Source organism: Triturus cristatus, chromosome 3_2 (genome assembly GCF_964204655.1).
Source record: "Triturus cristatus chromosome 3_2, aTriCri1.1, whole genome shotgun sequence".
Lineage (NCBI taxonomy): Eukaryota > Metazoa > Chordata > Amphibia > Caudata > Salamandridae > Triturus > Triturus cristatus.
This window is the reverse complement of record NC_140584.1, coordinates 57,245,321-57,389,499: the sequence shown is the minus strand read 5'-3', so window position 1 is coordinate 57,389,499 and position 144,179 is coordinate 57,245,321.

Genomic DNA, 144,179 nt, shown 5'->3' with positions numbered 1-144,179 from the left:
AAGAGAGGTGGGCTGGTCAATAGTCAATACAGCCGGGCTTTGCATTTTTGAAGCACGAGGGTCAGGGCAGCTTAAGCCAGCGACGCTAAGAACATAGGACGGTAGTGGTCGTTACTGCACATATTGGAATTTTCAGCACCACTTTAATTACTGCTCGCCATGCAATTTTTCCCCGGTAAATGTTGTCATGGTCAAACCTGCCATAATTTGCTTTGTGAAAATGTGCAATAAACGCATGCTCGTGAAGCTCGGTGTTGTGAGCATCAAGTTCTACATGTCATGCCCCATTTTCCAATTAAAAGCTGCTAACAGGATGTATTTACAATAACTGGTAAAAAATACATCACTCCCATCCGATTCATTTGTAATCAAGGGATAAGTAAGTCTTTCTATGCTTGGGGCTCCGATAAAATTGCAATCCTACTTCTATGTTCATACTTTGTCTCATTTTTAGGTCTCGGCTAGGCAGCGCATGCGCTGTCTAGTTGAGAGATGCTGTATACAGTATTGTGGGGGAAGCTCCACCCACTTTCTGCCCATGCTTTAGATTGGCTCAAATCTGAAATGCTGCATTCTCATTGGTTGCCAGGGTATTAGTCCCACCTCCTTACTGCCATGATGTCATTTTTCTCCTTCCATAGCTATTGGCCCCTTTACTTTTAAAACTGTTTTGTTCCCCTGCCACCCCCCCTTCCCTCCCGCAGACCGTCACTTCTGTGCCCACCACAACCCCCCACCCACTCCTGTTCCTGCCTTCTTGGACGACCGCAGTTTTATTTACAATGCAATAGCACTCGCGTAAATACGAGTCCTATTGCATTTGTAAATGCTTTTTTCCCCTCTGATTGGCTGGCTTTCATTCGGACTCTATTTTGCCTGATGTGTCCCTCTCGCATGCGTGCGATGCTATACATCGTACGCATGCGCGCAAAAAGTCTGCCTCTTGTTAGGACTTCCAGTGCCAGTGTACTCCTCGTCGGCCCTCAAACTTCCGTGATGCATTGTATGAGCAGAAGGAAAGATAGCTCAAAGGGTTAATATGCCCATTGCAATTTGTGTGATTTGAAAGTACCATGCCCCAGTGTTTGTTTAGGGTATTAATACGCTTTCTGTGGAGCCGTTGCCCAGCGCAGCTGCCAGGGTGTAGTGTCGCTGACGGGACCAGGATCGGTGCCTCCCGTGACTGTAATGTTTACTGCTAGGAGCTACATTTTCTGGTTGGTGCATGTTTGGTTATGGTGTCTTTGCTACCTTCTTTGCTGCATTGCAAGGGCAAGTAAAAAAAAAAATAGCTCAGAGGGTTAACGTGCCTACCACAGTCTATGTGGTCTAAAAGTACGATGCTCCAGTGTTCCGTGAGCTAAAGGAGGGGCAGAACTGCGGAGTACATCACATAGCCCCCCTTAAGCACACCCCCCCCATACACACACACAGGCACGGTCACTAAAGGGACGAGCTGCTATCCCTTCCTTTCACTTTAATGCCTATAACAGTACTATTAGTCACTGGCCTCGCGGCACTATCTACACAGTCTCGCAGGTCCGCGTCGATCGTGTCTGCCTTTCATCCTTCAATAGTTCAGTCGTCTGATGCAAACTTTACCACTGAGATAAACTCCGTTTATTTAACTTAATAGGGTCATGTATCAGCTGCACACCTGGGTGTAATTTAAGGGTTGGAGGAGCAGCTCCTCTTTTCAGCTTTCCAAACGGTGTTAGCATAGGTAGCGTTGATTCGGTTAACAGCAATGCATATTTATAAGTACAGAGTCAATTTTGTTCATAATTTTGAGCGCGGCTGTTAGGATGTAGGGTCGCTAATGGGACGAGGATCGGCTAAAAGTTGGGGCGTCTCCACGGTAATGTTTACTGCTAGGTGTAGTCTGAGGGTCGTAGGGCAGCTCCTTCTCTCACCTTTTTGAAGGGCGCTAGTATGGGTAGCATTGATTTGGGAACAGCAACACATGTTTCCGAGCATAGAGATAATTTGTAATATTTACTCCTATGAGCCATACTTTTTAGTTCCGGTGGGTTTTGTAGTGGGTCTTTGCTACCTTATGTGATGCATTGCAAGCAAAGAAGGAAAGATAGCTGAAAGTGTTAACGTGCCCACTGCAAAATATGTGACTTAAAGAACTATGCCCCAGTGTATTCTGAGGAAGAATAAAAAGGGGTCACTCCTGCAGAGTACATCACAGAGCTCCCCCTATACACCCCCCTTTCCATACATACACACTGTCCCCACGAGTTGGATGAATATGAAGATCGCCAAATAGAGGTACGAGCTGATACCTGTTGTTTTCCCTTTAATCTCCATGGCAGTGCTGACAGTCACTGGCATCGCAACACTATCTACAGACTTATAACAAGAGTTTCGATAGCCTTTAGTAGTTCAGTCCTGTGATGCAAACCTCACCAGTGAGATGAACTCTGTAAAATGACTTAGTAGGGTCAGGTATCAGCTGCAGACCTAGATGTAGTGCGAGGGTTGTAGGGCCAGTTCTGGGAGGAGTAGCTCCTTATTTCATCTTTCCAAAGGGCGCTAGCATGGGTAGCATTAATTTGGTTAACAGCAACACATGCTTTCGAGCACAGAGACAATTTTGTTTGTAATCTGTTTTGTAAAATTCAGTTGTATAACAGTAAACAGCTGTTCTATGCCAATAGTATTTGAGACACATCAGTTGGTGCACTCAGCAGAGAGGTAAAGAAGTTAGTGAGCATCTGCCAAGGTTTCAGATTGCTATGTGTGGCATTTTCATAATTTCAGTGTAATTATAAACTTTTTTAAGTTGTGTTTTTGGGTATTTAATGTACCTTGCTCTGTTTTAGATGTGTTTGGGATATAAATGCATTTTTTATGGAGCTGGAGCCCAGCACCTCTGCCAGGGTGTAGGATCAGGATGGGCTGCAAGTTGGGGCCTACCGCGACTGTAATGTTTACTGCTGGGAGCTACAGTTTCTGGTTCTGGCAGGTTTGCTTGTCGCTCTTCGCTACCTTCCGTGATGCATTGCAAGCACAGGTGAAAAGATAGCTCAAAGGGTTAACAAGCCCACCACAGTTTATGTAATCTAAAAGTCCCATGCCCCAGTGTACTCTGAGCAAAAACAAGGTCACACCTGCGGAGTACATCACATAGCCCCCCTCCTACACCCCCTCCCCACACAAACACGCACTGTCCTCAGAATTTGCCTAAATGTAAAGTATCGCTAAAAAAAAGTACGAGCTGGTACCCCTTGCTTTCCCTTTAACGCCCATGGCAATAACGCCGGTCACTCGCCTCATGGCACTATCTACACACTTATAGCAAGAGTCTCGGGAAGGTCAGTGTCGGCGTTTTATTTTTGTGGTTGAGTCCTGTATATTACAAATTACAGCCATTTGAGCAACTTGAAATTCTACGATTTTTCTGTAGGTTCACTAAATGTTTGTGCTATTTCACTAAGGCTGACATCCTTTCGTTTCCTGTAAGATGTGTACATATATTAAAGCAGACACACACAAATCCCCTAAGCTGCAGTACTTGTAACTATAATTTGCAGCGTCCGTTTGGGTGGAGCTGCCGCCAAACAGTTCACAGCTCTCCTTTTGATTATATGAGCAAATGTTTGCTGTGATAATAAAACAATTATTAAACAAAGTAAGTCATCAAATTAATTCTATTACACACTACTTTTACATGTCACAAAAAATACATTAATTATTTATAATATAAAATAAACAACTAAGCTAATCAATATGGCGAGCACAAGTTGTATCTCTGTGTTTCAGGGAGATTAGGTAATGCACTGTCAATGAACGGGCGAGGAATGAGAGTACATCATAGGTAAATGCATATAAGGTCCCAAAGGCGAGATCGATTGCATTGCAAATGCTTGTTTGCTTTACTCCAGACTTCAGAGGAATTTAATTTATGGTAGCTAGTTTGGGATTATTACTATTTCTGGTGTAGTTGAATAGACTTCTGAGACCAGATACTCCTGAGCAATGTGAAGAAGGTACACTGTTATTGTTATCATTTCTTGCATCACATAATCACAAAGTCTCTAGAAAGAAATTGCAATTTTGTAGACAGCAGGTCACCTAATTAGGTCACCTCCTGTCTAAGGAGGGACGTGCACTCACATCAGATCACATTCAGACTATTTTAGATACTCCTGTGCTCCGTACTAAGAAGGATATCCATGCACTGATTGGCCTTACTTCTTTTTGTAGGCCGTGGATCCCCAGTTTTTCGCACATTATTAAACCTTTGTTGGCCCTTTTGACTAAAGACACTCCGTTGCCTTTCCCATGGACTACTGAATGTCAGAATGCCTTCCAACAGTCACGCCAAGCTCTTTGTTCTGCACCAGTTTGGGAACTCCAGACTACATTCACTAACAAGAGCATGTGAGCTTAGTACAGACTTACTTCTCAATATTTTTACCGACAGCCAGTACGCATTCGGGGTGGCACACAATTTTGGTCGCTTGTGGAAAGAAAGGGGCTTTGTCACCTCACATGGGACACAGATGGTGTATGGAGAATTAGTGAATAATCTTCTTTCTGCCCTGTAGGAGAGTGGCATCGACTGCATAGTTGCCCCCAACTTTTTGCTGATGTTTTGACTGTTTTCTGACTCTAGCCAGGCTGTGGCCCTGCTATCCAGGACCCCAGCCTGTCTGCTTCCTCTCTAAACTAATGTGAGTACCCTAGGTACATACCAATTGGATACTGAGGACACCCTATCAGCCCCTTGTAGATGGTACCCTAGGTACCCAGGGCATGGGTCCCTCAGAGGCCTACCAGGGGCTGCAGCACTTATTGTGCCACCCCTGGGACAGCCATACAAACTGACACCACCAGACCACTACTGTAGTCTGGGTAAGGTGGTGCTTGCACCCCTTACAGGGATATAGGTATCCTGTATCCCACTTAATACAACACATATATCCTCATAGGTCACCCCTAAGGCAGGCCTTGCTAATCCTACAAGGCAGGGTGCTGAGATATGTGTGAGGGGGAACCCCTACCTGAGTAGGGCCCCTCTGCAACCTTCGTAAAACTATTGCTGGGTTGTTTGTAGTGCAGCCATATCATATACTCTTAACCGCATTATAAGTAATCGCGATAGCGTGATAACTTGAGAGTGGCTGCACAGAACCATGTCATGTTTGGTGTCAAACATCGTGGAATCATACCCCCAATCCAGCCATGGGAGTGAGGGCATGATTCCCCCCTGCTAGAGGGGTGATATGATAAAAGCGGCAGATTTTAGACACCAATTCAAAAGTGCGCACGTAGTACAAAATGGATGCTACCCGCCACCCACACGACTCAGGCTGCCTGTTGCTGGTCAGAACTCCAGCCACGGCAGCTGGACAATAGGCATCTTGTTGCAGGGAGGTGTTCCCACCTCCCCAGACAGACTATGTGGATTGGAACTGGGTGGGTGCACCATAGGATGTCTTTCAAACTTGCACGTAGGCTTCACCAGTGCCTACTTCTGCATACACCGCCTCAAAACAGTTCAGGGGCAGCCTGTCCCCTGCCCAGGTGGGAAAACACACAAAGGGGAGAGGGTGTAGCCACCCTTTCCCGCCTGTACTCTCATTGGTGGGCTCTGATTCAGACACTCCCCTAATCTCTGGATAAAGGTGGGTGCAGGGTCCCCAGAGCCTCAGATTAATCTTGGACTTCAAAGACTTGAACCTTTGACTTGCTGCCGCACAGCTGAATGAAGAAATCTCCCTTGGGGTAAAGGAGTTACCCCCCTGCTTGGCAGGCACCTGAAACACTGCAAGTGACCCGGTTGGAACTCCGCTGCTCCTACGGACATCGAAGACTTCTGCCTACCCTGAGGTGGGTTTCCAAGCATCCCAGAGGCCAGTGAGTGTGCACAGCAAAGCTTAGCACCGTGGACCCCGTGGGTGCCGAGATCCCATATACCCCAGGACACCAGCCACCTCTTGCACAGCACACGACCCCGACCAGTGGGGAAGTTGTGCTTTGACCCATTATTGAGCCAAGCTCTCAGCATTACTTGTGCCAAAGGACAACACTCCAGCCCGCTCCGGCGACCCATGCGCTCATCTTTACGCACTCCAAATTGTTGCCTCCCGCGGTCTCTTGTTCCTCGACTGGTGGGCCCTAGCGGATGTCAATCTTTACTTTAAAGGGCTCCCCTGGTTGCTCCAGGCCTGCTCTACAGTCTCCTTGCTGGAGACCTTTTCAGACTTCGTGGGTCTGCACCGTAGCTGTTTTATGATCATTGCGAGGGTTGCGGTTGCCAAGGCTTAGTGGATCCAATCCGGACACTAAAACCGCAGCGGCCTTCATCCTTAGTGTGACAGTCGCCCTCCAGAAGTTGGCCTTCCTTGAAGCCTCCTGGATCCCGTGGCTGCTGATCCAAGCTACCCGTCTTCAACCGGAAAACACCCGACATTGAAGGGCTCCTTCTCCTGAGCTCCCTGGTCACTGGCTAGTGACCCAGACTCTGTCCCCTCTGCTTTCAGGTCCTTACCTTCAAGATCTACATCTTTAATCTGCACGACATCGACGATGCTTCACGCCTGCAGCAGTTCTTCATCTTTTTCCATTGAAAACGAGATTGAGACCCGACATCAAAAACGACCTATGCACCCGGCTTCCCTGGGGCAGGTAACAGTGGTACCTCGGTACTGTCGTGGGTGTGGGCCCTCCAAAAGCTTAACTCTAAGCTGCTGAACTTGAACTCCTGCTAGAAGTGTCCAGATTCTTGTAATTTCCAACCGCGCCATTTCCCATAGGGTTTAATAGGGATCCCGACTGTAGTTTAACACTTAACCCGTCTCCCGTGGGTCCCCTTCCTCACTACCTTGGGTGGTTTCGTAAGGGGCCAGCGACCCTAAGTGCCCTAGGCACTGTCTGCAGAACTGTTGTGGTTCTTATACCACTTTTTTAATATATGGTTTGGTCCCCCCCTGGGGCCCTGTGATTCCAGTGCTATTTATTGTTGTTTAAATGCTTTATTGAATTGTATCTTTACCTCCAGCCTCACAAGAGACTAGTGGGATTTGTTCTTAGAATAAATACATATATTTTGAATATATACCTGTGTGGACTACTCTTTCATTTGGTCATTCAAGAGGTTATCCATGGTAAAACAATAAGCTTAACACTCCTTCAAGACTTAGCCTGAAGGCTGCTCTCCACAGCTACCACTAGGATAGCTTTCTTTAAAGGTTGTCTTTTAACCTATCACCATAAGAGTCGAATTGGACTGGTGCAAGGTGTCCCCTATAACTAGTGGACAGCATATTTCAGGCCAACTTCTCACATTGGTGTGCAGCGGTTGGATTCAAGCTTGCCATTGTTTTACCAGATAACAAATTGAATTTCTAAAGTGAAAGCCACTTTGGTACTAAAGGTACATATAAATTCAGCTTCGAATACAATAAGTTCTACTGAACTTAGGAGTTGTGTGTAGAGGGCTTAGCACACCTTGACTACAACTCAAGAAAGGGTTCAGCAGGCCACACCTAGTGTAGGTAAATGCAACAATCCACTACACTAGAAATGTCTTCAGGATCAGGAGCCCATAAGGCCCTGGAAGGACCTTCAAAGGTCCCAGTCGACAGATATGACAATCTCACTTTTGCTGAGCTTAGGGAGATGTGCACTGCTAGACATTTGAAGACAACCAAAGGTGCCAACACACAACGTCTCAGAGAAATTCTGCTCATTGCAGACTTAAAGCAGACTTTAGTGTCTGATGGGGTAGACAGGTTGGGTGGGCATCCCACAGAAGAAGACACCCAGGTGGTGGACTCTGATGAGGACCAGGAAGAGGTAATGAACTTGACCTGGAAGAACCAGACCACTCTATACAAGGAGGAGGCCGCCCAAGGGGTACCCCCTCCATCCCTAATGGGAGAGTGGTGGATCCAAACAGAAGGAACAGATCCTCCTCAGAGGAGTCTGCCCATTCTGGGAGATGCAAAAGGACCTCTGCCTCTTCTCAGAGAAGAGACTCCTCCCAAGAGAGGAAATGCAGACTGATCCAGTTTGAGCAAGCTAAGCTTCAGTTCAGGAGAGAACAGCTAGCATTAGACAGGGAGTCCCTGGAGCTTCAGAAAGCTTCAAGAAAGTGGGGTCTAGAGACCCCTGGTGGCAGTAATAATACCCCTAGAGTTAGAGAGAAAGATCCTGACCATAGGAACCTGCATAAGATTGTGCCCCCCTATCAGACAGGGGATGATATCCATAAATGGATCACTGCACTTGAAAGGGCCTGTAAAGTTCAAAGGGTCCCAGTAGATCAGTGGGCAGCAATCCTATGGCTCTCCTTTGCTGACAAAGGAAGAGACAAGCTCCTCTCTGTTAGGGAAGAGGATGCAGATGATTATTATATCTTGAAAAATGCTTTGATAGATGGGTTTGGTCTAACCACTGATCAATACAGGTTAAAGTTCAGAGATACCCAGAAAGCACAAAATCAAGATTGGGTAGACTTTGTAGACTGTGCTACCAAGGCTCTGAAGGTTGGTTAAATGGCAGTAAATTAAATGATTATCAAGGATTGTACAATCTCATCATGAGGGAGCAGATTCTTAATAACTGTCAGAATCAACTATTGCATCAGCACCTGGTGGACTCAGATCTGACCTCTCCCCAAGAATTGGGAAAGAAGGCAGACAAATGGATTAGAACCAGGATCAAGCAAAAGGTCCAGCCCTTGGGGGGTGCAACTAAAAAGGAAGATGCCCAAAACTCTGAGAAGGGTGGGGAAAAGGGAAAAGGCCAGCAGTCTTCAACAGGCGCCCAAAAAGCAGCATCTGAAAATTCCCAATCTAACAAAGCTAAACAGCCAAGGAATCCATGGTGTAAAAACTGTAAGCAGAAAACCCATTGGACTTCAGACTGTAACAAGGCCAAAGAATCCACCAGTACCACTACACCTGCCCGTAAGGCACCTGTTCCCCCTAGTCCAGCTATAGGTGGTGGTACACAGAACAAGGGTATAGTAAGGTTGACCCTGGGATCTGGAGAGGACTCTGGCCTAGTCAGAACACCTACTCAGTCTGTGCTGGTTTGTGATGGGGACCTGTCCCTATTTGTGAGTCCCAGTGGTCTGGGCAAATACAAACAACAGCCTAGGATAAATGGAAGGGAGTCTCTAGCATACAGGGACACAGGGGCTAGTGTCACCATGGTGACTAAGGACCTTGTGGATCCTAGCCAAATCATACTTGGAGAAACTTACCAAGTGGCCAATGCGAGCAATGTCAGTACTAACCATGCTCTGGCAGTTGTTAACTTCTTTTGGGGAGGGGTAACTGGCCTAAAGAAGGTTGTGGTGAGTGCAGACCTACCAGTAGAATGTTTGCTAGGCAATGATTTGGAGACCTCAGCATGGGCTGAGGTGGAGCTGACTACCCATGCAGCAATGCTGGGTATCCCTGCAGAAGTGTTTGCCCTGACAAGGTCAAAAGCTAAGCTGACAGAAACTGAACAGGCCTTGGATCCTGGAAAATGGACCAAGGACCTTCCAAGAGGAGGAGTAGCAGGGGTAAGGCAGTGCCTTCCCCCCAGGGTCAGTCTGAAGAGACTCTTGTAGCAGAAGAGGATCTGACACCTGAAGAAGTAAATGTCTCAGATGAACTTGAACCTGATCAGGTTGAATTATTGGTACAGGGGGACCTTCTAGGGCAGACTTGAGCCTGGAGCAGCAGAGCTGACCCACTCTTGAACCCCTCAGACAGCAGGCTGCTGCTGAGGCTGCTGGGAATGCTGGTGGAACCCATAAGATATATTGGGATGATGGACTCCTTTACTCTGAGGGTCGAGACCCCAAGCCTGGTGCAGCCAGGAGGTTGGTCATACCTCAGAAGTTTAGGGGCTTCCTACTCACACTAGCCCATGATATTCCCTTAGCAGGACACCTATGCCAAAATAAGACTTGGATCAAGAAAGAAGAACCCACTGTCTACATTCAACTGATTTCACTATGCCCAATCATGGGTCAGATTTATAGGAAAGAGCCAGGGGCCAAGACAGACTCAAGAAGATAAGGAAGACAAAAGGGATATACCAAAACACAGTTTATTTCAACGACAGTAATAAAGATGATATTCTTTGCACAGCTCTTGCTTTCTCGTGCCCATCAGAAGACTCCATCTGCCCCTATGAACTAGGAGTGCACGAGCCTGTTTGAATTGTTATCTTGTTAAATTCATAGAGTGCTGATGTTACTTTTAAACTTTATTGAAAATTAACGTGTATAATTTCTGTACTTTTGCCTGTCTTGTCCTATGCATGAGTATGATGTCTGAATGAGTGTGTGTATATTTGTTCTATGTGTGGGACTCCTGTTTTTGTATAAAATTGATTATATGTTATATTATTTATTTTGTGTGCAAAGAATATCATCTTTATTACTGTCGTTGAAATAAACTGTGTTTTGGTATATCCCTTTTGTCTTCCTTATCTTCTTGAGTCTGTCTTGGCCCCTGGCTCTTTCCTATAAATCTGACCCATGATTGGGCATAGTGAAATCAGTTGAATGTAGACAGTGGGTTTTTCTTTCTTGATTCTTGTTGTTCCCTAATTCCCCTGTCTACCCATCCTGCCTTTAGGGACCCCCTTCTATTGGACAAAATAAGACTTGGGACAGAATTGTCCCTCACTTTCATTGGCCTAAAATGAGTGAGGACTGTAAGAGGTTTTGTAGCTCTTGCATTACCTGCCAGGCCAGTGGCAAGGCAGGTAAGTCCACAAAGGCCCCCCTGATACCACTACCTGTGGTGGGGGTTCCCTTTGAAAGGGTAGGGATTGACATTGTTGGTCCCCTTGACCCACCAACAGCCTCTGGGCACAGGTTCATACTGGTGGTAGTGGATCATGCCACCAGGTACCCAGAAGCTATTCCCCTTAGAACCATCACAGCACCTGTGGTGGCAAGAGCCCTCCTGGGAATCTTTTCCAGGGTAGGGTTCCCTAAGGAGGTATTGTCTGACAGAGGTACCAACTTTATGAGTAGTTACCTCAATGCAATGTGGAAGGAGTGTGGTGTTAACTACAGGTTCACCACCCCTTATCATCCTCAATGCAATGGGCTTGTTGAAAGATTTAACAAGACCCTAAAGGGTATGATCAAAGGACTCCCAGAAAAGCTCAGGCGAAAATGGGATGTTCTTCTGCCCTGCCTTCTCTTTGCATACAGGGAGGTGCCACAGAAGGGGGTTGGTTACAGCCCTTTTGAACTTTTGTTTGGCCACCCTGTCAGAGGGCCACTCTGTCTAGTGAAGGAGGGATGGGAGTTACCTCTCAAACCCCCTAAACAGGATATTGTGGAATATGTACTTGGTCTCCGCTCCCGAATGGCTGAGTACATGAAGAAGGCAACAAAAAACCTTGAGGCAAGTCAGGAATTGCAAAAAGCCTGGCATGACCAAAAGCCTGTACTGGTGGTGTACCAGCCAGGACAGAAGGTATGGGTGTTGGAGACAGTGGCCCCAGCAGCCCTCCAAGACAAATGGAGTGGACCCCATACCATATTGGAACAGAAGGGAGAGGTCACCTACTTGGTGGACCTTGGCACTCCCAGAAGTCCCCACAGGGTACTTCATGTAAACAGACTGAAACCATATGTGGACAGGGCTGACATGGGCTTGCTCATGGCAACTGATGAGGGACAGGAGGAGGAGAGTGACCCTCTCCCAGACCTGCTCTCTCACAACCCGGATGATGGGTCAGTAGATGGCGTAGCCTTGGCAGGCAGCCTCACTGCCCAGCAACAGTCTGACTGCAGACAAGTTCTCCAGTCATTCAGACAAATGTTTTCACTGACTCCAAGTCAGACCACCTGTTGCACTCATGAAGTGGACACATGGGACAGTCTGACTGTGAAGAATAAGATCTACAGGTAACCTGACCATGTCAGGGACTGCATAAGGACAGAAGTCCAGAAGATGTTGGAATTGGGAGTTATTGAGCCCTCAGATAGCCCTTGGGCTAGCCCAGTAGTCCTGGTACCCAAACCTCACACTCAGGGTGGCAAGAAAGAGATGAGGTTCTGTGTAGACTACAGGGGACACAATGCAGTCACTAGGACTGATGCCCACCCCGGTCCCAGAGCAGATGAGCTCATAGATAAATTGGCCTCAGCCAAATATCTGAGCACATTTGATCTGACAGCTGGCTACTGGCAGATAAGGTTAGCTGAATCTGCAAAAGCCAAAACAGCATTTTCAACCCCTGGTGGGCACTATCAATTAATTGTAATGCCCTTTGGTTTGAAAAATGCACCTGCCACTTTTCAAAGGTTGGTGAACCAAGTCCTCACAGGCCTGGATGACTTTAGTGCAGCATATCTAGATGATATTGCTGTCTTCAGCTCCACCTGGGAGGATCACCTGATCCACCTAAGGAAAGTTTTGGAAGCCCTGCGAAAAGCAGGACTCACTATCAAGGCTTTCCAAATGCCAGATAGGGCAGAGTCAGGTTGTGCACCTGGGCCACCTTGTGGGTGGAGGCCAGGTTCAACCACTACAGAGCAATATCCAGACCATCATGGACTGGGTTGCTCCAACCACCCAGACTCAGGTCCGAGCTTTCTTAGGCCTGACTGGTTACTGCAGAAGATTTGTAAAGGGATATGGATCCATTGTGACCCCCTTAAATGACTTAACCTCTAAGAGGATGCCCAAAAAGGTTCAGTGGACTGTCAGCTGTCAGAAAGCTTTTGATGACCTAAAACAGGCCATGTGCTCTGCTCCAGTGCTCCAAAGCCCCAACTACTCCAAAGAATCATAGTTCAAACTGATGCATCTGAGGTGGGGGTAGGTGCTGTATTATCACAACTGAATGAAGAGGGCCAGGATTAACCAGTAGCTTTTATTGGCAGAAAGTTGACCCCCAGAGAGAAACGTTGGTCAGCCATAGAGAGGGAGGCCTTTGCTGTGGTCTGGGCCTTGAAGAAGCTGCGGCCATACTTGTTTGGCACTCACTTCATTGTTCAAACCGACCACAAGCCCCTCCTATGGCTAAAACAGATGAAGGGTGAAAACCCCAAACTACTCAGGTGGTCCATTTCCCAACAGGGGATGGACTATACAGTGGAACATAGACCTGGGAGCAACCATGCCAGTGCAGATGGCCTCTCCAGATATTTCCACTTAGAACATGAAGACTCAACTGGTCAAGGTTAGTTTAATGTCCCTGCGTTTGGGGGGGGGGCTATGTAGGAGAGTGGCATCGACTGCATAGTTGCCCCCAACTTTTTGCTGATGTTTTGACTGTTTTCTGACTCTAGCCAGGCTGTGGCCCTGCTATCCAGGACCCCAGCCTATCTGCTTCCTCTCTAAACTAATGTGAGTACCCTAGGTACATACCAATTGGATACTGAGGACACCCTATCAGCCCCTTGTAGATGGTACCCCTAGGTACCCAGGGCATGGGTCCCTCAGAGGCCTACCAGGGGCTGCAGCACTTATTGTGCCACCCCTGGGACAGCCATACAAACTGACACCACCAGACCACTACTGTGGTCTGGGTAAGGTGGTGCTAGCACCCCTTACAGGGATATAGGTATCCTGTATCTCACTTAATACAACACATATATCCTCATAGGTCACCCCTAAGGCAGGCCTTGCTAATCCTACAAGGCAGGGTGCTGAGATATGTGTGAGGGGGAACCCCTACCTGAGTAGGGCCCCTCTGCAACCTTCGTAAAACTATTGCTGGGTTTTTTGTAGTGCAGCCATACCATATACTCTTAACCGCATTATAAGTAATCGCGATAGCGTGATAACTTGAGAGTGGCTGCACAGAACCATGTCATGTTTGGTGTCAAACATCGTGGAATCATACCCCCAATCCAGCCATGGGAGGGAGGGCATGATTCCCCCCTGCTAGAGGGGTGATATGGTAAAAGCGGCAGATTTTAGACACCAATTCAAAAGTGCACACGTAGTACAAAATGGATGCTACCCGCCACCCACGCGACTCTGGCTGCCTGTTGCTGGGCAGAACTCCAGCCACGGCAGCTGGATAATAGGGATCTTGTTGCAGGGAGGTGTTCCAACCTCCCCAGACAGACTATGTGAATTGGAACTGGGTGGGTGCACCATAGGACGTCTTTCAAACTTGCACGTAGGCTTCTCCAGTGCCTACTTCTGCATACACCACCTCAAACCGGTTCAGGGGCATCCTGTCCCCTGCCCAGGCGGGAAAACACACAAAGGGGAGAGGGTGTAGCCACCCATTCCTGCCTGAACTCTCATTGGTGGGCTCTGATTCAGACACTCCCCTAATCTCTGGATAAAGGTGGGTGCAGGGTCCCCAGAGCCTCAGATTAATCTTGGACTTCAAAGACTTGAACCTTCGACTTGCTGCCGCACAGCTGAATGAATAAATCTCCCTTGGGGTAAAGGAGTTACCCCCCTGCTTAGCAGACACCTGAAACACTGCAAGTGACCCGGTTGGAACTCCACTGCTCTAACGGACATCAAAGACTTCTGCCTACCCTGAGGTGGGTTTCCAAGCATCCCAGAGGCCAGTGAGTGCGCACAGCAAAACTTAGCACCGTGGACCCTGTGGGTGCCGAGATCCCCAATACCCCAGGACACCGGCCACCTCTTGCACAGCACACGACCCCGACCAGTGGAGAAGTTGTGCTTTGGCCCATTATTGAGCCAACCTCTCAGCATTACTTGTGCCAAAGGACAACACTCCAGCCCGCTCCGGCGACCCGTGGGCTCATCTTTACGCACTCCAAATTGCTGCCTCCCGCGGTCTCTTGTCTCTCGACTGGTGGACCCTAGCAGAGGTCAATCTTTACTTTAAAGGGCTCCCCTGGTTGCTCCAGGCCTGCTCTACAGTCTCCTTGCTGGAGACCTTTTCAGACTTCGTGGGTCTGCACCGTAGCTGTTTTATGATCCTTGCGAGGGTTGCGGTTGCCAAGGCTTAGTGGATCCAATCCGGACACTAAAACCGCAGCGGCCTTCATCCTTAGTGTGACCGTCGCCCTCCAGAAGTTGGCCTTCCTTGAAGCCTCCTGGATCCCGTGGCTGCTGATCCAAGCTACCCGTCTTCAACCGGAAAACACCCGACATTGAAGGGCTCCTTCTCCTGAGCTCCCTGGTCACTGGCTAGTGACCCAGACTCTGTCCCCTCTGCTTTCAGGTCCTTACCTTCAAGATCTACATCTTTAATCTGCACGACATCGACGATGCTTCACGCCTGCAGCAGTTCTTCATCTTTTTCCATTGAAAACGAGATTGAGACCCGACATCAAAAACGACCTATGCACCCGGCTTCCCTGGGGCAGGTAACAGTGGTACCTCGGTACTGTCGTGGGTGTGGGCCCTCTAAAAGCTTAACTCTAAGCTGCTGAACTTGAACTCCTGCTAGAAGTGTCCAGATTCTTGTAATTTCCAACCGCGCCATTTCCCATAGGGTTTAATAGGGATCCCGACTGTAGTTTAACACTTAACCCGTCTCCCGTGGGTCCCCTTCCTCACTACCTTGGGTGGTTTCGTAAGGGGCCAGCGACCCTAAGTGCCCTAGGCACTGTCTGCAGAACTGTTGTGGTTCTTATACCACTTTTTTAATATATGGTTTGGTCCCCCCCTGGGGCCCTGTGATTCCAGTGCTATTTATTGTTGTTTAAATGCTTTATTGAATTGTATCTTTACCTCCAGCCTCACAAGAGACTGGTGGGATTTGTTCTTAGAATAAATACATATATTTTGAATATATACCTGTGTGGACTACTCTTTCATTTGGTCATTCAAGAGGTTATCCATGGTAAAACAATAAGCTTAACACTCCTTCAAGACTTAGCCTGAAGGCTGCTCTCCACAGCTACCACTAGGATAGCTTTCTTTAAAGGTTGTCTTTTAACCTATCACCATAAGAGTCGAATTGGACTGGTGCAAGGTGTCCCCTATAACTAGTGGACAGCATATTTCAGGCCAACTTCTCACATTGGTGTGCAGCGGTTGGATTCAAGCTTGCCATTGTTTTACCAGATAACAAATTGAATTTCTAAAGTGAAAGCCACTTTGGTACTAAAGGTACATATAAATTCAGCTTCGAATACAATAAGTTCTACTGAACTTAGGAGTTGTGTGTAGAGGGCTTAGCACACCTTGACTACAACTCAAGAAAGGGTTCAGCAGGCCACACCTAGTGTAGGTAAATGCAACAATCCACTACACTAGAAATATCTTCAGGATCAGGAGCCCATAAGGCCCTGGAAGGACCTTCAAAGGTCCCAGTCGACAGATATGACAATCTCACTTTTGCTGAGCTTAGGGAGATGTGCACTGCTAGACATTTGAAGACAACCAAAGGTGCCAACACACAACGTCTCAGAGAAATTCTGCTCATTGCAGACTTAAAGCAGACTTTAGTGTCTGATGGGGTAGACAGGTTGGGTGGGCATCCCACAGAAGAAGACACCCAGGTGGTGGACTCTGATGAGGACCAGGAAGAGGTAATGAATTTGACCTGGAAGAACCAGACCACTCTATACAAGGAGGAGGCCGCCCAAGGGGTACCCCCTCCATCCCTAATGGGAGAGTGGTGGATCCAAACAGAAGGAACAGATCCTCCTCAGAGGAGTCTGCCCATTCTGGGAGATGCAAAAGGACCTCTGCCTCTTCTCAGAGAAGAGACTCCTCCCAAGAGAGGAAATGCAGACTGATCCAGTTTGAGCAAGCTAAGCTTCAGTTCAGGAGAGAACAGCTAGCATTAGACAGGGAGTCCCTGGAGCTTCAGAAAGCTTCAAGAAAGTGGGGTCTAGAGACCCCTGGTGGCAGTAATAATACCCCTAGAGTTAGAGAGAAAGATCCTGACCATAGGAACCTGCATAAGATTGTGCCCCCCTATCAGACAGGGGATGATATCCATAAATGGATCACTGCACTTGAAAGGGCCTGTAAAGTTCAAAGGGTCCCAGTAGATCAGTGGGCAGCAATCCTATGGCTCTCCTTTGCTGACAAAGGAAGAGACAAGCTCCTCTCTGTTAGGGAAGAGGATGCAGATGATTATTATATCTTGAAAAATGCTTTGATAGATGGGTTTGGTCTAACCACTGATCAATACAGGTTAAAGTTCAGAGATACCCAGAAAGCACAAAATCAAGATTGGGTAGACTTTGTAGATTGTGCTACCAAGGCTCTGGAAGGTTGGTTAAATGGCAGTAAAGTAAATGATTATCAAGGATTGTACAATCTCATCATGAGGGAGCAGATTCTTAATAACTGTCAGAATCAACTATTGCATCAGCACCTGGTGGACTCAGATCTGACCTCTCCCCAAGAATTGGGAAAGAAGGCAGACAAATGGATTAGAACCAGGATCAAGCAAAAGGTCCAGCCCTTGGGGGGTGCAACTAAAAAGGAAGATGCCCAAAACTCTGAGAAGGGTGGGGAAAAGGGAAAAGGCCAGCAGTCTTCAACAGGCGCCCAAAAAGCAGCATCTGAAAATTCCCAATCTAACAAAGCTAAACAGCCAAGGAAGCCATGGTGTAAAAACTGTAAGCAGAAAACCCATTGGACTTCAGACTGTAACAAGGCCAAAGAATCCACCAGTACCACTACACCTGCCCGTAAGGCACCTGTTCCCCCTAGTCCAGCTATAGGTGGTGGTACACAGAACAAGGGTATAGTAGGGTTGACCCTGGGATCTGGAGAGGACTCTGGCCTAGTCAGAACACCTACTCAGTCTGTGCTGGTTTGTGATGGGGAACTGTCCCTATTTGTGAGTCCCAGTGGTCTGGGCAAATACAAACAACAGCCTAGGATAAATGGAAGGGAGTCTCTAGCATACAGGGACACAGGGGCTAGTGTCACCATGGTGACTAAGGACCTTGTGGATCCTAGCCAAATCATACTTGGAGAAACTTACCAAGTGGCCAATGCGAGCAATGTCAGTACTAACCATGCTCTGGCAGTTGTTAACTTCTTTTGGGGAGGGGTAACTGGCCTAAAGAAGGTTGTGGTGAGTGCAGACCTACCAGTAGAATGTTTGCTAGGCAATGATTTGGAGACCTCAGCATGGGCTGAGGTGGAGCTGACTACCCATGCAGCAATGCTGGGTATCCCTGCAGAAGTGTTTGCCCTGACAAGGTCAAAAGCTAAGCTGACAGAAACTGAACAGGCCTTGGATCCTGGAAAATGGACCAAGGACCTTCCAAGAGGAGGAGTAGCAGGGGTAAGGCAGTGCCTTCCCCCCCAGGGTCAGTCTGAAGAGACTCTTGTAGCAGAAGAGGATCTGACACCTGAAGAAGGAAATGTCTCAGATGAACTTGAACCTGATCAGGTTGAATTCTTGGTACAGGGGGACCTTCTAGGGCAGACTTGAGCCTGGAGCAGCAGAGCTGCCCCACTCTTGAACCCCTCAGACAGCAGGCTGCTGCTGAGGCTGCTGGGAATGCTGGTGGAACCCATAAGATATATTGGGATGATGGACTCCTTTACTCTGAGGGTCGAGACCCCAAGCCTGGTGCAGCCAGGAGGTTGGTCATACCTCAGAAGTTTAGGGGCTTCCTACTCACACTAGCCCATGATATTCCCTTAGCAGGACACCTAGGCCAAAATAAGACTTGGATCAAGAAAGAAGAACCCGCTGTCTACATTCAACTGATTTCACTATGCCCAATCATGGGTCAGATTTATAGGAAAGAGCCAGGGGCCAAGACAGACTCAAGAAGATAAGGAAGACAAAAGGGATATACCAAAACACAGTTTATTTCAACGACAGTAATAAAGATGATATTCTTTGCACAGCTCTTGCTTTCTCGTGCCCATCAGAAGACTCCATCTGCCCCTATGAACTAGGAGTGCACAAGCCTGTTTGAATTGTTATCTTGTTAAATTCATAGAGTGCTGATGTTACTTTTAAACTTTATTGAAAATTAACGTGTATAATTTCTGTACTTTTGCCTGTCTTGTCCTATACATGAGTATGATGTCTGAATGAGTGTGTGTATATTTGTTCTATGTGTGGGACTCCTGTTTTTGTATAAAATTGATTATATGTTATATTATTTATTTTGTGTGCAAAGAATATCATCTTTATTACTGTCGTTGAAATAAACTGTGTTTTGGTATATCCCTTTTGTCTTCCTTATCTTCTTGAGTCTGTCTTGGCCCCTGGCTCTTTCCTATAAATCTGACCCATGATTGGGCATAGTGAAATCAGTTGAATGTAGACAGTGGGTTTTTCTTTCTTGATTCTTGTTGTTCCCTAATTCCCCTGTCTACCCATCCTGCCTTTAGGGACCCCCTTCTATTGGACAAAATAAGACTTGGGACAGAATTGTCCCTCACTTTCATTGGCCTCAAATGAGTGAGGACTGTAAGAGGTTTTGTAGCTCTTGCATTACCTGTCAGGCCAGTGGCAAGGCAGGTAAGTCCACAAAGGCCCCCCTGATACCACTACCTGTGGTGGGGGTTCCCTTTGAAAGGGTAGGGATTGACATTGTTGGTCCCCTTGACCCACCAACAGCCTCTGGGCACAGGTTCATATTGGTGGTAGTGGATCATGCCACCAGGTACCCAGAAGCTATTCCCCTTAGAACCATCACAGCACCTGTGGTGGCAAGAGCCCTCCTGGGAATCTTTTCCAGGGTAGGGTTCCCTAAGGAGGTATTGTCTGATAGAGGTACCAACTTTATGAGTAGTTACCTCAATGCAATGTGGAAGGAGTGTGGTGTTAACTACAGGTTCACCACCCCTTATCATCCTCAATGCAATGGGCTTGTTGAAAGATTTAACAAGACCCTAAAGGGTATGATCAAAGGACTCCCAGAAAAGCTCAGGCGAAAATGGGATGTTCTTCTGCCCTGCCTTCTCTTTGCATACAGGGAGGTGCCACAGAAGGGGGTTGGTTACAGCCCTTTTGAACTTTTGTTTGGCCACCCTGTCAGAGGGCCACTCTGTCTAGTGAAGGAGGGATGGGAGTTACCTCTCAAACCCCCTAAACAGGATATTGTGGAATATGTACTTGGTCTCCGCTCCCGAATGGCTGAGTACATGAAGAAGGCAACAAAAAACCTTGAGGCAAGTCAGGAATTGCAAAAAGCCTGGCATGACCAAAAGCCTGTACTGGTGGTGTACCAGCCAGGACAGAAGGTATGGGTGTTGGAGACAGTGGCCCCAGCAGCCCTCCAAGACAAATGGAGTGGACCCCATACCATATTGGAACAGAAGGGAGAGGTCACCTACTTGGTGGACCTTGGCACTCCCAGAAGTCCCCACAGGGTACTTCATGTAAACAGACTGAAACCATATGTGGACAGGGCTGACATGGGCTTGCTCATGGCAACTGATGAGGGACAGGAGGAGGAGAGTGACCCTCTCCCAGACCTGCTCTCTCACAACCCGGATGATGGGTCAGTAGATGGCGTAGCCTTGGCAGGCAGCCTCACTGCCCAGCAACAGTCTGACTGCAGACAAGTTCTCCAGTCATTCAGACAAATGTTTTCACTGACTCCAAGTCAGACCACCTGTTGCACTCATGAAGTGGACACATGGGACAGTCTGACTGTGAAGAATAAGATCTACAGGTAACCTGACCATGTCAGGGACTGCATAAGGACAGAAGTCCAGAAGATGTTGGAATTGGGAGTTATTGAGCCCTCAGATAGCCCTTGGGCTAGCCCAGTAGTCCTGGTACCCAAACCTCACACTCAGGGTGGCAAGAAAGAGATGAGGTTCTGTGTAGACTACAGGGGACACAATGCAGTCACTAGGACTGATGCCCACCCCGGTCCCAGAGCAGATGAGCTCATAGATAAATTGGCCTCAGCCAAATATCTGAGCACATTTGATCTGACAGCTGGCTACTGGCAGATAAGGTTAGCTGAATCTGCAAAAGCCAAAACAGCATTTTCAACCCCTGGTGGGCACTATCAATTAATTGTAATGCCCTTTGGTTTGAAAAATGCACCTGCCACTTTTCAAAGGTTGGTGAACCAAGTCCTCACAGGCCAGGATGACTTTAGTACAGCATATCTAGATGATATTGCTGTCTTCAGCTCCACCTGGGAGGATCACCTGATCCACCTAAGGAAAGTTTTGGAAGCCCTGCGAAAAGCAGGACTCACTATCAAGGCTTTCCAAATGCCAGATAGGGCAGAGTCAGGTTGTGCACCTGGGCCACCTTGTGGGTGGAGGCCAGGTTCAACCACTACAGAGCAATATCCAGACCATCATGGACTGGGTTGCTCCAACCACCCAGACTCAGGTCCGAGCTTTCTTAGGCCTGACTGGTTACTACAGAAGATTTGTAAAGGGATATGGATCCATTGTGACCCCCTTAAATGACTTAACCTCTAAGAGGATGCCCAAAAAGGTTCAGTGGACTGTCAGCTGTCAGAAAGCTTTTGATGACCTAAAACAGGCCATGTGCTCTGCTCCAGTGCTCCAAAGCCCCAACTACTCCAAAGAATTCATAGTTCAAACTGATGCATCTGAGGTGGGGGTAGGTGCTGTATTATCACAACTGAATGAAGAGGGCCAGGATTAACCAGTAGCTTTCATTAGCAGAAAGTTGACCCCCAGAGAGAAACGTTGGTCAGCCATAGAGAGGGAGGCCTTTGCTGTGGTCTGGGCCTTGAAGAAGCTGCGGCCATACTTGTTTGGCACTCACTTCATTGTTCAAACCGACCACAAGCCCCTCCTATGGCTAAAACAGATGAAGGGTGAAAACCCCAAACTACTCAGGTGGTCCATTTCCCAACAGGGGATGGACTATACAGTGGAACATAGACCTGGGAGCAACCATGCCAGTGCAGATGGCCTCTCCAGCTATTTCCACTTAGAACATGAACACTCAACTGGTCAAGGTTAGTTTAATGTCCCTGCGTTTGGGGGGGGGGGGGGCTATGTAGGAGAGTGGCATCGACTGCATAGTTGCCCCCAACTTTTTGCTGATGTTTTGACTGTTTTCTGACTCTAGCCAGGCTGTGGCCCTGCTATCCAGGACCCCAGCCTATCTGCTTCCTCTCTAAACTAATGTGAGTACCCTAGGTACATACCAATTGGATACTGAGGACACCCTATCAGCCCCTTGTAGATGGTACCCCTAGGTACCCAGGGCATGGGTCCCTCAGAGGCCTACCAGGGGCTGCAGCACTTATTGTGCCACCCCTGGGACAGCCATACAAACTGACACCACCAGACCACTACTGTAGTCTGGTTAAGGTGGTGCTAGCACCCTTTACAGGGATATAGGTATCCTGTATCTCACTTAATACAACACATATATCCTCATAGGTCACCCCTAAGGCAGGCCTTGCTAATCCTACAAGGCAGGGTGCTGAGATATGTGTGAGGGGGAACCCCTACCTGAGTAGGGCCCCTCTGCAACCTTCGTAAAACTATTGCTGGGTTTTTTGTAGTGCAGCCATACCATATACTCTTAACCGCATTATAAGTAATCGCGATAGCGTGATAACTTGAGAGTGGCTGCACAGAACCATGTCATGTTTGGTGTCAAACATCGTGGAATCATACCCCCAATCCAGCCATGGGAGGGAGGGCTTGATTCCCCCCTGCTAGAGGGGTGATATGGTAAAAGCGGCAGATTTTAGACACCAATTTAAAAGTGCACACGTAGTACAAAATGGATGCTACCCGCCACCCACACGACTCAGGCTGCCTGTTGCTGGGCAGAACTCCAGCCACGGCAGCTGGATAATAGGGATCTTGTTGCAGGGAGGTGTTCCAACCTCCCCAGACAGACTATGTGGATTGGAACTGGGTGGGTGCACCATAGGATGTCTTTCAAACTTGCACGTAGGCTTCTCCAGTGCCTACTTCTGCATACACCACCTCAAACCGGTCCAGGGGCATCCTGTCCCCTGCCCAGGCGGGAAAACACACAAAGGGGAGAGGGTGTAGCCACCCATTCCTGCCTGAACTCTCATTGGTGGGCTCTGATTCAGACACTCCCCTAATCTCTGGATAAAGGTGGGTGCAGGGTCCCCAGAGCCTCAGATTAATCTTGGACTTCAAAGACTTGAACCTTCGACTTGCTGCCGCACAGCTGAATGAATAAATCTCCCTTGGGGTAAAGGAGTTACCCCCCTGCTTAGCAGGCACCTGAAACACTGCAAGTGACCCGGTTGGAACTCCACTGCTCTAACGGACATCAAAGACTTCTGCCTACCCTGAGGTGGGTTTCCAAGCATCCCAGAGGCCAGTGAGTGCGCACAGCAAAACTTAGCACCGTGGACCCCGTGGGTGCCGAGATCCCCAATACCCCAGGACACCGGCCACCTCTTGCACAGCACACGACCCCGACCAGTGGAGAAGTTGTGCTTTGGCCCATTATTGAGCCAACCTCTCAGCATTACTTGTGCCAAAGGACAACACTCCAGCCCGCTCCGGCGACCCGTGGGCTCATCTTTACGCACTCCAAATTGCTGCCTCCCGCGGTCTCTTGTCTCTCGACTGGTGGACCCTAGCAGAGGTCAATCTTTACTTTAAAGGGCTCCCCTGGTTGCTCCAGGCCTGCTCTACAGTCTCCTTGGTGGAGACCTCGCTCAGACCTCGTGGGTCTGCACCGTAGCGGTTTTATGATCCTTGCGTGGGTTGCGGTTGCCAAGGCTTAGTGGATCCAATCCGGACACTAAAACCGCAGCGGTCTTCATCCTTCGTGGGATAGTCGTCCTCCAGAAGCTGGCCTTCCTTGAAGCCTCCTGGACCCCGTGGCTGCTGATCCAAGCTACCCGTCTTCAACCTGAAAACACCCGACATTGAAGGGCTCCTTCTCCTGAGCTCCCTGGTCACTGGCTAGTGACCCAGACTCTGTCCCCTCTGCTTTCAGGTCCTAACCTTCAAGATCTACATCTTCAATCTGCACGACAACGCTTCACGCCAGCAGCAGTTCTTCACCTTTTTCCATTGAAAACGAGATCGCGACCCGACATAGAAAACGACCTATGCAGCCGGCTTCCCTGGGGCAGGTAACAGTGGTATCTCGGTACTGTCGTGGGTGTGGGCCCTCCAAAAGCTTAACTCTAAGCTGCTGAACTTGAACTCCTGCTAGAAGTGTCCAGATTCTTGTCATTTCCAACCGCGACATTTCCCATAGGGTTTAATAGGGATCCCGACTGTAGTTTAAACACTGCACCCGTCTCCCGTGGGTCCCCCTCCTCACTACCTTGGGTGGTTTCGTAAGGGGCCAGCGACCCTAAGTGCCCTAGGCACTGTCTGCAGAACTGTTGTGGTTCTTATACCACTTTCTTAATATATTGTTTGGTCCCCCCCTGGGGCCCTGTGATTCCAGTGCTATTTATTGTTGTTTAAATGCTTTTTTGAATTTTATCTTTACCTCCAGCCTCACAAGAGACTAGTGGGATTTGTTCTTAGAATAAATACATATATTTTGAATATATACCTTGGTGGACTACTCTTTAATTTGGTCATTCAAGAGGTTATCCATGGTAAAACAATAAGCTTAACACTCCTTTAAGACTTAGCCTGAAGGCTGCTCTCCACAGCTACCACTATGATAGCTTTCTTTAAAGGTTGTCTTTTAACCTATCACCATAAGAGTCGAATTGGACTGGTGCAAGGTGTCCCCTATAACTAGTGGACAGGATATGCCAGGCCAACTTCTCACATGCCCTAACCTATCCTAAGAAAGTGGCAATTGTTAAATGTAGTGCACACAAGAAAGTGACTGATAAAATAAGAGCAGGTAGTGCATTTGCGGATCACACAGCCCGTGAGACTGCAATGCATCGAAGTATCACATCCATGTATGTGGTGAAGTCACAAGCTGAATGTTGGCATGATGCCAGGCAGGAAGTGCTGAACATGCAACAATCTGCCTCTGCTGATGAACTAGATCAATGGTCTAAGGAGGGAACACTGGATAATGAGGGCTGTTGGAGGAAGAAAGATATGACCAAATGGAAGTTACCCACAGACTACTTATATCCCTTGATTCACATGACACATGGGTCGGTACATGTTGGTGCATCCTCAATAGCAAAACAACTCATGCAAGTTTGGGATCATCCTGATATTGCCGGCACTGCTCAATACCACATACATGACCTGGCCTTAAGCCGCATGAAATAGTTTTTGGCAGGCCCATGAATATTTGGGGGTTCCCTAAGCCTCGCCCTATACATGATGTATCCCATGTGTTAATGAGTGACTATTTGTCTCAGTTAACTGACAGCTTGTCTTCTATTTATCAGCAGGTTTGGGAAACCCTTGCAGACAGGTCGCAGGGTAAGGGCCACGATCTGCGGCCTGGTGACTTTGTCTTGACAAAGTCATTTCAACGGGCCAGTTCCTTGGCACCTCGTTGGCGTGGACTGGAACAAGTCCTCCTAGCTACCAGAACTGCAGTGCGAGTGACCAACCGGAATAATTGGGTGCATGCCACCCATTGTCGAAAGGTTCTGCATGCCCTCGTGAGCCCAGTTGCATTGACAGATCACCGCGACATCCAGGTTACTGAGAAAGGACAAGCTGCGTCACCTGAAAGACCTGAGGAAGTCTTCCCGAACCACACGACCCCTGGTACATCTAGATATCTGCTTCGATCCAGGAAGAAGGACATTTAATCACAGAAAGAGACTGTTTGAGCCACTTTCCTGGGCGGTTAAAGACTGACTACAAAGGGGGGTAGCCTTTTGGTGACTACTCGTCTCAACGTTAGTGAAGAAACCACCGCCTGCCCAGGACCTTAGGGCACCATCTGTTTTTTTGCTTGCAGACAAGATGAACATCTGAAGAGAAATCGAATGCTGAAAAAATATGTAGCAAATACACAATGTTTGTTACTGGACTAACTTTGACTGCTGTTATCATTATTGTGATAATGTGGGTTGTGGAGGAAGTAGCTCCGGCTCGAAAACCTACTGACTGCTACTACTCCTGTCCCCACCGAACATTATTATTTCACTCTTCCTTATCATGAAACGAAGCACCGAATGTCATATCTCAATAACACTTTCATACAAATGTTGCATCATACTCATAATGCTACAAACACTACCAACTGCTGGGTATGTGGAATGATGACAGCACCTCAGAAGAAGGGAGGAACGCCTTTCATTCCCTTGCCATTCTCGCATAATGGCTCCTGTAGAGCCTGGTTCGCACTGTTGTGGGCCTCTGAAATTGCTAATATTACTCTAGCTGATCGTGGTGGAGCATGTCACATTATCAGTAGTAGCTGCTACGTGTTCATACCTGAGAACGCCCCTTTTGTTTATGATGCTATTTCCAAAATGCATAAAATAGCTAATGAGATACATCAAGACTCAGGAACATGGACTTGGGCTGAATGGTTCTGGAACATATTTTCTGTATAGGCTCTGAAAATATTGTCGGCATTATTTATAATTATTGCAATTCTCTTCTCTTGTTGTTTAGATGTTAACTGTCGACCATTTACTGCTGCCATAAGCATTCCTGATCCCCCTCCCACTTTGCTGACCAAGTGGTTATTCATCTGCCCTTGTTTGCTGATAGCTATTTATAAAATTGTTCTTTCCATTTCTGTTCACATGCTTACACTGCAACAAAATGGTATAAAAGGGACGATGGTTTGTGAATTCAGTGTACTACCTCCTGCAGCACTTGAGAGTTTTGTGTGGACGTGGTCCCACTCATGAGTGATTAATAAGCTTGTTATTTATTCCAACTCCAGTGCCGATCTCTATTTTGTTGGTCTTTGGACCCGTGGACAAGAGGGTGACCCTGCACCAGTGGGCCCACTTTTAGGCACATTTCCACAGGCCATTGTTGACTGGTTAAACATGGTCATGGGGTGTAACATCCCCAAGGATACCAAAGATTGCATGCTGGGGCTGTTACCAAACTGTAAAAAGAAAGGCAATAGTAGGTAGTTTGTGGTGCTGGAGTTGGTCCTCGCGAAGCACACAGTATATATAAGCTGAATGTCTAATACTCCTCTGGAAATAACCGAGTGGATGAAGGATATGACTGAATGGGCGGTGGCTGAAGAATATCGAATGCGGAAGTGCCAGAGAGACAATAGGCTAGCAGACGATTTGCAGGCCTGGGCGGCGATGCTTGCTAACCTCCTAGAACATGCAGCTGCTAGGCCCCCATGAGAGGATATTGAGGTAGTGTTGGATGATGGGAATGTGAGGGCGAAGGGAGGTTATGGTTTCTCGGGGAGGGGGCAACGGTGGGTGACCAGATGGACACGTTGGGTGAATGGTCAAGGGTGGGTGCCTGAATTTGGTGCTGGGACTGGCAGCTCCATATCCTGGACCCCACAATCCCTCCTTGTTGACCCCCAAATGAAACGTCCTCTGATTACCCTTTTGCAGCAGTTGCAGGAGAGCCAGGGGGAGGGGGGCTGTTTTTGTGCCATAATATGGAAAGTATCTTATTATCTTAAAATGCGAAGACTCTCTAAGTGAAATCATGACAAGTGCACAGCCTGTGGTGAATAAGCAAAGAGTAACCACATTGAACCAAGTAGCTGAAAATAAGTGTGTCTCATCAACTGGAGGAAAGTGCAAGCATTCTGGCTGGCAGGGCATAGGGGAGAGAGAAGTGGCTAAAAATGGCAACAGACTAAGAGCGGTTGAGTGAAAGAAACTGTGACAAAAGCAGCTAGAAGTCAAAAGATCAAAGACAGAAAGGGTGCCCAATTGCAGGTACTCAGCTCCTGAGTGGACCTACTTTGCGGAGCATGAGCCTAACCTGACCGCTCATGAAACCAAGAATCATGAATAGTACTACCACAATGAAAGACTGATTGATATTGTTTAATTGCTAAATTTACGTGGTATGTTCAGACGTTGAAATTCAGGTTTTTATTCCTTGGGCATCCAGTGAAGATATTAGGTCCACAGGTTCCAGTAGAAAAATTGGAGTTTTGTTCCTTTAGTATTTCCAGCTGTACATTGTAGGTTTCTAATCTTGAATTCAAGTGACTTAACAACCTTACACTGAAAATTAAGTGCAAGTTTTGTTGATTTGCACATTATAGATGACATGTAGATTTGTGACTTTTCCTTTTTCTTTTCGATCTGATTTGAGAGAGACCACTGTGTCAAGAGCAACCAGAAGGTTGTAGAGTTTTAATAACAGCAGTGGAATTTGCCATAGTCATACTAATGATTGGTTTACTAGTGAGTCTTAGCCCTTCTGTCGAGCATGATTCAACGAAAACTAACCCTGACCTGGCTTATGTAGATAAGCAACATAGATTTAACACAAATATATTACATAAAGATGGTTCAGAGGGACACTTTTGGATAACATATTTTTTAGACTATTGCCTGGGTATCCCAAGATTATGAACATGTGATTGTTATGTGTGCACATATTTATCCACTTCAACCCCAGCTAAAATGACATATCATCACTTACCATTAAATTATGCATTGTCCTGTAGTATATCCATGAATCTTTTCTAATAAATCTATTCTATCTTCAAGTACACTTGCAGTATTATTTCCCAAACTATGATCTGCCTATAGATGATCCATCTCTGATTAAGCTTTTAAATCAACGAGCAGGAGCAAGGGATTTGGATCGCATGCTTTATTATAACCTATAACACAAACTAAGTCTACTAACTCAACTAACTTTAAAGCTTCATGTAAATTGAGCAGAGCGGGAAAGGATTTTCTAGAAAAATTGAAAGAGAGGATATTGAAGGTTAGTAAGGGAGTAAAGAAAGGAGAAAGGAGTGGATGGGAGGAAGAAGATGCAGCAAGAGAAATAGGAGTATATCCAAAACTCTGTTTAGATTTGAAATGTAAAAAACGTTTTGTATTGTAAGAGAGAAACCCTGAGTTGGTGGGATGGAGTAATTGTGAACGGGCATGCAAGCATTTGGGAGATGTCTATTTATCAGGAGAGGAACAAATTATTAGAGGAGTTTATTATGTGTGTGGAAAAATGCCTATTTTCAAACTCCGCTGAATCAGACTGGCAGCTTTTACTTTGCTTTAGTGTTTCCTAAAGTGTACTATTTAGATGTCACAATGCTGAATTTGAGCCGATGGATTCTGGTGCTCAGCACCAGCACTTAATCATCAACACCAGAACTTTTAACGAGCACCAGTTAAGGCCAAATTCACAGGGAGATCAAGTGATTTGCCCAGAATCACAGGATGTTGAGCCGATGCTAAGACTTGAACCTGATTTCCCCAAACTCCCAAGTTGACAGCTCTGGCCATGACACCACATCCTCTCCCCATTTTCACGGTTAGTAGTTTGTTCTGTTTTAGGCGGCGCTAACAGGAGAAATGAAGAAGAAGAAGAAGAAATTCTTTATTGTATAGTTAATTAAAACCTTTACAATATACCAAGACATAAAAATATGTTTCCTTCACATGCCATAATAGAATTAATATACACGATAAACAATAAATAAAAAATAAAAAATGTAAAAACTAGAGGAATTGTTAAATTATGGATGTGGCATATATTATTCTTTTGTTAAATTCCCGAAATAGGATACAAATGTAATTAGTTGACAAATTAATTGTGGGTCCTTTGAGTCCAGACTTTTTAGTATTGCTGATCTGTAGGTGCGGATACCACTTTCATTGAACTTCCTCTTGAGCAAATCCCGGCGGTGGCATTCTAACGCCGGGCAAATGCATATTATATGTATAAAATCCTGTGCTAACGCTCCACATAGGTTACAGTCTTTTGGGCCGGGGGTCTTCCAAATAGGTTGATCAGCATTGGATGGCAGTTTCCCCATGCGCAGCTCCAGGTACTTGGTTTTTAAATGGGGGGGGAAAGCAAGGCCCAGGTACGCCGCTGGCTCCGACCTCATGTAGGATTGTAAAACCATCCATGCGTGCGTGCGCCGACTTAGGGTTGCTTTGTCATCAATCAATGAATGCGATTTTGCTGCATTTTTCATAATCATCTGGAATGATTTCAGGGGTAGTTTGCGTTGCCAGAGATCAGCCATCTTGGAGAAATGGGCTGGTGCAAGCTGCCTCCTGGCGAGAGCCCCAGTATCTATTTTTTTTTTTTACAAATTAACCACTGAGATGGAATGGATGATAAGGGGCTAGTGGCTCATTAAAGAGCTAAAGAAAGAGCTTTGCAATTGGTAGGTGATATATTTGGCACTATGATTCCTTCTGTGTGTATAGTTTTTAATGATCTGAAGATTAGAATGCTGTCTACCCTGTTAGAATGGTGCTGTAACCGCAATTAAATGCCAAACTTACAGCTATAGGAGCAATGGTTTTAGGAACAGGCTTCTTTAGGTACTTTACTCGTGAGAGACGGTGGGATATGCCACACATTACATGTTCAGCAGTGCTGTATTTTTATTTCTGACCCAAGCAATAAAATTGACATGTTTGTAGCTGACATGAATGATAGATCTCTTAAACTGAAGGATGCCTGGGAAGCAATTAGAAAAGGAATTTCCAAGATTGGTGAGTGGTTTAATTATATTTGGTAAGAGAATTCTTGAGAAAATACTAACACGGATACTAATAACTAATACGGTCTTGGGGAGCTCGCCCTCGCTGCCTTAATCCTTGTGCTTATTCCCCCAGTTTGCCCTCTTTGGTGCACATGCATCAACATTCCGAAAAGCGATTCCTTATTAGCGATAAATAAGGAATCGCTAATAAGGAATCGCATTCCGGGATGCATGTACAGATTCGGTATAATTTAGCGTTTCCTTAAAAATTGCTAAAAATTACCGAAAACTCAATAGAGATTCCTTAAAATAAAGATTAGCAATTTCCGAAATCGGTATTACCGAATTCGGTATTAGCGAGTTCGGAAATAGCGATTTCGCAAAAAACGGGTCGCACAAGAAGCGGGCTGATGACATCACAACCAGGAAGTCATCCAGCCCATCCCTCATTCACTGCCCTGAGGAGCTCACAGGAGGAGGCAGAGCATACCAGCTGAGCCAAGAGACTTCACCTTCTGAACCCATCCACTCTACCCTCATCCAGGATGGACAAGAATGCACCTGCCACATCAGACACGCCCAGGAAGAGGAAGAGAAAGTTCTCTGACAGGGAACTTGAGCATCTGATCGAGGGGGTGAGCAGCAAGCATGATAAGCTGTTTGGCAAGCTGTCACTCAAGGTGCCCGAAGCAGAAGATTTGGCTTCGCATCAGGGAGAGGGTGAATGCTGTCGGAGTGACGCACCGCAGCATCGACGACCTTAAGAAGAGGTGGTATGACCTCAGGAAGAGGGCAAAGGAGCGCATTGCCGAAAGGGTCAAGGAGGCAGCTCGCACAGGAGGGGGGCCATCCAGAGTACCTGCCAACACTGCCCTGGAGGAGCTCGTTGAGGGGACCATTGAGCCAGAGGCAGTCGTCGGAGTAACCCAGATGGACACCTCCGGCGCAGCAACCACCGAACAAGGTAAGATGCATGCCTGCGCCTATACGCTGCGTATTGTATACCCATGCCCATCCCCCCAGGTCAATCACAGTGTGCAGGGAGAAGTGCATAACACATATGCCCTCACATTAGTATTGCATCATGGGAGTCGTAGTCATGTTAGCCAATTGTGCATGTATGATCACCAATGCACAATAAATGAGAGCAGCAGTACAGGCCCAACAGAGTGTCAAAAAATGTAATTTAGTGTAGGAAATAAATGCGGAATGACAAACAGATGTAGTCACAAAATAAACTAACAATGCACTGTTTCACACACAGATGCATCACCTGGGGAATCTGATGACAGTGACCGCCTCATCATCTCTGAGACACCGGCAGATACCGATGGCGAGACACCGCAGGAAAGTCAATCCACACCACCACCAGCGACAATACCACCACCACCACCACCGACAACACCACCAAGACGCAGGGCACATGTCCCCTCCCTGCAGGTGATGGATACAGACCCGAGTCCAGCACCCACAAGTGCCCACAGTCAGCCACGTGTCACACCGCCAGCCCCACCACCTGCACGTGGCCGAGTCACACAGCGGTGCAGGTCCATGCGCAGTACTGCCGAACGAGCCGAACAGCCAAGGAACATCTATGGTGGTGTAGAGGCCCAGATGCTGCATGTTCAGCGCCTGCAGGGGAGACACATGGGGACAATGAACCTCAACATCTCCAAACTGGCAAAACACATGTGCACTCTGACAGACGCTGTGCGGCACATGACCACAGTTGTGGCTGAGGGCAATCGGGACATCGGTCAAAACATACAGGAGCTCACCCGTGCCATCCGAGCAGGACAACACAGCGAGCGCAGGAGGCATAGGCAGAATTTGCTCCATACCACTGCATCGACCAGGGCCATCACAAAGCTCTGCAATAGCACAGCAGTTTTGTCCCGCCGCTCCGTGTCACTGCAGGTGGACCTCGCCCATTACTGTGGGGATGTGGCGAAGGCCTTAGGCCAGGTGACCACTGCAGTGGAACACTTGCAGTCAGGGACATTCAGTGGCAGCAACTTGGGAGGGGAGGAGGGCAGTGAGGCCGCATCCAGTGTGAGCAGCGTGTCGGTGCCAGAGACCTGCAACAGGAGGCGCAGTTCGCGCTGCTCCACAGCCACAGAGACACAGCATGGTGAGGTAGAGGAGACACGCGACAGGAGGCTGGGGGTACGTGGGAAGCGGCACTAGACATTCAGTCCTGCATCTCTGTCCATGGTGGTGTAACCATGGGCCACTTGAATTTTGCGTTAGCACTCCCGTGATGCCAACGGTTATGTTTTTTTGCCACAATGTGTGGAAGCCCTGTAATTTTGTCTAGTCATGTTACATCACTTTCACAAGTGCTCATGTGAAGTAAACAACAATGGTCCCGGACCTTAATTACCAGAAGGGGCTATAGGTCCTTACTCAGTGATATCATTCACTTAATTATCAGCTGAAGAGAATACATTTGATAGCTCTTGGTATTAAATACATTATTCAACGTAAACCAAAAAATGCAACAAAACAAAAATCAAAATCACCATACATTTATTTTCTTATGGTCTTTACTTTGACACTTGTTGTCGTCAAGGTTGCTCCAGAGGGAACGTGCATATAGCAAAGGTGCTTAAGGGTGAATGAGTGAAGAAAGAGAGAATTCAGAGCGTAGTGACATAAGGAAATTAGGCAAAATTCAATACTGGACTGGTTAACAATCACCGTCCTATAGAGCCTGGTCACGTTTCAGAGTATGCAAACTGAATTATACATTTACAAATCAAACTAGAAGGCAATTCTAGTATAGCACGTGAGGGAGTGGCGTGTCCCAGGCTAGAGAAATGGGGGCGTCGACGTTTCGACCCGTCTATATGGCCTTAAGGGGGGTTTGAACCTTGGCCGTGCGGATCTTCATCAGGACAGAAGGGGCAACCTGGATAGGTGCTGGACCTGTTCGTGTGCCCGCTGCCGTTCGTTGGGCGGGATTCCTTTACTGAGGGACATGAAGGTTCAAGGTTCCTATGCACAAGTGCGATAATCCGCTTAAGAATACATATTTATTCAGTGGCTTCAGTTTAGAAGACGGTGTCCACTTAAGGACGTGTGCGTGTCTCTAGGAGCTGGAAGTCAAGCCACGCTGGGACCGCTCTTATTCCGGCATCCGTGTGGTGTCTCTGTTCGCTAGTAAAGGAATCCCGCCCAACTAACGGACGATTTTAGCGATTCGGTATTTTTGCGAGGAGATTTTTGCTTGATGCATTTGCCAGTTAGTTCTTTGTCAGTTCTGTTGTTTCTTTGCATTGTTGCCTCCTAGTACTATTTGTGCCTGTAATTTTGTGCCTGTTACTGTTGTATTTTGTCTCTTGCCTTGTGAAGTACTGGGAATTTTAAGCCCAGCGGTGCAGGGGAACACACCCTATGACTTCGGGTTCTTCCTGTTTCAGACCTACAGAAACACAGAGTCTTCTGGGTGAAGTCAAAGATCAGTTTATTGGCTGCAGACCAATTACAGGCATCCTAGAAGTACAACAGCATGTATGTTCTCAGGAGACTGCTTAAAGTTACAGAAACGGGCTTCTCCTTAAATACAAAATAACCTGCTTCAGGCACACATTCCTTGGTTTACGATATGGCCATATACATGTATACATTACAAACGAAAAGGCAGAGTCATGATGACCATCCCACATTCCAGTTAAGCCAGCCCACAATTATTTACCCAGCAAGGCTCAGATCCCACATCAGATATCAACAGGCCCCAATAAACATGAGCATCTCCTGTTTGGAAAACAAGCCATAAAGCAGGAACAGTCAGGTGTGAAAGAGATTAGCTGGAGGCTCGTGTGGGATGAAAAGGCTTTATGGTGTGTCAAGCCCTGATGCTAATCACAGGTGGCCGTAGGACGGAGAGCTCGTGGGACCGGACTGACCTGGGGCAGCGGAGCCAAGCTGCCCAGGTCACAGAGAAGTCAAAGGAAGGCACATGTGCTCTAAAGGCCCGTATTTGCTCGTAATATGTAGCCTATGTGAGGGCAACCATAAGATGGCCACCGCTCTAAGATGGAACCCACGGAGTCAATGTATAATAACGTATACATAGTGCATTTATCAATGAAACGTTATATAAAGCACTTGTACATACCGCATTGACCATTCGCGGTTCGCTAATACCGGGATAGACAGGGGTAGGGCCCTGCCTCCTACACGGTCCCAAATTTCAAAGTACCACAGACCCTCCTTTTGCCCTTACATAGGCAATAACTATACTCATTTCAATCCGAGTCTAGGTCAATATTCACGAAGTCATGGAGATGTTGCTGTAGCATCATCCTATTACTTAGCTCGTCCCTCGATACAGGTTTCCTTACACATAATGTAGCACAGAGGCCACATATCGCAGGAGCACACTGTATGCACAGACAGAACAGGAAAAGGATGGCTAAGATCATTCCAATGACCATCAGAATTTTCCAACCCCAGGCAGATATCAGTTCCCAGAACCACCCCACCAGTGACCAATCTCCTTTATCCACGTGTATGGATTCAGATATTTTATGCAGTTTGGAGATGGCTTGATAAACTGTTGGAGTGTTATCTGGTATGAAAATGCAACAACTAGATTGGATAACCTTACATACCCCACCGCGGTCTGCAAGTATAACGTCTAGAACCATGCGGTTCTGCAAAGTCATGAGGCGATCCGCTTGGAGCTCAGCTGTCAAATTACCAAGGGCACCAGCCGTAACATTAACAGTGGATTCAACCACACGAGTCAGTTGTCTCAGGTTCCTACTATTGACCATAGGTCCCCAAAACGGCAGGAAACCCAAAAAGAAGTCTCCTGCTTCCTGACCGGCAGTATCCTCCTTACTAATCACGCCTCTCACAACTCTGATCTTGTGATAGTCAGAGGCAGCAGTAAATGTCGGCGGTAGCAGATTTGCGATATAACATGTGCCCGAGAAGTCAGGGGGCAACCATGTATATGCTCGGTCATTGCAGACAAAGCATGTACCCTTGGCAGCCAGAAACGCAGGGGAAAACTGTGACGGAAAGGTGTACGTTTCAGTACAGTCACTTCTACCCAGTTGAGCTCTTGGATTCTGACCATTACCTTGTAAACAGAACCGACCTATGTGGGGTACGACCCAAATTGGGGATGAGATTTTTTGCTGTCTTTCACTCAGACTAATACTATACCCCGTCGCGTTCCACCCTACATAAGCTCTCAATTCATCCTTGGGAATAGATGAGTATGCATCGATATCTCTGCTCATATCGGCAACTCCTTTCATTAAAGCTTTATTATTTGTGCTAGGTCTGATGGAACGCGGTTGTCGCGGGGAGTAGGCGTCTAATGCAAAGAGAAACATGGTCTGGAATGCCCATGACGATCCATTGTAACTAAACGGCAGCACTAGATAAGGAATACCCTTATTAATGGTATGTGGCATTAAACCACACACCCAGCAATTGGTTGTATTCATGACTAGTTGGTGCTGGTGCAGGAGCTGAATAAACGAGTTTGTTTACAAACTCTGATCGTCTAGCTTGTTCATGTTCAGGCAGAGGGTGAAAGGAGTGCAAGGAGGCAGTAGGAGGAGGTATAGGCTGTACAGTGGGTGCAATGGGCTCTTGAGAGGAGAAGAATACAAATCCTACAGGAAACACAATCATACTACATAATATAAACAAACATAAAAATACAAAACGTTTTTTTGCTTTAAAGTTCATTTCCTCAGCGGGTCTCTCCATCTTGAAAAACTCCATCCTCTAATCGTGCCGCTCGCGGCGGGTGAGTATCTTCTGCTAAGGAGTACGCCTGTCAGTCCAGGGAATGCCCTAGACCAACCAGAACCGTTGACCTAACGTCTTCGGCCTGTACCCCAAAGTCTTGGCACCGCGACCCTGCGGCTGAACCCAGATGGTGGTTTGAAAAACAAAAATCAAGAAAGTCCTTCAGATGGTAGAGCTATGGTTATCAAAAACAAAAAGGTAAGGAAATCTTTATTTGTCCATAGGCCTTGGTCTCAGATTGTAGTGGAAACGGCCAGGTACTGTCTGATCTTGAAACAAGAGTTCAGGCTCTGTGGTGTCCAATCGAATTGACGGTGGCACAGCTTCTTGCAAAATATCGTCACTTTCTTGTGCTGAAGCTGTGCCTCTTACGCGTGCATCACTGAACGGCACAAAAAGAGGTACAGTGTCTGTTTCAGAATCGGTGATACCCTCCTGGACCCACTGGTCATACGGTAGAGGCAAAGGTATCCTCTTGATGTGGGCGCCGTGGATCCAATTCTTTTTCCCCTTTACTGGAACAGCTGATCTTGTAGACAGAAGTACGAGGTGAGGGCCAATCCAACGGGGCTCATCGTTGCTCTTCCGCTGGAAATTCTTGATGAGCACCCATGTGCCAGGGTCGATAGGGTGTCCTGGAGCCTCAGAGGCCTGGGGGAGAGTATCATGCACCTGTTGGTGTAAAACACGCAATTTAGCCGTCAATTCATACAAGTAATCAAGCAGTACTGGATGTTCGATTTCACTGAATTTCGTCGGTCTTGGCACACCCCATACATTGGCCGGGCGGCCAAAAACCACCTCGTATGGACTGAGTCCCACTCGTGAATGCACAGTGATTCTGGTGGATAGGAGTGCTAGAGGCAGAGCGTCAGGCCATTTAAGACCGGAGCTCGCCTGGATTTTGGCCAGCTTGAGTTTTAGAGCGCCATTGTAGCGCTCTACTAATCCAGCTGATTGGGGGTGATTTGCAGCATGGAACTTTTGCTTAATCCCTAACTCCTCACACACATTCTTCATCACTCGTCCCACAAACTCACTCCCATTATCACTCCACACCATTCTTGGCATTCCAAACCTAGGGAAAAATTCCTTCACAAGGGCTTTGGCTGTGGATAGAGCAGTGTTGTCTTTTAGGGGATATGCTTCTATCCATTTTGAAAAAGCGCAAACAACCACCAATACATATTTCAGTTTGTTGCACCTTTCCATGTGGATAAAATCTAGCTGCAAAACTTCAAATGGATATGATGGAGGCGCAAAATGACCAGCTGGAGTTGGGGTTCCCCTACCAGGGTTGTACTTCAAACATACCATACAATTCTTGACCACATTCTCTGCACACTGCACAGAAACTGGTCCTAGGATGCTTGATTCCGGTCCAGGGAAGACATGGCTTGGCAGTTCGGGCTGGACTGTTCCCATGAGGCACAGGGTCAAGACTGATTTGCATATGGCCATGTCTAAACTGGGGTGACGTAGTGGGCAAAAGAACGATGGATTTAACCCAGATCTCTTGACTGGGGGAGAATGTCTGCATTGTCAGCATTCCGTCCATCATTTGTTTGTTGTAACGCTTTTCGCCCTAAGTGGGATGGGTATTCCCAGACGTGGGACCCGTGCTCACTACGCCACTGGAGTTAAGCTATCCTGGCTGATGACGGCTGATAGCCAGAAACTGGTCCTAGGATGCTTGATTCCGGTCCAGGGAAGACATGGCTTGGCAGTTCGGGCTGGACTGTTCCCATGAGGCACAGGGTCAAGACTGATTTGCATATGGCCATGTCTAAACTGGGGTGACGTAGTGGGCAAAAGAACGATGGATTTAACCCAGATCTCTTGACTGGGGGAGAATGTCTGCATTGTCAGCATTCCGTCCATCATTTGTTTGTTGTAACGCTTTTCGCCCTATTCCCAGACGTGGGACCCGTGCTCACTACGCCACTGGAGTTAAGCTATCCTGGCTGATGACGGCTGATAGCCAGAAACTGGTCCTAGGATGCTTGATTCCGGTCCAGGGAAGACATGGCTTGGCAGTTCGGGCTGGACTGTTCCCATGAGGCACAGGGTCAAGACTGATTTGCATATGGCCATGTCTAAACTGGGGTGACGTAGTGGGCAAAAGAACGATGGATTTAACCCAGATCTCTTGACTGGGGGAGAATGTCTGCATTGTCAGCATTCCGTCCATCATTTGTTTGTTGTAACGCTTTTCGCCCTAAGTGGGATGGGTATTCCCAGACGTGGGACCCGTGCTCACTACGCCACTGGAGTTAAGCTATCCTGGCTGATGACGGCTGATAGCCAGAAACTGGTCCTAGGATGCTTGATTCCGGTCCAGGGAAGACATGGCTTGGCAGTTCGGGCTGGACTGTTCCCATGAGGCACAGGGTCAAGACTGATTTGCATATGGCCATGTCTAAACTGGGGTGACGTAGTGGGCAAAAGAACGATGGATTTAACCCAGATCTCTTGACTGGGGGAGAATGTCTGCATTGTCAGCATTCCGTCCATCATTTGTTTGTTGTAACGCTTTTCGCCCTAAGTGGGATGGGTATTCCCAGACGTGGGACCCGTGCTCACTACGCCACTGGAGTTAAGCTATCCTGGCTGATGACGGCTGATAGCCAGAAACTGGTCCTAGGATGCTTGATTCCGGTCCAGGGAAGACATGGCTTGGCAGTTCGGGCTGGACTGTTCCCATGAGGCACAGGGTCAAGACTGATTTGCATATGGCCATGTCTAAACTGGGGTGACGTAGTGGGCAAAAGAACGATGGATTTAACCCAGATCTCTTGACTGGGGGAGAATGTCTGCATTGTCAGCATTCCGTCCATCATTTGTTTGTTGTAACGCTTTTCGCCCTAAGTGGGATGGGTATTCCCAGACGTGGGACCCGTGCTCACTACGCCACTGGAGTTAAGCTATCCTGGCTGATGACGGCTGATAGCCAGAAACTGGTCCTAGGATGCTTGATTCCGGTCCAGGGAAGACATGGCTTGGCAGTTCGGGCTGGACTGTTCCCATGAGGCACAGGGTCAAGACTGATTTGCATATGGCCATGTCTAAACTGGGGTGACGTAGTGGGCAAAAGAACGATGGATTTAACCCAGATCTCTTGACTGGGGGAGAATGTCTGCATTGTCAGCATTCCGTCCATCATTTGTTTGTTGTAACGCTTTTCGCCCTAAGTGGGATGGGTATTCCCAGACGTGGGACCCGTGCTCACTACGCCACTGGAGTTAAGCTATCCTGGCTGATGACGGCTGATAGCCAGAAACTGGTCCTAGGATGCTTGATTCCGGTCCAGGGAAGACATGGCTTGGCAGTTCGGGCTGGACTGTTCCCATGAGGCACAGGGTCAAGACTGATTTGCATATGGCCATGTCTAAACTGGGGTGACGTAGTGGGCAAAAGAACGATGGATTTAACCCAGATCTCTTGACTGGGGGAGAATGTCTGCATTGTCAGCATTCCGTCCATCATTTGTTTGTTGTAACGCTTTTCGCCCTAAGTGGGATGGGTATTCCCAGACGTGGGACCCGTGCTCACTACGCCACTGGAGTTAAGCTATCCTGGCTGATGACGGCTGATAGCCAGAAACTGGTCCTAGGATGCTTGATTCCGGTCCAGGGAAGACATGGCTTGGCAGTTCGGGCTGGACTGTTCCCATGAGGCACAGGGTCAAGACTGATTTGCATATGGCCATGTCTAAACTGGGGTGACGTAGTGGGCAAAAGAACGATGGATTTAACCCAGATCTCTTGACTGGGGGAGAATGTCTGCATTGTCAGCATTCCGTCCATCATTTGTTTGTTGTTACGCTTTTCGCCCTAAGTGGGATGGGTATTCCCAGACGTGGGACCCGTGCTCACTACGCCACTGGAGTTAAGCTATCCTGGCTGATGACGGCTGATAGCCAGAAACTGGTCCTAAGATGCTTGATTCCGGTCCAGGGAAGACATGGCTTGGCAGTTCGGGCTGGACTGTTCCCATGAGGCACAGGGTCAAGACTGATTTGCATATGGCCATGTCTAAACTGGGGTGACGTAGTGGGCAAAAGAACGATGGATTTAACCCAGATCTCTTGACTGGGGGAGAATGTCTGCATTGTCAGCATTCCGTCCATCATTTGTTTGTTGTAACGCTTTTCGCCCTAAGTGGGATGGGTATTCCCAGACGTGGGACCCGTGCTCACTACGCCACTGGAGTTAAGCTATCCTGGCTGATGACGGCTGATAGCCAGAAACTGGTCCTAGGATGCTTGATTCCGGTCCAGGGAAGACATGGCTTGGCAGTTCGGGCTGGACTGTTCCCATGAGGCACAGGGTCAAGACTGATTTGCATATGGCCATGTCTAAACTGGGGTGACGTAGTGGGCAAAAGAACGATGGATTTAACCCAGATCTCTTGACTGGGGGAGAATGTCTGCATTGTCAGCATTCCGTCCATCATTTGTTTGTTGTAACGCTTTTCGCCCTAAGTGGGATGGGTATTCCCAGACGTGGGACCCGTGCTCACTACGCCACTGGAGTTAAGCTATCCTGGCTGATGACGGCTGATAGCCAGAAACTGGTCCTAGGATGCTTGATTCCGGTCCAGGGAAGACATGGCTTGGCAGTTCGGGCTGGACTGTTCCCATGAGGCACAGGGTCAAGACTGATTTGCATATGGCCATGTCTAAACTGGGGTGACGTAGTGGGCAAATGAACGATGGATTTAACCCAGATCTCTTGACTGGGGGAGAATGTCTGCATTGTCAGCATTCCGTCCATCATTTGTTTGTTGTAACGCTTTTCGCCCTAAGTGGGATGGGTATTCCCAGACGTGGGACCCGTGCTCACTACGCCACTGGAGTTAAGCTATCCTGGCTGATGACGGCTGATAGCCAGAAACTGGTCCTAGGATGCTTGATTCCGGTCCAGGGAAGACATGGCTTGGCAGTTCGGGCTGGACTGTTCCCATGAGGCACAGGGTCAAGACTGATTTGCATATGGCCATGTCTAAACTGGGGTGACGTAGTGGGCAAAAGAACGATGGATTTAACCCAGATCTCTTGACTGGGGGAGAATGTCTGCATTGTCAGCATTCCGTCCATCATTTGTTTGTTGTAACGCTTTTCGCCCTAAGTGGGATGGGTATTCCCAGACGTGGGACCCGTGCTCACTACGCCACTGGAGTTAAGCTATCCTGGCTGATGACGGCTGATAGCCAGAAACTGGTCCTAGGATGCTTGATACCGGTCCAGGGAAGACATGGCTTGGCAGTTCGGGCTGGACTGTTCCCATGAGGCACAGGGTCAAGACTGATTTGCATATGGCCATGTCTAAACTGGGGTGACGTAGTGGGCAAAAGAACGATGGATTTAACCCAGATCTCTTGACTGGGGGAGAATGTCTGCATTGTCAGCATTCTGTCCATCATTTGTTTGTTGTAACACTTGGAAATTCCAGCATTCTGCCATACTGGAGCCAACAACTTACAGATTCCTTTCATACTGATATGTGCCATTCCATGTGCCATAGTAACCACTGGAAGCACATATGCATCAGGTAACAACCATCGCCTATGTTCTGACAGATCAATCCAACAACCATTCTCATCCAACTTACCCGTACTTTCTCTCCACTTGCTCAACTCTTTCTCTGTGGCTTCAGCTTGAAGGGACTTCACACTCTCTATTGTGTTTTCACACATTCCAACATCACCAACCCATCTTGCAGGGCCTGCAACATACATTCGAGTCTTCACATCTTTTGCTGTTTCTTTCGCGACTTCATCAGCAAATGCATTACCACGACCAACATCATCAGTGATTTTCTTGTGCGCACTGCATTTCATAATCGCAACTTGTAACGGTAGGGTCAGTGACTCAAGGAGATCATTCACCAACTTGCCATTCTGAATCTTAGCTCCATGCGAATACAGGAACCCATGTTCTTTCCACAATCGCCCAAAACTGTGCGCCACGCCAAAGGCGTACTGGCTATCCGTATATATGTTCACTTACATTCCTTCAGACAACACGCATGCTCTTGTAAGGGCAATCAGTTCTGCTGCTTGAGCCGAATTTTGTGGCACACGTGCAGTTTCAACAATCGTGTGCAAAGTCGTGATAGCATATGCAGCAGTCGTATCACCATTTGGAAGCTTGAAACACAAACCATCCACCCATAAAGTACCATCACACTCAGTCAGGGGAGTATCTTTAAGATCTACTCTCCCTTTCGTCTCTTCTTCTGTTCTGAACAAACAATCATGTTGCTCAATCTCATCTAGGTCTGCTGGAATCGGCAATAATGTAGCTGGATTCAACGTGTTGCATCTCTTTATGTGTATATGATTTGCTAACAGTGTCAACTCATATCCGGATAATCGCGCACTAGTTAAGTGTTGTGTCTTGGTCCTGTTTAACAATGTGTCCACAGCATGTGGAACCATAACAATCAATGTATTGTCCATTACTAGTCCAGCAGACTGCCGAATAGACATAGCTGCGGCGGCTGTGGCTCTCAGACAACTTGGCAATGCCCTCGCTACCGGGTCCAAGGTTGACGAAAAATATGCGCATGGACGCGGTCCATCGCCAAAAGGCTGTGTCAACACTGATGATGCGCAACCATCTTTTCATGAACATACAATGTAAAAGGCTTGCTGTAGTCAGGGGTACCCAACACAGGAGCTGAACATAATGCATCACGTAATTCCCAAAAACTTTTCTGACACTCTTCAGACCATGGGATAGGATTCGGTGTGTCTTTGCATGTTAATGCTAACAAAGGTTTTGCCAGCAAAGAAAAATTTGGTATCCAATGCCTACAGTATGAAGTAATGCCCAAGAAAGCACGCACTTCTCTCTGTGTTCTTGGCACACTCAACTGTGCAATGGCTTGAATTCTTTCTGGGGTCAGTTTCCTTCCCTCCTTCGATAAGAGATGACCTAAGTAGGTCACTTCTTGTCGACAATATTGCAGCTTTGAGAGAGACACTTTGTGATGGAAGGCAGACAAATGACGCAACAATGACAATGTAGCTTCTTTGCAAATCTTTTCAGTATCCGCGGCGATTAGTAAATCGTCAACGTACTGAATAAGGATAGCGCCACTAGGTAAAACCAGTGCATCAAGCTGCGCTTTTAAAGCTTGACTGTATATTGATAGACTTTCACAGTAGCCCTGTGGAGTGCGTTTAAAGCGGAAGCTGCGACCTCCTAAACTGAAGCCAAAAATGTCTCTGCTCTCCTCTGCAATTGGGATGCTAAAGAAAGCATTCTTTAAATCGATCACTGAGAACCATGCAGCGGAGGCTGGAATCATGGTTAACAAGGCAGTTATATCAGGGACAACTGGAAACTGTGGCACAACAATCTTATTAACCTCTCTAAGATCAATCACAAATCTGTAAACAGGTGGCTGTGAAGGGTCCGTTCGTTTTAGGACAGGTAAAACAGGACTATTGCAAACGTTGCCTCTTGTCTCTTCAATTACATTCTTTTTAATTAAATCGCTGACAATTGCTAACAACGCTTTCTGACCTTCATTGGAGATCTTATACTGGGGAATACGTGGCAATCTGACATTGGCTTTTAAAGTGACCACGTATGGCGGTATTTCCAAAAGACCCACATCATTGGGACCAGTAGCCCAAAGGACATCCGGGAGGGATGACAATTCAGGTGGCATTGCATTCTTAGACAAATACATTGGGGAAATCACTTTCTTACCTAATGTAAGTTGTACTCCTGAGGGAGAACAATATAGCGTTGCATGCAATCTTTTTAGCAAATCTAATCCTAGCAAATTTTCACCACAACCTGTCGTTAGGATGAGGGGTGCTTTTAACTCGCAAGGTCCAACAGAAAGTGACATAGGACTAGAAATCGGGTTCCTAACTGGGGCGCCAGAAAAACCTACTGAAACATTCATTTCGCCAGACAAAGGCGCGCCAGGGAGTTTTGAATGCATGATTGAACTCTTTGCAGCACCAGTATCCAGCAGAAAGGGCTCCGTTACATTTGCTGTAGTTACTTTAACATAAGGTCCGCTCTGATCCACTGGCACTGAAACAACTCCCTCTCTCTGTCTACGGCTGTCCTAGTAATCATTATCTTCTACATTGTCGTCTTCTGCATAATAATCACTATTGTAGTACTGAGCTGTATTACCAGTCGCGTTGGCTTGCTGATCAAAGCTATTTATGGTATTTTGAGGCGGAAGAGGACGCGCGTTCTGGGGAACATTTCCACGCCCTCTGCCTCTAGGAGCTTGCTGACCACCTCTACCTCTTGCGCCATACGCATTACTGTTACGCTGCATTAATTTAGAGCAACTATATTTAAAATGACCTTCCTCTTTGCAATATGAACATTGGTTGGGACCTACAGGGACTCGTGGTTGATAATACCCATTCATTTGCTGATTATTCTGAAATTGTTGGGGTTGCTGATAGATACCTTGTGTTTGCCTATAATTATTCTGTCCTCCACGTGGTGGATAAGCCTGCTGCAAGAGGACCTTTGTTTTCAGTTCTTTCGTTTTCTTATCTGTTCTATCCTTCTCATCTTTATCTCTATTCTCATAATACTGTGCAGTAGCCTGTATTTGCGCTGAAGAGGAAACAGCCCAGGAACTTTCGGAGTCTTTTAATTTTTTTACACAACTCGGGAAGTAGATTCTGCACAAATGTATCAACAAATAACCGTTGGCCACCTTCAGTGCTCATGTCTTGACCACTGTGGTCGATAAACGTTTCTTCGAACCTGGTAAAGAAATCGGACACTGTCTCATCTTTCTTCTGCTTGCATGCGGATAGTTTATCCCAATTTACGCGCATCGCGGGCATTATAGTCTTCATGTATGTAATAATTCTACCAGGGAGTTCTGCTACTAAAGGGTCAGGTTTCGCACCACCAACTTGGCCAGCATCTGCAGCAATGATATTAGCCCATGTGTTACCCAATTCTGCAGCATGATCTACATTACGAATGGATCCCCATAAAGGCTGTGGAACCACATTCCCAAACAGCATATCTATGTCAGCCAGATTCATTACACATGATTCTGCAGTTTGTGATAACTCCTTATAATATCCTGTAGGGTTTTTACGGGGGTCAGGCAATGTCTGCATGAGCGCTATTACTTCAGATCGTTTCCAAGGGACATGCACCCAAACACGCTGAAAATGAGCTGGCATAGCAGCAATACCATTAGCGGCATCAGCCGCAACAGCTTCCTTCCATACCGGGGGGACTTCTCTCATAGGGTATTGTCGCGCTTTTCCCTTTTTCCCCACAGGGAAATCCTGCTCAAACAACGATTGCTGGCAATCATCATTTCTGAAGGACAGTAAAATCGCAACTGCTTTATCTACATTGGGACCCACAATTATACATGTTTCAAAATCAAATCGCACTCGACACAATTCCTGTGGGTTTGGGTTTGCACCATTATCCTCCAATTCCTCACAGAGGAATTCACACATTTTATCAAAGACATACCTCTGTTTTGGGGCATCCCATTGGTGAAAAACGTTAACAACTGATTCCACATCATAGAGTGAAGGGAAACCAATCCACCTACGTGCCAGATGATCTAACACCTCTTTCTCGTCGGGACCAGGCAGCTGACTACGCAATTGCTTACGTTGTAAACCAGGAGTCGCACTAGATGACCCAAAGAGAGGCGACATTAAAATAGTAACTACATTAGCTAGTCGTTGTCGTGCTGAAGGAGAAGTTGAGGCGAGAACGGGGGGATAGACAGAGGGAAGAAAAGCGGAGTCAGATACAAGTACCTGGGTAGTGTAAGAAGGAGCGCCAGGGGAGGCAGCTGATGTGCCAGGCAAAGTCGCAGGAAGCGCGGGGGTAACAGGTAACAAAACTGGCGGCCCTTGAGAGGGCTGCACTGCAGGGATAGGAGCCAGCTGAAGAGGAGCTGGCGGCTGCGGGAAGGCTTGCGGCATATTTACTGGAGGCTGCGGATTTACAAGCTGTGGAGGTGCTGTGGCATTTTGCGCATACGGGGGTGGCGAACTTAGCAAATGGGACATTAGGGAATCTTTCTCTTTCTCATCTGTCTCATCTTGCACAAGGGGTGACAAAACAGGGTAACATTTATCAATCCCTAGTTTGCGCTGTCTGTGCAATTGCTCATTCATTTGTTCCTCCTCATTATCTTTAAATTGCACAGCTGCTTGCATCACTGACATACCTCTTTCTCTCTTATTCCTTTTCGCTAGCTTAATTTCCTTCTGTTTGGCTTCCTTTCGCCATAGGCGGAAAGAATCAAACATCGCCGGCCGGGCTTTCTTTTTAAACAATTTAACTTCCAAATTATCTAAAATATCGGTATCGAAACTACCATTTTGGGGCCATTTTAAAACACCGTCCTTTCTGGTGTATCGGATCCATACTTCATTATATGCAATGGGGCCCACGCCATGTTTTACATAAAGCTCATAGGTTGGAGTTCCAATTAGAGGAACCGGACATGAATCCTCTAACTGGAAATCCCTTCCACAACCCAAACAAAACAATCTTCCAAATACACTAGCACCAGGCATCTTCGCTCACTAGTCTAGTTCCAAACTTCAAAGGATTATCGATTACGATAGTCTCGTGAATACACGAGTCCTCTGGCTTTGGCGTTTGCAAACTCCAAATCAAAATGATCCCGAAGGACACCAAAAATCCCAAAGGATACCAAACAAACTGGGAGACGCTCCACTTATACTTAACTGAATATCGATGATCAATGGCGTCACCAGAAGACTCTCTCGATTGTTTCGCTCTACCAAAATCGTCAAGGGTCCAAAACAGGGCGATTAATCAGGGCAGCAGTCCTTCGTAGCCGTCGGGACGCGGAGAACCTCGCAGAAAAGACTTTCGGACCACGTCGACATGCAGGGGTCGATGAAGTGGCGGCCTTCCTCCAGAATTTCCACACGAAGCTCCTCATGAACCTCTGGCTTGGACTGGTACCGCTGAAATCGTCCCGAGTTGGGCGCCAACTGAAGTACTGGGGATTTTAAGCCCAGCGGTGCAGGGGAACACACCCTATGACTTCGGGTTCTTCCTGTTTCAGACCTACAGAAACACAGAGTCTTCTGGGTGAAGTCAAAGATCAGTTTATTGGCTGCAGACCAATTACAGGCATCCTAGAAGTACAACAGCGTGTATTTTCTCAGGAGACTGCTTAAAGTTACAGAAACGGGCTTCTCCTTAAATACAAAATATCCTGCTTCAGGCACACATTCCTTGGTTTACGATATGGCCATATAAATGTATAAATTACAAACGAAAAGGCAGAGTCATGATGACCATCCCACATTCCAGTTAAGCCAGCCCACAATTATTTACCCAGCAAGGCTCAGATCCCACATCAGATATCAACAGGCCCCAATAAACATGAGCATCTCCTGTTTGGAAAACAAGCCATAAAGCAGGAACAGTCAGGTGTGAAAGAGATTAGCTGGAGGCTTGTGTGGGATGAAAAGGCTTTATGGTGTGTCAAGCCCTGATGCTAATCACAGGTGGCCGTAGGACGGGGAGCTCGTGGGACCGGACTGACCTGGGGCAGCGGAGCCAAGCTTCCCAGGTCACAGAGAAGTCAAAGGAAGGCACATGTGCTCTAAAGGCCCGTATTTGCTCGTAATATGTAGCCTATGTGAGGGCAACCATAAGATGGCCACCGCTCTAAGATGGAACCCACGGAGTCAATGTATAATAACGTATACATAGTGCATTTATCAATGAAACGTTATATAAAGCACTTGTACATACCGCATTGACCATTCGCGGTTCGCTAATACCGGGATAGACAGGGGTAGGGCCCTGCCTCCTACGCGGTCCCAAATATTTCAAAGTACCACACTTGGTGCAGGGCCCGATCCACCAATTGCTTTTCCCCCTTCGCTGCTTCCCGCCTCCCAGCGCCCCTCCCAGTACCTACTTAATGGAAGCCGTAGTGCGGCCGAGCCGCCAGTGCACCAAAGGCATGCCAAAAGGAAGCCCATCCGCAGCCGTCCACGTCAAGAGCGTGCGCAGCGCCAGGAGCCCTGGATCTCCCGTCATTCGCAGCTACATAGTCACAGAACTCACTGTCTTGATTGTCACCACTGTCTCTGCTCCTGCAGCACTGGCAGTGGTGGCTTGTGACCTTTTAAAGTGGTGAGCCCAAGACTGAATCATGAATTTGCAGGTGTAAGTGTAGACAGCAAGCACAACTGTCCCAAGGGGGCACAGAGGGTTCTGCTACAGGGAATTTCGTTTAAGAAATGCCCAAAAGATGCATCTATATTGTGGTAAATAAAATTCCTTTACCTGGACTTAATTTGATACAGAATCATAATAAAATAGCTCGGAAAAATGAGAGGCAGAATCCGTGATATTAGAGGTTCGGAATGGGCTTTATTCCAATGATCGATTATAATCGGATGCTCCAAGTTCCATCACCACGGGGGTTCAGGAAGTGAAGTACATACTTTATTGACAAGAAGTAACTTTTATAGTACATACATTACAATGAAGCGAATGCAGTAGGCGTAACAATTGATAAGGAAATTGACGTTTTACCTGCGTAACCGAAAATGGGTGTAATAAGGAGTAAAAAGGAACATAATTGGTTATGATGTCACACATAGGTGGATCTATAAGATAATACTTGGCATAGATGCGCGCGCAGCAGCATGACGTGTAATTGACGTGTAACTAGGGGGTGAAGGGGACTTGACATTAGCTCTACATGTGGAGACGAAAAGTCTGGGGGGTCAAGTCAACCTAATCCCAAATCATATCTAACATCCTATGTTTAAAGAACTATGTTATCCACAAAAGAAGAACTCTCGGACAGAATCTATTCTATACTGACTGTGCGTGCGTGTACAAGCGTCTAAGTGTCTACACTGAATGCGAGGGGGTAGGAATTATTCCCTGGTAACAGGGCTATGAATTACTTGCATGAGGACAGAGAGGCCGAGCCTTTGCTCAGTAGCTGGAAGAATGTTTACTTAAGCTGCTAGACAGGAATGCATCGGCTAAGGAGTGAAGCAGATAATTCGAAGGTGAAATACAGTTCTTGGCAGAGAATAGGCTGATGTCAGACTTTGTGAGCCGCGCAGAGAATGAGACAAAGTTCATGGTCACAGATGCAGGCTCAGACTGGAGCTTTCAGAGGCAGAAGGCAAGAGGAGTTTGATGACAGAATCAGGGCCTACTTGCCTGGACTGTAAAATGGCATAAGTGAACCATATAAAGCCGGTGGCCTTTCATATTTAGGAATGGAATATCCGGCCTATTCATGGCGGATCTGACAGAGGACATGTTGACGATGGACGCACATGTGTTTGCGTCTTCATAACTGGAACTGGAGGGAACATACATGTACTTGTGACATGCACATAGAACCGTTGGGGTCCAAGATAGGGGACATAACTGACCAGGAAAATCCACATTTCCACATTCCCTCCTTGTCCCCTACTTGCCCGTTAAGAGATATCAATCTTCATCAATCCATTGATCTGTTCAGATAGCATCATTTGTTCTTCTTTCTTCTTCCGTGACGAATGAAATCTTGATGGTGGAATACACGATGTGGTACACAGACCACAAATCGCTGGTCCACATTGTAGACATAGACAGCAACTGAATAGTATGAGAAGGCCAATACCTAGGAAGGATAAAACTCTCCATCCCCAGGCTGATATCACATTCCAAAACCAACCGGACCAAGTCCAAGTGCCTGGGTTCTGGTGTATCTGGTTTACAATCTTATGAAGGCGAGTGATGGCTTTATATACAGATGGCGAGTTTTCTGGTATGAATACGCAGCAGCTTGATCCGATGACCCTACAAGCTCCGCCCCTATCAGCCAGGATGACGTCAAGGACAAGACGATTTTGAAGCACAACAATCCGCATAGCAGACTGCTCTTCCGTTAAATTGCCTAAGGCGGAAATAGTCTCATTCACTACTGCTTCAAGGGTTCTAGTTAATCTACGTATCAGCTTACTATTAGTAACAGTACCTATATAGGGAAAGATACCTTTATTAAAATCTACATACTTGTCCCATGCCGTCTCAGTGTAATCGACAATGGGGAGATCTCTCCGCTCTCTGTTGTGTACTAAATGAATATTTCTGTAATAATCAGGAGGAGCTAGGAAAACAGGTGGCAAAAGGAATGCAATGTAGCAGGTACCATCCCAATCTAGAGGTAGACGCATATATGCAGTCTGACCACATATAAAGTAGGAGTGGCGAGAAGCTCTAAATGAAGATTTGCCTTGATCACTGAATTCTACTATAGTAGTGCATTTACTATGGCCCATATGTATGGAACCAACCTTTCTTACACACAATTCACCCTTCGCTGGGAATACTGACATGGTGGGTAAGACTAGTTCAACTTCGGATACGACTTTTAGAATCATGAGATTAGGTGTAAAATTACCTAATCCATATACTTCATTTTCTAGATCAGTTCCTGTTCTTTTGGGGCGACCCTCCTTGTCAGGGTAGCAGACCTTGAGTAAAACTAGGTTCAGGTTTCCCCATACCCAATGATCTTGGTAAACTGCTGTGTCTGAGTCTATGGAATTGATTAAACTAAACCATGCTCCACAGGAGCCATTATGTGTAAATGGATGTGGAAAGAAGGGCAGGACTCCTTCATAATTCTGATAGGGAGGGAGCCGGCCACACACCCAACAATTGGTGGCATTACTAGTCTGATGGGAATGATGTAACATACTAATGAAAGTGTTATTGCGCAGCGCAAGTCTATAAGACAATTCATGCGGAGGTAAGTCACTAAAAGAATGTTCAGCAGTAACATTATAAACGTGTCTAGAAATAGGGTAATATATGTGCAACAATATACTTGCAGTAATTATTAAAAGACTCAAGAAAAACAAAATTAATAATGTCACTATACAGTGGCTACGCAGTGATTTACAATACGCCTGTCGTTTCAACATTTTCCGGGTATTTTCTCTACTCAGGTCCAAGGGATACATGTCAGAGACAATTCAACCGCTTCACCTTGGAGAGGACTTAAACAATCAAATTGCTCGACTTGTTGGGCCTAAGCTTTAGTTTGTAGTTTTCAGCGTTATTCTGTTCAACAAAAGGAAGTTTTGAATCAGTCTGTGAGGGAGTGCAGGGCACAATGTCTATATCCGAGGATAGTCCATGAAATTTCTTGATATGACTTGAATGAATCCAGCCCTTGCGGCCCTCGATCTTCACGGCTGTCCTTGTGGTGAGCAGAACCAACTTGGGTGTCTTCCACCTGGGCTCCAGCTGAGTCTTCCGGTCGAAATTTCTCACAAATACAAAATCACCCGGAACAACGTCATGGGGTTTCACCTCAGTGTTGTCGGGAAAGGCTGCAGCTACCTGTGAACGACAAGATTGTAGTGCAGACATCAAGGAAGCCAAGTAATCTGTCAGCATATTACAGTCAATATCAGTTATTTTGCGTGGTATGGGCGTCCCCCACATATTTGGTGGTCTGCCGAAGATCACCTCATACGGGGATAGCCCTGTTCGAGAATGTGCTACCATTCTCATGTAAAAGAGTGCAACGGGTAACGCTACTACCCAGTCGACACCTTTCTCTCTGCATATTTTGGACATTCTGATTTTCAGTATCTGGTTATGTCTTTCTACGAGACCTGCTGCCTCGGGGTGTCGGACACAGTGGAATTTCCACTGATAACCTAACAAAAGTGAAACGTGTTTCATTAATTCGGATGAGAACGGCTGGCCGTTATCTGAGTGAACAACACGTGGTAAACCGTATCGTGGGAAGAATTCTCGAACCAACTGTTTGGCAGTAGTCGGGGCAGTGTAATCTGAAACCGGGTATGCCTCTGTCCAACGGGACAGAGCGCAGACAACTACAAGAACATATTTGAATCCTCGACATCGTTCCATCTGGATATAGTCCATCTGGAGTACTTCAAAAGGGTGATTAGGAGGATGAAATCCACCCTGTTCTACGGGAACGCTTTTTCCTGGGTTAAACTGACAACAGATCATACAGGTACGGACCTTTTGTTTGGCTGCTGTTCGTAAATGTTTATTGAACCAAATGTGTTGAATGCTGTCTAGCATAGCTTTTTCTCCTAGATGTGCTGGACTATGTATAGTGTTAATTATAACTTGGACCATTGAATCAGGAAGGAACCATACAGACTTTTCCTTCATCATCCATCCTTGGTCCGTTTGGATCCCTCCTAATTCAGTCCATTTCTTTATTTCGTCTGGTGTAGCATGTGACTGTATGTCAATTACGTCAAGAGTAGGATCTTTAACCGTCATACAATGTGTCGGGACTATTGTCTTTGTCATGTCGGGGGTTTGAGTTTGAGCAGTCTGTTTAGCTGTTCTGTCGGCTAGATCATTGCCTTGGGAAATGATATCAGTAACCTTCGTATGAGCCTTACATTTCATAATTGATATTGCAGTGGGTAGATGTATTACATCTAATAAGGCATGAATGAGGGGTCCGTGCTGAATGTGGGCACCGTGGGAAGTTAAATAACCTCTCTCTCGCCACAGCACGCCGAAGTCATGTACAACTCCGAATGCATAACGTGAGTCAGTGTATATGTTGACTTTTTTATTCGTGGCTTGAATACAGGCTTGTGTCAGAGCGATGAGTTCTGCGGCTTGAGCTGACAAAGTATTTATACGATTAGTTTCAATGACTTCAGTATCTGTTGTGACTGCGTAAGCGGCCACTAACTCTCCTGTACTTGTTCTCATACATGAACCATCTACATACAAGGTCAGGTCTGGATCTGACAATGGGACATCGGTTAAGTCTTGTCTGGGTTTTGTCGTTATTGTAATAACTTCAATACAGTCATGAGCTAGTGGGTCTGTTCCGGTTACTGGCAGAAGTGTGGCAGGATTCAATGTGTTACAGCGTCTGATTTCTATATGTGGCTGAAACAATGTAAGTTCGTACCCTGTAAGTCGCGCTATAGTCAAGTGTTGTGTTTGCGTTCTATTCACAAGAACCTCTACTGCGTGTGGTACTTGAACTGTCAATGGATGTCCTAACACTATGGCATCGCTTTGTCTGATTGCTAAAGCTGTCGCTGCTACTGATTTCAGGCATGCAGGCAAAGCCTGAGCTACGGGATCTAATGTACTAGAAAAATAAGCACATGGTTTGTGTGCTCCTGCTTGTTCCTGTGTGAGTACTGACAAGGCAGTACCTTTGCGTTCTGTAACAAAGAGTGTAAACTGTTTTCTGTAACATGGCGTTGCTAAAACAGGTGCTTGACATAAAACTTTCTTTAGGCTTTCAAAAGCTTGTGTATGTTCCTGAGTCCAAGGGAGAACAGTCGATGTGGCTGCCTCCTGTGTTGTTAACTGAATGAGTGGTTTTGCTAGAAATGCATACTGAGGGATCCACTGCCTGCAATATGACGTGAGGCCTATGAAAGCTCGTACTTCCTTTTGTGTCTTGGGTATTGGCATGTTAGCTATTAACTGAATGCGGTCAGGTGTAAGCTGCCTTCCCTCCTTGGACAGCGAGTGTCCAAGGTAAATAACTCGCTGGACACAGAATTGTAGCTTAGAAGGGGACACCTTGTGCCCCTTTTCGGCTAGAAATTGTAAAACTGTCAGTGATGCTTTTTCACATTCCGGTTCGCTTCTCGCGGTGATCAGCAGATCATCGACATATTGAAGCAAGGCAGTGTTAACTGGCATGTGGATACTGTCAAGTTCTCGTTTCAGTGCTTGGCTATAGATGCTGGGGCTTTCTGTAAATCCTTGAGGTGCGCGTGAGAATTTAAAGCTACGCCCATTTAAACTAAATCCGAACAAATATTGGCTTTCCGGATCTATTGGGACGCTGAAAAAGGCATTCTTGAGATCAATTACAGTAAAGAATGTTGCTTCGGAATCAATAGCTGTCAGTAATGATGAGATATCTGGGACCACAGGAAATTGTGGCACAATGCATTTGTTTAACTCGCGCAGATCAATAACCAATCGATATACTGGCGGGGCCGTAGGATCTGTTCGTTTAAGAATCGGAATTATCGGTGAATTACATACATTGGAGTCTGTTTCTACAACTACTCCTTGGGCAATAAGCTCGTCAATGATTTGTAGTAAAGCCACTACAGCATCTGGTGGTAATTTGTATTGTCGCATTCGTGGTAGCACCACTCCTGCCTTTAATGTGACTCGATATGGTGTAATATTCATGCAACCAACATCAGTAGGGCCTTGTGCCCATAGATGTGTAGGTAAAGTTTGCAGTCGGGGATCCATGTCTCTAGACACATAGTGACCTTTAAAATCACGTAAAAACAACCTTACTCCTTCCGGAGAACAACATATTATGGCTCCTAGGGCTTTCAGAGTTTTTATTCCTAACAAGTTTTCTGGACATGATTTAGTAAGCAATAAATCTGTAGTTCGGGTCAGAGGTCCTATCGTAAGTGGAAGAGGCTGTGATACTTCATTAACAATAGGTTTTCCTGAAAAACCAAGGGAAATATTCTGAGAGCCTGAGAGGGGTGCCCCTGGAACTTCACTACGTTTTATAGTTGTTCGACTTGCCCCTGTATCGAGTAAAAATTTTCTATCTTGACCTAATAATTCACTATGTACATAAGGTCCTTCTTGATCTACAGGAATCTCGATAAGGGGTAAGTCAACTTCCCTCTCTAGGCTAGTTCATGCGTAACGCTGATACTCAGGATATTCATACTGTGCAGTCTGGTACATTTGTCGTGTTGTTGTCTGTGCGGCAGCAACAGGCAACGGTGGTGCAGCTGGCACAAACTGTATTGGCTGTTGTGCGGCTGGCATGGCCTGGGCATGCTGCATAGCTCCTTGTTCATTCTGATCTTGTCTTAGTGGCCGTGATCTTTCTTGTGTTTTACCTATGGCGATATTATGTTTTAAAACTGGACAATCGTGTACGTAATGACCTGGCTTTTTACAATAATTGCATGTCCCTTTTACAGGTCCTGCTGAATCGGAATGTGTCATACCCTTTTTATGTCCTTCAGCTGGAACTGTCTGGGAAACTAGCATTTTCAATTTTGTGTCTTTCATGCGTCTGTGTTCATGTTCTTGTTCCTCTCTAATTCTATTGTGATGGTACTGTAACATTTGTAACATTTGTGATGGAGTGTTACCTTGCCAGGTACTCTCGAATTTTAATACTCTATTCTTTACTGGGGGCAGGGCATTTTCTACTAATTTTGTTACAAACAGATGCGGGTATGATTCGCTACTTGCTTTTATGCCACTATTTATACCAAAACATTTCTCGAATCGGGCATAGTAATCACTAGTGTCTTCATCTTGCTTCTGTTTACAGGCTGAAATTGTACCCCAATCTTCCTTTTTCGTAGTTAATAAACGTGGCAGTACCTGTACTAATAAACCTGGTAATGCTTTAGTTTTATCCCCAAGTCCTGCTCCTGCAGTTCGGGCCTTTTCTTCCGCTTCTAACACTGACCATTCTATCTTTTGGTCTCCTACCTCCCACTCTTTTTCCTTGAGTTTCTCATAAATGCCAGCAGGCATCAATACCTTTAATATTGTCATAATGTCGGGATAGGTATACTCTCCCATGAGTAACATGTCTTTAATTTCTCGGTGAAAACCCGCTGGATCTTTGTCATGACTGGGTACCACTTTCTTCATTTGTAACAATTCTATTTTTGATATGGGCGTATATACAAATACGCGCCTAAACTCGTTGTCCTCGCCTTTTATTGGGTGCACTTCTCGTAAGGGATTCTGTCTATCCATGTGATACGTGGTTCTTTCCTTGCCGGGCAATGAGACATGCTCGGAGCATACAAAAAGAATATACTGCTTTCTTGATTCTAGAATTTCTTTAATTAATTTAGTACCTGGACCTCTCCATTTATTCATAAGCAATTCAGTCAATATGTCAGGTAAGGGACCAGGGTCCGAATGCTGACTCCGATATAGTATAATGAGTTGTTGAATCATATAAATCCCAGCTAACCTCTGTTCATCTGGGGTGAGATTCAAAAATGTGCGTACTACTGTATCATCACTATATTTTCCGGGACTGTCCACCCAATGGACAGCTGCCCTGGCTAAATCTTGTTCATCCATAGAATCGAGAAAATGATAACCCCTTCGTTCTCGGAGTAGTTTGTCGGCGGTTTGGAACGAATGCTCGTTAGACCTTATATTAATTATAGGTATTTGGAAATTCTTATTATTATCTGGACATATCGGACGTATTGAGTCAGTATGACATCTAGTCTGATTTCTATTACAAGATCTTCCTCTACCTACATAGGCTATGGTGTCTGACTGTCCCGCGGGCAGTCCTGACCCTTCTTCCTCGCTTTGTTCGAACTCGTCTGCCTCTAATCTTTCTTCGTGTAGGCGTTCTATTTCTTTACGGATCTTTCGGCACATGGCTATTATACAATTTTGCTTATCATGTCTCCCTTCTGATATATTCTGGCTCCATCTTGTAAGAATTTGCATTGCATCCGGGTCTACCCCCGGTCGGTCTTGATTTCTGATCACACAGTTTATGAGGAAACGTAACAGTTCCCCCTGTATCTCTACTTTCTGGTATTCCATAGCTCTGTTAATACATTCTGGATCTCGCCCTGTTTGGACAAAATGATATATTTTATCTAGATGCGCAGTCATTCCTGGTAACTTCCCTAAATACACTGCGGCTCGTCTGATACGCAATGATGCCAGGGTCATTTCGTCCTCTTTACCGGGCACCGGGTCATATCTACAATCTATAAGAAGTTCCTTAAGCGCACGGGCACTTACGAGTTTGGGTGTACGTGAATGCGCTGACTCTTGAAAAGTAAGTTTATTTATTCTAGGTGGCGTAGAAAAAATATTGGTAGCACCTCCCGTGGCCTCATCTGGGGCGTCGGGTGTGAAAGGATTCGTCGAACGTGACACAGCAACTATAGGTGTGGACACAGCTATAGAAGTAGCTGTAGGAACAGATGCAGAAACAGATGTGCTTGCCGGAACTTGTGACTCGATTTGTTGCTGTAGGGATATGGGTGCTGGATCTTGGCGTGGGACCTCCCTGGTATGTGGTCTATGTGGGGCGGAATTAGCATACTCGGGAGCTACGTCATCTAAATATGAGGAAAGAAAAACATCTTCTGCGGTTCTAGGATGCCCCTTAGGATGTACCTTAATTGGGAATAATGGGGGTGGCAAGTCTTTCGGTATCTCTGGAGTAGCCTTAGGTAATCCTTCGGCTAGAAGGGGATACATACCATTCATGAGGGCATTTCTTTGTCTATCTACTTGTTCTGATTTCACTCGGATACCTTCCTCAATTAATAGATTTTCTCGAACTTTATTTGAACTTTCTTTACTCTTCTCTTCCTGTCTACGTGCTTTTTCTGTACGTCTATGAGATTCTTTACGCCATAACTCAACGGCGTCTTTCTGTGACTGTCTGACTTTCCTTTTCCATAACTCTTCCTCGACTTTCATGATGCATTCTGCATCCCAGGTCCCCGCTGCGGGCCACCTCTGACTTTCTGGCAATCCCTTGGTGTAGTCTACCCATAAATCAAGAAATAATATAGCGTCTAAGCCATGTTTGTGATACATGAAGTGCCCTGGAGTATCCCTAGGAGGAATAGGGACGGCTTCTTCGAGTACCCCTTTTCTAGTAGTGATCTGTCTTAATTTCGAAAAGAGCGGCATATTGACAACTGATCCGATACTTAATCTTGAACACACTTAATACAAAAGCACACTAATGAACAACCATTCATACCACAATATGCAGGACGTTTAACACATTAAACATTAAACATTTTTAACCTTTAAAATAAACAACAATGATGATCGTCTGCATAACTGATCACCAAGCATAATTCTTGACAATAACTAGATACTTCGGAATACTTGATATACTGCTAAACAGTACAGATACACTGCTAAAACAGTGCAGACCGGATTTGTGTACCCAAACCCGTCTTGACCGGCACAACCTATGTGCACGTCAGAAATGCCTCCCCAGTAATGGTACTCACCGGGTAGCTTCGGAAACGGAAGGCCTCGGTAACTTGAACTTGAACCGGACTGGACTCGACTCGACTCGTCGGAAAACTGGGCTTGACTTCGAACTGGTGGGTCTCTGTATACCTCGGATCTTGCTCTCTCAGCTAGGCTCTGGTCGGGATACTTCTCACTTCTCACCGCCTCGTCTGGGTGTTGATCGCAGTCTCAGTCGCCCCCGCTTGACCGGAGGGAGATACAGGAAATCCTGCTGGTACGCATAATTGTCCGTCCAGCTGTGGCAGGAGACCGGGCCTGCAACTCACCGCCGGCGCGTGAGATGAGAAAGTGTCCCTGTTCGGGCGCCATCATGTGGTAAATAAAATTCCTTTACCTGGACTTAATTTGATACAGAATCATAATAAAATAGCTCGGAAAAATGAGAGGCAGAATCCGTGATATTAGAGGTTCGGAATGGGCTTTATTCCAATGATCGATTATAATCGGATGCTCCAAGTTCCATCACCACGGGGGTTCAGGAAGTGAAGTACATACTTTATTGACAAGAAGTAACTTTTATAGTACATACATTACAATGAAGCGAATGCAGTAGGCGTAACAATTGATAAGGAAATTGACGTTTTACCTGCGTAACCGAAAATGGGTGTAATAAGGAGTAAAAAGGAACATAATTGGTTATGATGTCACACATAGGTGGATCTATAAGATAATACTTGGCATAGATGCGCGCGCAGCAGCATGACGTGTAATTGACGTGTAACTAGGGGGTGAAGGGGACTTGACATTAGCTCTACATGTGGAGACGAAAAGTCTGGGGGGTCAAGTCAACCTAATCCCAAATCATATCTAACATCCTATGTTTAAAGAACTATGTTATCCACAAAAGAAGGACTCTCGGACAGAATCTATTCTATACTGACTGTGCGTGCGTGTACAAGCGTCTAAGTGTCTACACTGAATGCGAGGGGGTAGGAATTATTCCCTGGTAACAGGGCTATGAATTACTTGCATGAGGACAGAGAGGCCGAGCCTTTGCTCAGTAGCTGGAAGAATGTTTACTTAAGCTGCTAGACAGGAATGCATCGGCTAAGGAGTGAAGCAGATAATTCGAAGGTGAAATACAGTTCTTGGCAGAGAATAGGCTGATGTCAGACTTCGTGAGCCGCGCAGAGAATGAGACAAAGTTCATGGTCACAGATGCAGGCTCAGACTGGAGCTTTCAGAGGCAGAAGGCAAGAGGAGTTTGATGACAGAATCAGGGCCTACTTGCCTGGACTGTAAAATGGCATAAGTGAACCATATAAAGCCGGTGGCCTTTCATATTTAGGAATGGAATATCCGGCCTATTCATGGCGGATCTGACAGAGGACATGTTGACGATGGACGCACATGTGTTTGCGTCTTCATAACTGGAACTGGAGGGAACATACATGTACTTGTGACATGCACATAGAACCGTTGGGGTCCAAGATAGGGGACATAACTGACCAGGAAAATCCACATTTCCACAATATCACCACATATCTCAGGTGTTATTTTAAAGTACTGCAGCAGATCTCTCTAGTCTTGCTAAAATACATTTTGCTGACTTCCCTGGAGCCTGCCTCATGCCGTATCTGCCCTATTGACACCCAGCAGTAAATTTAAAATGGAACAATTAAGCACAAAGCATCACGTTTCTGCTGTCAGATGGGATTTTCCAGGATTTAGGAACAACATTTTATAAGGGATCGCATTTGCAGCCAAGCAATTGCAGTATTCTGTCACCATATGAAGCCACAGCTGTACATGAGTCCTTCTTTGTGTAAAAATAAAGAGTGCTGAAAAGCAAATCGAGGTGCATCTGCTGTGACTCATTGTTTTTTGCATATTTACCAGTGTTTAAGTAGCGCTTGCTCGTATCCTAATTGTGCTTATGGTAGTGTAGAGAAATCTTTCTATAATTATGACATTCAGGTTATTGGGCTCAGTTAGGTGGAAGGCTAAGGCCTTTATAGATTGATTTCATGCTTTCCACCTGTAACTCGCACAATGTGCTCTGGAGCAGTTTCTTTAAAACGTTGGCCTCTGATGATATATTAATTACTAAGAACATGCACTTCTCAATAAAGGATTTCACACAAGCTGTCAATTTGGCAACTAAATGCTACAGTTCATGGCTCCTTAAGGTCGAACTGAGATATCATGCAATTAAGGATTCCAGCCACAAACTAAAAACGAATAGGAGGACACGTTCACAGAAAACACTGCTAATCGCTTTTATGGCTGGCTGAAAGATGAAACCGGCATATGCATTTTGAACACTTTATTCTGTAATTATGTAAGTTTTAATTTTCCTTACCGGAGGTGCGAGGTATCATGACGTAGCTTCTTTCTTTTAACTTTAACCTACCCTTGTTCGATTGGTCACAGGGCAGGGTAGGGTGGGGTTACAGTGAGGCTTGCTGAACTGTGATTGATGTGTAGCCCTGGCCTCTGTAGAACTGAAGCCGACAGCGCCCAGGGCTAACTTTATTGGCAGGACAGGTCCTTCAGCAAGGAATACAATGGCTTTGCAGAGCTGGTGATGTCACGAGCCTAAGGGCTGTGAGCTCGTCAGCCAGGCACATCTAGGATTGCTGGCACATGCTCAGAGTGCATGATTTGTGCCTGCCATAAACCTGACTTGTCAACGCTGCCTGACGTCACCAGACAGCCTGAGGCAGTTTTCTGGCACAAATAATTTTTGACTCCCAATTGTACAATGAAAAGCACAACTAAGGGGCAAAAAAGGAGGAGGGCGTGGCCCCTCTGCCCATATAAAAGAACCACCACTGACTGGAGCACATGCACATACAGCTGCCACCACCTCGCCCACCACTACCGCACTTGGACAACCCCACTGCCTCTTGCTCAGTGTCCGATCGCTCTGCAAACACGCCACGAGATCTGGGACACCATCAACTTCCTCTCCCCCGACGTCATCTTCCTCACCGAGACCTGGCTCAACCCTGCATCCGCACCTGACATCGCCTTGTCCATGCCCAAAGGCTGCAAGATTGCTCATCGTGACGGCATCAACACAGAGGTGGGATTGCCATTATTCACAAAGTTTCCATCCACTGCACCACTGCCACGGGCGACACCACCCTGATCATAGAAGACTTCAACTTCCAACTCAGAACAGATTGCAAAACCCTTGCCTACAGACGTCCCGGACTACACCCTGGTTTCTGCAAAGCCATCCTCGAATTCATTGATTCCCAAGCCATCGACATCGAACATTACATCTTCCTCAGAGACCTCAACTTTTACTTGACGACCCCAATGATGCCAACACAGCCAACCTCCTCGAAAGCATGAACAACATCGGCCTCATTCAGCTAGTTAAAGACCCCACACACATCGCAGGGCACACGCTGGGCCCTATCATCACAGCCAGCAACAGAGCCAAGTACAGCCATGTCACCAAGCTTACCTGGACAGACCACTTGTCCCTTCACCTTCACAGCAGCCTTCAGCGCCACCACCAGACCGCCCAGCACCTCACACTGCAGCTGAAACAAAGTATCCATAGTTCAATAGACCAACACCCTCACAACCTCCCACCCTGACAACACTACCAACCTTGAACAGGCTGTAAAGAACTTCACCACCTAGATCTACGACTGCGCCAACAGAGTCGCCCCATCAAACCCATCAAACTCAAGAGATCCCCCAAACACGCCAGCTTGTATACCTCGGAACCGAGAACCACGAAACGCAACTGCAAGCGATTGAAAAGGAAATCACACATCAGCAGAGCCCACCGACCGGACCACCCTCAAGACATCGCTCAACTACTGTCATCGGCTCCTGAAAGAGACGAGAAGTAACGCCATAGCTGGCCGCATTGAAGACATCATCAACTTCTCCCAAGAACTCTGCGACACACTGGCGGACTTCTTCCATGGCAAGATATCCACCATCTACAAACACTTTGAATCCGAATCCACCGCTGCCGACATCATCAGCCTCCTTGCTCCCACAGTCGCAATCTTCGACCACCAGATCACCACCTGCGACCAGCTCACCATGCAGAGCACCACAGATATCATGCACACCATCCACTCTGGAGCACCCAGGGACCCCTGTCCATACCACATGTTCAACCTGGCAACAGGACCATCAGCAACAAGCTCATAGCCGTCTTCAACACATCCATCACCTTGGCCACCTTCCCAGATCAGTGGAAACATACTGAACTCAAACCCCTCCTCAAGACACCGTCCGCTGACCCCAACGAACTCAAGAACTACGACCCATCTCCTTGCTCCCCTTTCCCGCCAAAGTCCTCGAAAAGGCCATCAACCACCAACTCATGGAATACCTTGAGAACAATTATCTTCTAGGCGCATACCAATCCAGATTCCACATGAACCACAGTACCAAAACTGCCCTGATCGCAGCCACTGATGTCTTCAGAACCCTCCTAGACTGAGGAGAAGCTGCTGCCCTGATCCTCCTCGACCTCACAACGGCCTTCGACACTGGGTCCCACGACACCCTGATCAAGAGGCTTCATCAGATCGTGATCCAGAAGGACACCCTCAAATGAATTGCACCCTTCCTTACTGGAAGAACACAGGGAATCCACCTTCCACCATTCACCTCGGAGCCCAAGAACATTATCTGCGGTATCTCTCAAGGTTCACCCATCAGCCCAACTCTGTTCAATGCCTATATGAACCCCCTGGCCCGCTTCGTCAGAAACCATGGACTGAACATCATCTCCTATGCAGAGGACACTGCAGAGGACACCTAGCTCATCCTCTCTCTTTGCGAAGACCCATCCACAACGAGGACCAACTTCCACTGGTGCATGACCAGCGTTGCCGACTACATGCAAAACAACTGCCTCAAGCACAACACAGACAAGATAGAAGTCCTGATCTTCAGGAACAACACTTCCCTGTGGAACAACTCCTGGTGGTCTGCTGAACTAGGACCCTCCCCCACCCCCACGGACCTGGGGATCACCTCGGACAGCAAACTCACCATGAAGAACCAGGCCAACGCAGTCTCCACCGCCTGCTTCCTCACTCTGCACATGGGCCACATGATCTTCAAGTGGCTCCCAATCTCCACCAGAATCACCATCACTCAAACCCTTGTCACCAGCCACTTGGACTACGGCAACACACTCAACACAGGAATTACAGCACAGCTCCAGAAGAGACTGCAGACCATTCAGAACTCAGCTGCCAGACTCATTCTCGATCTCCCCAGATGGACCCACATCAACCCTCACCTAAAGAAACTCCACTAGCACCCAGTGCACAAGAGATGCCAATGCAAGATTCTGACCCACGCCTCCAAAGCCCTGCACAACCAAGGACCAGCATACATCAACCACTACCTGAGCTTCCACCAACCATCCAGACTTCGGCGCCTCACCGCGAAGTCCTGGAACAGCCTCCCCCTCCATCTCCAGACCTCACCATCCCTTCAGCAATTAGAAGGGGACTCAACACCTAGCTATTCAACTGATGCCACCTAAACAGCTTGGCTCTCAACGCCTAGATACCTTTGCGGTTGATTAGTTGCGCTTCACGTATCGTGATTGAATGATTATTATAAATTGTGTGATATGTCTATTTCTTTTTATAAGAGGGATAAAAGTGATTACTGCAAAGGAAAGATGAAACTGAGAAAAGCAATTACCTGAATCGAGAGGGAGAAAAAAGACACATACAGATGTGGAGCTTGAAGACATCCTAAGCAAAATTTGCAGTGGGCTAAAAGAACTAGAGCAATCTAGACACAAGTTGCCAGAGTCACCTATTGGAAAGGTTGATTGGGCTTTTCTCTCAAATTAAATGTTTTGCATTTTATCAACCTTAACATGTAAACACACAAATGTATTATTTGATTATTATAAAGGTTTAGATTAACCAGTGGCGAAACACAAAATGATGTAGCCCCCACACAAAATTCGAAGCGGGTCACTGAGTCTCTCATATCCCAAAAATATTCATTGGCCTTGATTCGAATGAGAGCCCCTGGAAGGAATGGGGAGCCCTGAAGAGTTCTGATGTTGGTTACTCCCGTGAGATTCACCATAGTTAATGTATTGCATAATGTCTTGTGTTTTAAAATAGCTAATGTCTGGTTCCATCTTGCTTCACTAACATTTGTATTTTATTTTCCAGCAGAAGCTGAAGTACAAATAACATTTAAGATGTGTATTTGCTTTCTTTCTCATGGGAAATGTTTTTTTGACGTGATAACTGTAGAATGCTCTAAATAGTTGCAACACTACAGCTGCAAGGCACAAACTGTTTCAATGCATTTCGTTTTGTTGCAGCTAAGTGTAAGTTTGAAGGACAAAATTAAATGCTGTTTTGTGAGGAATCCTAAGAAACTAATGAGCTTAAGAAGGCATCATTATGTTTTAACAAGATTGGAGAGTTTTATGGGAGCCATGTGTAGACTTAGGAAATGTTCGAATTGTGTGATTTTAGCTAGTGCAGAGTAGTTTATGGTTCAGAACACTTTAAGTAACTTTTCCTAACAGCTTAAAGCAGTGAAGGGTACTCTCTTTATGTAGAACCAATTTTACTTAACTGCTCATTTGGGGTGGCTCTATGATAGTTCTCTTCCTTAAATGACATTGATTGCTTTGAACTTTATATTAACAAATGCATTCATGGATTGATTATTGATTTGACACTAAATTGAGGATTTTGCAGCTGTAAATTTTGTACTTTTTGATAAACCTGCATTGTTTGAAAACGTAACCACTCTCTGTCTTCTTGTGAAGCCTAATGCGTATAGCATGATTTAAAGGTACTGATTTGACGGCTAGCCTCTGTTGTGAATTTCAATTAATCAGGCTTCGCTTTATGGGCCCCAAATTTACACGAAGAAAAGTGCTAACAGCATCCTGTAAGGGAAGAACCACTCCTCCTGCTTCTGGTCAGCATTTTCCAGGACACCATGCTCGACGCACAACTGAGGGGCAGATTTACAAGCCCCTTGTGACACTTTTGCGCTGCTGTTGCATCACTTTTGTGATGCAACTGCGGTGTAAAAAATGTGGCAAATTCACATCGTGATGCATCTAGGGAGATGCGTCACGTTGTAAAGCCCTGCATGACAATATACTTGCGTCAGGTATAATGGATGCAGGGTAGGCATTCCTATGCAGGAAAGCCTCGTAAAAGTGTCGCAGTGAAATCTATAAGATTTCACTGCGTGACTTTTAGGACGCCACTGCGTCAAAACCTTAGGCCTGATTGAAGCAGGCGTATGGAGTGAAGCACTCTATTGGGAATAGGCCGCAACATGCATTGCTGGAGTTGCATCGTGCTCTTGACACGACTCCAGCAATGTATGACTTTTCCGCCAACAGATGCGTCCGAATTTCAGACGCATCTGTCAATCCTTGCACCATAGTGTGCCGTATTGTAAATACGGCGCATCTATGGTGGCACAAGGGATTTTAACGCAGGCGCAGGGAAACTGACGCATCTATACAGATGTTTCAGTTTCTTTTAAATCTGTCCCTGCGTGTTTATGCTACCTGGACCACTCTGGAATCTCTGTGCTTGCAGTCACCTGGAGAGATGGGTCGCAAGCTGTCTAGAGTGCAAAGGATGAAGGATGGTAGCGTGACTCCTGAATCAAGCATGAAGGACAGTAGTGTGATTCTTGAAATCAGCCTGGAACGGAGGAGGTCAAACTTGGGCTTCTTCAATTACCAGACGAAGGTCATTACTTTCTTTAAAAAGGAATGGACAAGCCTTGAAACCAGCTATTTCCAAGATGGTAGGTTTTGTAGCGTCTTCCCCAGCCCTGGAGCATGCAGATGAAAATACGCCACACGGGAGCTGCAGTCAAATACTTCTTTATTCCTCAGTATACAGTCACACGCTGGCATTATCTCATACTCAACATTACCCACAACCTAACACCTCCTTACATTTCTCGTGTTTCATCTATAAAGTCCGCCCAGACCCACTAGGGTCCTACAGCGCAGAACATCAATAAGCTACCTCTCCCCCTTGTTAAATAAAAGATAGCAGACATCACTAAAAGTCATTTCCCCAATTAGTTTACGAGGCCCTCGCACTTGTCTGCCAGCTCAGGTGATCCAAGATGATCAAGGTCCACCCTGATCGGGCAAAGCAACATAGGCTCAGGCGCTTGTGCCAGACCTGCTGGCAGGGTCACCTCATGCATGGTTTCAGGAATCAACAGGTGTTACAGTAGGTGTTTAAAGTATGATGTGTCTTGAGTGATAGATTGTACAGGTCAATGTGCAGTCACCATATGTCCCTTGCACGCTACAACTTGTAAAGGATCAATGGCTAAAGGAGTGTCTTTTTAGTCTCTGCTTAACCAGTACCCAGTGTCCTTTGTCAAAGGCTATCTCTCAGACGTGGCGACGAAGTTCTGCATACATCTTCATGACTCTCTTGAGGGTGCTCATGAATAGTTTAAGAACAGCATGGCCTAGGGCCAGAGGGGTGTACTCTTTTGGTGTTTGACGTTGAGTCAGACAAGAAATTCTTTGAACTGTTTGCTGTTAAAGAGCAGGCCTGTCATCAGATTTGAAGGTTTTGGGATGCCACTCTTTGTAAAGATGTCATCAAGCCATTCTATGACTTTATAGGTTGTCGAGGATAGGTCTTCCATCAAAGGAAAACATGAATACTCATCTATGACTACCATAAGATTATGTCCATTTCCTAAAGGCCCAAAAAAGTTAACTGCAACCCTCTCCCAAGCAAGGGCAGGAAGGTCAGATATTGTCACTGAGTTCTGCATCACCTTGGGAGACAAACAATTGCAAATGTGGCACACCTTCAGTTCCTTCTCAACCCACTCATCGAGTCAAGGGAATCAAACTCGATCTCTTAAAGCTCTTTTGGTGGCTACAATACCATTGTGTCCTTCATGGGCCAGATCGATAATTCGCTGTTTTAAGCTTCCAGGTCTGACGATTCTTGAGCCTTGCAGTATTACACCTCCTTGGGTGATTGCTAACTCATCCTGTACATTTCTGAACTTTTGGAATTCAACCTCATTGGCAAGGGGTCAATATTTATCCTCCATGATTGCGTGGTATTACGTTTTTTGATGATGGCATGTCTTTATCTGCACTGGTGGCAGCAATTATCTGATCCAAAGAAAGACTCGCTGGTGTGCACGATCTCACAATAAAGTTGAGATAGGCTTTACCTGTTTTGGATGTCGAACTGTGACTATGCAGTGGCGCTCGTGAAAGGTAATCTGCTGGATTTGTATCCTTCATTAGTTTATGCAGGATATCTATCTTGCAGTCTCAACCCCCACCTCTCAATGCAAGGGGGCATTTTAGCTTTCGTGTTGCTAAACAATTTAAGCAATCCCTGATGATCTGTGATGACAGTGAATAGTATTCTGTAGAGGAATACACGAAAATGTTCTCAGGCCCACACCACAGTCAGACTCTCCTTCTCAGGCTGAAAGTAGGCACCTTCTGTTTCAGACATCCTTTGGCTGGCATAGGCCACAATGTGTCTCTGAGCATTTGGATGACCATTGTGTTGACCAAGGATCGCTCCTAGCCCTACTGTGCTCACATCGACTGTTATTTCGGTGTGTAACTTGGGCTCAGAGTAGGCAATTTTAGCTGCATTCTCAATTGCATGTTTGATGTCTATGAAACTCTGGTCACATTCCAGAGACCACTGAAATGGTACATTTTGCGTTGTCAAGGCTCGCAATGGGGCACTCACTCTAGAAAAGTTGCAAATGTATCTTGAGCAATAACTGGCCATGCAGACAAAGGATCACACATGTAACATCTTGGGGTGGCAAGTAGATGACAGTGCTTGCACCTTGTCTCGGTCTGAAGTCATTCCACTATCAGAGAATATATGCTCAAAAAACTTGAGTTTGGTTTCGTGAAACTCGCAGCGTTCAGAGTGAGACCTTCATAGCAAGCAACTGACACACTTGTTTTAGGGATTTGTCGTGTTCTTCTTGTGTTCTCCCAAAAACCAGCAAGTCATCACTGTAATTGAAAACATGAGTAATAGGAAGGATCACTGGGCAAGTAGCATCCTAAAATTTACATTGATAGGGATGAATTGTTTGATGAAGGTTTAGATGTTGATCGACTTCAGTTGGTGCGATTTGCCTTACCTGATGTGGTAGCTTGGCCTTATGGGAGTGTGTCAAACATTGCTTTCGGAACGTTCGGGCAGCCATTTTGTCTTTGCACTGTGACACACTCACTTTCTCCTTCACCTTGCAAACCATTGCAAAATGGTTATCCAGTCCACAACCTTTTCAGAATTGCCCAATGGCGGGACATTTACCTTTGTGTGGAAATGAAAATCTACACCTGAAAAACAACTTCATTTTCTGTGGAGAGTTCCCTCTGCGTCCCTCGGCCTTTAGCTTACTTTTCACATTCATGAATGACTCACTCTGTGCACCACCTGCCTCAATGTCAGCAACTTGTCAGTTAGCACGCTCTTCAGATCTGGCAGCCATGAGAACTTGCCTCAGACTAAGAGTTTCTCTCAGCATTCATCGTCTGAACGCATCTGACAAGCATCCATCCATCACTATTTGATGAGCGCATTCAGAATCTTAAAACATTTGTCGATGGTCATACCAGTTTTCTGTCATTCTTGGATAAAGATGTACCTTTCTTAACCAACATTTGGCATTGGATTGAGTTTGAGATTTGAGGCTGCTTTGAATTGACTGTATGTAGTTTTGTCAGCTCACTGTATTTTCTTTATGACTTCTTTTACCCCGTCACAAGCAAGATTCTTAAGGTACTTGATGATCCTCTTGCTGTCTACTTTTTCAATTGCATCAATTCAATCATAAAATATCTCTATCCAGGCCATCCATCTGTCACCAATTTTTTGCTTTTTGGTGATATTGAATGTCAGTGGTGGTTTCAAGAAGGTGGCGGCATTGTAACCATAGGTGGAACTTACTGATGTGGAGAGTAAAGTTTTTTCCGATTTTGCTTGGTGATCTTGTTTATCAAACCATCTCTGAGGACATAGGATGTGCTGGCCTCTGGATCATCTTTAATAATGATAGGAAACAGGACCCCTTTCTTGGCCTCCATTGGAAAAAAAACTTTCACAATTCCAATCACCACACTCGGCTTTCTGAACTTTGGAGGCCTTTGGAGTTGTTCCCAGCCCCACACAGCAGCTCTGGTGGAGTGCCGCTTCAGGTACAGACAGCTCTGCAAGCACAACCCCGGGTGCTTCCTCTGGGGTCACTACCTCCAGCGTGTGGCATGATGACTGTCCTAATCCATGATGGTAAGCAGATGACCGCTTCTTGTATCACTGCATTTAAGTGTCTTCTTGTGCTGTCTGACACCTGGTTGATCTCTGCCTTGCAGCGCTTCTGTTTGCAGTGTTATCTTGCAATTTGCTGCTCATTCAAAACCTGGCTACATCCTCCTATTGCATTATGACTCCGTATGATATACAGCTTTGAGTTGCGTAGTAGCACAGTACCTCTCTTTGTGGCCTTCCCTGCAGGTTCTCAGCCAATGATGTGTAGACTTCTCAGTGAAGCTTTTATTAACTTCAAATGCTGTATACGGAACCGGGGCTGTGCTTTAATACTACATACGGCAAATGTCGATTCCGCACTTCGACACGTGGCACTCACGAGTAGTTTGCTGAACCATGGCAAACTCTCTGGGAGAAAACTGTCGAACTTCGGGTTACTTATCCCCTATCTCGTTGCCACTTATAGCATCCTCCCTAGCCTGGGTACTCAGCAATGACCGTGCCACACAAGGAGCTTAGTATAACACATCTTTATTCTACTATGTGTAACTGCAAACTCAACATTCTATTCCTCCATTCACTTCACTACACTTTAATGCTTACGCCACAGTTCTACTGAGTCCATCAGGAGCCACATGGGTTAAGTCAATGCAAACTCTCACAACACTACACCTGGGAACCACAAACCTCAGGAGTAGTCTCCCCTAAACCTTTGAGGAAATTAGAGGGATTGGCAGGGTTTTAAGTTGAATAAAAAAACTAGGGGGTCTCTCAAAGGGGAGTGGCCGATGTAAATAAGGGTGTGGCTTAAAAAAACATATGGTAAAAATCTGGGCTTAGCATAGTGTGCGGCCCGACTGGTATTTTGCTGCTTCTGTCATTGCTTACAGAGATATAATACAACGAGTGATATTACATCTACAATAAGTCAGGGCTATTGTCTTTGGCAATGGTTGTTAGTTGCGTAAGATGAATATGCAACAACTATGGCTTCGTTGTATAGAATATTGAAAATGTTTCAGTTCTGAAATGATGAGACTGTGAAAGAATTATAACAAGTCTCTTTGAAGTTACCTCAAAGGTGGTGAATAGTGATACTGCTGCAGAGATAAGAGCCCGATAGAGAACTGTCTCAGCAATTGCTTTTTAGAACTGCTGGTGCTAAGCACCGGCAGGAGCCGGCCCACTTAAAGCCCTGGGCATTGGGATTGATGCTGAAGGAGGTCTATAGGAAAGTAATGCTACATCTACAGCCTTCATCCCATCCACTTACCACATTGTAATTCTATAAAATGTCTTCCCACATCTTCATTTCCTCAAATCTTCTTTTGATATTTAACGAAGCATGTCTTAAGGCCTCAGGTGCCTGTAGCAGAAGTGTAGCCATAGCAGTAACTCTCTGCTGACCTACTACAAATGAGGCCCTGTTTCCACCCCCATACTATGAGAGGATAGAGGGGTTTGTTACAATATCCGAGTCTGATGCAGTACTTTAGCAGTGATAAGGCCACTGTCCTAGACCCCTTTTGAGCTTCACTAGATTTCTCAACATATTCATGTAAGACTATGAAGGGCTGACGTGTTCCTCCAAGTTAATAATTTTCCCTCACACCCCAATAGTATGGGAATCTGCAAAGATCTTCATGAGAGATTGGACTCCAAGCAGTCCCCCCTAAATGGTTAGATTGTTAGCGATGGTAACAAGAGAGTCTACTTCTAATCATGGGCTCCCACGTTGCCCAGATTGTATGGTCCTGGGTTTATCACTTTATCACAGCAAGTCCCTGTTCCTTCATCTCTCCAGATTGGGAGCTTTTAGAAACTAACTAAGCGTGCAGTACAAATATTGGACACTTATCACAATTCGTCAGCCCTATGATATTCTCTTACAAACCTCTGTAGTCTGATATATTATTCTAGTTGATTTTTTTGGGTGAAAATTGATTTATAATTTATGGAATGCATTACGAGCTAAGTAAAAAAAAGCAGGAATTAATCAATAAGGGCCTCATTTATGAGGTTTTTCCCTGGGGCAGCGCCGCAGGCCTTACTGCTGCGCTGCCCTATGGCAAAAGAAAAGGGAGGCAAATCATTCCTCTCCTTTCCCCTGCACCGGTGTGCAATGGGCTGCAGTGCGCCAATGCAGGCACCTTTGCACCATGGTGTACGGGCGCCTGCATTGCGGGGATGATTATTTTTGTGCAGGGAGGGAAACCTTCCGGCACAAAAACAATCACAAGAGGTTTTTTCCTCTTTCTGTGTGAGCTGCAGAATGCAGCACACAAAGGAAATGGAAAAACAAGGAGAAATAAAGTTATTTCTCCTCATTGTGCCTCCCTTACACCTCCCCTGGGGAGGTATAAATTTATGGCGCTGCCTCAGATTTGCGATTTCTCTTAAATCTGGGGCAGTGTCAAAATGCCATAGAAGTTGCTGGGAATGCCCCCTTTAACGCAGAAAACTGGGTTAAAGGGAACAATAGTTATGAGGCAGCATTAAGCTCAAAATAAAGTGGCTTAAGGCTGTCTCGTAAATATGGAGCAGGCTCCAGCGCCACTGAACATCACAAAAAGTGATGTTTTGGCAGAGCAAGGGGCCTCATTTATTAGGCCCTACCGGCACTTTTGAGCCGCCAGAACATAATTTTTTTTTAAGTTCAGGTGGTGCAATGTGCCACTGGCATATTTATAAGGCCACGTAAAGCCATGTTACATGGTTTTTCATGGTGTTATAAATATGTGCCCCTTTCTGCGTCAAAAGGGTGTTGCATGGGTGTTGCTGGGGAGGTGCTTAGCAACATTGATGGCATTTTGACACAGCCCCAGATTTACAAGAAATCATAAGTCTGAGGCAGTGCCAAAAATATACACCTCCCCAGGAGGCAACAGGGAGGCACTCTCCTCGTTTTTCCTTTTTCTATGTGTGCTGCAGAAAATTTTCTATGTGTGCTGCATTCTGCAGCACACATATAGGAAAAGCCTTTTGTGATTGTTTTCGTGCAGGAAGGGTTACCTTCCTGCACACAAATAATCATCCTCGTAACACAGACACCCTTGCACCATGGTGCAAAAGTGCCTGCGTTGGTGCATGGCAGCCCATTGCTCGTCTGCCCAGGGGAAAAAGACAGGAATGTGCCGTATCTAATAAATACGCCACATTCCTGCTTTTTCTTTTGCCGTAGGGCATTGCGGCAAAAGGGAGGCACTCTCCTTGTTTTTCCTTTTTCTATGTGTGCTGCAGAACATTTTCTATGTGTGCTGCATTCTGCAGCAGACATAGAGGAAAAGCCTTTTGTGATTGTTTTTGTGCAGGAAGGGTTACCTTCCTGCACATAAAATATTCATCCCTGCAACACAGACACCCTTGTACCATGGTGCAAAGGTGCCTGCGTTGGCGCATGGCAGCCTTTTGTGCGTCTGCCCAGGGGAAAAAGACAGGAATGTGCCATATCTAATAAATACGCCAAATTCCTGCTTTTTCTTTTGCCGTAGGGCTTTGCAGCAGCAAGGCCTGCGGCACTGCCCTACGGCAAAAACCCCATAAATATGGTGACCAACCGTCCGTAAATTTCACGGACCGTCCGTAATTTGGATCTCACGTCGGTTGTCTGTGATGATCCCTTTTACGGACTCCTTTTGTCCGTAATTTTAGGCATTGGGGAACATCACTGTTCCCCTGCCAGAAGCCTCAGCTCCCTGATGGGGCCACCTCGCACTCCTCTGAGCACAAGAGCAGCCCCACCCTGCCCATTGTCATTCTGTCTGTGGCTGATTGCCACATACAGAATGACAATGGACCAGTCTGTGCTCCCACTGCATGTGGTGGGCCTCCTCCTTTTCCTCGGTCTAGGGCAGGACTTTCAGTCAGGTGGAAGAAATGAAGAAAAACGCCAATGCTATTAGGTGAGAATCCAGCTCATGAAAAGGCGGTGAAACAAGTTTAAAACAAGCATTGGCATAGCCAATAAGTCTCGCCTTTGGGACCTCGTAAGTGTTTAGCCAGAGATATTGACTTTGCCTATATCGTTAAGCTGTGCTGTACAGAAGTCTGCAGCATGCTGAAAAGGTATAATAAAGAAGTGTCAGAAGCATTTTTGTTACCCTATATATGACCAAGAAAGCATTATGTACAACTGAACGACTACATTAAAAAAATATTCACAATAAATAATGTCTTGAGTTTTTTTTTGTCCTATCAATGCTGGCAACTTCTATCTGCCAGTCCCAATGGTTGCTTGTTATGGTTTTTTTCTGTTATGGGGGGCATAAATCACAGGAGGGTGAAGGTTGGGAAATAGTAACTGTATAACAGTCAGTGAGAGAGTCAATCATTTAGTCAGTCAGTCCGTGAGAGAGTGAGAGTCAGTCACACAGTGAGAGAGAGTGAGACAGTCAGTTAGTCAGTCAGTGAGAGAGAGAGTTAGAGAGTCAGTCAGTCAGTGAGAGAGTCAGTGAGAGAGTCAGTCAGTGAGAGAGAAAGTCAGTCAGTGTGAGAGAGAGAGTCAGTGAGAGAGAGAGTCAGAGAGTCAGTCACTGAGAGAGAGAGTCAGTCAGTGAGAGAGAGAGAGAGTCAGACAGTGAGAGAGACAGTCAGTAAGAGAGAGATTCAGTCAGCCAGTTAGTCAGTGAGAGAGTCAGTCAGTCAGTCAGTCATAAAGTGAGAGAGAGAATGAGAGAGTTAGTCAGTCAGTGAGACAGTCAATCAGTGAGAGCGAGATATAGAGAGTCAGTCAGTTAGTGAGTGAGTGAGAGAGTCAGTCAGTGAGAGAGAGATTGAGAGAGTCAGTCAGTCAGTGAGAGAGAGAGTAAGAGAGTCAGTCAGTCAGTGAGAGAGTCAGTCAGTGAGTCAGTGAGTCAGTCAGTCAGTCAGTGAGAGAGTCAGTCAGTCAGTCAGGGGGAGAGAGAGAGTGAGAGAGTCCGTCAGTCAGTTAGTCAGTCAGAGAGTCAGTAAGAGTCAGTCAGTGAGAGAGTTAGTCAGCCAGTGAGAGAGAGATTGAGAGAGTCAGTGAGCCAGTGAGTCAGTCAGAGAGTCAGTGAGAGTCAGTCAGTCAGTCAGTGAGACAGTCAGTCAGTGAGAGAGAGATATAGAGAGTCAGTGAGTGAGTGAGTGAGTGAGTGAGAGAATCAGTCAGTGAGAGTCAGTTAGTCAGTGAGAGAGAGATTGAGTCAGTCAGTCAGTGAGAGAGAGAGTGAGAGAGTCATTCAGTCAGTCTGTCAGTGAGAGAGAGAGTAAGAGAGTCAGTCAGTCAGTGAGAGAGCCAGTCAGTCAGTGAGAGAGAGAGCGAGAGAGTCCGTCAGTCAGTTAGTCAGTGACAGTCAGTCAGTTAGTCAGTGAGAGAGTCAGTCAGTCAGTGAGAGAGAGATTGAGAGAGTCAGTCAGTCAGTCAATGAGAGAGAGAGAATGAGAGAGTCAGTCAGTCAGTGAGAGAGAGAGAGTGAGTCGGTCAGTGAGTGAGTCAGTCAGTCATTTAGTCAGTCAGTGAGAGAGAGTGAGAGTCAGTCAGTCAGTGAGAGAGTCAGTGAGTCAGTGAGCGAGTCAGTCAGTGAGTCAGTCAGAGAGAGAGAGTGAGAGTCAGTCAGTGAGTGAGTGAGTCAGTCAGTGAGAGAGTCAGTCAGCCAGTTAGTCAGTCAGTGAGACACAATGAGTCAGTCAGTGAGAGATAGTCAGTGAGAGAGAGATAGAGAGTCAGTCAGTGAGAGAGAGTGAGAGAGTCAGTCAGTGAGAGAGAGAGAATTAGTGAGAGAGAGAGTCAGAGAGTCAGTCAGTGAGAAAGAGAGAGTCAGTCGGTCAGTCAGAGAGAGAGTGAGAGAATCAGTCAGTCAGTGAGAGTCAGTCAGTCAATCAGTGAGAGTGAGAGAGTCAGTCAGTCAGTGAGAGATATTGAGAGTCAGTCAGTCAGTCAGTGAGAGATAGAGTGAGAGAGTCAGTCAGTGAGAGAGTCAGTCTGTCAGTGAGAGAGTCAGTCTGTCAGTGAGAGAGTCAGTCAGTCAGTGAGAGAGAGATTGAGAGAGTGAGTCAGTCAGTCAGTGAGAGAGAGTCAGTCAGTCAGTGAGAGTCAGTCAGTCAGTGAGACAGAGTGAGTCAGTCATTGAGAGAGAGAGTCAGTCAGTGAGAGAGTGAGTGTCAGTCAGTGAGAGAGAGTTAGTCAGTGAGAGAAAGAGAGTCAGAGAGTCAGTCAGTGAGAGAGAGAGAGTTAATCAGTCAGAGAGAGAGTGAGAGAATCAGTCAGTCAGTCAGTCAGTCAATCGGTGAGAGAGTCAGCCAGTCAGTGAGAGAGAGATATAAAGAGTCAGCCAGTCAGTCAGTCAGCGAGAGAGAGAGAGTGAGAGAGTCAGTCAATCAGTGGGAGAGTCAGTCAGTCAGTCAGTCAGTGAGAGAGTCAGTCAGTGGGAGAGTGAGTCAGTGAGAGAGAGAGTGAGTCAGTCAGTCAGAGAGTCAGTGAGAGTCAGTCAGTTAGTCAGTGAGAGAGTCAGTCAGTCAGTGAGAGAGAGATTGAGAGAGTCAGTCAGTCAGTCAATGAGAGAGAGAGTGAGAGTTTCAGTCAGTCAGTCAGTCAGTGAGAGAGAGAGAGTGAGTCGGTCAGTGAGTGAGTCAGTCAGTCATTTAGTCAGTCAGCGAGAGAGAGTGAGAGTCAGTCAGTCAGTCAGTGAGAGAGTCAGTGAGTCAGTGAGCGAGTCAGTCAGAGAGAGAGAGTGAGAGTCAGTCAGTAAGTGAGTCAGTCAGTCAGTGAGAGAGTCAGTCAGCCAGTTAGTCAGTCAGTGAGACACAATGAGTCAGTCAGTGAGAGATAGTCAGTGAGAGAAAGATAGAGAGTCAGTCAGTGTGAGAGAGTCAGTCAGTGAGAGAGAGAGAATTAGTGAGAGAGAGAGTCAGTCAGTGAGAAAGAGAGAGTCAGTCGGTCAGTCAGAGAGAGAGTGAGAGAATCAGTCAGTCAGAGAGTCAGTGAGAGTCAGTCAGTCAATCAGTGAGAGTGAGAGAGTCAGTCAGTGAGAGATATTGAGAGTCAGTCAGTCAGTCAGTGAGAGAGAGAGAGGGAGTTGGTCAGTGAGTGAGTCAGTCAGTCAGTGAGAGAGAGTGAGAGTCAGTCAGTCAGTCAGTGAGAGAGTCAGTGAGTCAGTGAGCGAGTCAGTCAGTGAGTCAGTCAGAGAGAGAGAGGGAGAGTCAGTCAGTGAGTGAGTCAGTCAGTGAGAGAGTCAGTCAGCCAGTTAGTCAGTCAGTGAGACACAATGAGTCAGTCAGTGAGAGATAGTCAGTGAGAGAGAGAGAGAGATAGAGAGTCAGTCAGTGAGAGAGAGTGAGAGAGTCAGTCAGTGAGAGAGAGAGAATTAGTGAGAGAGAGAGTCAGAGAGTCAGTCAGTGAGAAAGAGAGAGAGTCAGTCAGTCAGAGAGAGAGTGAGAGAATCAGTCAGTCAGTGAGAGTCAGTCAGTCAATCAGTGAGAGTGAGAGAGTCAGTCAGTCAGTGAGAGATATTGAGAGTCAGTCAGTCAGTGAGAGATACAGTGAGAGAGTCAGTCAGTCAGTGAGAGAGTCAGTCAGTCAGTGAGAGAGTCAGTCAGTCAGTGAGAGAGAGATTGAGAGAGTGAGTCAGTCAGTCAGTGAGAGAGAGTCAGTCAGTCAGTGAGAGTCAGTCAGTCAGTCAGTCAGTGAGACAGAGTGAGTCAGTCATTGAGAGAGAGAGTCAGTCAGTCAGTGAGAGAGAGTTAGTCAGTGAGAGAGAGAGCCAGAGAGTCAGTCAGTGAGAGAGAGAGAGTTAATCAGTCAGAGAGAGAGTGAGAGAATCAGTCAGTCAGTCAGAGAGTCAGTCAGTCAGTCAATCGGTGAGAGAGTCAGCCAGTCAGTGAGAGAGAGATATAGAGAGTCAGCCAGTCAGTCAGTCAGTGAGAGAGAGAGAGTGAGAGAGTCAGTCAATCAGTGGGAGAGTCAGTCAGTCAGTGAGAGAGTCAGTCAGTGGGAGAGTCAGTCAGTGGGAGAGTGAGTCAGTGAGAGAGAGAGTGAGTCAGTCAGTCTGTTAGTCAGTCAGAGAGTCAGTGAGAGTCAGTCAGTTAGTCAGTGAGAGAGTCAGACAGTCAGTGAGAGAGAGATTGAGAGAGTCAGTCAGTCAATGAGAGAGAGAGTGAGAGAGTCAGTCAGTCAGTCAGTCAGTGAGAGAGAGAGAGTGTGTCGGTCAGTGAGTGAGTGAGTGAGTCAGTCAGTCATTTAGTCAGTCAGTGAGAGAGAGTGAGAGTCAGTCAGTCAGTCAGTGAGAGAGTCAGTGAGTCAGTGAGCGAGTCAGTCAGTCAGTCAGTCAGAGAGAGAGAGTGAGAGTCAGTCAGTGAGTGAGTGAGTTAGTCAGTGAGAGAGTCAGTCAGCCAGTTAGTCAGTCAGTGAGACACAATGAGTCAGTCAGTGAGAGATAGTCAGTGAGAGAAAGATAGAGAGTCAGTCAGTGAGAGAGAGTCAGTCAGTGAGAGAGAGAGAATTAGTGAGAGAGAGAGTCAGAGAGTCAGTCAGTGAGAAAGAGAGAGTCAGTCGGTCAGTCAGAGAGAGAGTGAGAGAATCAGTCAGTCAGAGAGTCAGTGAGAGTCAGTCAGTCAATCAGTCAGAGAGAGAGAGTGAGAGTCAGTCAGTGAGTGAGTCAGTCAGTCAGTGAGAGAGTCAGTCAGCCAGTTAGTCAGTCAGTGAGACACAATGAGTCAGTCAGTGAGAGATAGTCAGTGAGAGAAAGATAGAGAGTCAGTCAGTGAGAGAGAGTCAGTCAGTGAGAGAGAGAGAATTAGTGAGAGAGAGAGTCAGAGAGTCAGTCAGTGAGAAAGAGAGAGTCAGTCGGTCAGAGAGAGAGTGAGTGAGAGATTCAGTCAGTCAGTGAGAGAGTCAGTCAGTCAGTGAGAGAGTCAGTCAGTCAGTCAGTGAGAGAGAGATTGAGAGAGTGAGTGAGTCAGTCAGTGAGAGAGAGTCAGGCAGTCAGTGAGAGACAGTCAGTCAGTCAGTGAGACAGAGTGAGTCAGTCATTGAGAGAGAGAGTCAGTCAGTGAGAGAGAGTGAGAGTCAGTCAGTGGGAGAGAGTTAGTCAGTGAGAGAGAGAGAGAGAGTCAGAGAGTCAGTCAGTGAGAGAGAGAGAGAGAGTTAATCAGTCAGAGAGAGAGTGAGAGAATCAGTCAGTCAGTCAGTCAGAGAGTCAGTCAGTCCGTTAATCGGTGAGAGAGTCAGCCATTCAGTGAGAGAGAGATATAGAGAGTCAGCCAGTCAGTCAGTCAGCGAGAGAGAGAGAGTGAGAGAGTCAGTCAATCAGTGGGAGAGTCAGTCAGTCAGTGAGTCAGTCAGTCAGTGAGAGAGTCAGTCAGTGAGAGAGTGAGTCAGTGAGAGAGAGAGTGAGTCAGTCAGTCAGTTAGTCAGTCAGAGAGTCAGTGAGAGTCAGTCAGTCAGTGTGAGAGTGAGAGAGAGAGTGAGAGAGTCAGTCAGTCAGTGAGAGAGCGAGTGAGAGAGTCAGTCAGTCAGTGAGAGAGTCAGTCAGTCAGTGAGAGAGAGAGCAAGAGAGTCCATCAGTCAGTCAGTCAGAGAGTCAGTGAGAGCCAGTCAGTCAGTCAGTGAGAGAGTCAGTCAGTCAGTGAGAGAGAGATTGAGACTCAGTCAGCCAGTGAGTTAGTGAGAGAGTCAGTCAGTCAGTGAGACAGTCAGTCAGTGAGTGAGTGAGTCAGTCAGTCAGTCAGTCAGTGAGAGTCAGTGAGAGTCAGTCAGTCAGTTTGTCAGTGAGAGTCAGTCAGTGAGAGAGAGATTAAGAGAGTCAGTCAGTCAGTGAGAGAGAGAGTGAGAGAGTCATTCAGTGAGAGAGAGAGTAAGAGAGTCAGTCAGTGAGAGAGTCAGTGAGTCAGTCAGTCAGTGAAAGAGTCAGTCAGTCAGTGAGACAGAGATTGAGAGAGTCAGTCAGTCTATGAGAGAGAGAGAGAGAGTCAGGCCATCAGTGAGAGAGAGATATAGAGAGTCAGCCAGTCAGTCAGTCAGAGAGAGAGAGAGAGAGTGAGAGAGTCAGTCAATCAGTGGGAGAGTCAGTCAGTGAGAGAGTCAGTCAGTGGGAGAGTGAGTCAGTGAGAGAGAGAGTGAGTCAGTCAGTCAGTTAGTCAGTCAGAGAGTCAGTGAGAGTCAGTCAGTTAGTCAGTAAGAGAGTCAGTCAGTCAGTGGGAGAGAGATTGAGAGAGTCAGTCCGTCAGTCAATGAGAGAGAGAGAGTGAGAGAGTCAGTCAGTCAGTCAGTCAGTGAGAGAGAGAGAGTGTGTCGGTCAGTGAGTGAGTCAGTCAGTCATTTAATCAGTCAGTGAGAGAGAGTGAGAGTCAGTGTTGGAGCCGGCCTCGTGGCGTGGTCCTGTTCCCCCTCACCAAGCCGCACGAGGTCCCCTGCACCTCGGGGCTCCTCCATGTTGGATTGTACATGACTCTGCGCACCAGCCTACGTGACCCCGCTCAACCCGGCCTCGGCCTCAGCAAGCCCCGACATCAAGGCACCAACAACTGGCCAGGGGGTACCACGTGAACACTTCCCCACTCCCGGCGGAGGGCAGTATCGATGGGACCCCCAACCATCCTCCCACACCTAGGTGCGATCGCCCCACAGCTCTCCTGGGCCTGGCGCCTCTCCTGCTGAGCGTCTGGCCGCTCCCGACCCGGCCTCTCCGCCCCCCCCGGGCGCAAGGGTCCGGACATCAAAGGGCTCCAGACCTATATCTGGGGCGACCCTGCAACAGGACGGCAGTTGTATCCCGGAGTCAAGAGCCCTGCTGATCGGATCGCGGCTGACCCTACGGAGAAAGACTCATCCTGGAACCACGCTCTGAGCCCTGCTGACTACGTCGCGGCTCCACCGTGCTTAAAGACCTTCACGGACCTTTGGGGCCCTGCTGACGCTGTCGCGGCCCGACCTTGTTGAACTTGCCATCAGAGCCCTGCTGACTGTGTCGCGGCTCAACCGAAGCGGACCTACCACCGGAGCCATGCTGACTGTGTCGCGGCTCGACCCAAGCGGAACTACCACCCGAGCCCTGCAGACACCGTCGCGGCTCTCCACGTCCGAGCTGCCTTGAGACCAGCACCTGCCGCTCCGATCCCCGGAGCTACCTTCGGCCTAACGCAAGGTCTGGCGCGGAGCTCCCCGTACCAGGCTGGTACTAAGACTGTCCCGCTACCCTGTCCCTACAAAGACATTGAGACTCTTTCTGGATCTCTCGATCCTCCTGTAAATATTTCGAATGTACTACTATTGATAAAGTACCTAGATAAGCAACTGATACGGAGCCCTGTGTGGTGGTGTTACTGGGCCTAGTACGATCATAGGAGAAAGACCTCTCCTAGGAGGCTTCTCAGCGGCGCTCGGCTATAACTTTGCGGTAGGAAGGTGCCCCGGAGAGGGCCCCCTGACTCCCCGGTGGTCCTCCCTCCAACATTTGGTGGCCAGCGACGGGATCTGAGCCAGACGCAATCGTACAGGCAAGTAACGCTCCCGCTGCCTAACCAGACGGAAAAAGAAAGGGAACCATGAGTAGCCAAGAAACAACCGTGGCCGCAACCTTCCAGCAAGAAAGGTTGGAAGAATACACCCACAAAGAATTGAAACAATTCTGCAAGGACAAAGGGATCCCAACTACAGGATTGGGCACCAAGGAAGAAATGCAGAAAGCCCTGAAAGCCTGGGCAGAATCCGAGGCCACTCCACCCCAAGGCGAAGGGACCTCGGCCCGGGACGAAAACCTGCCGCCGACCATGACCCCGGCAGATGGGGGACGAAGCATCCCGGAAGCCGGCCTATCCCACGAAGAAATGCGAGAACGGGAGAGGGTCCGGACACACGAATTGGAACTTGCACGACTCCGGCTGGACGGTGAACTCCTGCTGGCGGAGAAAAAGTTGGCCTTGGAGCAACTACAGCTGCAGGAGGAAATCGAAGAAAAGAAACGGCATCGAGAACTAGAAGAGAAACGGCTCACCCTCGAGCACGAGAGGGGCCTCAAGGAACTCGAACTAAAATCCAAAACGGGGGAGACCAGCACCCCCGGATCCCGGGACGCTCTGCCACTGACCGAGCCAAAGGTTCATATCCCCAAGGATGTCGTCAAGGAGTACTATAAAAACGACGACATCCAGCAATGGTTCCGAGCATACGAGGTAGCCATGACCTCCCATCGAGTACCCCGGAAGGATTGGGGTGCCGGCCTATGGGGGAGGTTCCTCAGCGAGAGCCGGGATACCCTGCTGCAACTCCCCGACGCGGTGATGACCTCGTACAACCACATGAAAGAGGCCCTACTCACCCGCTACGGACTATCAGCCGAGATGTACCGGCAGCGCTTCCGGGACTGCAAGAAGCTCCCCGGTACCACATGGGTCGAATACGTGGACTTCTTCAGCCGAGCCTTTGAAGGGTGGATAAGAGGGAGCAAGGTCACCTCGTACAACGAACTGTTCGACCTCATTGTCTGGGAGCACCTCGCCAACAACTGCTTTGTCGAACTAAGGCAACACCTCCTTGACAGCAAACTGACTGAGCCCCGGAAGCTCGCCGCCGAAGCCGACCGATGGGTCAACACCCGGGTCCCCCGGAACCCCGTGGGGGACTACCAACGGAGTACCACGGGACCTCCTCGCCAGCGGGGCGGAGGAGGAGGGTCCCACCGCAGTCGAGAATTCCCGGCCGGGCCGCCCCGAAGCCCGCCACGAGGCCAAGCCGCCAACCACACGTCCCCGACCCTGGTCCGTAGGGGGACCCCCATCGTCAGGCCTGGACCCCGACCAACAGTGACCTGCTTCGGCTGCCAACAGACAGGCCACTATGCGAGCGACCCGGCCTGCCCCGTGAACCGACGAAACGGGACCGCTGGGCCCCCTCCCCGACAAATAGCCGCCGCAGCCCTGGGGGAAGGAGAAGAAGAGGAGGAAAACCGCGACGTCGGGTCCCCCGAGTGGGAACCGGCTGCCATGTCACTCGTATGCCTGGGCACCCGAGAAATGGTGCCCCGAGCCCCCATCCCGAGCAACACTCAGAAGTACCAGCAGTGGGTCACCATCAATGGGCAACGGGCCGAAGCCCTCCGTGACACTGGGGCCAGTGTGACCGCTGTCCGCTGCCACCTGGTGACCCCCGAACAGATCCTGCCGCATGTCCTATGCCCTGTCCGGACCGCGGACAACACCGAAAGCATGTGCCGGATGGCCCGGATCCCCTTCGAGTGGGAAGGAGTGGCAGGCACCCTGAAAGTAACTGTCCGCGACGACGCTCCAGTGGACTGCCTCCTGGGGAACGACCTGGAGAGCTCCCCCTGGGCCCAGGTGGAGCGCCGAGAGCATCTGGGGATGCTAGGGCTGCCCGAATGGGCCTGCGCCACCACCCGGTCCATGACCGCCCAACCAGCCGCTGCAGCGGCCCCCGTCGAGCATGCGGGTCCAGAACTGCCACCCACCTCCGGGACGGAGGAGCCTGACGATGAGGCCGGGCCATCCGAACTTTCCCCCGACAAGGCCGCCTCCCTCAGCGAGATCCCCGAGCTGGCCCAGTGGCGCCACGACGGGGGCCCCACCCGCGAACAGTTCCAACAAGAACAGAAGGCCTGCCCGTCCCTCGAGGGGGCCCGACAGAAAGCGGCCGCCCAGGCCACGGGAGACCCCACGGGAACCCACTGGATCTATTGGGACAATGACTTGTTATATAGCGAACAGAAAGTCGCCGAACTAGGAGCCGGCCGTGTGTTGGTGGTTCCCCTCCGATTCCGAGAGTTCCTCCTGAACCTGGCGCATGACGTGCCCCTCGCCGGACACCTCGGGCGAGACAAGACCTACAGCCGCTTGGTGACCCATTTTTATTAGCCCCGAATGCGGAGAGACGTGGACCACCACTGCCGGTCCTGCCAGACCTGCCAAGCCAGCGGGAAGACTGGGGGTCGAGTCAAGGTCCCCCTCCAACCATTTCCAGCCGTCCACACCCCGTTCGAACGGGTAGGGATCGACATCGTGGGGTCCCTCGACCCCCGAACCGCCCTGGGCCACCGCTTCATCCTGGTACTGGTCGACCACGCCACCCGATACCCAGAGGCCATCCCCCTCCGAACTGTGACAGCTCCAGTGGTGGGCCGGGCCCTGACGGGCATCTTCTCCAGGGTAAGGTTCCCCCGAGAAGTGGTGAGCGACAGGGGTACGAACTTCATCTCGAAATACATGAGATCCCTCTGGCAACAATGTGGGGTCACCTACAAGTTCACCACCCCTTACCACCCCCAGGGGAACGGACTGGTCGAGCGGTTCAACAGAACCTTGAAAGGAATGATCAAGGGCCTGGAAGAGCCCCTGAGGAGGAGATGGGACGTCCTGCTGCCATGCCTCCTGTTCGCCTATCGAGAGGTTCCACAGAAATCCCTGGGCTTCAGCCCCTTCGAACTGTTGTATGGGCACCCCGTCCGAGGGCCCCTCAGCCTGGTCAAAGAGGGCTGGGAGGTGAGCGTCCAAGATGCCCCCCCCCCCCGACGTCTACAGGTACCTCTTGACCCTGCGGAACCAGACTCGGAAGTTCCGGGCCCTGGCAAAAGCCAACCTCGAAGCCAGCCAAGAAGACATGAAACGCTGGTATGACGAAAATGCCTCGACCATCGAGTTCGAGCCGGGCCAGCAAGTCTGGGTCATGTCGCCCGTGGACCCCTGCGCCCTTCAGGACAAATGGACCGGACCCTTCAAGGTGGTTGAGAAGAAGAGCCCCGTCACCTACTTGGTCGACATGGAGTCCCCAAGGAACCCCCTCCGGGTCCTACACGCCAACCGGCTCAAGCCCCACTTTGCCCGAACCGAACTAAGCCTGCTGCTGGCTACCGACGATGGGGGCGAAAGCGACTCCGAGCCCCTACCCGACCCCCTGGGGTCCTCGGACCAAGACGGCTCCATGGAGGGCGTCAAACTCTCCACCACCCTGACCCCAGAACAGCGCCATGACTGCCGGCAGCTGCTGCAACCCTTCGCTGCCCTCTTCTCTCTCATGCCCGGGGTGACCCCCTGGTGCGTCCACGACGTGGATACCGGGGACAGCCCCCCTGTGCGACACCGCGCCTACAGAGTGCCCGACCGGGTCCGAGCCTGCATACAAACGGAGGTCTCCAAGATGCTCGCCCTCGGAGTCATCGAGCCATCCGACAGCCCGTGGGCCAGCCCTGTGGTCTTGGTGCCGAAGGCCGCCGCCCCCGGCACCCCCCCAGAACTCAGATTTTGTGTGGACTACAGGGGCCTAAACGCAGTCACCAAGACTGATGCCCACCCCCTGCCACGGGCAGACGAGCTGATCGACCGCTTAGGGGCCGCCCGCTACCTAAGCACTTTTGATCTCACCGCTGGGTACTGGCAGATCAGGCTCACCCCCGGCGCCCAGGAACGATCCGTCTTCTCCACCCCCGACGGGCACTACCACTTTCGGGTGATGCCCTTCGGAATGAAGAACGCCCCAGCGACCTTCCAGAGACTGGTGAACAAGGTCCTGGCCGGACTAGAAGCCTTCAGCGCGGCCTACTTAGACGACATTGTAGTGTTCAGCAACCACTGGGCCGCGCACCTAGGACACCTCAGAGAAGTCCTGGCCGCTCTCCAAAGGGCTGGGCTCACGATTAAGGCCAGCAAGTGCCAGATCGGTCAAGGATCAGTGACCTATCTGGGCCATCAGGTGGGGAGTGGCCAGGTGGCGCCCCTCCAGTTGAAGGTCGATGCCATCCAGGCGTGGGAGCCCCCCGCCACCCAAACAGCTGTCCGGGCCTTCTTAGGCCTCACAGGCTACTACCGGCGATTTATTAAAGACTATGGCAGTATTGTGGGCCCCCTCACGGAGCTCACTTCCAAAAAGCAGCCCAAGACGGTGCACTGGACACCCCGCTGTCAGACCGCTTTTGAAACCCTCAAGGCGGCAATGTGCGCTGCCCCTGTACTACAGGCCCCTGACTACGGCAAGGAATTCGTGGTTCAGACAGATGCCTCAGAGTAGGGGGTTGGGGCGGTCCTCTCCCAGATGGACACCGAGGGCCTCGACAGACCTGTGGCCTTCATCAGCCGCCGGCTGCTGCCCCGAGAACAGAGGTGGAGCACCATCGAGCGGGAGGCCTTCGCCGTGGTATGGGCTCTCAAAAAGCTCCGGCCCTACCTTTTTGGCACCCACTTCCGAGTCCAGACTGACCACCGGCCCCTGCGGTGGCTAATGCAGATGCGGGGCGAGAACCCCAAATTGTTGCGATGGTCCATCTCGCTGCAAGGGATGGACTTCACTGTAGAGCACCGGCCCGGCAACGACCACGCCAATGCCGATGGCCTATCCAGATTCTTCCGCCTCGGCGAGGAGAACCCCCAAGGAGATGGGTGACTCTCCCTGCCTTCAGCTGGGGGGGACGCTTGTTGGAGCCGGCCTCGTGGCGTGGTCCTGTTCCCCCTCGCCAAGCCGCACGAGGTCCCCTGCACCTCGGGGCTCCTCCATGTTGGATTGTACGTGACTCTGCGCACCAGCCTACGTGACCCCGCTCAACCCGGCCTCGGCCCCAGCAAGCCCCGACATCAAGGCACCAACAACTGGCCAGGGGGTACCACGTGAACACTTCCCCACTCCCGGCGGAGGGCAGTATCGATGGGACCCCCAACCGTCCTCCCACACCTAGGTGCGATCGCCCCACAGCTCTCCTGGGCCTGGCGCCTCTCCTGCTGAGCGTCTGGCCGCTCCCGACCCGGCCTCTCCGCCCCCCCGGGCGCAAGGGTCCGGACATCAAAGGGCTCCAGACCTATATCTGGGGCGACCCTGCAACAGGACGGCAGTTGTATCCCGGGGTCAAGAGCCCTGCTGATCGGATCGCGGCTGACCCTACGGAGAAAGACTCATCCTGGAACCACGCTCTGAGCCCTGCTGACTACGTCGCGGCTCCACCGTGCTTAAAGACCTTCACGAACCTTTGGGGCCCTGCTGACGCTGTCGCGGCCCGACCTTGTTGAACTTGCCATCAGAGCCCTGCTGACTGTGTCGCGGCTCGACCGAAGCGGACCTACCACCGGAGCCCTGCTGACTGTGTCGCGGCTCGACCCAAGCGGAACTACCACCCGAGCCCTGCAGACACCGTCGCGGCTCTCCACGTCCGAGCTGCCTTGAGACCAGCACCTGCCGCTCCGATCCCCGGAGCCACCTTCGGCCTAACGCAAGGTCTGGCGCGGAGCTCCCCGTACCAGGCTGGTACTAAGACTGTCCCGCTACCCTGTCCCTACAAAGACATTGAGACTCTTTCTGGATCTCTCGATCCCCCTGTAAATATTTCGAATGTACTACTATTGATAAAGTACCTAGTTAAAGCAACTGATACGGAGCCCTGTGTGGTGGTGTTACTTGGCCTACTACGATCATAGGAGAAAGACCTCTTCTAGGAGGCTTCTCAGCAGCGCTCGGCTATAACTTTGCGGTAGGAAGGTGCCCCGGAGAGGGCCCCCTGACTCCCCTGTGGTCCTCCCTCCAACAGTCAGTGAGTCAGTCAGTGAGAGAGTCAGTGAGTCAGTGAGCGAGTCAGTCAGTGAGTCAGTCAGAGAGAGAGAGTGAGAGTCAGTCAGTGAGTGAGTCAGTCAGTCAGTGAGAGAGTCAGTCAGCCAGTTAGTCAGTCAGTGAGACACAATGAGTCAGTCAGTGAGAGATAGTCAGTGAGAGAAAGATAGAGAGTCAGTCAGTGAGAGAGGGTGAGAGAGTCAGTCAGTGAGAGAGAGAGAATTAGTGAGAGAGAGAGTCAGTCAGTGAGAAAGAGAGAGTCAGTCGGTCAGTCAGAGAGAGAGTGAGAGAATCAGTCAGTCAGAGAGTCAGTGAGAGTCAGTCAGTCAATCAGTGAGAGTGAGAGAGTAAGTCAGTCAGTGAGAGATATTGAGAGTCAGTCAGTCAGTCAGTGATAGAGTGAGAGAGTCAGTCAGTCAGTGAGAGAGTCAATCAGTCAGTGAGAGAGTCAGTCAGTCAGTGAGAGAGAGATTGAGAGAGTGAGTCAGTCAGTCAGTGAGAGAGAGTCAGGCAGTCAGTGAGAGACAGTCAGTCAGTCAGTGAGACAGAGTGAGAGTCAGTCAGTGAGAGAGTTAGTCAGTGAGAGAGAGAGAAAGTCAGTCAGTGAGAGAGAGGGAGAGTCAGTCAGTGAGAGAGTTAGTCAGTGAGAGAGAGAGAGAGTCAATCAGTGAGAGAGAGAGAGAGAGAGAGAGAGAGTTAATCAGTCATAGAGAGAGTGAGAGAATCAGTCAGTCAGAGAGTCAGTCAGTCATTCAATCGGTGAGAGAGTCAGCCAGTCAGTGAGAGAGAGATATAGAGAGTCAGCCAGTCAGTCAGTCAGCGAGAGAGAGAGAGAGTGAGAGAGTCAGTCAATCAGTGGGAGAGTCAGCCAGTCAGTGAGTCAGTCAGTCAGTGAGAGAGTCAGTCAGTGAGAGAGTGAGTCAGTGAGAGAGAGAGTGAGTCAGTCAGTTAGTCAGTCAGAGAGTCAGTGAGAGTCAGTCAGTGTGAGAGTGAGAGAGAGAGTGAGAGAGTCAGTCAGTGAGAGAGAGAGTGAGAGAGCCAGTCAGTCAGTCAGTGAGAGAGTCAGTGAGAGCCAGTCAGTCAGTCAGTGAGAGAGTCAGTCAGTCTGTGAGAGAGTTAGTCAGTCAGTGAGAGAGAGATTGAGAGAGTCAGTGGGTCAGTGAGTCAGTCAGAGAGTCAGTGAGAGTCAGTCAGTCAGTCAGTGAGACAGTCAGTCAGTGAGAGAGAGATATAGAGAGTCAGTCAGTGAGTGAGTGAGTGAGTGAATCAGTCAGTGAGAGTCAGTTAGTCAGTGAGAGAGATTGAGTCAGTCAGTCAGTGAGAGAGAGAGTGAGAGAGTCATTCAGTCAGTCTGTCAGTGAGAGAGAGAGTAAGAGAGTCAGTCAGTCAGTGAGAAAACCAGTCAGTCAGTGAGAGAGAGCGAGAGAGCCCGTCAGTCAGTTAGTCAGTGACAGTCAGTCAGTTAGTCAGTGAGAGAGTCAGTCAGTCAGTGAGAGAGAGATTGAGAGAGTCAGTCAGTCAAGGAGAGAGAGTGAGAGAGTCAGTCAGTCAGTCAGTGAGAGAGAGAGAGTGAGTCGGTCAGTGAGTGAGTCAGTCAGTCATTTAGTCAGTCAGTGAGAGAGAGTGAGAGTCAGTCAGTCATTGAGAGAGTCAGTGAGTCAGTGAGCGAGTCAGTCAGTGAGTCAGAGAGAGAGAGTGAGAGTCAGTCAGTGAGTGAGTGAGTCAGTCAGTGAGAGAGTCAGTCAGCCAGTTAGTCAGTCAGTGAGACACAATGAGTCAGTCAGTGAGAGATAGTCAGTGAGAGAGAGATAGAGAGTCAGTCAGTGAGAGAGAGTCAGTCAGTGAGAGAGAGAGAATTAGTGAGAGAGAGACTCAGAGAGTCAGTCAGTGAGAAAGAGAGAGTCAGTCGGTCAGTCAGAGAGAGAGTGAGAGAATCAGTCAGTCAGAGAGTCAGTGAGAGTCAGTCAGTCAATCAGTGAGAGTGAGAGAGTCAGTCAGTCAGTGAGAGAGTCAGTCAGTCAGTGAGAGAGTCAGTCAGTCAGTGAGAGAGAGATTGAGAGAGTGAGTCAGTCAGTCAGTGAGAGAGAGTCAGGCAGTCAGTGAGAGACAGTCAGTCAGTCAGTGAGACAGAGTGAGTCAGTCATTGAGAGAGAGAGTCAGTCAGTGAGAGAGAGTGAGAGTCAGTCAGTGGGAGAGAGTTAGTCAGTGAGAGAGAGAGAGAGTCAGAGAGTCAGTCAGTGAGAAAGAGAGAGAGTTAATCAGTCAGAGAGAGAGTGAGAGAATCAGTCAGTCAGAGAGTCAGTCAGTCAGTCAATCGGTGAGAGAGTCAGCCAGTCAGTGAGAGAGAGATATGGAGAGTCAGCCAGTCAGTCAGTCAGCGAGAGAGAGAGAGTGAGAGAGTCAGTCAATCAGTGGGAGAGTCAGTCAGTCAGTGAGTCAGTGAGAGAGTGAGTCAGTGAGAGATTGAGTCAGTGAGAGAGAGAGTGAGTCAGTCAGTCAGTCAGAGAGTCAGTGAGAGTCAGTCAGTCAGTGTGAGAGTGAGAGAGAGAGTGAGAGAGTCAGTCAGTCAGTGAGAGAGTCAGTCAGTCAGTCAGTGAGAGAGAGAGTGAGAGAGTCCATCAGTCAGTCAGTCAGAGAGTCAGTGAGAGCCAGTCAGTCAGTCAGTGAGAGAGTCAGTCAGTCAGTGAGAGAGAGAGTGAGACTCAGTCAGCCAGTGAGTTAGTGAGAGAGTCAGTCAGTCAGTGAGACAGTCAGTCAGTGAGTGAGTGAGTCAGTCAGTCAGTGAGAGTCAATGAGAGTCAGTCAGTCAGTTAGTCAGTGAGAGTCAGTCAGTGAGAGAGAGATTAAGAGAGTCAGTCAGTCAGTGAGAGAGAGAGTGGGAGAGTCATTCAGTGAGAGAGAGAGTAAGAGAGTCAGTCAGTGAGAGAGTCAGTGAGTCAGTCAGTCAGTGAAAGAGTCAGTCAGTCAGTGAGACAGAGATTGAGAGAGCCAGTCAGTCTATGAGAGAGAGAGTGAGAGAGTCAGGCCATCAGAGAGAGAGAGGTATAGAGTCAGCCAGTCAGTCAGTCAGAGAGAGAGAGAGTGAGAGAGTCAGTCAATTAGTGGGAGAGTCAGTCAGTCAGTCAGTGAGAGAGTCAGTCAGTGGGAGAGTGAGTCAGTGAGAGAGAGAGTGAGTCAGTCAGTCAGTTAGTCAGTCAGAGAGTCAGTGAGAGTCAGTCAGTTAGTCAGTGAGAGAGACAGTCAGTCAGTGAGAGAGAGATTGAGAGAGTCAGTCAGTCAGTCAATGAGAGAGAGAGTGAGAGAGTCAGTCAGTCAGTCAATGAGAGAGAGAGTGTGTGTTGGTCAGTGAGTGAGTCAGTCAGTCATTTAGTCAGTCAGTGAGAGAGAGTGAGAGTCAGTCAGTCAGTCAGTGAGAGAGTCAGTGAGTCAGTGAGTGAGTCAGTCAGTGAGTCAGTCAGAGAGAGAGAGTGAGAGTCAGTGAGTGAGTGAGTCAGTCAGTCAGTGAGAGAGTCAGTCAGCCAGTTAGTCAGTCAGTGAGACACAATGAGTCAGTCAGTGAGAGATAGTCAGTGAGAGAAAGATAGAGAGTCAGTCAGTGAGAGAGAGTGAGAGAGTCAGTCAGTGAGAGAGAGAGAATTAGTGAGAGAGAGAGTCAGTCAGTGAGAAAGAGAGAGTCAGTCGGTCAGTCAGAGAGAGAGTGAGAGAATCAGTCAGTCATAGAGTCAGTGAGAGTCAGTCAGTCAATCAGTGAGAGTGAGAGAGTCAGTCAGTCAGTGAGAGATATTGAGAGTCAGTCAGTCAGTCAGTGAGAGATAGAGTGAGAGAGTCAGTCAGTCAGTGAGAGAGTCAGTCAGTCAGTGAGAGAGTCAGTCAGTCAGTGAGAGAGTCAGTCAGTCAGTGAGAGAGAGATTGAGAGAGTGAGTCAGTCAGTCAGTGAGAGAGAGTCAGGCAGTCAGTGAGAGACAGTCAGTCAGTCAGTGAGACAGAGTGAGTCAGTCATTGAGAGAGAGAGAGAGTCAGTCAGTGAGAGAGAGTGAGAGTCAGTCAGTGAGAGAGTTAGTGAGAGAGAGAGAGAGTCAATCAGTGAGAGAGAGAGAGAGAGTTAATCAGTCATAGAGAGAGTGAGAGAATCAGTCAGTCAGTCAGAGAGTCAGTCAGTCATTCAATCGGTGAGAGAGTCAGCCAGTCAGTGAGAGAGAGATATAGAGAGTCAGCCAGTCAGTCAGTCAGCAAGAGAGAGAGAGTGAGAGAGTCAGTCAATCAGTGGGAGAGTCAGCCAGTCAGTGAGTCAGTCAGTCAGTGAGAGAGTCAGTCAGTGAGAGAGTCAGTCAGTGAGAGAGAGAGTGAGTTAGTCAGTCAGAGAGTCAGTGAGAGTCAGTCAGTCAGTGTGAGAGTGAGAGAGAGAGTGAGAGAGTCAGTCAGTCAGTGAGAGAGAGAGTGAGAGATTCAGTCAGTCAGTCAGTGAGAGAGTCAGTCAGTCAGTCAGTGAGAGAGAGAGTGAGAGAGTCCATCAGTCAGTCAGTCAGAGAGTCAGTGAGAGCCAGTCAGTCAGTCAGTGAGAGAGTCAGTCAATCACTGAGAGAGAGATTGAGTCTCAGTCAGCCAGTGAGTTAGTGAGAGAGTCAGTCAGTCAGTGAGACAGTCAGTGAGTGAGTGAGTGAGTGAGTAAGTCAGTCAGTGAGAGTCAGTGAGAGTCAGTCAGTCAGTTAGTCAGTGAGAGTCAGTCAGTGAGAGAGAGATTAAGAGAGTCAGTCAGTCAGTGAGAGAGAGAGTGAGAGAGTCATTCAGTGAGAGAGAGAGAGTAAGAGAGTCAGTCAGTCAGTCAGTCAGTCAGTGAAAGAGTCAGTCAGTCAGTGAGAGAGAGAGTGAGAGAGTCAGTCAGTCAGAGAGTCAGTGAGAGTCAGTCAGTCAGTGAGAGAGTCAGACAGTCATTGAGACAGAGATTGAGAGAGTCAGTCAGTCTATGAGAGAGAGAGTGAGAGAGTCAGGCCATCAGTGAGAGAGAGATATAGAGAGTCAGCCAGTCAGTCAGCGAGAGAGAGAGAGTAAGAGAGTCAGTCAATCAGTGGGAGAGTCAGTCAGTCAGTCAGTGAGAGAGTCAGTCAGTGGGAGAGTGAGTCAGTGAGAGAGAGAGTGAGTCAGTCAGTCAGTTAGTCAGTCAGAGAGTCAGTGAGAGTCAGTCAGTTAGTCAGTGAGAGAGTCAGTGAGAGAAAGATTGAGAGAGTCAGTCAGTCAGTCAATGAGAGAGAGAGTGAGAGAGTCAGTCAGTCAGTGAGAGAGAGAGAGTGTGTCGGTCAGTGAGTGAGTCAGTCAGTCATTTAGTCAGTCAGTGAGAGAGAGTGAGAGTCAGTCAGTCAGTCAGTGAGAGAGTCAGTGAGTCAGTGAGCGAGTCAGTCAGCCAGTTAGTCAGTCAGTGAGACACAATGAGTCAGTCAGTGAGAGATAGTCAGTGAGAGAAAGATAGAGAGTCAGTCAGAGAGAGAGAGTGAGAGTCAGTCAGTGAGTGAGTCAGTCAGCCAGTTAGTCAGTCAGTGAGACACAATGAGTCAGTCAGTGAGAGATAGTCAGTGAGAGAAAGATAGAGAGTCAGTCAGTGAGAGAGAGTGAGAGAGTCAGTCAGTGAGAGAGAGAGAATTAGTGAGAGAGAGAGAGTCAGAGAGTCAGTCAGTGAGAAAGAGAGAGTCAGTCGGTCAGTCAGAGAGAGAGTGAGAGAATCAGTCAGTCAGAGAGTCAGTCAGTCAATCAGTGAGAGTGAGAGAGTCAGTCAGTCAGTCAGTGAGAGATATTGAGAGTCAGTCAGTCAGTCAGTGAGAGATAGAGTGAGAGAGTCAGTCAGTCAGTGAGAGAGTCAGTCAGTCAGTGAGAGAGTCAGTCAGTCAGTGAGAGAGAGATTGAGAGAGTGAGTCAGTCAGTCAGTGAGAGAGAGTCAGTCAGTCAGTGAGAGTCAGTCAGTCAGTCAGTGAGACAGAGTGAGTCAGTCATTGAGAGAGAGAGTCAGTCAGTGAGAGAGAGTGAGAGTCAGTCAGTGAGAGAGAGTTAGTCAGTGAGAGAGAGAAAGAGTCAGAGAGTCAGTCAGTGAGAGAGAGAGAGAGAGTTAATCAGTCAGAGAGAGAGTGAGAGAATCAGTCAGTCAGTCAATCGGTGAGAGAGTCAGCCAGTCAGTGGGAGAGAGATATAGAGAGTCAGCCAGTCAGTCAGTCAGCGAGAGAGAGTGAGAGAGTCAGTCAATCAGTGGTAGAGTCAGTCAGTCAGTGAGTCAGTCAGTCAGTAAGAGAGTCAGTCAGTTAGAGAGTGAGTCAGTGAGAGAGAGAGTGAGTCAGTCAGTCAGTTAGTCAGTCAGAGAGTCAGTGAGAGTCAGTCAGTCAGTGTGAGAGTGAGAGAGAGAGTGAGAGAGTCAGTCAGTCAGTGAGAGAGAGAGTGAGAGAGTCAGTCAGTCAGTCAGTGAGAGAGTCAGTCAGTCACTCAGTGAGAGAGAGAGTGAGAGAGTCCATCAGTCAGTCAGTCAGAGAGTCAGTAAGAGCCAGTCAGTCAGTCAGTGAGAGAGTCAGTCAGTCAGTGAGACAGTCAGTCAGTGAGTGAGTGAGTGAGTGAGTCAGTCAGTCAGTGAGAGTCAGTGAGAGTCAGTCAGTCAGTTAGTCAGTGGGAGTCAGTCAGTGAGAGAGAGATTAAGAGAGTCAGTCAGTCAGTGAGAGAGAGAGCGAGAGAGTCATTCAGTGAGAGAGAGAGTAAGAGAGTCAGTCAGTCAGTGAGAGAGTCAGTGAGTCAGTCAGTCAGTGAAAGAGTCAGTCAGTCAGTCAGTCAGTGAAAGAATCAGTCAGTCAGTGAGAGAGAGAGTGAGAGAGTCAGTCAGTCAGAGAGTCAGTGAGAGTCAGACAGTCAGTGAGACAGAGATTGAGAGAGTCAGTCAGTCTATGAGAGAGAGAGTGAGAGAGTCAGGCCATCAGTGAGAGAGAGAGTGAGCGAGTCAGTCAGTCAGTGAGTGAGAGAGTCAGTCAGTCATTTAGTCAGTCAGTGAGAGAGAGTCAGTCAGTCAGTTAGTCAGTGAGCGAGTCAGTCAGTGAGTCAGTCAGAGAGCGAGTGAGAGTCAGTCGGTCAGTCAGTGAGAAAGTCAGTCAGTCAGAGAGTCAGTGAGAGAGTGAGAGTCAGTCGGTCAGTCAGTGAGAAAGTCAGTCAGTGAGACACAATGAGAGATTCAGCCAGTGAGAGAGATAGTTAGAGAGAGATAGAGAGTCAGTCAGTGAGAGAGAGAGAGTCAGTCAGTGAGAGAGAGAGAGTTAGTCAGTGTAGGAGAGTAGGATCTGAAAGAGGACATGTTAACGGTGGACGCACATGTGTTTGCGTCTTCAAAACTGAAACTGGAGGGAACATACATGTACTTGTGACTTATACATGAAACCGTTGGGGTCCAAGATAGGGGACATAACTGATCATAAAAATCCATATTTCCACAACTTATGTTGCCCTCACTTTTTTCCTGATGTTTACACTGGTTTCTGGCTATAGTCTGGCTGGGTCCCTGCTAATCAGGGTCCCAGCCTCTCTGTTCTCTCTAAACAACTTGTAGTGCATATTAGATGCACTAGTGATTGGATACTGTGGTACCTTATGAGCCCCTAGTATATGGTACCTTAGGTACCAAGGGCATAGGTACTTCACAGGCCTACCAGGGGCTGAAGCATGTATTATGCCACCCCTGGGAAGCAGACTAAATCTGACACCACAGGCCTGCTACTGCAGCCTGGGTGAGGTAGTGTTAGCACTTCTCACTGAGGTATAGGTTCCCTATATCTCACCTTACACACACATATAAACCTATCAGTCACCCCTAAGGCAGGCCCTAAGAATCGTGAGGGCCGGGTGCTTGGTTTTCATGTGAGGGGGTGCCTCTGCCTGAGCAGGGCCCCTCTGCAGCTCTCAGAGTCCATTCTCTGTGGCTGTTTGTGGATGCGGTTAAACCATATACTCTTAAGTGCATTATAACCTAGCGGTAAATGCTAACTTTGGGATGGCTGCATCAAAACATGTCGTGTTTGGTGTCAAACGCTTTGGAATCATACCCCCACACCAGTAACTGGTGTGGGAGTATGATCCCACCCTTCTAGAGGGATAGACATGTACCCACTGTGGAAACACAGTAGAATCCTGAAGAGCCCTGGCATCACAAAATGGATGCCACCAGCACAGACACTGGACTGCCCTCCTGCTGCTGACCAAAACTCGCAGTGGAGGAGGCCCAACAATAGGCATCCTGTCACAGGGAGGTGTAACCACCTTCCAGACAGGATTTAGTGTATTGGGGCTGGGTGGGTACACTCCCAGAGTGCTTTGAAGTCCTGCACTGGGGGAGCAGTAGGCTCCTCTGTGCATATGCCAGCTCAAACCAGTTCAGGGGCTACCAGCCCCTGCTCTGGTGCGAAACTGTTCAAAGAGAAGTGGGTGTAGCCACCCACTCCCCTGACCCTCCCATAGGAGTGGTCATAGAGCTAGTCCCTCCCTTCCTTCTAGTATAAGTTAGGGAACCCTTACCATTGCAAACTAGATATCCCTGGATGACGCTCTGAAGAAGAATCCTGGACCTTCGACATTCCACTACCTTTGGAAGACTGAAGAATCTCCCTTGGACTCAAGGAGTGACTCCCCTGCTTGGCAGGCACCAAAACTTTGCATCAATGGTCGCAAACTTTCCCGCTCCCGCCGGAGTCCGAAGTCCCTGCAGCCCCGGAAGTGGATTTCCTGACTTCTCTACGGCCATCGTGAGTCCCCAGCGAAGCTGAGGCAAGTTAACCTCACGAGTGACGAGGAACAGCAATACCCGGGTACCGTGCACTATTGTTGAGTGCAACCCCTTCACAACATTCTATGAACTTGTGCTTTGGTCCACATGTCCAAGCCTCCAGCAGGATTTCCTCCGAAGATCAGAGGCCTACCTCGTCCCGAGTGACCGTGGGCTCCTAGTGAGTGAATCCTCCCGAGGCGTCTTCGCGATCCCTTGCCGGTTGGCTTGTGGGTCCCCAGAAGACTTTTCTACAGAACCAAAGGGCTCCCCTGATTGCTTCAGGCCTGCCCTGACTTACCCTTGCTGGGCGAGTCCCTCAGACCTTGCTGGTCTGCACCGCTGACTTTCTTCACTTTCCACGAGACTTGCAGTTGCCAAGGCTTGTTGGCTCCAATCTGGTTGCCGACACCTCAGTAAGCTGCAGACTTCATGGGACACGCCAAATCCAGCTCCTGGTCATCGTCGACACCTCCTGGACTGCGTGGCTGAAGAGTCAAGACACCCGCGATCACCTGAAATCACCCGACTACTGTGGCATCCAGCTTCCTGGCCCCGGGTCACTGGCAAGTGACTTTGAACACTGTCTCCTCTGCTTTCAGGTCTTCTTTCTTCTGAATCCAGCCTTGGATTCCACCGGACACTTCTCCTGTCTTCACAAGCAGCAAGTCTTCTTTGGCTCCCATTGAAAACGACGCCGCGACCCGACACCAAAAGACACCTATGCACCCGGCTTCCCTGGGTGAGGTAACTCCAGCACTACGGTGCTCCTGTGGGTGTTGGCTCTAGAACTACTTACCGTGTAAGTGACTTGCTTGTAGACTCTCCCAAAGTATCCTAAAACTTTAAAATTCCAACCGCGACTTGCTCCATTGAAGTCTATTGGGATCTGCGGCTGTGGTCTCACACTGCATGCGTCTCCCGTGGGTCCTTTACTTACCTGTGTTGGGTGGATTAGTGAGGCCCCAGTGCTTCTACAGGCCCTAGGCCTTGTCCCCTCGCAAGTCGATATTCCTAAGTCTCTTTTTTAGTATATGGTCTGGTACTCTCCTATGGCCCCAGCCATATATGTGCTTAACTTGTTGTGAACAGTTGATTTTTGCATATGTCCTTGACTTCTAATCTCATAAAGAAATTAGTAGAGTGTGTTAGAAATAAATACATATATATTTTATATATATACCTGTGTGGTGTCCTTTCATTTGGTAATTCAAGAGATTATAAGGTAAAACAAGCTGCTTTACATTCCTCTAAAAACTTTGCCTGAAGGCTGCTCTCCACAGCTACCACTAGGATAGCTTTCTTAAAAAAGGTTGTCTTAAACCTATCTACCATAAGAGTCAAATTGTACTGGTGCAAGGTGGCCACTTTAACTTGTGACCAGCATATACCAGGCCAACTTCTCACAGTCAGTGAGAGAGAGAGAGTCAGTCAGAGAGAGAGAGAGAGAGAGTCAGAGAGTCAGTCAGTGAGAGGGAGAGAGTCAGTCAGTCAGAGAGAGAGTGAGAGAATCAGTCAGTCAGAGAGTCAGTGAGAGTCAGTCAGTCAGTCAATCAGTGAGAGTGAAAGAGTCAGTCAGTGAGAGAGTGAGAAAGTCAGTCAGCCAGTCAGTCAGTCATAAAGTGAGTGAGAGTCAGTCAGTCAGTGAGAAAGTGAAAGAGTCAGTCAGTCAGTCAGTGAGAGAGTCAGTGAGACAGTCAGTCAGTCAGTGAGAAAGATATGGAGAGTCAGTGAGTGAGTGAGAGAGTCAGTCAGTGAGAGAGTCAGTGAGAGTCAGTCAGTTAGTCAGTAAGAGAGTCAGTCAGTCAGTGAGAGAGAGATTGAGAAAGTCAGTCAGTCAGTCAGTTTGAGAGAGTGAGAGTCATTCAGTCAGTCAGTCAGTGAGAGAGAGAATAAGAGAGTCAGTCAGTCAGTGAGAGAGTCAGTCAGTCAGTCAGTGAGAGAGTCAGTCAGTCAATCAGTGAGAGAGAGAGTGAGAGAGTCCGTCAGTCAGTTAGTCAGTCAGAGGGTCAGTGAGAGCCAGTCACTCAGTGAGAGAGTCAGTCAGTCAGTGAGAGAGCGATTGAGAGAGTCAGTCAGTCAGTCAGTGAGAGAGTCAGTCAGTCACTGAGACAGTCAGTCAGTCAGTGAGAGAGAGAGATATAGAGAATCAGTCAGTCAGTGAGTGAGAGAGTCAGTGAGAGTCAGTCAGTTAGTCAGTGAGAAAGTCAGTCAGTGAGAGAGAGATTGAGAGAGTCAATCAGTCAGTCAGTGAGAAAGAGAGTGAGAGTCATTCAGTCAGTCAGTCAGTGAGAGAGTCAGTTAGTCAGTGAGAGAGTCAGTCAGTGAGAGAGTCAGTCAGTGAGAGAGTCAGTCAGTTAGCGAGAGAGAGAGTGAGAGTCCGTCAGTCAGTTAGTCAGTCAGAGAGTCAGTGAGAGTCAGTCAGTCAGTCAGTGAGAGAGTCAGTGAGAGTCAGTCAGTCAGTCAGTGAGAGAGTCAGTCAGTCAGTGAGAGAGATTGAGAGAATCAGTCAGTCAGTCAGTCAATGAGAGAGTGAGAGAGTCAGTCAGTCAGTCAGTGAGAGAGAGAGTGAGTGAGTGAGTCAGTCAGTCAGTGAGAGAGTCAGTCAGTGAGTGAGAGTCAGTGAGAGAGAGTGAAAGAGCCAGTTAGTGAGTCAGTCAGAGAGTGAGAGCAAATCAGTCAGTCAGAGAGTCAGCGAGTCAGTCAGTGAGAGAGTGAGAGTCAGTCAGTCAGTGAGAGAGTCAGTCAGTCAGTGAGACAGAATGAGAGAGTCAGTCAGTGAGAGAGAGATAGTCAGTGAGAGAGACAGAGAGTCAGTCGGTGAGAGAGAGAGTCAGTCAGTGAGAGAGAGAGAGTAAGTCAGTGAGAGAGAGAGTCAGAGAGTCAGTCAGTTAGAGAGAGAGTCAGAGAGTCAGTCAGTGAGAGAGAGAGTTAGTCAGTGAGAGAGAGAGAGAGTCAGAGAGTCAGTCAGTGAGAGAGAGAGAGAGTCAGTCAGTGAGTGAGAGTCAGTGAGAGAGAGTGAGAGAGCCAGTTAGTGAGTCAGTCAGAGAGTGAGAGCAAGTCAGTCAGTCAGAGAGTCAGCGAGTCAGTCAGTGAGAGAGTGAGAGTCAGTCAGTCAGTGAGAGAGTCAGTCAGTCAGTGAGACACAATGAGAGAGTCAGTCAGTGAGAGAGAGATAGTCAGTGAGAGAGACAGTGAGTCAGTCAGTGAGAGAGAGAGACAGTCAGTGAGAGAGAGAGAGTAAGTCAGTGAGAGAGAGAGTCAGAGAGTCAGTCAGTGAGAGAGAGAGTCAGAGAGTCAGTCAGTGAGAGAGAGAGTTGGTCAGTGAGAGAGAGAGAGAGAGAGTCAGAGAGTCAGTCAGTGAGAGAGAGAGAGAGTCAGTCAGTCAGAGAGGGAGTGAGAGAATCAGTCAGTCAGAGAGTCAGTAAGAGTCAGTCAGTCAATCAGTGAGAGTGAGAGAGCCAGTCAGTGAGAGAGTGAAAGAGTCAGTCAGTCAGTGAGAGAGTCAGTCAGTCAGTGAGAGAGTCAGTCAGTCAGTGAGACAGTCAGTCAGTCAGTGAGAGAGATATAGAGAGTCAGTCAGTGAGTGAGTGAGTGAGTGAGTGAGTGAGTGAGTGAGTGAGTGAGTGAGTGAGAGAGTCAGTGAGAGTCAGTCAGCCAGTCAGTTAGTCAGTGAGAGAGAGAGAGAGAGAGAGTGAGTCAGTCAGTCAGTGGGAGAGTCAGTCAGTCAGTCAATGAGTCAGTCAGTGAGAGAGTCAGTCTGTGAGAGAGTCAGTCAGTGAGAGAGAGAGTCAGTCAGTCAGTTAGTCAGTCAGAGTGTCAGTGAGAGTCAGTCAGTCAGTGTGAGAGTGAGAGAGTCAGTCAGTCAGTGAGAGAGATTGAGAGAGTCAGTGAGAGAGATTGAGAGAGTCAGTGAGAGAGAGAGAGTGAGTCAGTCAGTCATGTAGCCAGTCAGGCAGTCAGTGTGAGAGAGAGTGAGAGAGTCAGCCAGTCAGTGAGTCAGTCAGTCAGTGAGAGAGTCAGTCAGTCAATCAGTGAGAGACAGATTGAGAGAGTGAGTGAGTCAGTCAGTCAGTGAGAGAGAGAGAGTGAGAGAGCCAGTCAGTGAGTCAGTCAGTGAGAGAGTCAGTTAGTCAGTCAGTGAGAGAGAGAGTCAGAAAGTCAGTCAGTGGGAGAGTCAATCAGTCAGTCAGTCAGGGAGAGAGTCAGTCAGTGAGAGACAGAGAGTCAGTCAGGGAGAGAGAGTGGGAGAGTCAGTCAGTGAGAGAGAGTGAGTCAGTGAGAGAGAGAGTCAGAGAGTCAGTCAGTAGGAGAGTCAATCAGTCAGTCAGTCAGTGAGAGAGAGAGGGAGAATCAGTCAGTCAGTCACTCAGTGAGACGTCATTCAGTCAGTGATTCAGTCAGTCAGTGAGAGAGTCAGTCAGTCAGTCAGTGGGAGAGTCAGTCAGTCAGAGAGAGAGTGAGAGAGTCAGTCAGTCAAAGAGTCAGTACCAATTTTGGCAACGAAGGAAGGTTTTTATTATTACTACAATAATTATTAAGGTGGTCATTATTATTAGTTCTAGTAGAACTAGTATTAATATTACTTTTCTTGCAGATGATTTAAAGACTAATAAATAGTGTAATGAAGGGCAATAATGTCAATGGCAAAGTTCCTAGGAAGAATAATAATTAATAATATCATACTTAAGAATAAAAAAGAAGACAAAAGGGCACCTCACATGCAAATAAACGGTTGCAAAAAAATAATAAGGGGTTAAAATAATGTGTGCATTTGCTATATATGCACAAAGACAAAAATCATGGGAACAGAAAACAAATTCGGCCGCAAAGTGAAAGCGACTGCGCTGTGTTTCAATTAGTAGCATGATCCACAACATCAAGGGAGGAATACAGCTGCCACAAAGCGCGCCGCTGCTCGCTCCCGACACCAAAACGCAGTGGGAGTGACCTTTACACAAAGAGGTGGGATATGCACCCGCCGTTGGCCATTTGCGTGCTTTCATTATTGAAAGCCACACGCAAAGGCCAATAAAATGTGTGGGAGTTACCAAACCCACACAAAGAACTTTTGGGGAAGTTTGGAGTGCTTATAAAAAGCCTCCCATAGAGCGGCGCATGAGCACCTAGACCTAAAAAGGGTTATGGGTCTTTCACTGTCTCATCATTTTAAAACTGACGCATTTTCAACGTTATGTTCAACAAAGCCATGGTTGCTGCTTTTTTATTTTATGCAACTCAAATCAAATCAGGTGTTTGTTAAGCATGACTACTCACCCGCAAGGGTCTCAAGGCGCTGGGGGGTGTGTGTGTTTGGGGGGGGGTTCACAGGTTCCGGTCCATCAAGAAGGGGGTCTGTCGAAGAGCCAGGTTTTGAGGTTTCTTGTGAAGATGGGGAGCGATGTTATCAACTGGCAACCATTGAAAAGCCAATAGTTCTGGCTTGTAGGTGTAACACTGCTTGTTGTGTTATATATCTAGATGCAATGACAGAAGCAGCAAATTACCAGTCAGGCAGCACACTATGCTAAGCACAGATTTTTAGCTTAGGTGTTTTAAGCCATGCCCTTAATTACATCGAACACCCCCTTGGAGAGACCCCCCAGTTTTTTCATCCCACTTAAAGCCCTGGAAACAACTATACTGATATTAAGAATGATATATTGACCACTGGCTCCATTTGGCATAATTGACTCCATCTTGTGTAACAGACTCCATTTTCTGTGCTCGTACGTAGCTGCAAAGTGGGGAGGGCATGTTTTCGCTCTTCACTTGTTTTTCGCTCCTCACCGATCAGAGTGAACTGGAACATGTTCTGTGGGATGCGTGCTCGGTACCTTTCAGGGAATGTGCGGAATGTACAGCTCTGTCTCGGAGTCAAAATACAGGAGCCTGGCCAGCTTCTGTTTTGACCTCAACACAGATCAGTACGGTCAGCTTGGTTTTTTCCAACAGAACCTTCGCCTCACGTTGAGTAAAGGTATTAAAGCTGGAAGTCTTCGGGGTGCGGTAGGAGCTCATTCGCAGAGTAGACGTACTGCTGCGAAGAAACACGGAACTTGAGTCCCGGTCGAACTACTTCCTGGGCTGTCGAAGGGCTCCTCCAGCTTGAGTTGGCAATGATGTCGCATGATCGATCGGTGAGGTGTTCCTTACTTTATGTTCAGAATTTCTAAGTTTCTTTGTTCTTTGCTACATGTATATATGTTACACTTTATTCTGGTTTTGCACTCGAGTTACTTGATATTTGGGAGTCTGCATTAACTGATATACTTTGCCTTCCTTTCTAAAATATTGAATTAATAAAAGTGCGTGTCACTTTAAATGCACCTGAATTTGCCTTCTTGCCTCGTCTTAAGAGAGTGCTGGGTTTTGTTTTATCGCCTCGTCTTTTGAGAGTGCTGTTTAACGTGTTTTATTTAAAGGTGCAGTAGTGCATTTGCCTCGTCTTGGGAGTGCAGGGTCCAGGTGTGTCCTATTGTGTCAAATTACAAGCACTACAACAACACAATGTCACAGTGGCCCTGTGCATTATGCATGACTCATGACTTCCACTTTTTCGAATTGCCTATGTACAGGGGCATAGTCAACCCTCCACGGTCCCACCCCTTGCTTTAGGAACTACAGCGAGGGTGAAGTCCTTGATGGGCCTCTTCTGTCTGCAACTCAGCAGACAAAGGCTCAGCTCATAATTAATATGAAAAGGTGTGTAAGTGAATGGATGGGTGGATTCCTGGGTGGATTAGGGAAAGATAAATTGATGAATGAAAGGGTGAATGGATGGATAATGAGAGAAAGGATGGGCGGATGAGTGAGTGGAAGGATGGATGAGAGAAAAGGTAAATAGATGGAAGTATGGGTGAAAGGGTAGATGGATGAGTGAAAGGATGGATGGATGAGTGAAAGGGTGGATGGATGAGTGAAAGGGTGGATGGATGAGTGAAAGGATGGATGACAGGCAAGTGAATGGGTGGATGGATTAGTGAACTGATGGATTGATGAATTGATAAGTTAAAGGGTGAATGGATGGATGGATGAGCGAAAGGGTGGATGTAAGGCTTGATGAGTGAGTGAAAGGGAGGGTGGATGGACAGAAGGGTAGATAGATGAGTGAAGGAGTGAAAGGGTGGATGGATGAGAGAGGACGGATGGATGAATGGAGTGAAAGGGTGGATGGATGGGAGAAAGGATGGATGGATGAATGAAGGAGTGAAAGGGTCGATGGATGAGAGAAAGGATGGATGGATGAGTGAAAGGATGGATGAGTGATAGGGTCAATGGATGGATTCATGAATGGATGAGTATATGTGTGGGTGGATGGAAGGAAGGATGGATGGATGGCTAATTGAAAAAGGGATGGAGAGAGAATGGGAGGATGGATGGATGGATGGATGACTGAAAGTGTGTATGGGTGGAAGGATGAGTGACTAGGTGGATGAATGAATAAGTGATAGGATGGCAGGATGGGTGAAAGGGTAGATGGCTGGATGGGTGGATGAGTGAATGGATGGATGAATGTACGGATGGATAAGGATGAATGGAGGGATGGATGAGTGAAAGGGTGGATGGAGGGATGGATGAGTGGAATGATGGATAGATGGATGGATGGAAGGATAGATGATGGATAGGTGTTTAAATGGTTGAATATTGATATGGATGGGCACACAGATGGAAGGACAGAATGAATGGTGGAAGACTGAATGATGGATGAAAGAATGATTACACCTTGTAACCCCCATTATCTTAGGTACATTGACTTTCACTTTTATATGAGGCATTGTCTCTATATAATATGTGTGTGATGTAACACACTCCGACACCCTCTCCTACTTACTTGGGATGAGTAGCACTATAAAAGTAATTAAATACACATGAGAGAGGGTCTATGTGAAGAGGAGGGTCACCATAGGAGGGTGGTAGTAAGGCCGGACCGGGCATCAGGCGTTTCCCTGGGAGGCTGGAAAGGTGTCGGGGGGGGGGGGGGGGGGTTGTTACCACAAAAAAAACCTGCACATTTGCTCAAAGCTGCACACACACTGAAAAACCGTGAAGTACAGAATTGTCTCAACCTAATATAAACTTCTTTTCACATGTAGTTAAGTGGTGCCTATTTACTTACTTAGATACTATTGCGCGGCCTCTTCGGATGTGTCTGTAAAACTTACCTTTTGTCCTGAATTTGGACCTCCTGTCCTGAATTTTTGTCCTGAATGTTGACCCTTTGTCCTGAATTTTTAAACTCACTGTCCTGAATTGCACCCATGCCAGTTGGTCAACCTACCCATAAATGAGGCCCAAAGTGTTTAATTTGAAATAAACTTTAAAATTAAGGACCATTTCCAGGGATGTTACTTTCTCAAGTGAAACATACCTGCCCACACTGGAGTACCGAGTACACTTCTTCGAAGCCAGTGATGCAAGGGGCGAGAAGGAAGTCTCCTGCGCTCGGAAGTGCTAGCGAAGCCAAAGCAAGGAGCGCTGCTTTCGTCACTAAACTGCTGGAGATGTGAATGGCTCACGCGCTTGGATGAGAGCGTCTGGGATGCACTGACGACAGCCGCGCGCGCAGCCACGGCTCTCAACAAACCTCTTTCCTGCTCTGCCGTCACTGATGATGGAGGGGAAGCAGCGGGCTGCTGAGTGGGGCACTACAGCCCACGCTCAGCAGCGTTAAACAGCAGCTCTGCTCATCACGTGCGAGAAGGTCAAGGTGCCAGAGTTGGATTTTACGCACATGAAGATCTTTAAACAGGTAACGCCACGTGACGAAATCGCAACGTTTCCCGCTTTCACCCAGCCAGGAAATGCGAGTGCATCGCTCCTTACATCTCTGCCCCATGGTTTAAAAGAAAACAAACCACCGAGAGGGCGCGGACTCTGGCACTGAGAATTTCCGTTGTTTATTTCAAAGTGCCAGATGACTGCATGGCGCTAGGACATCTTGTACAAAAGAACCCTGTGCTTTTATTTAACAAAGCAGTTCGTTCCGGGAGTTGTATTAATAAAGTACTTAATTTGAAGTGATTGGACGAACGCACCCGAGAACAATGATTTATAAAAGAAAAGCTTCAACCTGGACAAGTTACTTGATGGTGGTATGAATCATCTGGTAAACCTTTTGTTTTTTGTAAAGTAGTTTAAGGTGACCGCGTGCTCATTCCGCATGCATTGCTGAGATGAAAGTGAATTCCTCCGAAAAACTTCACTTTAGCTCGTTACCACTACTCATGCAGAACTGATAGAAGATGTTGGAAACTGGGTTACTGGTTGGGTGAGTGTGGGTGGGGGGTGAAACCATTATCAAGCAAAAACCATAATTTCAGTTAGGGTGAAGTCACAAGCAAACCTCAAATTAGCCTGCCCTCAACCTTCTGGTAGCTTGGCACAAGCAGTCACACTTAATTTAGGGGCAAGTGTAAAGTCTTTGAGCAGCACCTCAAACAAGTAATAAGGTAAAAACCAAACACAAAAAACTCCCACTCCAATTTAGAAAAATAGAGTAAACTGTCATCAATTATTTGACAGCAAAATAACAGAAATCCTATCAGTAGAACCGGAGAAATGCAATTTTAAAGTTTTAAGTAAAAATATTGCCTAAAAACACTAAGGGTCAACTGTGGTCATCTGGCCCGCTAGACCGGGACAAAATCACAAGTTCAGATTGACTGCGATGCAGTGTGGGCCAGATACAAGGACCACACTCGGCCCGCTGAACAAGATTACCTTAAATCCTGGTTGCGGAGCGTTGCGAGATCGCCCATCCAAAGAGCCAGGAGGCTGCGATGCAAGGTCCTGCATCATTGTTGAGGATGCTGTCAACGAGGTGGTAGACCCTCTAGAAGTGCTAACACCTTCCTTCTGAAACCACAGATATTTTGCAAAAAGAGAACTTGTCAATGAGCTTTCTCCGGCTCCGCTCCACGGATCTGGAACTCTCTCCCTCCTGAAATTCGCAGACTCACCTCCACGGTTGCCTTCAAAATGGAAGTAAAACGATTCCTTATGTGCAAGTTCTCACCCTAATTGGGCTCCGATCATTTGCTTAAAGATACTGGATTTACACCCTCATCTCTTGTGCTGATGTCTTATATCCCCTTACCTAATCTTTTCTTCCCCTCCTAGTCCCGCTATATATATATTTTTCCAACTATTGTGTTGCTGTGTTGCACCCTTTGTAACTGTTTCCTTTGATATGTATTTGACGCCTGCCTAAACCTGACCATCCGTAATTGTGAAGCGCTCTGATATCCTTCAGGATCATGTTCGCGATATATACAACTTTATAAATAAATAAATGAGGGGCTTGGGATGCGAAGTCCTGCGTTGAAGATGCATTGTGCACTGGTTGTCCCAAAGAAGCTGCGGAGGTGCAATGCAATGGCCTGCATCGGATGTGTTGCGCAGAAGTGGTTCTGAAGCGAAGCTACAAGGAGATGTGTTGCTCTGCATCGGTTCTGCCTACAGGACCACAGCTGGGCTTGCAGAGCACCTTCAGGCCCACTTCCAAGGGTCTAGCACTGGGGTGGCACCACTTCGGAGGTAGGACTTGCAGCAGACAGAGTCCAGGTGCTTAGTTCAAGGTGGCTGGTGCCTTTTCTATCCCTGCGGTTCTGATTAGGAGGCCAGCCAACTAGCCATTGGAGTAACTCTGATGGTCCTGGAATCAAGATGCAGGTCCAGTCCTTTCACTCAGGCTGCAGGGTAACAGAGAAGCAAGCTTTCTTGCAGAGCAGCACAACAGTCCTTCTGAGTTTTCCAAAGGTCCTTTGGTGAACTGAAGAACGGGGTCCGAGAGTCCAATAGTTATACCTGGTGCTCACTTTGAAGTAGAATAAGTTTCTGCAGGTGTTTTGAATTTCCTGCCTCCCTGCCCTGACCTCAGCCTCTCTAGACTCACAATAGACTAGTTTCAGACCCTTTGTAAGTGTGGTCAGGCAGAAACTTTGTGATGTGCAAGTGTGGTAGGTGACAGTTCCTGTCCCTCTTCAAGTCAAGAGATGGCCACTCCTGCCAATACCTATGCTTCTTTTTCTCTCTGTCTGAGTGCAATATACAAAGACCAACTGCCAGCCACACCTGGTCATTTGACCCAGGAACCAGGCTGTAGGCACCAAATGGTTAAGACAAGAAATTGCCCTCTTTCTAAAAGTTCCTTTTTCAGAATTGTGACTTAAAATCTGACTTGCATATTAAAGAGGATTTTAAATTGCAATTCTTTATACGGCAAACTCAAAATCCATACCTGCTCCTCATTGAAAGGTATCACTTATTAAATGTAATAAGTTAGCTCAATATTATCCGATGGGAGCGGTAGGACCTACAGTAGTGCAAAACAAGTTTAGTGTTTCGCTACCAGGACTTGTAAAAGTTAAAAGTACACATCCAACTTTTTAAATACACTGCACCCTGCCCTATGAGCTATTTATAGTCTACCCTAGGGGTAACATATGTATTCAAAAGTAAGATTTGGCCTGCTAAAGGGTTTATTTTAACAGTTGAAATGGCAGTTTAAACTGCAAACACAGTCTGCAATGGCAGGCCTGAGCCATGTTTAAAAGGCTACTTGAGAGGGTGACACAAGCAGTGATTCAGACCCACTAGTAGCATTTAATACACAGGACCTGGGTACATGCAGTATCATTTTACTAGGGACTTGCAAGTATATTAAATGTGCCAATTGGGTGTAAACCAATTTCACAATGCCTAAAGGAGAGAACATGTGCACTTTAGTACTGGCTAGCAGTTGTAAAGTACAGGGTCCTAAGGCCATCAAAAACAAATTCAGCAACAAATGGAGGAGTGAAGCTAAAGGTTTGGGGGAAGACCACCCTAGGGCTGACAGGTCTAACAGATGACACGAAGTGCACTCAGAATATCAAAGCTTTTAACAGGCCACACCCAGGTCGTGCTTGATATATCTTATTAACAAGCATGGTTTTTATGGCAAAAGCAATTTGAATTTTGAAACATGCTTTTTGGCCACTGTTACCAGTGCTTTATCTGGGGTAAAAAAGGTTTGTCTGGGTTTATAAAAGGTGCACAGCCAAAGAAGGTTAACTAGACATTTTTTCCAAGAGTGTATTAAGGGTGTGGTTTAAAGCATGTAACCTGCATTCATGTGCTTTAGATATTGTGTCACCTGACCTGTGCCTCTCAGAGTTTTCTGCTGTGATTGCATCAAGACATGTATGCCTTTAACAAGACAGGCCTATTGACTTTGTTAGCACTATCAGATACGTTAGCACTATCAGATAAAGTAGTAACAACAACGATTTAAATTCCGGAAATATGAGACTAAATTAAACATTGCTAAGGTTTGTGGAAGGGGCAGTGGTCTTTGGCATCCCTTGTTCAGGTGTATTTGCGCTTCACACCATTTATGTTCTGCATTCTCACTGGTATTCACACCTTTTTATCCCAACATGTATCTGAAATCCTCCATCAGCACATCACACAACATCTCCTTCCACTTTATCACTGGCTTTTCACTATCCTTCTGCATGCACTGCATCACCTCGACTTCACCATGCATCATTTATTGTTTTCCTCTTACTCTTTCTATCGCTCTCTCACACACATACAACACACACACACATACATGCACACACACAAAAACTCACTCTCTCTCTCTCTTTTTCTATCTCTCTCTCTCTCAATTACAATTGACAGATTTGCGACCCTCTCTCTGTGGAATCATCATACAGGCGAAGGAATTGACGAACATGTAGTCAGGAATTGACGAACATGTGGTCTGAACACCTTTCTGAGCCACTAACAGACAATATGAGAAATACACACTGCATTCAGCCTCAAATCCACAAATCTCGATCATTCCTAGTCATAAAAACCCACCAACAACCTGAACTCATTTGGACACTAAAGGGAAACTCAACTTACAGTGTGCACCATACAAACGTCATACATTGCATGCACACAGAAACACAACATTTATCTGGAAAAAGCAAACTCTCTTCGGGAAAGAAAGTTGAATAAAAACGTGTCAGATCCCTTTCAGAGGTACACAGGGCAGAAATGAACCAGAAGGCTCCAACTGTGATAGTTAAGGTTATTTGCTATTGGTGCCCTGCAATACATCCTACTATGGCTGTGAAAACTGGGCCAAGAGAACCCTTTCTGCAGTGTACTCTCAGGGTAGTGAGGGTGAGCAGCCAAAGGCTTCTCAGGGAAGTGGGGTGGGGGACAAGAGCTCAAAACTCAACAGTCAAACAACATACAAAATAATGTTGCACAGGCGACTTTTTATCTTGTTAAAAATACAGTACTTTATTATTATTGTAGCAAATTGTAATGTAACCCAATGCATCAGAACCAATCAAACACTCACACCCAGTCAACAGATTTGGGTTTGATCCATCACCGTTCTTTAGCCCACTCTGCCACTCCAGTTCAGACATGGCCATATGCAAATCAGTCTGACCCTGTGCCTCATGGGAACAGTCCAGCCCGAACTGCCAAGCCATGCCTTCCCTGGACCGGAAACAAGCTTCCTAGGACCGGTTTCTGGCATTTCAGCTGCCTTCAGCCAGGCTTGCTTGAATCCAGTGGCAGTTTCAAGGTAGGCATAGATTAGGTACAGGTGAAGTTTACTGGGTCTCTACTCACTCAGGGTAGCTCACAGTTCAACAGTTTGTACACAAGTTAAAGGCATTGCTTAGACAGCAGTCACTGTACCTGCTGCACAACATGCTCCACAGCTCTAGCCTACACTTTCTTTTAAGGCCTTATTGCCCACTTATGCTGTCGTAGTTGGCTGGCACTGACAGGAGCTTATCTGGTTGATGCTCTCAGGAGTGTCTCAGCTGGCACGGTACCACAAGGTAGCACAGTAAGGCTTCACCTGGGACCTGAGCCATAGCAGGGGAACAACATGGCATGCCTGCTTGGCAGCTTCCCATCTTGGTGGATGCAGCTTCCAGGCCAGTTTCATACAGGATAGTTGTCTGGGCTTTTAAGGCCCCTGGGCTTGGATCAGCACCTGCTTTAGGACTGATGGCAGGCCTATTTTGGCATTCACTGGGGGAGTTGGCAGTAGCAGTATCACCAAGCCCTTGGGTATCACAGGGTGATGAGGGTCACCCCCTCCAGACCCCTGTCCTGAGGAAGATCCACATGGCTGAGTTTTAATTACCCCTCTTTACCGTCAAGTCGGATCGAAACGTCGACGAAATCCCCCCATGTGTACCTGGACCACAATTTCCTGTCACCCGCATTCCAACCAAGAAAAAATCTTCTGGTTTTTGATGTGAATTGCCAAACTTTATCTTGTGATTGGCCAGGCTACAACAAACTGTTTATTCAGTATCAGTTCTATGTACAGTTTTTAAAACTCCATGTCCCCCTATACTTTGAATTTTTCGACACCCTTGAGCACTGCTTTACACGTTCCCCTTGGAACAACCTTTCTTCCTTTTACGACCCTCTCCATTTTTCTGAACCACGTTGTGTCTTTTATCAATTGAATAAATATTAATTGTTTTGTAAATTGGTTGTTGCACATCTTCTATATTTTTGCAAATCCAAATGGTTGAATATAAACTGTGAGCTGACATTTGCTAGCTCTGAAATGTTTAAACTGATTATTGTGTTAAACAAAATAAGTTCCTCTTGAATTATTGGTCAAGGACCATTGTTCTCTGTATCAATCAATACCCAGGTCCAAGTACTTAATCGGGTTACCCCATTGTTTATAATGGCCATATAAAATTCCGACAACGTTCTTCCAATCGATAGAGGCTGAGTTATGATCCCTGTTGTGGAGTGGAGGGGATCACGCATGTCCTTATACAAACTACAGAGGTGAGTTTATGAGAGTGGACTGGCAGTTCCGGACGTGAAGTTGTATTATTGGGCCGCCCATTTGGTCACGGTGAATGACTGGGTATTTGGGGACCGGATGGAACCAGCTTGCAGAGTGGACAGGTCGTGTATGGGGGCCAAGGTTTATCCCGCCCTACTCTACAGTAGAAAGAAGAGTCGGGGTCACCGGCACACACACAGATGGTAATTAAAAGTTGGCAAGAGACAATTAAATACGTGGGCTGGGAGGGCAGGCTGATGGCGATGACCCCCCTGTGGGCTAGCGACTAACTAGACAGTGTTGGCATCTGAAGGGCTTCAGTAAATGGGAACTCCTAGGCCTGGGAAGACTTGGTGATGTTTGGAGGAACCAGGCATGAGTAAAGTTCGTGGTCCTCTAACAAGAGTATGAAATGGGTCCTGGGGAATGGCTGCGATACCTGCAACTGGGCCATGCGCTCCAAGGTCACATCAGTGAGGGTGAAGACTTGATGGAGGCATCGACCGTGGAGGACAGACTCCCAACGGACCCCTTGGAGAGGAAGGCAATATCATTAATATACAAAAAGTTGCTAAATAACACCTCGGATCCCCATGGGACCGCTGAGAGCTGCATGGGTGGGGGATGTGGGTCCAATAAAGGATAAAGACTGGATAGAGGCCCTATAAGACCCGAGAGAAATGGCGATCAGTTCCCGTATTGTATTGATCCAGTTGAAGGTCTTTCACCAAGCATATTGCTCCCGTATGCTGCTGCATCGCCTGGGCAGGGTGGAGTCATCTCTGTGTCATAGGGGGTGCGGTCACAAAGGAACATTCCATCATCGTCTATGGGGTTGTCTGGAGACGAGAAATACTGGGGCAAAATTAGGAGAATTGTGGCGCAGGTGGCAGGGGTGGAGGTTCCAAGTGGTTTCTGTTAGTGAATCCCAGTGAAAAAGCATGGCCTAGGTACACCAGGATCTGTTTGGCGCTGGCGGTGGCAAAACGTAATCTAGCTAGGTGTTGGGGAGCCCGGGCTCTGCCATGGGTGGAGGACTGGCAGACTGGTATGGATTGGTGCTGGCTGGCCGAGCGCAATATATATCAAAGTAGAGGTTGCCCAAAGAAATGGGAAAAGATTTGGGGAAAGTGGCAAGCTTACCGAGCGCTGTAGGGGGTATATTAGACAGACCGCAAATGTTGCTCATCAATGTTGTTGTATCTTATCCGATTGCTAAAATATAACTATGAACTCAGTGGTCAGATTATTTGTAGGACAAAGGTGTCACTGATGTACCGCTTTTGTGTTGTTTGCAATGAAAAGACGACAACAACAAAAATGCCCTTAAGTATGCTAGCGCCAGTATTTTGCATTTTTTGTCTCTATAGGACAATAATTACCTTCAGTAAGCCAAAGCAATTCGACACGCTCGAAAGCATCACAACACATTCTCACTCTCACTCACATTCACTCACTCACAATCATTGTCTCACTCACACTCATTCGCTCTTACACCCCCTGACATTTATTCATTCTCACTCACTTGCATTCACTCTTAATCTTACACACTCATTCTCAGTCACTCAGTCTCACACAACCTCACTCATTTTCTGTTGCGGACTCACTTTCATCCACACACATGCCTATACATACAGACACACATGTTCAAACGTACAAACACACTTTCATCGCAGCACACACACAACATATATTTAAAACCAGTTAAGCTCATCACAGCTGCCACCAAAGGTCCCGTTCCAACTAAGCGTGCAACATTTTTGTTATTGACTTAATAGTGAATAACATAATATTATTCACTATTAGTATAAGGAAAAATGGACAGAAAATAAGGAATGCAGAGCAGCCCCTTCAAGCAGTCCTTGCCTTTAATTGAGCAACTTTCATGCTGTGATTTTTACACCACATGAATTATATGCCAAAACGAAAACTTCATGTCCCAAAATTCAAAGTCCTATTGGATAAAAAACCAAAACTGGACACAACATGATCTCGATATTTGATAAATATATTAGAACACTGGTCACAGTCAGTCAGTCAGTATTTCTTTATTCGATGGTTAAAAAACATCATAAAAGCACACATATACAGGCAATTAAAATACAATTAAATCATTATCCAGAAACCTGACTGCTACTACATATTTAGTAGAAAGTCACCTTGACGTAAAGTGCTTTTGACAATATCCTTAAAATTAACATTTTCGCTGCAGGAGAAGACTTGAAAGATTTCCAGACAAGAATCTCATCAATCTGTCCTGCATAAATAAACCCTTGTATTTAAATAATCATCATTATTTTGCTGATTATTGTTCAATGAAATGTGCTGGCACTCAGAAAAGTTGCTTCTGTGACACCCTCCCTGCCAGGTTAGTTAATTGAAAAACTTGCAGTTCACAGAAGGCGCTGTGGTGTTTAGAGAGTTAAGTAGGCCTTTTTTATTAGTCCCTGAATGAGATGCCAGGCATATGCACTTGAGCAACAATGCATTTCCCGAAAACACACTCTTCCTGCAAGTGGGCTTTGTGCCTCCCCCTTCCCCCTGAGTGGTCATGCTCTGTTCGCTCAACACTGCCTTCAGCAAGGATTCGCTATGAGCAGGATTGGAAAAAACAGGTTTTCCTTAACTGGAGCGTGCATTGCAAGGCAGATTTGGTTGAAAACAGAAAGCTTGTGTGTTTGGTGACTTTGTTAGTTGCATAAAGTAAACGGGGGTCCATTAGACCCCGTTCCTTTCTGTTCTTGGGTCTGCTTTTCCTCCTGCCAGTTTAGGGGTCGCAAGAACATTGCCAGGGGTCGTAATGGACAAGCAGATGCAACCCTGGCGACCCCTAAAGGACGTCCATGACTTTCCCAACTATTTTACCCTCACCATCCAAATGAGAAATGTATAGTTCCTCTCTGATCATGCTTCTAAATGATAGTCAGACCTTATTCTCCAGAAAGTTATGCAGAATTCAGCTTCTGTCCTCTCACCTCTGGTAAACTGCCTGTAAAGCCCTAGTTTCACAGCAGATCTCTGAGTACTCTGCAGAGCACTCCCTTCTTAGGTCAGAAGAACTTAGAACTGGAACAAAGTGGGGAAGTTTGGACCCCACTTTCATTCATTTTCCAAACAGGGGATGTGAATCAACTGTCTGAGGCTCCATAATCGATTTGGGTAGGTTCCCTTTCAAATATAATTTGCTAACTGATCCTCAAAAAATCCTTTGTGCAAGGTGATGGCCCTCACTGCAGGCAGCAATGGTGCTGGCTCCAAGCAGGATCATCCAAAACAAGGGCACAATAAAGTGTTAGATCTGTGTGTCTGGCTGTGCAGAAAGGCTGATTAAGACAGATAAAAAGGCATTCTGATAGAGACTTCTAGCCCCAGATTCGTCACCTTTCGAATATTCCCCAGGCTTCAGATTGGTCTGGAAACTTTCCAACAGAACCTCTGCGTGCCAGTAGGTGGCACTGTGTGGCTTCACACTGATGCCTTTCCAATCCGTAAATTACATGTGGAGTCTATCTGGGTGCCACTCATGCACGTCGATGTCAGTTCCTTTCTTTCTGCACCACCAGACGCAAATCCGGAGCTACCTCTTGTCTGTTTGAGACTAGTTTAAGTCACAAAATTCTACAAAACCAGTATGCAAGGGAAATGTCACCTCCCAAAAGAACATCCTTAAACCCTGTAAGGACAGTTGCAAACAAATGTCTGTGATAGATCCTCATCAGATTTCCCTGTGGTTCCTGGGTTGAGTCACGCAGTTATTGTACGCCGATGAACACAAAGGCCATACGAGACCACGAAACTCTACATAGCCAAGCCCTGAAAAACTCTGCAACGAGACCAGTCTCACTTAAAAGTTCAGACCTGTTCCAGATCCCAAAGCCGGAGGAGTCATTCTAGAGTACATTCTTCATTTCGATCAAAGTCCTTGGGTAAGTCGAAGAAAATACACAAAATATCTAAGCTGGATTCAGCCCCTTTCTACCACTAACATTCTTCTGAGAAATAGAAGTGCAGCACCATATACCTCAATCTCGCTCCTAAAGGTGACAGACGTCAGAGCCTATCCCACACCTTGTTCCAGCAAACCCACATTTTCGGGGTTGTCAGCCATTCTGAAACACATCGAAGAATTCTGCGACGCCAGGCTTCAACTCTTCAGATTTTTGCTGACACCCTCTGGGGCACTTTTAGGCACCACAGAGAGGAGAGACCCTCCATCTGACCAGTGGGTTTGCCCTTCAGCCAATTGGACCTTTGGAGACCATTACATGACCGCCTCAAACTCCAATTTTGACTCTGCCTCCGGTGCCACGGTTCCCAGAACGGTGTTGCCGACTCCATCAACGCCGGAAGACAAAGTACCAATAGTACTCTCTGACTCCAACTCTGCGCTGGTTCGACCTTAAAGGAGGCAGATCCCGGCCTCTGCTGGAGTGGCAATTTGTCCAGTTTGACCAGCTGCCTCCAGCAGGGGAGAACACATAACCTGCACCCCCTTTCTGGCATGGATTCAGATAATGATTATGATGAGGGTCATGTGATTGCACAGCCTTGCCACACAGATACCAGGTATGACAACCTACCAGATGCTTGTGGCCTGCATACCTCCCCTGAGTTGGGTCTCCTCTCACCCCCTGGTTCTGCCATTGAAGAAGTGCTTTGCATGCCATGGTACTGCATAGAGCAACCCAAGTCCTTGACCTCCAGCTCCCCACCTTGGAGGTTGTAAGAAATCAGGTTTTTGATTGAGAGAGATGGAAACCATAGCCAAGCAACAACCACAATCCTTGAACCACAAAAGTCAATAAATTAACATGTGCTTAAAAGCAGTCTTGTTTAACTTAGAGGCGTCTGCCTTAACTTAGAGGCACTTTGTTAAGTATTTATGCAGTACTCACATAGTAATAAAATGAAAACACAACACAAGAAAAAATCCCATACCAATTAGAAAAATAAAGTACATTTTAATAAATAAAATGAGACAAAAATGAATTAAATCCAATCAGTAGAACTGGAGATATGAATTTTAAAGGTTTTTAGTGAAAAATAGCTCCTAAATGATCACAGTGCCAACTGCGGGTATCGGGTTGCGTGAGACCAAGGCAAGTCAAAAGTAAAGGTTGAACCCAATGGATCACTGTTCAGGTACACTAGGTGGGTTGGGCCAGAGCTCTGCTTACTTTTGGACTTGGAAGAAATTCTGACAAAAAGTCAAGGAGAAGGTAGAATTCAGTTGGGCAAGGCAGCAGGCTGGATCAAAGGAGGGGTCATCGTCACTAGGAAGCATTTGACAAACTCTTGGTAAAGCCGTCGACTATGGGGGAAAAATCTCTGAGCGGGAGAAGCTGGATTTCCATGGCGTGGATGTTATTGTCTTTGATGGGGAGCTTGTCACTGTCAAGGCTGGAGAAGATTTTTACATTCGGACTTAGAAGCATTGCTCAGATTTCCCTCTGAACAGGATTTGGTGCTGGTGAGAAGAACATCCCATTAGCTACCGTGAAGCCAGATCAACCAGCGTTACACCTTGGGCGGATCGGCTAGCAGGTAGGTCCCGGCCTTCTGTTGATTCTTTTGGCATGTTTTGCTGATAATGTTTCTTTCCAAGTCCCAACTTTTAGTGTTAGGCTGGAGCACCACCTCTAACCCCACTTCCAAGATGCCAGGACCTGGGGGGACCACTTGGAGGGGTTAGGACTAACTCCGGCAGAGGCCAGGTACAGGGTTCAGGGTCTCTGGAGCTTGTTATGTCTCTGTAGCTAAAACAGGAGGCCAGCCAACCAGCCCTTGGAGTAACTCTGGTAGTCATTGGTTCAAGGGGATGGTCCTCCCTCCTTCAAGCAGCAAGGCAGGTCTCAAGCAGCAGGACAGTCCTCTAAAGAACAAGGCCGGATTCATGTAGCACAGCAATCCCCTGGTAGTAGCAGGGCAGTCCTCTGTAGAACAAGGCAGTCCTCAAGCAGCAGGGCTGTCCTATTGAGCAAAATGAATTCCTTCTGAAGACTTTCACAGGTTCAGGAGTGTACTGAAGAGTGTTTTTGAGGGTCCACTATTTATACTTGGTGCAAACCTTTGAAGTGAGGTGACATTCTGGCTACCTCCACATCTGGTTCTGGAAAGCATTTCCTTTGAAATGTAAGTGGGACAGGGCGTATCCTCCCAACACCTAACTATCTTTGTCTCACTGTCTAGGAGAAATATACAAAGCCAAGCAGCTAAGCTATAACAGTCATGTGACCCAGGACACTGGCAGCAGGCATCAAATGGCGAGGGCAAATACAGCTAACTTTCAAAAAGTGGCATGTTCAGAATTGTGAATTAAAATCCAACTTTACAAAGCATTTTAAATTACAAGTCATTTGAGTCCAAACATGAAATTTCTACCTGCCCCCAATCAAAACTTAGCATTTATTAAATGCAATAAGGTAACCCAATGTTATCCAGTTGGACATACAGGCTGTGCTATAGTGAAAAACAAATTTAGGAGTTTTTCACTATCAGGACATGTTAAACTTAAAATCATGCCCTACATTTTCAATAAAATGCACCCTGCCCTATGGAGTGTTAGGGCCTACCTTAGGAGTGACATATATAGTAAAAAGGACAGTTTAGGCCTGGCAAAAAGTTTATTTTGTCAGGTCGTAATGACATTTTTGAAACTGCAGTACAAGCTGCAATGTCAGGCCAGAGACATGTTTTAAAAAACTACTTTAGTGGGTGGCACAATGAGTGCTACAATCGCACTAGTAGCACTTAATTTACAAGACCTGGATACATGTAGTGCCATTTACTAGGGTCTTAAAAATAAATTAAATGTACCAATAAGATGTAGGCCAATTGTACCATGTTTTAGAGAGCAAGCTAAGCCTGTTACCACTAATTACCAGGGAAAAAGTACACAGTGTCCTAATGCCAACAAAAATGGGTTCAGCAACAGAAGGCAAAATCATGTGAAGACCCTGTAACAAGGGTCAGTTCCAACAGAGGTCAAGGCCAATGTCCTAACAGAAGTTCTCCAGCTGGGGCAAACATCCACTGCCTTTCGGCGAGGCACTTATGGATACCTTGATGGGGGTTTCAGCCACAACTTGTTCTTGCACCCCAGTCAACCACCAGATCAAAAGATGCAATCATCCTGCATTTTTATCTGAGGACCCCTCCACAGAATGTTTGGTGGTGCATGCATCGTGGAGAAGTGTAGCTCAATGGTTAGAGCGGCAGACCCTGATGCAGAGGTCTGGCCCGGGACCAGGGTTCAATTCCCGCCTCGGTGGCTCTTGGGCTCAATTTCCTCTGACCTGTTAATTCTCGCCTCGGTGCCTATTCTAATCATGGGTCCCACTCTGCAACTCTGGGCAATAGCTTGCTTAATCTCCACAATGGCCCCAACAGCGCTGGGATGCCTGGCTTCACCTTGGGGGTGCCCAGGAGTGGACGTTTCACAGGGAAAAGCCAGGAAGGGTTCCACAGCGGTATGAGTACAGCGCCAGGACACCTTAGGGTAACAGTGCGCTATACAAGTACAACACATTTACATTTACATTTACATCTACCAGCAGGACAAACCCATGCTCATTTCCAACTAGTCCCACTGATAGAGTCCAAAAGGGTTTAGACGTATGGAAAGTGTCTCTTCTCATTCACCAGCTTGGCTCTTAGATCAGGGAATGTCAACTACCTACTGGGGAACTATTACAGTGCCGTTTGGGATTCGGTGACTCAAGTCCTCCCTGGTGTTTCTGAAGGTCTGCAACCGGTCCCCACACAGGCTATGCAGGAAGGTCATGAGTAGTCAAGTTAACAATGTGTTCAAGACTGATTTGCATATAGCTGGGTCTGAACTCAGGTGGCAAGTGAGCTAACGAATGATGATGGATTCAACCAAGATCTGTGACTGGGGGTGAGTGTCTGAAAAGTTTCAGTGCTCCGTCCATCATCTCCTTGTGTTTGCTTTGTTCGCCCTATATTGGCAAGGTATGCCCAGACGTGGGTCCCTTGCTCACTTTGCCACTGGATTCAAGCTAGCCTGGCTGATGAGGGGTGTTACCCCAAAACTGTCCCAGGATGCTTGTTTCTGGTTCAGGGAAGACCTGGCTTGGCAGTCCGGGCTGGACTGTTCCCATGAGGCACAGGGTCAAGACTGATTTGCATACAGCTGGGTCTGAACTGAGGTGGCGAAGTGAGCTAAAGAACGATGATGGATTCAACCCAGATCTGTGACTGGGGATGAGTGTCTGAAAAGTTTCAGCGCTCTGTCCATCATCTCCTTGTGTTTGCCTTGAGCATCTGTTATCGGATCAAGCTGCCCCTTTGGGAGAATCTGCTGTTGCAGCAGCAGGGCAGTGGTCTGCACCCAGGCTTCCATATTCTCCATCTTCATGCTTAGAGTTCTCTGCTGAGAGCCTCGAAAGGAACTGATGGCAACTCACGGGAGTGGTACATATACAGGCTATGAACGTCATTTCCAGAGTGGAATGTTGACAGTGTGGAGCCACATGTTGCCACCTACCAGTGCGCAGAGATTCTGATAAAAAGTTTCCAGATCCAGTCTGACACCTGGGGAATATTCAAAAGCTGAGGAACCTGCCGCTAAATATAGCCTCTATCAGAGTGTTAACAAAAGGTAAGTAACTTATTCGTCTTGCCTAGAAAACTCTTCACCTTGAACACAGAAACTGCAGTTCCAGTCTTCATTTCTACCATCTACCAAATTCCAGTTCTCAGGTAGAACCAATTAGCACCCTTTGCTAACAAATTCCTCATTGGATTTTTAAGGGGAGCCCTGTCTCCGTCATTCCTCACTTCCTTTCCACCCTCCAGCCTCAGAAGGGCAGGTAGTAAACTTTATCTGTCTGAGGAAGCAGTCCTCATCCTCTGTCTTGTGCCATGCTAGCCCGGGGGTGTAGGAGAGTAGGGTCTGCAATCCTATGATCACCCAGGTTTTTTGCTTTTGCTTCATTGGTTTACGACTTTCTCCGGCTGTGGGCCTGCCAATCAGACCCACAGCCTAGCTGTTCTCTCTCGAAATTAACACACATGTACGTTAGGTGCATCCACTAATTGGAACTGGGCCGCCTTGTCAGTCCCTGTCTCAGCATACCACAGGTATCCAGGGCATCGGTGTACCCAGGGCCTACCAGGGGCTGAAGCATGTATTATGCCACCCCTGGAATGGCCGCCCAAATCTGACACAACTGGCTGCACGACAGCTGGGGCCACGTGGTGTAATCACCCGTTGCTGTAGGTGTAGTATTCCTACACCTAAACCCTAAAATGGACACATGGATTCCTATCAGTCACTCCTATAGCAGGCCCTATCAATCCTGAAGGCAGAGTGCAGGGGATCATGTGGGACGGTGCTCTGGCGCGAGCTGAGCCCGTCGACGGCTTGCGGAACCAAGTCCTAATAGCCGTTCCATGGTGACGCGGGCCAACTACTTTTAATGCAATTGCTAACTTTGGCCTCACCTCACCTATACATGTCGAGTAAGGTGTCATACGAATGGGAATACGAACCCCTCGCCAGTCCTGGTGACGGGGTTAGCATTCCCCCCTTTTAGAGGGACACGACATGGAAGTAACCTTGAACCCCGGTTAAAGTTGACTCAAGCCTCAGCATCACAAAATGGATGCTGCCACCAGACACAAGTCTGACCTCCTACTGCTGGGGGACCTTCCAGCAAGGGGAGCTTGGACAAAGGGTTTCCTGTCGAGGGCGGTGTTAGCACCGTCCCAGACAGGGTTTGTGTATCCCAGGTAGGCAGGGCTGAAAGGAAGGTGATTGCAAGTGGCACCCCTGTGCTCACTGTGCATAGCCCGGCTCAAACCAGTTCCGGGGGCACACCAGCCCCTGAGCTGGCGCGAAGCCGGACAAAGGTTAGGGGTGTAACCACCACCCTCCTGGCTCCACCCATAGGTAGAACCTAGTCACGGGCCAGCCCCTTTTCTTAGAATAAAGGTAGGAGCGAGTCCCCTTCCCAAATTGGATAATCAGATAATCGGATAACTCCGAATCACGAACTACTTTCCACGAAAGGAACTCTTGACTATTTCTGAAGACTCTCCCTTGTGGCTAAGGAGTAGCCACCCTGCACCAGCAGGCACCATCTAAGCGCTTGCGGTTTGCTGTAAGTCTCTCCTACGGATCAAGACTGCCCAGCTCGACGAGACCCGAGTACCCTGCCATCTCTGACCTTTTACCTACCTCATCAGCCCAGCTGAGAGACGTAGGTGTGACGAGACCCGCGGGACCGGCCATCTTCAGAACCTGCACGACGCTTATCTAGCACGCCCACCGAGGGACCCTCGAGTGAGTGCACCTAGGGTTTGAGAAGCCCTAACCCTGAGCAGCTCCAGCATCGAAGTCTGCCTCCCCAGCATCCCCGAGATCTGCGTGGGGGCCCTTCCGCTCCTTGTTGTTCACCGCGTTGTTCGACCACTTGCCGACCGGCTTGTGGCCCTCTTCACGACGCACCACGATTGTTTCATCACTAGTCTGGTTGCTCCAGACTGGCTCTTGCTCCCCTTCAACAGAGGAGTACCACGGACCCTCCTGGTCCACTCCCGACGCCATCTTGATTCCCCAGCTTGGGTTGCCACTGCCAGGATCCGCTGCCCCTGCCTGGGACCAGCATCATCGACAGCAGACACCTTCGTGGGACAGCTCGCCCTCCATCCTGGTCGCCGCCGCGCCTCCTGGTCCGAGGAACAGCCGAGTCCGACGTCACCCACTCACCTGGTCAAGGTGACTTCAGCCGGTACCCTCCTGGTACCCACACGATCGCTGGCTAGCGGTTGAGAACTGAGTCCCCTCTGCTTTCAGGTTTCCTTCATCACCGATCCAGGCGTGGATCGCTCTGAACATCGTCACTGGTCGCCTGCCAGCAACTTCTTCTTTCAGGCTCCTGAGACTACACGAGGACTCCCGACATCTTGCCGAACTTCACGCAGCCGCAGCCTCCGGGCTAGGTAACTCGAGCATCTCGGTGCTCCATCGCAGGTTCGCTCTACAAGTGTCCAGTTCCTTTTTCGTTTAGTCCCACTGATCGGATCACTCCGGAATCAGTACCTCCAGACTCTAACCATTCGCATTTCACTGTTAGTGTAGATGGTTTCTCGTGCCCCTCGGGCATTTGTGTAAATTGTGCAACTGAAGTATTTTCCTAAGAGTTTTGTAGTGTGCTTAGCTCCCTGACTCATAAAGAGCCAGGGTAGTCTTGTTATAAATAAATATCCTTTTATTTTCATAACAACTTGTGTGGTGTCCTTTCACTTGGTGTTCAAGGGGTATATGTGATGGTAAACAGCTGGCTTAACACGCCCTCTAGAGTTTAGCCTAAAGACTGCTCGTATCCACGCTACTAGGATAGCTGGTCTATAAGGTTGACTTACAACCAATCATCAATAAGGGTCGTTTGGAATGATACACAGTGATCACTAGAATAGTGAGCACTACATATCAGGCCAACTTCTCACATTGGTGAGCAGCGGTTGGGATTTGAGCTTGCTGTTGTTTTACCACACACGTATCCTAAGAATATCGCAGTGAAAGATCACATAAGTACCCAGGTACATATAACTTAACTTAGAATACTCCGAGTTCTACTGAACCGGCTGTTGTAGTGTAACAGGGCTTAGCACACCCTGACTACAACTCTTAGCAAGGGATCAGTAGGTAAACCCATAGTGTAGGTAGGTGCAACACTTACACCTCACTAGAAAAGCATGTCGATCCACGGAGAGTCTTCGCAGACTCCCTTAGTGGTCAGTGACCCTCCACAGGTCGTGTCACGATATGCAACTCTTAGCTTCAAGGAGATGCGACAACTGTGTGCCTCCAGGAAGCTAAACCAGGGTTCTAACCCTACCATCGCAATTCTGATAGGTCTCTTAGAGGCGTACGATGCTAGGAGGTCCTCTAACACAGGTCCCCCCAGTGCAGATGGGAACATGCCGCCCTTAGAGGGAACCCTCGGTGACCCAGACCTCGACCTCCGCACAGAGGACGAGGACGAGTTGTCGGGAGACGAGGCAGACAAAGGTCCAGTGGTAGTCGGCAGGCTTACAAGGACCAACTTAAGCAGGCATGAGAATGGAGCTGGGGGAGCCCCGGGCCCACGCTCAAGCAGGCTTAACCTTGGGAACGGACGAGCTAGGTCTCTCTCCAGAGGCTCTGGCAGATCGGTTCATACACATGTCTCTCAGGCATCTTCTCAGAGAGGAATGACTTCCCCTCAGAGGAGGGAGCATGAAGCGAAGATGCGGGAGGTCAATCTGAGGATCGAGCGGGAAGAACTTGCCCTCGCCAAAGAAAGACTTGCCTTGGCCCGAGAGCAGAAATTAAGTGGGTTAGATCCCGCTGGTGGCAGCATTCTCAATAGAGAGAAAGACAGGGGTATAGACACTAGACACCTGAGTAAAATAGTGCCCCCCTTTAAACAAGGGGACGACATCCACAAGTGGATAACTGCCTTGGAGAGGGCCTGCACTGTCCAGTGCGTCCCCCCAAGTCAGTGGGCAGCTATACTGTGGCTTTCCTTTGAAGGTAAAGGAAGGGACAAGCTCCTCACTACAAGAGCTGAGGATGCTAACAACTACCAAGTCCTGAAGAACACACTGATTGATGGGTTCGGCTTAACCACGGAACAGTACCGGGTGCTGTTCCGGGACACCCAGAAAATTCAGTCTCAGGATTGGGCTGACTTTGTCGATTGTGCCACTAAGGCTTTGGAAGGCTGGTTGCTGGGTAGCAAGGTTACTGATTACACAGGATTGTACAATCTTATCATGCGAGAACAGATTTTAAATAACTGTCAGAACCAATTGTTGCATCAGCACCTTGTCGACTCGGATCTGACCTCTCCCCAAGAATTGGGAAAGAAGGCAGACAGATGGGTCAGAACAAGGGTCAAGCAGAACCAGAATCAGAACCAGGGTGGTCAGAAGAAAGCAGACCAAAAGGGTAACAAGAACGAACAAAATGACCAGAAGTCTTCGACAGGTCCCCAACAAACCAAAGAGGGTGGGGGTCAGGCTTCACAGAAGAAGAAGACTCAAGAAGGCCAGTCAAAAAGGTGGTGCCAATACTGTAAAAGTAAGACTCACTGGTTTAGTGAGTGCACCAAGAAAGGAGGGCAAACTCCTACCACTGCAGCCCCTAAGGCACCTGCGCCCCCTAGTACAGTCAGCAGTGGTAGTGCGCCTCCCAAGGCATTAGTTGGGTTAACCTTGGGAAACGAGGGGAGTGACGACTTAGTCGGCACGCTCACTCAGGCCGTCCTTGTCTGTACAGGGGATATGGATATGTCCCCTGATGCCAGTCCCAATACTTTGGGCAAATACAGGCAGACACCTTTGATAAATGGAAGAGTGGCTCAGGCCTACAGGGACACGTGTGCCAGTGTCACCATGGTGACGCCTAACTTCGTGGACCCTGGACAGATCATGCTAGGTACCAGTTACCTAGTGACCAATGCCAGCAACGTCACTACCAATCACAGTATGGCAGTTGTTGATTTCTCCTGGGGAGGGGTAAGTGGCCCGAAAAAGGTTGTGGTTAGTTCAGACCTCCCCGTAGAATGTCTGTTGGGCAATGATTTGGAAACGTCACAATGGTCAGAAGTGGAGCAGAGGACTCACATGGAAATGTTAGGGTTGCCAGCACATGTCCTTGCTGTGACCAGGTCACAGGCCAAAAGATGCCCCACTGAACAGGTGCTGGATCCTGGAAGAACGGACCAGACACCTTCCAAGAAAAGGAGCAGTAAGGGTAAGGCTTCGCCTTCCCCCTTGCCCCAGGTCGTGGATCAAGTCTCCGAGGAGGCTGACCTTAAAGAACTGAGGGAAACTGAGCCGCAAGAGCTTGAACCTGGTCAGGTTGAGTTTCTGGGCTCAGGGGGACCCTCCAGGGAAGACCTGGGGAAGGCACAGTTAGACTGCCCCTCACTTGAACCCCTCAGACAGCAGGCCGCTGCTGAGGCTGCAGGGAACGCCACAGGTACCCACAGAGTGTACTGGGACGATGGACTCCTGTACTCTGAGGCAAGAGACCCCAAACCTGGTGCGACCAGGAGGCTGGTCATCCCCTTGTCTCTGAGAGGTTTCCTTCTCACCTTGGCCCACGAGATTCCCCTTGCAGGTCACTTAGGCCAGAATAAGACTTGGGACAGAATTGTTCCACACTTTCACTGGCCCCACATGTCCGAAGATATGAAGGAGTTTTGCCGCTCCTGTGTCACTTGCCAAGCCAGTGGTAAGTCAGGTGGCACGACAAAGGCCCCCCTCATACCACTACCAGTGGTGGGGGTACCCTTTGAACGAGTGGGGATCGACATTGTCGGACCAATGGAACCCCAGACAGCATCAGGGCACAAGTTTATACTGGTGGTGGTGGACCACGCCACCAGGTATCCTGAAGCTATTCCCCTTAGGACCACTACGGCACCTGTGGTGGCACGGGCCCTACTTGGAGTGTTCTCCAGAGTGGGCTTCCCTAAGGAGGCCGTCTCAGACAGAGGTGCAAACTTCATGTCGGGATATCTGACTGCTATGTGGAAGGAATGTGGTGTCAACTACAAGTTCACCACACCCTATCACCCACAATGCAATGGGCTTGTTGAGAGATTCAACAGGACCCTAAAAGGGATGATTCACGGACTACCTGAAAAGCTTCGGCGGAGATGGGATGTCCTGATACCCTGCCTCTTGTTCGCCTACAGAGAGGTCCCGCAGAAGGGGGTTGGCTACAGCCCTTTCGAGCTTCTGTTCGGACATCCTGTAAGGGGACCCCTTTGTTTGGTAAAGGAAGGATGGGAGAGACCTCTCAGAAAGCCGGCATCAAACATTGTGGACTATGTGCTCGGTCTCCGCTCGCGGATGGCGGAGTACATGGAAAAGGCGTCTAAAAACCTGGAGGCGAGCCAAGAATTACAGAAAGCTTGGCACGACCAAAAGGCTGTTCTGACTGTGTACCAGCCTGGACAGAAGGTGTGGGTGCTGGAGCCAGTGGCCCCAGCAGCACTCAAAGACAAGTGGTCTGGGCCCCACACGATCATTGAGCAAAAGGGAGAGGTCACCTACTTGGTAGACCTGGGAACTCCCCGGAGCCCCCACAGGGTGCTCCATGTAAATAGGCTCAAGGCATATGTCGACAGGGAGGGCATGGGCTTGCTCATGGCCACAGATGAGGGACAGGAGGAGGAGAGTGACCCTCTCCCAGACCTGCTCTCTCAGAACCCTGACGATGGATCAGTAGATGGTGTTGTCTTTTGTGGCAGCCTCTCTGGACATCAACAAGAGGATTGTAAACAGGTTCTTCAATCCTTTCGACATATGTTCTCTCTGACACCCAGTCAGACCAAGTGGTGTACCCACGAGGTCGACACTAGGGACAGTCTGCCCGTAAAGAGTAAAATCTATCGGCAACCTGATCATGTCAGAGACTGCATCAAGACAGAGGTGCGGAAAATGTTGGAGCTGGGAGTCATTGAACCCTCGGACAGCCCCTGGGCTAGTCCCGTAGTGCTCGTGCCGAAACCTCACACCCAGGGCGGTAAGAAAGAGATGAGGTTTTGCGTGGACTACAGAGGTCTCAATGCGGTCACTAAGACCGACGCCCACCCGATACCAAGAGCAGACGAACTTATCGACCGGTTGGCCTCGGCCCACTACTTAAGTACGTTTGACCTGACAGCTGGGTATTGGCAAATCAGGTTAGCTGAGGAGGCCAAGCCCAAAACAGCATTTTCTACCCCGGGTGGGCATTATCAGTTCGTGGTAATGCCCTTTGGTTTGAAAAATGCACCTGCCACCTTCCAAAGGCTGGTGAATCGAGTTCTCACTGGGTTGGACGACTTCTGTGCGGCGTATCTGGACGATATCGCTGTCTTTAGCTCCACCTGGGAGGATCACCTGGTCCACCTGAGGAAAGTGTTAGAGGCCCTGCAGAAGGCAGGCCTCACTATCAAGGCCACCAAGTGCCAGATAGGGCAGACACAGGTTGTATACCTGGGCCACCTTGTAGGTGGAGGCCAGGTTCAACCATTGGAGAGCAAAATACAGGCCATCCAGGACTGGGCTCCTCCAACCACCCAGACTCAGGTTCGAGCTTTCTTGGGCCTGACTGGTTATTACCGGAAATTTGTCAGAAATTATGGATCCATTGTGACCCCGCTAAACGACCTGACAAGTAAAAAGATGCCAAAAAAAGTTCAGTGGACAGCAAGCTGTCAGAAGGCATTCGATGACCTAAAGCAGGCCATGTGCACAGCACCTATCCTAAAGAGTCCAGACTACTCCAAACCATTCATTGTCCAAACAGACGCTTCGGAGCTGGGTGTGGGAGCTGTTCTATCGCAACTGAATTTTGATGGTCATGACCAGCCCATAGCTTTTATTAGCAGGAGGCTGACCCCCAGAGAGAAGAATTGGTCAGCTATTGAGAGGGAGGCCTTTGCTGTGGTTTGGGCCCTGAAGAAGTTGAGGCCATACTTGTTTGGCACTCACTTCAAGATTCAGACCGACCATAAGCCCCTCTTGTGGCTAAATCAAATGAAGGGTGAAAACCCCAAACTACTTAGGTGGTCCATTTCCCTACAGGGGATGGACTTCACAGTGGAGCATAGACCTGGCACTGATCATGGCAATGCAGATGGGCTCTCCAGGTATTTCCACTTAGAGCAAGAAGACTCACCTGGTCAAGGTTAGCTTATTGTCCCGAAGTTTGGGGGGGGGTCATGTAGGAGAGTAGGGTCTGCAATCCTATGATCACCCAGGTTTTTTGCTTTTGCTTCATTGGTTTACGACTTTCTCCGGCTGTGGGCCTGCCAATCAGACCCACAGCCTAGCTGTTCTCTCTCGAAATTAACACACATGTACGTTAGGTGCATCCACTAATTGGAACTGGGCCGCCTTGTCAGTCCCTGTCTCAGCATACCACAGGTATCCAGGGCATCGGTGTACCCAGGGCCTACCAGGGGCTGAAGCATGTATTATGCCACCCCTGGAATGGCCGCCCAAATCTGACACAACTGGCTGCACGACAGCTGGGGCCACGTGGTGTAATCACCCGTTGCTGTAGGTGTAGTATTCCTACACCTAAACCCTAAAATGGACACATGGATTCCTATCAGTCACTCCTATAGCAGGCCCTATCAATCCTGAAGGCAGAGTGCAGGGGATCATGTGGGACGGTGCTCTGGCGCGAGCTGAGCCCGTCGACGGCTTGCGGAACCAAGTCCTAATAGCCGTTCCATGGTGACGCGGGCCAACTACTTTTAATGCAATTGCTAACTTTGGCCTCACCTCACCTATACATGTCGAGTAAGGTGTCATACGAATGGGAATACGAACCCCTCCCCAGTCCTGGTGACGGGGTTAGCATTCCCCCCTTTTAGAGGGACACGACATGGAAGTAACCTTGAACCCCGGTTAAAGTTGACTCAAGCCTCAGCATCACAAAATGGATGCTGCCACCAGACACAAGTCTGACCTCCTGCTGCTGGGGGACCTTCCAGCAAGGGGAGCTTGGACAAAGGGTTTCCTGTCGAGGGCGGTGTTAGCACCGTCCCAGACAGGGTTTGTGTATCCCAGGTAGGCAGGGCTGAAAGGAAGGTGATTGCAAGTGGCACCCCGGTGCTCACTGTGCATAGCCCGGCTCAAACCAGTTTCGGGGGCACACCAGCCCCTGAGCTGGCGCGAAGCCGGACAAAGGTTAGGGGTGTAACCACCCCCCTCCTGGCTCCACCCATAGGTAGAACCTAGTCACGGGCCAGCCCCTTTTCTTAGAATAAAGGTAGGAGCGAGTCCCCTTCCCAAATTGGATAATCAGATAATCGGATAACTCCGAATCACGAACTACTTTCCACGAAAGGAACTCTTGACTATTTCTGAAGACTCTCCCTTGTGGCTAAGGAGTAGCCACCCTGCACCAGCAGGCACCATCTAAGCGCTTGCGGTTTGCTGTAAGTCTCTCCTACGGATCAAGACTGCCCAGCTCGACGAGACCCGAGTACCCTGCCATCTCTGACCTTTTACCTACCTCATCAGCCCAGCTGAGAGACGTAGGTGTGACGAGACCCGCGGGACCGGCCATCTTCAGAACCTGCACGACGCTTATCTAGCACGCCCACCGAGGGACCCTCGAGTGAGTGCACCTAGGGTTTGAGAAGCCCTAACCCTGAGCAGCTCCAGCATCGAAGTCTGCCTCCCCAGCATCCCCGAGATCTGCGTGGGGGCCCTTCCGCTCCTTGTTGTTCACCGCGTTGTTCGACCACTTGCCGACCGGCTTGTGGCCCTCTTCACGACGCACCACGATTGTTTCATCACTAGTCTGGTTGCTCCAGACTGGCTCTTGCTCCCCTTCAACAGAGGAGTACCACGGAGCCTCCTGGTCCACTCCCGACGCCATCTTGACTCCCCCGCTTGGGTTGCCACTGCCAGGATCCGCTGCCCCTGCCTGGGCCCAGCATCATCGACAGCAGACACCTTCGTGGGACAGCTCGCCCTCCATCCTGGTCGCCGCCGCGCCTCCTGGTCCGAGGAACAGCCGAGTCCGACGTCACCCACTCACCTGGTCGAGGTGACTTCAGCCGGTACCCTCCTGGTACCCACACGATCGCTGGCTAGCGGTTGAGAACTGAGTCCCCTCTGCTTTCAGGTTTCCTTCATCACCGATCCAGGCGTGGATCGCTCTGAACATCGTCACTGGTCGCCTGCCAGCAACTTCTTCTTTCAGGCTCCTGAGACTACACGAGGACTCCCGACATCTTGCCGAACTTCACGCAGCCGCAGCCTCCGGGCTAGGTAACTCGAGCATCTCGGTGCTCCATCGCAGGTTCGCTCTACAAGTGTCCAGTTCCTTTTTCGTTTAGTCCCACTGATCGGATCACTCCGGAATCAGTACCTCCAGACTCTAACCATTCGCATTTCACTGTTAGTGTAGATGGTTTCTCGTGCCCCTCGGGCATTTGTGTAAATTGTGCAACTGAAGTATTTTCCTAAGAGTTTTGTAGTGTGCTTAGCTCCCTGACTCATAAAGAGCCAGGGTAGTCTTGTTATAAATAAATATCCTTTTATTTTCATAACAACTTGTGTGGTGTCCTTTCACTTGGTGTTCAAGGGGTATATGTGATGGTAAACAGCTGGCTTAACACGCCCTCTAGAGTTTAGCCTAAAGACTGCTCGTATCCACGCTACTAGGATAGCTGGTCTATAAGGTTGACTTACAACCAATCATCAATAAGGGTCGTTTGGAATGATACACAGTGATCACTAGAATAGTGAGCACTACATATCAGGCCAACTTCTCACAGGGGGCATCCAAATTAGACCACACTGGTCCTAGTACTCAGACTCATACCGCACTCTGAGTCCTACTACCACATTTGTGCTGCACACTCACTGCACATAATACATGCTCGATATGCAGACAAAATTTAAGTGCAAGGTTTTGGGGTTCACATAGCAACTGAACTTTACGTGAGAGTGGCCAGTGCACCACTCTCTCTCTGACACAGAAATGGGTCTCTTGCTCACTTTGCCTATTACCCATAAACACTTAAGTCCATGCAATGCACAGTGCATGGATGAATGTCGTAGTGAGTTGTGCTGGGTAGGAACCTAAATTCGGTCACTCTTTTGAATGTATAAAAACCCTGTAGGGATGAAGGACGGAGAAGGATCTCTGGCAAGCCTGGTCAAATCTAAGTGAAACAATAAATCATTGGAAAGCACAGGGGCCGCATCATTCAGACAGAGGCAGAGGCTCAGAATTTTGAGATGCCAAAATGAAAGGCGTCGCGTTCGTCACTTAAGTCTTGATTCTGATGAAAGATGCAGATGATCATTGACAACAGGCGAGCGCGCAGGGGCGTCTCCCAAAGCCCCAGCCTTCCGGCTTTGCCCACGCTGTGGAATGAGGGCACACAGCACACGTGCCGCACCGGAGAACACTTGTTCTACCAATTATGTGCGAGATTATCAACGTGACCAGGAAATGAGTTGCATGCACCTAATGATCTGTGGGTAACAACACGTGAGGCAGGCGCAAGGCTTACCGCTGTTATCTAACCTAAACCTCCAATATTCGATGACATTTACCACTCGTTCTGACCTAGCACAGAAGTTCTGGCACGTGGAGTTTCTTTGTAATTGTCCTTAAAGTAAAGGCATGCTGATTCCCCATTCCTCAGGGAAAATCCAATCCTCTCCAGCCCCTTACGATATTATTTCGAACATCAGGGCAGCCAGGTAGCCCCATGTCACGCCCTTGTGCCAGTTCAGGATTTTTAGGCAACAACAATTTGAACCCAGCAACATGCAGTTTCACCATCGCCATAAATCCGCAGCAAGAAAGTGCTGCTGATGGAAAAACACTGGACCGGCCGAGGCTGTCATAGATTTGTATGCAGTTATCAGTGTTACTCCCAAAGTGACACTTCCTGCTGTGTTTGGACTTCTCCCCATCAAGCACTGTTTCCTACACTAGTTATTTTTCCTTCTATTCTTTTGAGGTTAGAAAATCCTAAATGTGCCTTTAGTTTTTTTGGACTTGCAATGCCCTTAACCGTCTATCAACTTCAATTGTATTGCTGTTTGATGTGTTGTGCTCCTGCACCCCCACCACTCCTTCAAACTGATCCTTTTCCAAAGTCCAAACTTCTAAATGGTAAAACGGGAGAGCTTCTAGGCACTTATGAATAGCCTCTGGAGGATCCCTGGACGAGTTGTGTGGCAGTATAGCCAAAACACATAACGTGTCTCTTGTGCCTTCACCCTTCTCCAATCTGCCAAAGAGGCGTCTTTAAGTGGCAGCTGCAAAAAAGAGGCATATTTCCAACAGCATTAAGAGAAGAGAGATTTTATATAACATAAAGGCGGCCAACAAAGTGACACTCACTGAATGATCATTGACACAATCGCGGACACTGCTTTTAGAGTCTAATACTACAGTCAGTAGCATGTTCCCCAGCCCAGGAGCCAGGGGCGGCTCCTCCGTTAAGGCGGAGGAGCGTTGCTCCACAAACAATTGACCCCAAAGAAGGAAAAATAAAATTGTAATAAAGTCTATTTATTACCATTTTATTTTTCATCAGGGCGGGGCTTTCTGATTTCTGCTGCTGCCAATCAGGCAGCAGCAGAAAGCAGTGCTGAGCAAGACACTTTAAGTTTAAAGTGCACTTGTCTTTTTGATTGGCTATCTTGCGATGGCCAGCCAGACATGCACATTTTAAACCTCTCTAACCCAGCTATCTTAGACAGCTGAGTTAGAGACAGCATAGGACTCCAGTGAGCACCGAAGGAGACTGCTCCCTCCAATCCTGGCGCTTCTTTCATGCTGCATGAGACCAGCACCAAGATTGGTTACTGCAGTTTCCTGGATCCCTCGTTGGAGCCTGCCTACCTGCCTGGAGAAGACCGAAGCAAGGAGGACATCGCACCAGGAAGGTCAATCAATTAATCTGGGGATTTTAAGGCGCACTATTCACTAGTGAGGGTCCCAAGGCGCTGTGTAAGTGAAACTCTAAGTGGAATATGTTTTCAACCTATTATTTACTTTTGTTTTTGTCCCACTCTCCGCACCACCCTCCTTCCATGCCAGCCGGCACTGCCAGAAGCATGCTAATGAACATACCACACACCCAGTTCTGTAACCGGCATCTTTATGCCTCACTGTACGATCACACACTTCGCATGCATTGCATCATAACTTTTATAACCACACCTTCCAACATGCTATGTAATTACTGTTTAGAGTCCACTTAGAACTGCGAGGGTCCTAGTGCACATATTATCAAAGACTCTACATCTCTCCCTTTGTAAATAAAAGTACAGACAACATTAGCATCATATTTCCTCAATGAGTCGCCACCATGCTCGCACTGGTCTGTGTGATTGGATGGTAGGAGATAGTTGAGATGCACCTTGATTGGGCACCAATGACATAGACTCAGATGTTTGATATGAACATTCAGGCGGGGTTGCCTCGCTTGTGACCTCAGGAGATGATGAACATTGAGGCAGGTGTTTAAAGTGTGACGATTCCCGTGTGATGGACTTTCCGGGACGATACACTGTCACCATGTGTCCTTTGCATGTGACAATCCTCAAAGGGTCAACAACAAATAGAGAATCCATTTTCAACTTCAGTTTTTGTTTGACCAGTACCAAGTCCCCTTTATCGAAGACTATTTTCTGGGTGCATCAGCGCTGATGAACATATGTTTTCATTTTCCACGTTCGATCATGAACTATCAACAAATAGTTATGTTACAAGTCATGGGAAAACAGCAAAGAAAGGGTAGCATAGGTAGAGACACTGCTCCTGACTCTGATCTTTCTATACACCAAAACCTCTCAGGGAATTCCAACATGTACATAGGAGTACATAACATAAACAACACACAGCATATAGTGTATGGTGTCAACAATACTACATACCTGAAGGCCCCAAACTTTTGCATCACTCTAGGCTACATAAGTGCTTGATTTAGAGCAAGATTCCCAGAAGTGCTCCAGGTGGAGAATGGCTAGTGAAGGTGCAAGCAGGAGAAGCGATAATCTGGAAAACAGAAGTGGCCAGAGTCTAACAGTAGTAGTAGGACTAAGCAAAATTGAAGAACCCAGAGAGGAGAAACAAAACAAATCTCATTCTAGAACTGGAATGCAGAGATACAGCCCAGCAAGACAAACAGGTGTCAGGCAGTGTGGAAATAAACCACCCATCCTGTATCCAGCATCTGCCTGTGAGAGGAGGCCATATACCATTTAAGAATGGGGAAACACACATTTCTTGAACGAACGAACAAGCTTTATTCACATTTTTGTCATAAAATCATAAAAGCATACAGTTAAAAGGACATTTCATAAAAAGAGCTTACATAAGATTAAGTTTACAAAATGATTTACATAGTAAAAGGAATGCGATTAGATGTAGTCACAGTTATTTCAGGTTTAATTTCAATTTAGGTTATATAAAATGCAATATTCAAATTAAAATTATTTTTCTATGTTTCACTGTACCTTATAAAAAGAGTTATGGCTAATTTGTACTCTGTATGTCACAGCCTAGGTTCTTTTTCCTGGCATGAAACACAGCCCATAAAAAAGACGTCATTCTACAGCACATCTCCACTGATGATAATTATTGTAAATAAAGATATGCAGGGCGACATGTGTTTAATAAGCGGTAGGACATACCTCTTTCTATATTTTGTATAACATTTTCAAAATAGCACCACATGCATTGTATTCTGGGGCATGTTATCATTACAAGGGCAATTAATCAAGTTTGGAGATCAATCATTCATAGTGGGGAAAGTAATTAGTCTATGAAATATATCTAAACTTATGTGGGTCAGAACGAACCTATGACAAGCATTTAAAACAAGTTTAAGGTATGGCTGGATAGTAAAAGTAGTTAAAATCAGTTTTTTTAGGAAGTTCAGTAGTCAGTTTAAGAGCTTCCAGATGAGCCATCGCTTCCTTCTTTAGTGATTTTCTACTGATGGTCCCCATTGTTTCAGGTTTCCCAAAATACTCAGTGTGAGCCTTGTCACTAAAGAACCTTTCAACATATTCCAGCCATGGAATACGTGAAGAAAGTGATGATTTCAAACTGTCGCCAATTATTGCTTTGTTGAGATCTGTGTGGTCAGAAGTTCAGATTTTATGCCATAACAATAATAGTTCTATCTTATTCATATCTTCAACAAAGGAATGCCACGTTCAGAGTGGGATACATATACTGAGGTGCTTTTGGGGATTGCTAAAAGGTATCTAATAAAGTCTTTTTCTACAGCTTGTACACCTCCGCACTTCTTATATCCCCATATGCTCGCCCCGTATAATGCTATGCTAAGGCACTTTGCTTTATATATTTTCAGCATAGTGTCAGGGGGGGTTGAGCCCAGTTGTATGGCAAAACGTCTGAGGGCCCAACATGCCTTACTGAATTGGTTCTGTCTGTTTCCGATTGCATTATTCCATGTACTGGCTTTGTCGAATACGACCCCTAAATAAGAAAAGGTGTCAGTGAACATGATTTTTTCCCCTGTTATTACTATGTCCCTACATTTTGTGGTTTTCTTCCCACACTTCATAATGTAGGTTTTTGATTGGTTCACATGGAGTCCCAAATATTTCATATAATCGACAAAACCAGTCAACAGAGACTGTAAGGCCAGTGGGGTGCGGGCCATTAGGAATGCGTCATCCCAATTGAAGGTCCACTATGTTTATGTAACAAAACGCTGATCTGAGTTGGAGCAGTTATCATTGCCACACACAGAAGCTCTTATCGACTCAGTGTCCAGCCAATGGAATCTACAGGCGCCATGTTCTCTGTCTGTGCTGTGGCCTCCCTGCCTTCCAAGGGCCCCTATCACTCAACAATGTGTCAAGCAGGACTAGATGGATTACATTTTGCTTCTCTTTATATCATTTTGGGCTTCCGTGTGCAGGAAGACATAAAATGAAGCAAAGGAAGCAACTAATTTCCCAAGTACCAAAACTCAAAAGAATTCCTCTAATATGTATGATCAACCACCAGTTACCTTAATAATTGTGCATGCTCCTCTGTAAATTGTAAATTGTCTTTCTGAGAAGGCGGGAGTGATTAGCTGGTATAAGAGTTTAATTGGTGCTTAATTTGAGCCCATAGTTGCAGTTGGGGGCCACGCACACCCGTTTTTGGGGACGGTATTTCCTTTTCTTCATTAGTCTTTGACCCAGAGCAAGAGAGAGAGAAACAAAAGAAGAAGAAAAGAAGGGGAAAAGAAAGTCAGATAATCATTAATGTTGACTTGTTAATGTTCTTCGGTTGCGGCTTCTGGGGTGGGCTGGTCCACCTCTTAGATGAGTGCTCCTGGAATCCTAACAGTCACTACAGGACGTGTTGGAGGAGGAGAACACAGGGGTATATTGATAGTAGAGTCTGCAACAAGCAAATATCGAACACAGGGAGCATTGCCCAAGGGGAAGCCGAGTGTAAATGCATACGATTGATAACTTTAGTGTTGCAGAAGGGCCCCATAAATCAAGTTCTGAGTTTCTTGATATTCACTTTTAAATAAGAAACACGTCTATAACCACACAGATAGCGAGTTGGCATCAGTGTGTTTCTTTAATGTGGCTTTGGCTGCTTATAAGTGAGTGTTAACAATCTTGTGCATGTCCTGAAATATCTGCACTAGAACTTTGTCGAAGAACCGACCTATTAGGGTCAGTGAAAGAAAACATTCAAAAGAAAACATCCAAAGGTGAAACCCTTAAGTGAAGTCGACTTGAAACATTTTTAGAGAGCCCTGTAGGAAGTTATTGTCCTTAAAATTCGCTACTAAATTACTTTAGCTTATTTTCATTTAGATAAACCACAAAACACCACAATAAAACAGACAAACCATTAAATACAGCAAAACAATTTATGATCGACATTCAAACACATACAACAGAATCAGCGGCGGCGCCTCCGTTATGGCAGAGGAGCTTCGCCCCGCCTGCTGCAAGTGCAGCAGGCACACACATTTATAAAATGGTAATAAATACCAGGATCGGCATCTAGGTCAGAAGCGCCGAAGGACGCGCGAATAAATTAAATGATCCCAAGGACAAAGGCGGTTCAACCTCCCTGAGGCGCAGCTCAAGCTAAAGGGATGGAGGTGGCAATTGCGGCTGCTGGCTAGTAGAGGAAGCCACAGCAAGACCAACACTTACCTGTCAGTCCGCCGTGAGGGGAACGGCCAGCGAAGGGACTTCATCTCCCAGCAGCCCCGTGCTCAGCCCAGGCGCCTGCCATCGGAGTCATCAGGCAGCGCCGGGGCTGCTCTTAAACGCTGCTGGTGCCCCGCAGCGCGGGACGCGCTAAATCTTCTTTTTGCTTCTGCCACAGCCACAGCAAGACCAACACTTACCTGTCAGTCCGTCGTGAGGGGAACGGCCAGCGAAGGGACTTCATCTCCCAGCAGCCTTGTGCTCAGCCCAGGCGCCTGCCATCGGAGTCATCAGGAAGAGCCGGGGCTGCTCTTAAACGCTGCTGGTGCCCCGCAGCGCGGGACGCGCTAAATCTTCTTTTTGCTTCTGCCACAGCCACAGCAAGACCAACACTTACCTGTCAGTCCGCCGTGAGGGGAACAGCCAGCGAAGGGACTTCATCTCCCAGCAGCCCCGTGTTCAGCCCAGGCACCTGCCATCGGAGTCATCAGACAGCGCCGGGGCTGCTCTTAAACGCTGCTGGTCCTCCGCAGCGCGGGACGCGCTAAATCTTCTTTTTGCTTCTGCCACAGCCACAGCAAGACCAACACTTACCTGTCAGTCCGCCGTGAGGGGAACGGCCAGCAAAGGGACTTCATCTCCCAGCAGCCCCGTGTTCAGCCCAGGCGCCTGCCATTGGAGTCATCAGGCAGCGCCGGGGCTGCTCTTAAACGCTGCTGGTGCCCCGGAGCGCAGGACGCGCTAAATCTTCTTTTTGCTTCTGCCACAGCCACAGCAAGACCAACACTTACCTGTCAGTCCGCCGTGAGGGGAACGGCCAGCGAAGGGACTTCATCTCCCAGCATCCCCGTGCTCAGCCCAGGCGCCTGCCATCGGAGTCATCAGGCAGCGCCGGGGCTGCTCTTAAACGCTGCTGGTGCCCCGCAGCGCGGGACACGCGCAGGCAGCGCCCGGGCGAAGCCCGGGCCAAGGGCGGGCCCGCCCTTGCCCATCATTGCCAGGAGGAGGCAGGGCAGGGCCATCCCTCTTTCGTTTTGGGCAACGGACCACTGGGGACTAAAGGTACTGTAATTGAAAATCAGCAGTGAAAGGGGGACACAGAGCTAATCTGGATCCCATGGTGACCGTGTAAATTGAGCAGTTTACTTATTTCAAAGTGTTGTATCTGTTCATATAATTGTGACCAATGGGGAAAAGGAAATCACTGGAAGGAGGGGGCTTAGTATCATTGCTTCCCAATAAGAAAGGGAAAAAAGGAAAGAAAGTAGGCTCCGCCGCTAGCAATTGTGTGCTTACAAGAATAGAAGCAATAGTCGAAGAATGCGAAGAGGTCTTGGGAGCCAATAATATTAATAATTCTGATGGCCACATAAACCCCTTAGAGGAGGCTCTAGTATGTAGGGGGGAAAAAAGAGTGATTCCAACAATGTTTACTAAACAAATTCAAAGCCCCCATACTGGTACATCTCTGCCTCCCACTGCTGAGAATATCATTTTGAGGGATCATGCTGCTATTCCAAATCTAAGTTCTAGGCCCACCACTCCAAAGGCACTGCATCACTGTGAAGGCAGCAAACATCTCGTATGTTCTAACAAGTTTGCTATCTTAGATCTTACTGATGATAGTATGCTGCCATTATTAGGTAATGATTCACCTTTTGTAGCCTCTGTTATAGAGCCAAAAACGGGTTGTAAATGTGCCATTTCAGTTGAATGGTTGTTACAGAAGGTCGATTTCCTCCAAACTGAGGTAACATCAATCAAAGCATTAGTGAACGATCTATCACGTAGAACTGAGCAGCAACGATCTACTCCTGTCCCTCTCCCCTTAACTACTCCTACTATGTCAGCATTAGGAGTACTATCTAGACATATTCCGGGGGAGGTGGTGAGTTCGAGCCTAGTCCCGGAAACTCAATCCCAGGGCTCTTCTATTGCTGTCATGGCCGCTCTACCTAGATCTATTGGATCATACGCTGAATCCCTTAAAGTACATAGACCTTCGGATCAAAATAGAAATCACGTAATTTCCAATAGGCCACTTTTCTATAATAGAGATCTAATCAGATCAAATTTGCAAAGAAGTGCTGTTCGTGAAGGGACCAACTTACCAACAATTTACTTGACCAAGATCCCCAAATCTAAACATAATTGTACTCACGAAAGTAGTGAATCCCTTTGCAATAAAACTATTCATTAGCTAAGACACGTGAGGGGGTGCAGGTCAATTATACGGGATGATATGCTGGCAGTAAGGCGGATCACAATGGCAAATTCCCAGACTGACTGTATAGAGATGAAAGTGACTACTGTTGAATTAGCTGAGAATTTATTGGCTTTGGAATATCGCACCTCTGCCCCAGGGCACTCTGCAATCCAGATCAGATCCTCCCCTGTATGGACATTGCCAAGCTCGGTGGGGTTGATGGAACAGGGCAAGGTGGGAATTGAGTCCGGGCTTAATGCCATAGACTGACTTGAAAAGGGTACCCAGCAAACAAAGTTCAATATAGGGTCAGATGTCAGTTGGGGTGTTTTGGGTTCCCATTCAAAAAGCCTAGATGTGAATAGAATGGAGATGGCTATACGAACTGTTGAGCCGATGGACGGGGTAGTCGAGGCTAAAGAGAAGGGGACTAATAGACACACCTCAAGGGTGACCCATGTTCTCACGTGGAACATAGCAGGCCTTCAGACCAAACTAGCTCTTCCTGAGTGGAATGAACTTATCGAGAAGTACGATGTCTGCATGTTCCAGGAGACCTGGAGCACGGTTCCCCTATACAATTCTGGGTATTATACATTTTTTGTTCCAGCTTCCTGGTCAGGGAAAGGCCGTCCATCAGGGGGCCTTCTCATATGGATTAATATTTCTCTGAATTGGTCAGTTGCCAAGGGTAATCTTGATTCAGCAGACTTATTACATTTATCGATTAAAGGTTCAACCATGAATAAAAAAATGGAGCTTTTTAATATCTATGCTCGAGGGTCTCCTGGGGCCCAAGTATCCTCAACCCTTGCTGCTCTAGATCGAGAGTTATCACTTCTTTATCCTCTTGCTAATATTATTGTAGCGGGAGATTTTAACTGCACCTTCGAACCACTGAGTAGTGAGGACCTGCTGGGCACGAATGAGGCAGATAACAAATGGGATATCCCAACTCTTAATATAGCTCCTATCAAGAAGTGGTCCCAAAGGGCTATTCAAATAAACGCCTTAACGCTCGAATATGACCTAAGAGCAGTAAATGGCCGGGCACCCTCAGATCAGCATGGGGCTAATACTTTTAATAGAATCAGTTCACCATCACGCATAGATTATATCCTTATTAGCGCCCATCTATGGGGTGATCTCATAGATATGGTAGTAAAAGACACCCTGGATAGCGATCATAATCCACTCTGTATGCAAATAAAAAATAAATGGGGACCCAATGATTCTAAAGCGAAGGAGCCCCTTAGATTGGTAACGAAAGAGTATGAGCCCTCTAATTGTAACCGTCGGGTTAATGGCGCAAGGTTGCAAATCAGGATGACAAGCTTTTCAGCATAACTGAATTGTTAAACCACAAGATCAAGGAGCTCGACTCGATAGGTGACAATTCAGAAATAACTCATGACTCCTGTTTTCCTGATTTTTACCAACATTTAATTATAAGGCTGGGACAGTTTTTTACCATCACGGTCAGTAAAACAGGGAAGGGAAACCGAATATCGGCCAAGAATCCTTGGTATTCGGCTGCATGCAGGGATAAGAGGCAGTCGCTATCTATAATACTTAGAGGGAAAGATGTGGGCTTAATTAGAATGGCTAGGAAGGACTATGCTAGATTCCAAGTGGCAGCAAAGCGCGAGTGGGAAGAGGCCCACTGGCAGGAGCTTAAGTCAGCTTCACGACAGAAAGATCCAATGCTATTCTGGGAGATAATCAATAAGGGGACTCGTAAAGGTTCTGAGCCGGTACCCAACCATATTACGGGGCCACAATGGTATGATCATTTCCATGACCTATACTCTGGTAAGGTGGATGTTTCATATATAGAAGATGAACATCACCCCTATACACTGGGAGATTCCTTATCGGTAGAACTTTTTGACCTACAGGAGGTAGCCCGGGCAATAGGAAATATAGCCCCCGGCAAAGCAGCGGGTCAGGATGGCATACCTGGCGATCCCCTTTTGTATGACCAAAAATCTTGGGCGCAGTTTATTTTATGGCTGATGAACCTTATAGTTAGAGGCCATGCAGTCCCTGAATCCTGGAAGGGGGCGGAGGTGGTTGTGATCTATAAAAAGGGGGATAGGGAGGACCCTGCCAACTACAGGCCGATCAGTCTAATAGATGTGATACAAAAGGTGGTTGGCAGGGTGCTCCTTATGAGGTTAAGGCTGTGGATGGAGGAAGGTGATATTTTGTCGCACTTCCAGGCTGGTTTTAGGGGGCGAGTAGGTACAATGGATCAGGTCTTTAGATTCTTTATGATCTATTGGAAGACCGTGGTCATAGGGAAAGGCAGTTTGTATTTGGCCTTCATTGATCTGAAGACTACTTTTGACCTGGTCCCCCGCCCAGTGCGTGAGTTGGATATCCCCCCATGGTTCTGGATTTTATTAGACGCCTCCATGAGGGCAACTATGCCAGGATTAGGTGGGACTCAGGGACAGCTAACAGAGAGGATTGAGGTGAATAGGGGGGTACGCCAGGGCTGTGTATTGGCGCCGACCTTGTTCTCCCTCTTTGTGAATGGGGTGATAGACCATTTGAGGGAGTTTCCGGCCACCGCACCAGTCCTAGCGGGTGAAAAATCCCGACCCTCCTGTACGCCGACGATACCCTCCTGCTGTCAAAAAGCCCAAGTGGTCTCCAGAGGTTGTTAGATGGATTTGGCCTGTTTTGTTCTGGGCGAGGCCTAATCATTAATACTGCTAAAGCAAAATTGTTGACTATATCCCCCTCGAAGCGGTTTAGAAATAACATCACCCTTGAAGGAAAACCATTAGACCTAGTTGAGTCTTTTGACTATTTGGGTATACGGGTCACTAGTGATATGAAGTGGAGTTCCCATTTGACAAAAATGCTTCTAAACCACAAGCGGGTATCCGGGGTGATCTTAAGAGAACAACAACTCTCTGCAAGCAAACCAATATCCCCGGCCCTTGTGGTTTATGAAGGTAAAGCACTCCCCTCAGCCTTGTATGGGGCCGAACTCTGGGGTTTTGAGAACACCACTGACCTAGTGAGATCGGAGAACAAGTTTTTTAGAGGTCTGTTTCCCTTCCAATCTCTACTCCACTAAAGCCCCTGTATTTAGATCTGGGCAGACGTTCAATCAAAGATATTGCACGCCTCCGCCCTCTACCTTTTTGGGCCCGTATCAGATCGACCCCAGAGCTGTCCTTTTATGCAGCAGCCTTTTGCGATATCATCCAAGCGGACATAGGCCAGAGGGTCAAATGGATCTCCAATTTGAGGCGTCTATTATCTGACATAGGTCTAGGGGAGGCATGGGTTATAAAAAGCGTATTGTAATTGGGTGGAGGGGGTTCAAGAGACCAATGCGGACAGGGGAACCCTCACTGAGCGGTTCATGGAACACAAGCCTGTTCGGAAGTTGGAAGCATATCTTGATTTTATCCAAACTCCTAGAGATAGGTCCCTATATATGAAACTGAGAATCGGAACTCTTCCTATTAATGATTTAATAGCGAGCTGGAGGGGGATCGATCGATTGGCATTAGTAACAGCAGCAGCGCCATGCCCAGGATGTGGAGCTCGTACCAAGTCCATTGCCCACTTTATGTTTGCTTGCCCAATTTACAGACACATCAGAAGCAAGTGGTTAAGGCCTGTTTGTATATTGCTGGGCTCAAGAAATTATCTGTCTGTTTTACGTGTTCTCAGGACAGATACTACTTCCCTCACTGTGATCTGCGGGGTGGCGAAATACCTGGGATGCGCATGGGTGCTACGTTCAAAGATTTTGACACTAAAAAATATGGATTAGGCCTATACGAACTGTTTTACACTATACTGATGTATATTACTTTTATGATACTTACATTTTAGGGGTTTTTCCCCATTTCTTTTATTTTTCGTTTTTATATAAAATGGATTTTATCTTTTAATGTTAATTTGTAAATGAATTGTTATTGCTAGTTTTATATCAAATTACTTCCATGAATTGTATAAGGATTGATTCTGCTTTTATGATATATTTGTATCAAATAAAGCTTCTATTCTTGGTAATAAATACCATTTTATTAATGTGTCCCAGGTTCGCGCTGTTACAGCGTAAGGGGTAATTAGTGCAATTGCATTATTAATGCAGCCCCCTGCCAGTGCGCATGTCAGATTGACCGGCTGCCTAGAGTGGGGCCAATCTGACCCGAGCACTTCAGACCCTGCAATCACTAGGCTGAGAAATAGCCATGGAATTGCAGTTGCAGGACCCCAGCCTCAAAATGAGCGTGTGTGAGCCTGCTCCAACCAATTCTGGCGCTGCAGTGCAGCGCCAGGATTGGTTGGTTTCGTGTTGTACACGGGAGGAAGTCCCTCCCTTTCCGCCAGAGGCAGCGCCGAGGAGGAGAGCGCCAGGATGCCAGGACGGAGACCGCATTTAGACCCTGCCGCCGGCATATATGGTGTGTGTTTTGGGCATTTTGCCTCGCCATAATGTAATGTTGCCAGCCGCCACCGAAACAGATTAAAATATTTTATCCAGAACAAAGTCATATTAATGCAAATGTTTAAGGAAAAATTATCAGCAGAAATTACTTTCCTTGTCAGTATCAACCACAGATTTAAAAAACCTGTCAAAGTAAACAGAATTTGTGGTGTGGACAATAACTGAAGGAACTAAAAATGTGGGTGGCCATTCCTAAACCCACTATCTTGTAGTAAAGGCATGATACATTGCTTTTTAGGAACGTCACAAAATTGCCAAAAGAGTAAAAAAGTGTTTGAATAGATTATCAATCATAGGGGCATAAATCATACACGTTTGTTACAAAAAAAGAGTGGGGCAGAGTCAGTAAATGATGTGCTTTGCCGAGTTAAAATATGACCTGCAGATATCATTCAAAAGAATGATCCACTAGCTTTAAGTAAAGTTCCAATTCAATATACTTTATTCAAATACAAGTCGTACTCATAAAAGTGCAGTGCAGTGCAGAGCAGTTGAATACATACAATGGAGATTTAAAATGTTAAAAACAAATACATTTAAAAGCATCCAATGGTTGAAATTCCACTCCCCCAGCAAAAGTGCATAAAACACAGAGTCTGCGGTTTTAAGACCATACTGGTGATCTATGAAGTGTTTTTGTGCAACGGGCTCTGACTGCTGCTTTTAACAAGGCACCCAAATGAATGGGTTCTCCTCATCCTCCAAGTTAAAAAGCGTATTCAGTGCCTCACTCAAGTTCCTAATGTATCGGAAGGGAATCAGGTAGTGCTTTGAGTATATAACATAAAAAACGTAGAAAAATGTGAAGTGTAACATTGTTTGCTCTGAGTTTCCATCACAGGGACATGGTAAAACATCCAGACCAGTGTTAACGCCCATTGGGAAGCACAGCAAATATTTCACTGTGCCAGTCCTATACCAGAACAGCAGACTTTGTTCCCATCGACCCCTGACTCTAGTGATTTTATCTGTGGGGGCTGCTACGATGTAGATTGCCACACTCACCTTATGGCTCTCCAAATGCATTCTCTTGGAAGCAGCCTGATCATATAAAGCCTTCTGTAACTGTTTTTTATTGATGTTTAAATTATTGATTGGGGCGGTAAAGACCTTTTCTAAGTTGACAGAGCGGAAGCTAGAACCGACGATGGCAAGCCATGGAACCTGAGTGCCCTTTTCACAACTAAAGCAATCCAGGATGATGTCCCTGGTTAAACTGGCCTT